Source organism: Callorhinchus milii, unplaced genomic scaffold (genome assembly GCF_018977255.1).
Source record: "Callorhinchus milii isolate IMCB2004 unplaced genomic scaffold, IMCB_Cmil_1.0 Scaffold1, whole genome shotgun sequence".
Taxonomy (NCBI): domain Eukaryota; kingdom Metazoa; phylum Chordata; class Chondrichthyes; order Chimaeriformes; family Callorhinchidae; genus Callorhinchus; species Callorhinchus milii.
Genome location: NW_024704742.1, coordinates 95,150,491 through 95,257,428, shown reverse-complemented (window position 1 = coordinate 95,257,428; position 106,938 = coordinate 95,150,491). Strand labels below are relative to the sequence as shown.

Sequence of the window (106,938 nt, the reverse complement as noted above, 5' to 3'; positions counted from 1 at the left end):
GACACTAACACACACACACAGCCTGACACTAACACACACACACACAGCCTGACACTAACACACACACACAGCCTGACACTAACACACACACACACAGCCTGACACTAACACACACACACAGCCTGACACTAACACACACACACAGCCTGACACTAACACACACACACACAGCCTGACACTAACACACACCAGCCTGACACTAACACACACACACACACAGCCTGACACTAACACACACACACAGCCTGACACTAACACACACAGCCTGACACTAACACACACACACACAGCCTGACACTAACACACACACACAGCCTGACACTAACACACACACACAGCCTGACACTAACACACACACACACAGCCTGACACTAACACACACAGCCTGACACTAACACACACACACACAGCCTGACACTAACACACACACACAGCCTGACACTAACACACACACACAGCCTGACACTAACACACACACACACAGCCTGACACTAACACACACACACACAGCCTGACACTAACACACACACACACAGCCTGACACTAACACACACACAGCCTGACACTAACACACACACACACACAGCCTGACACTAACACACACACACACAGCCTGACACTCACACACACAGCCTGACACAAACACACACACACAGCCTGACACAAACACACACACACAGCCTGACACTAACACACACAGCCTGACACTAACACACACACACACAGCCTGACACTAACACACACAGCCTGACACTAACACACACACACACACACAGCCTGACACTAACACACACACACACACAGCCTGACACTAACACACACACACACAGCCTGACACTAACACACAGCCTGACACTAACACACAGCCTGACACTAACACACACACACACACAGCCTGACACTAACACACACAGCCTGACACTAACACACACACACACAGCCTGACACTAACACACACACACACACAGCCTGACACTAACACACACACACACACGCAGCCTGACACTAACACACACACACAGCCTGACACTAACACACACACACACACCCACTCCCCCCCACACACACACAGCCTGACACTAACACACACAGCCTGACACTAACACACACACACACAGCCTGACACTAACACACACCGCCTGACACTAACACACACACACACAGCCTGACACTAACACACACCGCCTGACACTAACACACACACAGCCTGACACTAAAGCACACACACACAGCCTGACACTAACACACACCGCCTGACACTGACACACACCGCCTGACACTAGCACACACCGCCTGACACTAACTCACGACACCTGACACTAGCACACGTTGCTTGACACTAACACACACAGCCTGACACTAACACACAGCCTGACACTAACACACACAGCCTGACACTAACACACAGCCTGACACTAACACCACAGCCTGACACTAACACACACACACACACAGCCTGACACTAACACACAGCCTGACACTAACACACAGCCTGACACTAACACACACACACACACAGCCTGACACTAACACACAGCCTGACACTAACACACAGCCTGACACTAACACACACAGCCTGACACTAACACACTGCCTGACACTAACACACACAGCCTGACACTAACACACAGCCTGACACTAACACACAGCCTGACACTAACACACACACACACAGCCTGACACAAACACACACAGCCTGACACTAACACACAGCCTGACACTAACACACAGCCTGACACTAACACACACACACACAGCCTGACACTAACACACAGCCTGACACTAACACACAGCCTGACACTAACACACACACACACACAGCCTGACACTAACACACAGCCTGACACTAACACACACAGCCTGACACTAACACACAGCCTGACACTAACACACACAGCCTGACACTAACACACAGCCTGACACTAACACACAGCCTGACACTGACACACAGCCTGACACTAACACACAGCCTGACACTAACACACAGCCTGACACTAACACACAGCCTGACACTGACACACAGCCTGACACTAACACACACAGCCTGACACTAACACACAGCCTGACACTAACACACAGCCTGACACTAACACACAGCCTGACACTAACACACTGCCTGACACTAACACACACAGCCTGACACTAACACACAGCCTGACACTAACACACAGCCTGACACTAACACACAGCCTGACACTAACACACACAGCCTGACACTAACACACAGCCTGACACTAACACACAGCCTGACACTAACACACTGCCTGACACTAACACACACAGCCTGACACTAACACACAGCCTGACACTAACACACAGCCTGACACTAACACACACACACACAGCCTGACACAACACACACAGCCTGACACTAACACACAGCCTGACACTAACACACAGCCTGACACTAACACACACACACAGCCTGACACTAACACACAGCCTGACACTAACACACAGCCTGACACTAACACACACACACACACAGCCTGACACTAACACACAGCCTGACACTAACACACAGCCTGACACTAACACACACAGCCTGACACTAACACACAGCCTGACACTAACACACAGCCTGACACTAACACACAGCCTGACACTAACACACACAGCCTGACACTAACACACAGCCTGACACTAACACACAGCCTGACACTAACACACAGCCTGACACTAACACACAGCCTGACACTAACACACACAGCCTGACACTAACACACAGCCTGACACTAACACACAGCCTGACACTAACACACAGCCTGACACTAACACACAGCCTGACACTAACACACAGCCTGACACTAACACACAGCCTGACACTAACACACAGCCTGACACTAACACACAGCCTGACACTAACACACAGCCTGACACTAACACACAGCCTGACACTAACACACAGCCTGACACTAACACACAGCCTGACACTAACACACAGCCTGACACTAACACACAGCCTGACACTAACACACAGCCTGACACTAACACACACAGCCTGACACTAACACACAGCCTGACACTAACACACACAGCCTGACACTAACACACACAGCCTGACACTAACACACACTGACACTAACACACACTGACACTAACACACACTGACACTAACACACACTGCCACACTGACACTAACACACACAGCCTGACACTAACACACACTGCCTGACACTAACACACAGCCTGACACTAACACACACAGCCTGACACTAACACACAGCCTGACACTAACACACAGCCTGACACTAACACACACAGCCTGACACTAACACACACAGCCTGACACTAACACACAGCCTGACACTAACACACAGCCTGACACTAACACACACAGCCTGACACTAACACACACAGCCTGACACTAACACACACAGCCTGACACTAACACACACAGCCTGACACTAACACACAGCCTGACACTAACACACACAGCCTGACACTAACACACACAGCCTGACACTAACACACAGCCTGACACTAACACACAGCCTGACACTAACACACAGCCTGACACTAACACACACAGCCTGACACTAACACACACAGCCTGACACTAACACACAGCCTGACACTAACACACACAGCCTGACACTAACACACAGCCTGACACTAACACACACACACACAGCCTGACACTAACACACACAGCCTGACACTAACACACAGCACAATGAGGCTGCCTGACATTAACACACACCACACACTGCCTGACATATAACACATAGCAAACTGACACACACCACACTGAGACTGATAACAACAACAACTTGGATTTATATAGCGCCCTCCACGCCGGACGGCGTCTCAGAGCGCTTCACAATAACAGATCCCGGGGCCGAGCCCAGGGGGTGGGGGAGGAAGGTGACCAATGGCGCGGTCGAAAAGAAAGGTCTTTAGCCGAGACCTGAAAATAGGAAGAGGGGTGAGGCAAAGGGAGTGAAGAAAGGATTTCCAGAGCCTCGGGACATAGCGGCTTAAGACACAGCCACCGAATGTGGAGCTGAGGATTCGGGGGACAAGGATGAGGCCATGAATCAGGGTTTCAGCGGCTTTTGGGGTGAGATATTGGCGGAGACGATCGATGCTTCGGAGTTGGAAGAAAGTGGTGCTGGTGAGGGACTGGATGTGGGGAAGGATAATTGGGGGTCGAACCTGTCGCCTCGGTTGCATTCAGGTTCGGAGAGTTTAGGGGGAGGTCGGGTAGGTGGAAGAGGTGAGAACCGTGCGATTTAAAACGTTGACGAGAGCCAAGGAGTATGGCTTCCGTCTTGTCAACATTTAGCTGAAGGAAATTTGCGCTCATCCAGCTCCTGATGTCAGACAGGCAGGCTGACAGAACATCAGGGGACTGAGGGTCGCAAAGTGAGGTTGAAAAGTAGAGTTGGGTGTCGTCCACATACATGTGGAAGTGTACCCCATGTCTGCGGATGACATCCGCAAGAGGGAGCATATAGATCAGAAAGAGGAGGGGACCAAGGATGGATCCTTGGGGTACCCCACAGGTGAGAGCAGGAGGAAAAGCTGTTTGTGCAGATGTACTGCTGGCGGTTCGTGAAGCAGGACTTGAACCGGGTGAATGCGGTCCCACTGAGGTGGATGACGGAGGAAAGGTGGTGGAGGAGGATGGCGTGATCGACTGTGTTGAAAGCGGCGGAGAGATCCAGGAAGACAAGGAGGCAGAGGGAGCCCTGGTCACAGATAGAGAGGATGTCGTTTGAGACTTTCACAAGCGCAGTCTCTCTGTACTGTGGTCAGGGCGGAAACCGGACTGGAGGGGTTCGAAGAGGGAGTGGGAGGAGAGGTGGGCGCAGAGTTGATTGACACCGAGACAGTCTGACACTGACGCATACCACACTGACACACACGCAGCACACTGACATGCACCACACTAACACACATAGCACACACTACACTGAGATTGACACTGAGACGGCCTGACACTAACTCGCACCAGACTGACACACACACAGCACACTAGCATAGCACACTGAAACTCATACAGCCTGACACACACACATTAACACACTGAAACTGACATTTACAGTCTCACATATACAGAAACTGACATTAACACCGTCACATACACTGTCTCACACACACACTGACTAACACACTGAGACGCACACACAGGCAGCAACACAGTGAGCAGAACATAGCAGCACCCACTCACACTGAAACATACATACACACTAACACGGAGACTAACCTCACACATAGACACAAAGAGATAAACACAGAGACACTGGCACAGAAACTCGAGACACTTGACAGAGGAACACACACAGACATACTGAGGCAGTAACCCAGACATAGATGCTGAGGGGGGCCGATAATCACTCAAATTGTGTCAGGGTAATAATAATAATAATAATAGCATCAGAAGGTTGTGGGTTCATGTCGGAACTTAGAATCACATCATAATAATCCTTGCATTTGATATAGCGCCTTATCACGTCTTCCAGACGTCTCAAAGCCCTTCACGGAATATACTGTAAAGTGAATTGATTGTATATTTTGTGGGTGAAACACGGCAGCCAATTGTGCACAGCAGTGTCCCACAAACAGTATTGGATTGAGTGACCAAATTAATATTATTTATTCTAATCTAAAATGATACTCCAGTACTGGGGATGTGTGGCATTGTTGTTGGTGCCAACCTTCAGATGAGAGCAATCTACCTGTTCCGGTGGACATTAAAGATCCCATGGCATTATTTAAAAAGAGTGGGATTTCCCCCCGGTGTCCTAACTAATAATCTCCCAAATTAAATTGGTCACTCACTCCACGGTTTGTGGGACATTGCTGTGCCAACTGGCTGCTGTGTTTTGTCCACAAAATACAGTCAAACCACTTTACAGTGTGTCCTGTAAGTGCTTGAGACATTTCAATTTGGAATATTCCAACCCCATTCCATTTCCAAAATTTTTGATTAGTTTGTTTCTCTGCTATTTTGTTGCCACCATCCCTCAGTATTAAGAGATAAACACCCTATATACATGCATAACTAAGTCACAATTTCCCAACCTCTTCTAGTATTCTTACATTTGAACCTTAACCATTCGATAAATATTGAGACAAAGTCAAATGTAGGTGACATAATTTATGTTCACACTAAATTGCCACAAATTATATTTACACTATCAATGACTTGTTTACTTTATATATAAAGGCAAAGTAACAGGAAGTTATAAGTTAATAATGCTGCTGATAATAAAAAAGATATTAAGATACTTGGTTAGAGCCAGGCCATTGTCAAAAAGTGTTAAGTAGCCTGGGGGTACTGACATCATCAATAAGCATTGGAAGTGTCATTCCGGATAACTTGTGTATAGGTGGTTCCTTTGCAGAATTAAGTCATAATAATAATGCATTTGATATTGTGCTTTTCAAATAGTTGTGACACTTCAAAGAGCTTTACAGGTTTACTGTAAAGTTTTGTGACTGGATATGTAGGTGAATATGGCAGCCGATTTGCATACAGAAATGTACCACAAAGAGTCATGAAGTGAACAACCAATTCTATCTGTTGGCCAGGACAACAAGAGAAGTTCTTCTCTTTCAAACAGTTCCATGGGATCTTGTACGACCACCTGAACAGGAAGAGCCGACTTTGGTTTAACGTCTGTTCCAAAGGATAGCACCTCCAACAATGCAGGATCCTCCCAGCACTGCTCTGGAGCATTAGCCTGAACTGTGTTAGTTATGAATCTAAAGTGAATGAATAAAATTACTTGATGAATTGCTTATCATTTAGAATTTATTAGAAAACTGAGATTATAATAATTTAAAATATATACACAATTAAAAAGATAGTTACTGTAGATGAATTTTGTATAGTGTAGAAAAAAGTCACCACAAATTAGTTCTTAAGATGTGTTTAAAGGAGTCCCACTCTCAGAATTGTTTTGAGATTTAAAGAATTAAAAATAATTATTAGCTTTAATATCCATTTCTCTTTCCATTTTGGCTGTTTTTTTTTAGAAAGTTAAAAGATGAATGAACAAGATATTCCTCTTCCCATTAGGCATAGCCAGTTTGTTTAAATAAAATGCACTTATAACAGGAATTGCACATCGTCAACGTTGCTTTACTTAAAAAGGCAAATGGAATATCTCATCACGAAGATGTCAAAGCTATTTATAGCAATTTTAACTGCTTAAAATAGGTTTGTATCGAGATCTGCTTCTTAAGCATTGATTAAACACATCAAGACAATTTTCAGTGTTATGCAATTGCACTTTTAAAAAGTACAAAAATACAGAAATCTCAATTTTATTAAAGTTAACAAGTGCAATCATATAAAATATATCTACAAGATAACAAACTATTAAAACAAAAAATCTAAAACACAATCATAAAAGTACAAAAAAGTGTAGAACACTAATAACATTTAGAGTTTTCAACCCAAATATAGAATGCCTTAATTTTTTAACCTCCGTTACACCTAACTCAATTTCACAGAGATACCTAAATGCATCATAAGTGAAACATTTCACAAAAGTAGAAAACTTTAGTAGTCGCAGTACATTTGTCAAAAAAAAGTTCAGTGTCTTTTTGGTCACGCATTGATATTTGCTGACATTTGCTTTTAAAACAGTCATAAAAACTTTCCCAAAATTGTTTTTATTTTAGATTCTTATTATTTCAATCATATTAGGGAAAGTTCTCAGCAATGCATACATTAAGTTTTGTTACAAATAATACAAAATACAATCCTTGGCTTGATAAGTGTGTTTGTAACATCAAACTTAGTCAAAGGGCTGAATACTGAAGAGAAAACAACAACTTGCATTTATACAGCGCCTTTCATGTGGGATCATGCCCCAGAGCACTTAAAGAGACACCACTTTGGGAAGATAAACTGTCCAGTGCAATATTGTCCAATTAATTGTTATCAAGTGACTATATATTTGTGGGCACCACTCTAGAAACAATCAAAAGTGAATTTATCTGAAGGATGTTTGGCCAGGATACTGGGAAATACTCCCTTTTCCTTTTGAATAGGATCATTAAGGTTCAACTGAACAGGCAGACAGGACATTGTTTGAACATCTCATCCAAAGGATGGCACCGTCGACAGTGTAACAACTCTACCAGTACTGCATTGGATTATGAACTCAAGTCCAAAAAGGACTTGAACCTAGAATCGATTGACCAGAGATCAGAATGTTATAATGATAAAAATAATCAATTGAACCAAGCTGACATGTTTGAATCAAGGATAGAATGTATGCAGTAAGGATATTAAGTATCTTTTATTATGACTATAGTGTCATCTGGGACACAGAAATTGGGTCAGAGAGCATGAAGTGATAGTAGCGTAATTATGGCCGATTGCAAATCTACCACTTTCAACACTTACATTCTTAGAACATGGGACCAATTGCTTCTTTGCCAGTCACTGCAGCAATCAAACCAGGTTCATTAAACTGGCTTTTCTTAGCTCAATAATGAATTTACTCTTGTGGTTCCAGTACAAGAACACGGTGCAAAGATTTCAAGCAGTTAAATGCTCGTTCTACATCTTCAGGTCGAGAGATTTCCTAGTGATTTCAATGGAATCTGGTGGGATGGAATGCACACTGCTGCTGAAACTGGAGCGCCGCATGGATACCTCTGTGGCAGACATCTGTCGCAGTTCCCTGCGGGATACTCTCACAGGGGTAATGCCCTGGCGTTGCGATGCCTTCTCACTTACCTGAGAAGGCTTGGATAATAAAGCTCGTGCTTTTGATGGCTGTGCTCCATCTACCTCCCAGACCTCTTCAGAACTGAATGCACACCTAGGTTCACCTGTCAAACGGGTGGGGGTTTGTGTCATTTCAGAAATCTCCTCCCAAGACACCTGGTTCTTATGTGCCTTACAGGTTGTTGGAAGACCATCAGTTCCTTCTCGGATAATTTTGGATGGTCTTGAAGCCCACTTTTGTTCCTTTGTCAAAGCTTCTGTCCCTCCCTGGCTTAACACTGTATCACCAGCACTATTACCTGCAAGCAAAATAAATATTTATATCCTCCTGCTTTCAGGAACATTTCTAATTTCTAAATCCTTTAATACATGTACAGTATTTAATTAAAAGATGAATTCACTTCAGCTGTCTGACTACCATTTGAAAAAAAATTCTTGCCCAGGCTAATGGATGGGGTACCTCACTTTTGGGATGATCTAAATCTAATTTAGAAATGCAGGTTTTGCAGGACCAAAAAGTACAAACTCTTATCGTTTAGTAGTCCAAATAGTCCCAACCCCCCAAGTGAAGGTGTTTAATCACTGTTAAAAAATAACAAGGATCAAAAGAACATTAATGCAATTTACTGAAGCTTTAGTTCTGCAGGCATAATGCCCCAATTGATAATCTTCTGATCTCTCAGATATACCCATCTCGAAGGGTCAAGCATAGACCAAACAAGGGAGGGAAATATCAGAGGCTGCTTCTCTGGATGAGTAAAATCAACTAAATATAAGAAGTGCCATAAGAGAAAACTTGGAAGTAGCTAATTCACAAGATGTATGGTGTAGGGAGTTACAGAGAAAAACAATCTGTAAGAAATAAGATATACAGCAAATAAACTAAATGACTAGTTCAGAAAATCATGAATGGTAAAGCAGGAAGGTCAATTACTTTGTGAAGTTGCTGCCACTTGATTCTGATTAAGAGACTCTGCCACCACCTCCCGAAGTTTCTTCTTTAGTTCTCTGCTTGTCGTTTTGTAGAAGAACAGGTCCTTTTCCAGCTCTTGGACCTTTGACTGGTAAAGCTTAAGGTCTGCAAGGCCCTCACCATCTTTGTCTGGAACCACATAATTTTTTTATTCATCAGTCTCCCTCAGAAAATGTACCACAGTATCTCTGTGGAGCATCATACAATGCAAATGTTTACAAATTATATTGTGCACAATCTACACTTTCAGCACTTTCCCAAATTATTTCAGAAGGTTTGTTCCAGTCTACAACTTTACAATATTCTACTTCCAAATCATGAGCACTGAGTTCAGATCCCAGTCAAAATGACATTCATGCTTGAGCTTTCCACAGGCAGTACATTTACTATATGGTGGAACTACTTGGAAGAAGAATGGAAAACTGATCAGGAATGCTGAAGTTTCTCTGTATATCGTTGAAGTATATTTCCTTGTGGACTGGCTAGTGTATTTAAAACAAACCTAAACATACAAAATTGTAGCCAATTACGGATTTAATTATCATTTAAGAAAAGGTTACTGAGGTCAGGAACCATTAGCTAAATTACTTTGCTCCTAGGTTTCCTGCTTGCATTCTACCACTTTTTTTTATTTCACTGGATTTGAATAGTACTTAATGGATTGTAACACAAATTTTAAAAAAACGTTAAAATTGTTCCCAACATTTGTTTTCAGGGTTTACTCTCTATAGTACATGACTCACAATTTGGAGATTCCACCATTTCTAGGGCTCCATTCAATGCACTTTTTGCTCATTCATCTTTCAGGAACAACTTAATACAATAAAATAAACTAAGCTCTTCAGCAGTATTCTTTTAAAACTGCTGCTGGTAAACTGATAAAACTGGTGCTAAGTATAAAATAATTTCACAAGATCTTAGACTCTCAAGATCTTAGACTTCCACAGACTGACCATCCAAAAAACAGTACTGAGTAAATACTTGATGGATTGCAGAACTTTGAAATAAAAGTCACAGAATTTAACAGAAACTTCCAAACTGCAACATCACAGATTTGTAAATTAAATTAATATGCTTCAAATTTACTAAATAATAAATATCATCTCTTAAAGGTTTCCTAAATAGTATTTTTAAAATAATTGTTAATTTACATTTACAAATTAAGATCACACTTTAGCATTCCACTGGATCCCCAGGTGTATGACAAAGCCGTACAGTTTAGAAATCATAGGTTTGATTCCAATACCCTTTAGCTGATCAGTGCTAAGGCAGCAGTTGGTGATACAACTGACATTAATGCTCTTGGGCAAGGGTAGGAAAAGAAAATCACTCATGGTTTCCAATCTTGATTAATTGCTATGTAATGACTGGGTGGAATGGCTATATGGGAAATCAGGAAATTTCCTGAATGCCCCCATGAATGGTTCTTGAGTGCCTCCGTGAATGGCTCCCGATGCTTACCATCCTGTGTAGCTTGGTTCATGAGTTCCGAATACACTTTTCACGAACTTATGCTTTTTGGCGCTTCACACAAATCAGCGATCCCACAAATCAGTGACAACACCTCCCCCGCACAAATCAGCGCCCCCATTTTACGTGACAATCCCAAGTTCTTTCGGGGAGCCATCTGCTACTGTGTATGTTAGTGAGAGGATGTTGAGTGAGACGGGATCAGACATGGCTCTAATTCTTCAAAGCACCACCCCCACACACAGCTGTTCACACATTTAGACTAGAATCCAACTGATGTTTTGTTGGACTATCGGTTTTGTTGTGTACTGTACAAACCCTACCATTTATTTGCTTTTTAAAAATAAACTATGGTGCTGCATGAGTTTCTCCAGGTGGCTTAGCTAACGAACTTCCAGATAAATTGGTCATTTACTCTATGGCTATTTGCAGAAAATGATTGTGCGCGAATTGGCAGTTGCATTTGCCGATAAATACAACAACAACAAGATTCCATTTATTGAGCGCCTTTCACGTTGGGAGGACGTCCCAAGGGAACCCTGTAATAATCATCCTTGCATTTTGATACAATGTCTTACCACATCTTCGAGACATCTCAAAGCACTTCACAGAACATACTGCAAAGTGAATTGACTGTATATTTTGTGGGCGAAATGCAGCAGCCAATTGCGCACAGTAGTTATATTCCTTACTCCACACGCCTGATAATAATCCCTCCAAAACAAAAAACAATAAATTGGTCATTTTCAATCTACGACTGTTTGTGGGACACTGCTGTGCGCAATTGGCTGCCGCGTTCGCCCACAAATATACAGTCAATTCACTTTACAGTATATTCTGTGAAGAGCTTTGGGACGTCGAGAAGACGTGAATAGCGCTATATCAAAAAGCAAGGATTATTATTATTATAATGTCCTTCAAGAGAGCCTTGTCTCACTTATAGTGCAAGTCTATTGACTGAACCAGAAGCATGGTTATCCGGCTTCCAGTGTTGACGAGTCAGCTTCCCACACCAATAAATGGCCATTTATCATCATTGGCATCACTTTTTGCAAGTTGTTAGGAAGCACCACAAATGTCACTTTTTGAAAACTGCACATACTATCTATACCCAGTAACACTAATGTTACCCCCCAGAGCACTGCTCACGTGCAGGAAGCGCTGCTAAAGTCACTTTCCGAAGGAATAACCTCACAGTATCTTCTCAAACAATTACACATCACCAGGAGACAATACACTCTTTTACCCTTAAACTGCTGTAACAATAGTTGGATCTTCTGTTCATGCTCCTTCTGCTGTACTGTCAGGCGTCGATCTATCTCCAGTGTAAAACGCTCCAGTGCAGATTCTAATTCATGAACCACATTCTCCTGCTCAGTTATCTTCATAGACATCTCTGCACACTGAAGCTGCAAGCTGTGTTCAGTCTCTCGTAGGCTAATCACCTTCCAAATAAAATGCATAACATTGAAATATGAACAATGGAGAAAGCTCCTCACTTTGTTTTAAAAAGACAAGCAGCAAAATTCTTCCATGATCTGCTATCTCATTGCTTTAAATCAATAGATTTTGTTTGAAAGGGATGGACCCTATTTTCACACAATTTCAGAATGTTACAACACTGAAATTGGCCCAAGAATCATGTAAGATTTTCAGTGGAAATCAGTTCTATGATTAGCAATAATTGCAAATGTTGCTCAAATTCAGGCAAAAGTAGTTTCTAATAGAACATCCTAATTGAAAGACTTAATTCAGAAATAGGAACTTGAACTAAAAATCTAAAATAATACTTCAGCGTAGTACTGGTGAACGCTGCATTGCCTGACATGCAGTGTCTCATGAGAGACATTAAGCCAAGGTCCTGTCTGCTCAAATAGTCATTAAAAATCCTACAATACCACTGTATTTGAAAAGAGAAGGGAGTTTCCACCAGTGTCCAGACCAAGATTCCTCTAAGTTGAAATCCTCCAGATAGATAGATCATTTACTTCATGTCTGTTCATGGAAATTTACTGCAAATAGCTAATGATTTTTTCCTGCAAAAGACAGTTACTACAACTGACAGTAATTACATGTGCTGCACTTTAAGATGATCAACACAATAAGCCACTATAAAAGTTCTTTTTTGCTTTTCTTTTCCCAACATTACAAATGTAACTATTGTCCATAACTGAGTAATAAAACTTCACCTTATTAAAGTATCTGCAGAGGAGGGCTCTTGTTTCAGCAGCTGTTAAAGCACTGAGTCTAAACATAACATTAGCCTCACTCTGGGTAAGGTTGTTGGCTGAGGCTCTCAGTGAATGTTGGCGACAATGAATGCTTTCATTTTTGTATTCTATAGCCACATCCAGAGCTTCAATGCCCTCTTCCAACCGGTAAAGTATCCGCTCTTCCTGAAAAGTAAAACAACTTGAATTACATCCCGACTATTTACAAGTCTCACTATTCTTGGACCATTGTGGACAACATTTAGATTTGGAAATAACTTAGTGCCTTCCTCCCAATCCTAAATTGAGATTTTGTCAGCCTGACTCAGTGGATAGCACTCTTGCCTCTGAGTCACTTTGAGACACTGAGCTCATAGTCTAGGCTGACAGTCTAAACGCAGTGCTTGACCACTGCATTGTCAGAGGTACCGTTCTTTGCAACGCAAGAACGGAGGACGTCCTCTAGCCTGTTCCACCATTCTATAAAATGATGGCTGATCTGTACCTCAACTCCAATTTTTTTATTTTTTTTATTTTTATATGGAAATTTACCGCAAATAGCCTTTGCCCCATATCTCTTTGGTAAGACATTAACCTAAGATCCCTATCTTCCTGTAGGCATTAAAATCCATGGCACAATTCAAATAGACAAGGAAAGTTTCTTCTTGGTTTCCTCGCCAATAACCCCCTGGTAAAATTAGCAGTTCACTTCATGGCTATTTGTGGGACATTGTTGTGCACAAACTGGCTGCCATTTCAATCATTACACTATACAGCCACTGCACTCTGCGCTCTACAGCATTTAAACTTATTGTTTTACTCCATTTTGATTTTGGTCACCCAAATATCTGACCGTTGAGAAATTCAGTGCTATGCTTAAGAATATCCAAACTAGACAGAATTCCACGTATGTACACATGGAAATTTCTGTGTCTTAAATGGAATGCGCACTCTCTCCCTAGGGGAAGCAACCTGCTTACCGAATTTCGGAAGTATTAGGGGCAAGTTGACAAGAGCCAAGTCTTGGGATCTCAGAGCATGTGTTTGGGTACTGTTGGAGTTTAACCAGCTAAATTCTGTCTAGAAGAACTGCTCATGTTGATTTTATGGTGCATACCACCTAAATCTTCCGCTGTGTTGGACTTGTAACGCTCCAAGACACTTCCCCGTATGAAGGACGCTATATAAATGCAAGTTGTAGTTATTGTAATAGGCTTCCGGTTAGTGAATATTTCCTTATGTTTTGACTGAACATTAGGGTGAACGTTGGGTAAGTTTCCTTATTCCACACACCTCTGTTTACTTAGTAGTAAGTAGGAACCTGGTTGTTAGTCAATTAGCGGATCGTTTTTCTGGGGTAATAATCTCTTCAAAAATCAATAAATAAATTTAAAAAATTGGTCACTCAATCCACAAATGTTTGTGGGACACTACTGTGTGCTGGGTTTCATCCACAAAATGTACAGTCGATTCACTTTACAGTATATTCTGTGGAGCGCTTTGAGACGTCTAGAAGATGTAAAAAGGCACTATATCAATTTCAAGGATTATTATGTATTAATAAGTCTTCCATCTTCCTTGTATATTTTTACTTCCCCTTGGGGGTCTTTGAATTCTAGCTTGCTCTTTTGATTGTAGCTTTTTCTCTCTCTCAGCCCCCCCCAAGGATTATTATTAAACAAAATGATTGCACAAAAAAAACACAAATTATATTAATATCTCTAGCACCAAAAGCCACGGTACCTCAGAAGATAGAACATTTCCAAGCTGCAGTTTTTCATCCAAGCAGTGCCTTCTTATCAGTAACTGATCTCGTTCCTGTTGAAGCATTTGCATCTCTTCTGAAATAGCTTCCTTTTCCTCTGTTGTGCTGTTCTCTAGTAGGATACTTTTAGTTGACAATGCATTTTCTATTGAGCTCAAACGAGTGGACACATTTAAAATATCTTTGTTCAAAGCCTGCAAATAATTCCACAATTTTTTGGTGAGGCGCTATGTCATGGTAATACAGTATTATAATTCATAATACGGGAGGCTTAGGGTCACCTCCCCTTTCCCATGGCTCGTTGTCAGACTCCGTGAAGTGCTCCAGGACATTACCCCTTGGCGCTATATAAATGCAAATTGTTGTTGTCGTTGGCTTTGTCTGCAAAACCAGGCACAATTAATGATGTGACATTTTATACACAAAGTGCTGCAACATCATGATTTCACAACAAATATGATGACATTCATAACAACTACTGAAAAGGGGTTCTCAAGTTGCGGCCCAATAGCATTTTTTTAAAAACGTAACCTTTTGGGCTCAGCTTTCAGGTACCTCATGATAAATAGTTCTCCTTAACCAAAAGTATGTTCAGAGTCTTTGTCAATGCTCTTAATGTGGCCAGTAGGTGGTGCAGAAACACAGGCTGCAGTGATTCATTCACCTGTTCCACCCTGTGCTTTCTATCTCCATCCACACACCCCCAGCCTCAAACTGATGTTAGGGCTCAGACCAGGAATCCAGTGTGTGGAACGACATGGCAACAGTGTGCTGGAGCAGTGAGTAAGAGTGGGATATATCAAATTCCATCTTGCTGATTTCAACTTTTTAATGGGAAACCCTGATTAGTGCCCAAATGAATGATCGGTGAAGAAAAGAGAGGCAGTTATTGGTTTCCAGACTACTTTTGAACACTTCCAGCATGGAACAACATGAGCAGGAGCCTTGGAATATATCACCTGTCTTACTTACTCTCTTGATTGCAAGTGGTGTCTGGGACAGGATGAAAGAACAAAAACACTGAGAAAATGAGAAGGGGTTTGGATCTTTGCAACAAAAGAAAATCACTGCTAGAAATGTATAATCTCTGTACACAATTCTTTGGAACACCAAACTGTTGTCTGCATGTAAGATCTTTAATTACATATCACTCTCACCTGGCTGGAACGTAGCTTTTTGATTTCCAGTTGGCTTTTCTCCCGCAACAGTGCCTCCTTTTTATCTACAATAGCTTCTCTTTTCTTCAAATCCTCCTCCAGATCAGCCAGGGCTTGTCTTTGCTGCAAAACATTTTCTACTTCCTCGTCTAACCATTTCCGCTGCTCATCTATCTTCTGGAAAGAAAGAAATTGAGACGTGTATAGGTAATGTAAAAAATGTAAAATACGTGCAACTGTTGTACACATTTATGGCAATACCAAGTCATTTGTACAGGAGAACACAATATAAAGTTAGTGCCGGAAGCTGTACAATACTTACCTAGGATTTCTATTCATTTGTTGAAAGGCCTGCTGTTTGTATCAAAGAGCTCATGTGTGAATGACATCTGAGGAGTGCAGAAGGCCAGACTTCAATAGTGTAGTCATGAGAAAGGAGGTTTATTTCAATATTTTTAAGGGGTTGTTTTGGGGCGTATTTATGGAGAAAGTTTCCTCAAGTGATCATATTAGGGGTGCAGAGTCTATGACAATGCTAGATTAAATTTGGAGTGTGGATGGAGCATCTTTGATGGCCAATTGTCCTTTTCTCCTTGGATGCTTTCTAAATTCTTATGAGAAATAAATTAAGTAAAGTGGAACCCTGGGTCTTAGAAGAATGGTTCTGGATTTGGATCCATGTGCGATCTACCTTGCTTTAATGTCATCCAATGGTAAGCACCTCTGCCAAAGAACTGCATGGAGTGTCAGCCTAGACTATGAGCTTAAACTATTATATTACAGAAGTAACCTCATAAGAAACTTCACTCAACCCCATCACTATAGTTTTCTCTCCTTCTGTCCTGAATACTACAATAGAATTTCATATACTCCACTAACTTGATCAATTGGTTATTTTTCATATAATAATAATATTTTCACTTGGGTTAGACCTTTTATGTTGGAAGAACGTCTCAAAGCGAGTACAAGATGTACTGTTAAGTGTAGACACTGTATTTATGAGCGAATATGTTAACCTGGATAGTGAGTGCCAGCAGCTGTACAACTGTGGGGAACTTCAGATAAGCCTAATCTTGTCCTGACATAATGTACAGACACATATACCTTCCAGCTGTTCTCTCTTAATAACAATCTGGTGCAGAAATCCTGACTGATTGTTCACCTGCTTAGTTAAGCACATTGAGGTAAATTGTATTGTTTCTTTATTACTGTCCTATCTGAAATCTTGAGAACAGTTAAAGAAACTAAAGAATCCACACAGGCGTACTGGTTACTCAATTTAAGTGGCACAAATGCTTCACTAATCACAAGAAGAGACAATTGACAGGTGCTATCACAGTAGTCTAAGCCATACCTGCTGTTCCTCTGTGATAACAGGGAAGCGCTTCATTCTCTTGAAGTGGGCAATTTCCTCAGTTTTTCTTTTCAGTATTTTCTGCTGTTGCTCTTGTTTCAGTTCAAGCTCCTGGTAAGATGAAACATCCATGACTTAGACATTCTATTTAGAAACTGATTTTCACTTTTTATGATTGTTCATATTTTATTGTGAAGGATCATAGGAAGTTCTGGAAATAAACCTCCACCAGCGTTACACAGCATTAATAATAATAATCCTTGCATTTGAAATAGTGCCTTATCAAGTCGTTGAGATGTCTCAAATGCATTCAAAGAATATACCGTAAAGTAGATTGACTGTATTTTGTGGGTGAAACTAAACATTCCAAAAACATTTCATATACATAAAAATGTGTCTAGAACATTCACATTTCCTGTAAAGAGAAAAAATAGTCTTTAAATCTTTAAATAAGCTGAATAACTTTGCACTGAATCTGCCTGATCCTTTCCATAGGGATTCATTATTTTGAAATATAGATATTAATATCATCTATTCTGGAGATCCAATAATGCGTCCAGCTTATTCAATTCATGAAAAAGAAGACTTGTGATTTTATTTTTTAAAAAAGTGACTCTTTTAAATCAGATTTTTGAAGGATCATGGGAAACAATTCATTTGTAAACACGCAAGACAACAATCTGACAAATAATAGAGCAGTAACGTGTAACAAGGACCAAAATAATAATGAATCTCTATCATTGGTATTCATTAACTATATACAAGAGGAATAAGTAGAATTATCTTTAAGCAGGAAACAGCAAGAGTGATGAGGATTAAGTGCAGCAGCACCATCTGGTGTAGAACGCTCAATGGAGCAAGGCAGGGGATGCATTTCAAAGTAAGGATAAGGATTCTGAATTCAATCTGCTGGGGGCTGGTGAGCCAGTGCAGCAAGCGAGGATAGGCTGGCCTCAGAAATCTGGATGAAGGCAGAAGAGGGTCTAAGATGGAGAGGCAGTGGCAAAGGCAGGGGATGTTGCAAAAGTGAAGGAAAGGCAAGCAAGTAAAAGCCTTTGAAGATTCATTTGTAGATTGTAGAGCTGTTTCTCTAGTCTTTCCTTGAAACTCAATATCTTTGAACCGGGATCAACCTTGTTCTTTTCTGCAACTACTTTTTAAAACTTGTAGATATATTTTCTGGTTCAATAAGCAGAACTGAATATAGTAATAATAATAATCATTGCATTTGATACAGAACTTTATCAAGTCTTCGAGACGTCTAAAAGCGTTTCACAGAATATACTCTGAAGTCAATTGACTATATATTTTGTGGTCAGTACTTCAAGTGTGGACTTATCATTGCTTTGTAGAACCCTAACAGAGACTTCATGTTGTCTCGCCTGGACATGCTTGAAGGCTTAGTTGAGGAAGGGCAGGAGGAAGCTCATGTGGAGATAAACACCAGCAAAGACCAGTTGGGCCGAATGGCCTGTTTCTGTGCTGTATATTCTGATGTATTCTAATGATGAATGCATTAGTCCAGAATTAAAGAGTAAGGAAATGAGAGTAAGATCATCTTGCAGAGAGTTTAGGCATGTGAATGTACAGTGAGTTTTCCATAAGTTGTGCAGTATCTATATAGGCATCGCTCATATCAAAGAACACAAAATGGTTTCCATTCAATTGTAATTTTAATTGGGAAATGTTCTTACTTTGATTCGTTGCTGATCTCTCTGAATCTCACTTTCCAGTTTCCTCTTCTTATCACTTTCTTCATGTAGTTTTCTTTGAAGCAGTTGCTGCTGCTGTTTCATGTTTTCAACGTTTTGGTTCAACTGAGTAACCCGCTTTTCATTCTGCGCTGACAAAGAAACCAACTTCTTTGTGTCCAGTTGTTTCTTCTCCAAAGACTAAAGGAAACAGGACCAGAATTTCAAAAATGTTTATGGGTTTGTTTATAGGCAGAAATATTGTGCTGGTATTGTATTGTGCTGGTATTGTATATCACTTTTCTTCAAATAATGTTAACTAATCAAACCAAAGCAAAATGGCTACATTTTAAATCATTCCTAAATTCAGTCTCCGCTTGGAAGCCAGTTTTCTGTAGTTCTTTTTAAGAACGGTGAAAAACGGTATACAAATTAATACTGAATTCGGAGGAGGAATGTTGTAAATCAGGATAACTTGGCACAAATGCAAATGCATATAAATGTAATTTGTTATTTGTTTGGATACTCTTAAGCGTGGTGATGGGTTTCCACAAGTGTCAGACACCCAGCTGATCAAAAGAAAAATATTTGATCAGTTTCTGATGCAGTAAGACAAGCTACTGAGCTGTAATGACTAACCTCCACTTTAAGCTTGGTTGCTTCCATTTTCTTGCGGAAGTCTTTTTGCAGTTTTACTTTTTCAGCAACATCCCTAAGTTCTTTGTTCTCCAGTTGTTTCTGAGTTTCTGCTAGCTCCGTTTTGGCCTGCTCAGCTTCTTGTTCTAACTGAGTGATTTTGTGGTAATACTGTCGGTTTACAGCCTGGGCATCCTTACCTGAAGACAATAACAACAACAAAATGACATTTGTAAAGCGGCTTTCACGTTGGGAAGACGACTCAAGACTCTGAACAATCGGGGATCAGGACCCAAGCCTGAGGGCGGGGGCAGGGCTGGGATGAGGGAGGGCAGAGGGGTTGGAGGGCAGCTGTAGGCATGGTCGAAAAGGAGGGTTTTGAGTCATGCCTTGAAGGAGTTAAGGGAGGGAGTAAGGTGAAGGGATTGTGGGATGGAGTTCCAAAGGGTGGGGCAGAGAGGCTGACAGCGTGGCCGCCCTACCATTGGACATGGAGCAGGCTGGAGCCTGCTGAACGGAGGGAGCGGACAGGTTGATGGGGGTCAGCAGGTCAGAGATGTAGGAGGGGTCAAGGCCATGGAGGGCCTTGAAAATGAGGTAGAGGATTTTGAATTCTATCCTTGGCAGAATGGGGAGCCAGTGGAGCCAGGCAAGGGCGGGGGTGAGGAGGTCATGGAGTCTGGTGCGGGAGACGACAAGAGTTGCAGAGTTCTGGATGATCTGATCATAGTCGAGCCTTGAGGTGATGAATGAGGGTTACAGTGGCCTGAGGGATGAGGCAGTGGTGGAGTCGGGCAATGTTGCAGAGATGGGGGAAGGCAGAGAGAGTCATGGTACTGATGTGGGGGAGGATGTTGAAGGTTGAACAAAACACCCAGGTTCTTGACTGGATTGGTGAGATGCAGTGTGCATCCGTGGATGCTGATGCTGCCAGTGCCTGAGGTGTGGAGGTGCTGGTGAGATCTAATCAGGAGGGCCTCGGTCTTGCTGACATTCAGCTGTAGAAAGTTGGCTCTCATCCTGGACTTGATGTCTGACAGATAGTCTATCAGGACGTCGTTGTCCTGGAATCGAGGGTGGAGGCAGAGAGATAGCGTTGGGTGTCATCCGCGTATATGTGGAAGAATAAATCAGTGCGGGACGTAGGCCAGAGCGGGAGGAGTTCAGTTGATGGTAGGGCAGCGGAGAGAGATTACGTGGAGATTTTTTTTCAGGAGCGGTACGAGATGTAGGTGCGTTTGGTGGTGGTGGGGCTAGGGATTGGGGAGTTAAAGGAGATGAAATGGTGATCAGAGATGGCTTGTCTGTGACTGTGATATCCGAGACACCGAGGTCCGGGGTAATCACCAGGTCGAGTGGGTAGCCTGAACTTGGGAGAGGTTGTGAGAGAAGAGGAGAGAGGAGGTGGAGCAGGAGGAGGTGAAGTGAAGGTTCAAGTTGCCGAGGATGAGGAGGTATTCAGAATGGAGGCAGAGGGAAGCTAGGAGGGGGGAGTAGTCAGTGTGGCTGCTGCTGGACAGCCAACACCGAGTGTCACGGTGAGTCCGGCAGAGGAAGACATCAAGTCACCTCAAATTTATCATTAACCAAACAAAAGTTAAAAAAATGCAAAGGACAAAGTGATCTTAAAACAAAAGGAACATTATCTCTACATTCTTCTCAGAACACCCACCCCCATTAGTTAGATAATCCCGTTTCTGGAGTGGGGAGGGTTGAAAGAAGATAATTTGTGATCTAATGATTAATGAATGAGCTAGAATTATTATTAGTCATAATAGTAACCAGAAACTAAAGGAACAAAAAAGCTTTTCCAAGTATTCCTGGTTATTCCTGAATATTTTTGCATCAAAGCAGACCTGTAACTGTGGTTCAATGTAAGATCAACAACAACAACTTGCATTTATTCAGAACTCTGCAGCTTGTGTCCTCTCCGGCACTAAGCTCTGTGACCCAATTACCCCCATCCTCGCCTGGCTTCACTGACTCTCCATCCTTCAGAGGATTGAGTTCAAGATCCTCATCCTCACCTTTAAAGCCCTCCATGGTCTTGCTCCTCCCTACCTCTGCAACCTACGAGAAGGTTATTTAACTGTTCGCTTCCTCCGCTCGGCAGGCACTGCCCTGCTCCATGCCCTGCCCCCTCCACCATCAATGGTGGGGCCTTCAGCCTTTCTGCCTCCGTCCTCTGGAACTCCATCCCGGACCTCCTCCTCGACCTCTCCCTTCCCTCCTTCAAAGCCCATCTCAAGATCGTCCTTTTCGACCGTGCCTTTGGTGATCTTCCCACCCCACCCTCATTGCCCTTCACTCCTCTCGATTCCATCCCCGAGCTCAGGTCCAAACATTTCACTATCCAACTCTCCCAATGACCTCCCAAAGTGACAAGTGCATATAAATACAATTTGTCATTGTTATTATACAGGGTCCTTCATGTGGGTACTTTCTCACAGCGCTTAACAGTGGCGTGGCTTGATGCCGAGCCCAAAAGGAGGTGGGAAGATAATGAAGGCACGGATCACAGAGAGAAAATTTCAGGTGTGATTTGAAGGTGGGCAGAGAGGAGGGATTGAGGCAGGGAGATCAGAGGTTTGGGGCATCGTGGCTGAAAACACAACCAACTATAGTGGAACGGAGGGGATGAGGGACATGTAGCAGACCTGAGCCAGCTGAGCAAAGGGGTAGAGGAGTAGGATGTCAGCAAATTGGAAATCTCACAAGCAATACAATTATGTTTGTGCCTTTTACCACTTCTAACCTGTTTTGACCAATTCTTTGATGAGCTCTTCCTTCATACGAATGTTGACGGCAAGCTCCCCAATCTTCCGTTTGGAATAAGCCACATCCAACTCTGTAGCCTTCAACTTCTGTATGTTTAGTACTTGACTCTGACGTAGTCGCTCGGCCTCTGAAGAGGGATTCCGCTGTGGGCCTAAATACAGTCAAGCAAAAGAGGTGGAAAAAAGATTCAATACACAGTATTTTGATAGACTGAAAGATTTAAGGATACACATGACTAGTTTTAATCCTTAGCAATGTGTGAAGAACTAATAGAGATAACCTGTAGAGAGATAACTGTTGTATAAATGGACAACACTATAATTTTGGTTTTATCAATTTCAACTGAGCTATCTGGATAAAGGTAATGAGGGAAGGCAAGACACTTTTTCTGGCTCAAAGAAAATGTAAGGAATAATCAACATTCACATCACATAGCCAATAAGTCAAGTGTGGGACTGGCACAGTAATCAGAACAACAATGCTTCTCGACTTGGTCATAGAATGACAGATAACATGGGAGACAAAATTCAAAGATGGGAGAAAATAAACTTACAAAATAACTGAGTTAAGAGATCATTATTTAGGGCAAAGTGGAGTTTTTATGCTCTACATTTGGCTAGAATGCTACCTAACACTTCTTGTGTTCTAGAGCCTTATTTAATAATAATAATAATCCTTGCATTTGATATAGCGCTTTTCGCGTCGGGAGGACGTCCCAAAGCGCTTCACAGAACACACTGTAAAGTGAATTGACTGTATATTTGTGGGCGAACGCTGCAGCCAATTGCGCACAGCAATGTCCCACAAACAGTCGTAGATTGAAAATGACCAATTTATTATTGTTTTTGGTTTTGGAGGGATCATTATTAGGCGTGTGGAGTAAGGAAACTTGCCCAAGGTTTCGCCCTCTGCCTGGAATTGAACTCAGGTCTCTCACTTACAAAGCGAGTGCTCTAACCACTGAGCTACAGGACTCCATTTACTCTCACAATGTCAAAGAACTTTTGGTTAGTTCCAGTCTACCTTTGCCACTTTCTTGTTGATTGTCCCTTAGGCGTAAAGCATTTTGTTTTAACAATTCCGTACCAATAACGCCACCGTATTGTGCTCGAGTCCACATGTGATTTATGGAAAAGCTGATATTGGAAGGAAAAAGGCAATTTTTAGAATTTGATTAAACATTATGCACAACCATAATTCTAACACATACATTTTTCTGCAAATGAACTAGAATTTTCTTGAATATACTGATTCATTTGCTGCCACTTTTTAATAATAAATCATAACTAGTGAAATTGATCAAATATATATAGAGTGAACATGTAGGTAGAGAGATATAGTATGTTGCACATAAGAGTACAGAAAGTGGACATCTATCGTACAGTAACCCTCTAACTTAAGGTCCAATAACGATACATTAAAACAAGAAAAACAGCAGATACTGGAAATCTGAAATTAAGCAAGAAATGCTGGAAATCCACAAAAGTGAATCAGCTGAAAGAGGAAAACAGATTTGTATGGCCAACTATGGGTTTTGCAGTACTTCCTGCTTTTATCCCAGAAAAAATAAAGTCTACCTAAAATGGCTTCCACAAGCCAGAGAAAGATTTCAGTGCAAAGGAAGGCACTCTTTCTGGAATCATTAATCAATTACTACATCTACTTTGGTAATAATAATAATCCTTGCATTTGATATAGTGCATGATGTTGAGATGTCTCAAAGCATTTAACAGTTTTCTGTAAAGTGTAGTGACTGTATTTATAGAACCCTGCGTGAAGGATGCTATATAAATGCAAATTGTTGTAAAAATGGCAGATAATTTTCACATAGCAATGTCACATAAAAAGCCAAGAAGTGAATGACCAATTGTCTGGGGGATTGTTGGCCAAGGCACAGGAGAAACTCTTCTCCCTTTCTGAAAGTGCCATGACATCTTTAATATCAACAACAACAACAAATTTTATTTGTATAGGGCCTTTCACGTCAGAAGGATGTCCCAAGGTGCTGGACAGTCAGGGATTCACACCCGAGCTGGTGGTTGGGATCAGGAGGTTAGGGGTAGGAGGGTGATTAAAGGCACGGTCGAAGAGGAGGGTCTTGAAGGAGACAAGGGAGGGGTCCAGGCTGAGGGACTGTGGGATGGAGTTCTTGAGGGTGGGGGCACAGAGGCTGAAGGCCCATCCGCCAATGGTGGGGCAGGCAAGGTGGGGGACGTGAAGCAGGCCGGAGCCCGCTGAGTGGAGGGAGCGAACAGGTTGATAGGGGTTTAGGAGGTCACAGAGGTAGGGAGGATCAAAGCTATGGAGAGCTTTGAAGGTGAGGACCAGGATCTTGAACTTTATCCTCTGAGTGATGGGGAGCCAATGGAACCGAGCGAGGATGGGGGTGATAGGGTCACGTACCTGGTGTGGGAGAGGACACGGGCTGCAGAGTTCTGGACGATCTGCAGCCTGATGGAAGGAGGTGTCGGGGAGACCGACAAACAGGGAGTTTGCCTAGTCGAGCCTGGATGTGATGAATGCGTGGATGAGAGTCTTGGCGGTATGCGGTAAGAGACAGTGGCGGAGCCGGGCAATGTTGGGATGTGGGGAAAGGCAGAGCCACGCAATTTTGGGTAAGTGGCACGGATGTGCAAGATGAAGGATAGTTGAGGGTTGAACAGGACAGTGAGGTTCCGTATTGGCTCCATGAGGTGTAGAGTGCATCCATATCCACTTGAAGAGGGAGAATAGGACCTCAGTTTTACATCTCATTTGAAGGATAGTAACTCCAATGCTGCACTGAAGTGTCAGCTCGACAGAGTTCAAAGTCCAGAACATTGATATTACTAGGAACATAGGAACAGGAGTAGGCCCATTCAGCCCTTCGAGCCTGTTCCGCCATTCAATTAGATTAGTTGTACTTCAACTAATCCTTTCAATTCCAATTTCCTGCTTTTTCCCCATATCCCTTGATACCCTGACCTACAAAAATCTATCAACCTCACTCTTGAAGTTGCGGATGGATCCAGCATCCACAGCCTTTTGGGAAAGAGAATTCCAGATTTCTACTACTCTTTGAATTAATAAATGCTTCCTGTTTCACTCTTAAACGGCCTGGTTCTAATTTTAAGACTATTCCCCCTTGTATTGGATTCCCCCACCAGAGGAAATAGCTTCTCTATATCTACCCTATCAAATCCCTTTATCATCTTAAACACCTCAATCAAATCACCCCTCAACCTTCTAAACCCAATGGTTTACGCAGCCTTTCCTCATAACGTAACCCTTTAAGGCTGGTAACATTCTGGTGAAGCTACACTGCAACCCCTCCAGAGCCAATATATCTTTCCTGAGGTGTGGTGCCCCAAACTGAACGGACTACTCCAGATGGGGTCTGACTAACGCTCTATACAGCTGAAGCATCATTTCTTCCCCTTTGTATTCCTGGTCCCTTGAGATAAAGACCAACATTCCATTCACCTTTTTGATTACTTTTTGTAGCTGAAAACTAGTTTTTAGTGATTTGTGGATATGGACATCCAAATCCCTTTGCTCCTCCACAGTTCTTAGTCTCTCCTCATTAAGAAAATATTCTGCTTTATCTTTTTTTGATAATCAAGGCGCTAATGAAAGCCATGATTTGGGAGCGAGTAGGAGAAAGACAATGAGGGCTCTCAGTTTTGCTTCAGTTCGATTATTCTCCTCTCTATTGACATGTTCTCACCATACTCCTCGATTCTGTTCTGTTTAAAAGTCTCCTTGTGGTGCTTTTGGCAAGCTAAAAGCAATACAGTACTACATTTGGGTATATCCTTTACCTCTTGCCCAAAATGCTGCATTACTTTTTCTAGAGCATTAGTAGAACAGAACCTAAATGTGCAGTGTATTGGTGATCACGTACAGTTTCTGAATTCATAAAATCAAACTGTCCTGTTGCATGACTAGAACTAATCCTTTGTAGTAAGCTACAAAAAAAATTGCCAACATTCAAGTGCAGATGTAGACGTGCATGACAAAAACAAACAAACTAAACAACCTTATTTGGAGGGTTATCTTCCAAAATTAAAATGCTTCTTTATGCTCAAAACTTAATCATACTGAAAATATGCAAATAAGTCAGGCAAACAATTTAATGTTTTAAGGATACATCTAATGTCTTAATGTTAATATTTTATTACTATAATATTACAATCACAATTAATTGTTACTGTATTACACCATGTTATCAATTAATTATAATTAATATGATATTTTCTCATATTAATATTTGCTACCTGGAACCTTCCGTTTTGGTTTTCCTTTTGTCCTTTTCTTCTTCCTCATCTTTGCTATCATCAGTAAATGTGTGATGAAGGACCTCATCATGCTCTTCAAGTTGCTCTAGTAACATCTGGCTGCGTGTCCGAAAACTTGCCACCATCCTTTCAAGCGTATATGAAGGAGGGCTGGTGTGCACCTATGAGTCCAGCAACAAAAAAGTATTTTTAAAAAGCCTTAATCATATGAATATCTATGGCGGCGGTGATGCCGAATAGCCGTAAAAGCACAGTCTGCAAGTCATTGCCTGGAGAAAAATTGAACCGCAGAAGCAAGGAAGATCTCAATTTGAATCCCTGGACTGTACTGAGTTAGCTGATCTTAAAAGGAGCAGGAACATTGGTGAAAGTGGCCTCAGTCTCTCATTTATGCGGAGAGAATTTAGCCCAGGTTACCATTTCTGATCCCAAAGCTCTGCTGCAAAGTGTGCATGTGATCAGGCTCAGCTGGAATATTCAACAAGAACTCAATAATTGTGTACCTTTCTTTGGTCTGATCTGAGTGTTGTTTGATCAGACTGTAATATACCCATAGAATGAAGACGCATGTTGAACAATGGTACACTATGGGGTCTTCTTGCTGTGCTTTCAGGTAATGTAGAACCTTCTGAAACTTTGTTATAAATTGAAGATTTGTCAGATTTTAGGGTCTGTAGTTCTTCTTGAAGTCGATGAAAAACAAGCTCCTGTTCCACCACCTTATCACTCTGTAAATGTGAAATCAAAAGCAAGAAGGAATAGCATTATGAAAATTCCAAACCAAACTCCAAGCCTCAATTTTTTTAGTCCAATTATTTAGTCCAATTATTATTATTATTATTATTATATAATTCCATAGTGCCATTTTTCCCTTACTTCCTCATCCCTTCCCCCCAACAACATTGGAAGAAAATATGGGAACTGGAATTCCATCCTGACTCTTTCAACTGTACTGCCTTTAGAGGTTGATAATTGTGAAATTGCCCTTTTTGGTATTTATGACCTGGACCATCTTAATGACCAATTGGAATAGCAAGAGAGTATCTCCCCCAATTCTACCCTTCAGATATCACACGTTGCTACGAAACAAACTTAAAAAGTACACGAAGGAACATCAACTCTGTATCCAATTTTCCCTCAGCCCTGGCCATGACTAACAAAATAATTTCTAAGCAAAGTCCAAGATGAGGTACTAGTTAAAACTGGGATTCAAGCTGGAAGTTCAATTTCACTATTGCAATTGAATGTACTGGACTGTGCAATCCATATACAGTATCTTCCTTTGCCTGTAATATATATTATCTAGATTTGTGAAGAGTGCAGTAGTAAACTCACCTGAATACGGTACCTTTCTTGCAACTCTGTTAAAGCTGCTAAACACTCCTCTTTTTCCTGTTCCAATGATTGTAGTCGCTCTTGAAGATCTTTCAGCTCAGCTATTTTTTGACTGAACAGTTCCTCATCTGTAGCCAAGGCATCCTGAAGAAATAAAACACCAAAGCTGAAAAACAATGACCACATTTCTATATTCATTTTCCAGATATAAAGTTCCTATTCAATAAGCAATACTGCCTCAGATTCACCAAAATAAGAATAAAAATATAATATTCAATTGATAAATAGAAAGTTGTTTGCACACAGCAATATAATGTTTGTTGAAATAGCTTGCCATTTGCTAACTGAATTTTTAAATTGCATTTATTAAACAAGTAAAGTGCTCTGTCCAAATATGGCCAATTGGGAGGACTTGGGTTTGTTCTCTGCATCTCTCATTCTGTCGCTCTCTCATCAATGTTTGCCTCTCTATATCTGTTGCAATTAGTCTTACACTCACTTGCTCTTTCTCACCATGCTCTCTCTTCAAACTCTCATTCTTACCTTTTTCACACCAAGTCAGTCACACTGTAAATTCCCTGTATGTTCCTTGTATGTGACACTCTCTCTCTCTTTTGTTTTCGACGTCAGTCTTACTTCCCATAATCATCCATTAACACTTTCCCCAATCAACCTCTTTGTCTGTCGGTGTCCTTAACTTCCCTCTGACTCACTGATTTTTGTTTCCCTTACCTTTCTCTCCACTTTCTCTTCCTTCGCTCCTTTCTCCTTAATGTTCCCTCATCCTCCTTCATTTCTCCCTCTCCCCTCCCCTCTTCCTTGCTGCGTTATATCACAATTGCGACCTGCAATGGCTGCTTTTGGAACTCAGTTTGGCCAGGAGAGTTTTTGATTAACAATAGTACAAAAACAACTTGCATTTATAAAACATGTCTCACCCAGGGTGGCGTTCTAGAGCGCTTGACAATGGCGGGGCACAACGCCAAACCGAGGGGAGGGAGGATGTGACTGTAGGCACGGTCGAAGAGGAAGGTCTTTAGGCGTGACCTGAAGATGGGAAAGGAAGAGGCAAGGCAGAGGGATTGAGAGAGAGTGTTCCAGAGTTTTGGGGCATAGTGGCTGAGAGCGAGGCCACCAATGGTGAAATGGAGGGTATAAGGTTCATGCAGGAGGCCGGAGCCAGGCAAGCGGAGTCAGCGGGTAGTCGGTTGGGGAGTAAGCAGGTCGGAGAGATAGGGAGGTGCCAGGGCATGAAGGGATTTGAAGACAGGTCTGAGCAAGTGGCAGAGGTTTGAATTAACTGTGTTTTGTGAATAGTGGAGCTGGGGAGACCGGCGAGGATAGAAGTAGTGAGGGCATTATTAGATTGTATTAATAGTATGTCAAGGGCATTATTTTGTTGATCGTCTATAAACAGGCCAAATTATGGCATAGTAAAAAACTGCTGATTACTTTATTCAGCTCAAATTGTGCCTCGCTCTAAAACACAGTGAGAATGATTGATAGGAGATGAAATAGAACCATAACTAAATGACCCCAGGGTTTATTAAAGTAACAGGAAAATTCCTACTGCACTGACACTGATCCAAAATGTACTAAGTGTGTCATTTTAAAGATCAGATTCGACTGTAATAGTCAGAAATATAGAAATGAACTCTTTTGTGTTTCTTCCTGATTTCTATAGATGAATCTATCCATTCCAAATATAACAACAACAAATTACAAAGTGTCGGGAAGACATCCCAAGGTTCTGGACAGTCAAGCTATGCTATTCATATGACCTCTGCTTTCATTTCAATAAACCCATCATGTACCTCAGTTACACATATATATATTATATATGTGTCCTCCCAGTAAACTAAACTACCTCTTGTATAAATGTAATATGTCAGTTGTAAAAGTCAATGACTTTTTATATTGATATATAAGGTGCATCAGTTTAAAAAAACGGCATTTAAAAATATCAATGCAACAATCTCTTCACTTTTAAACATAACATGCAATCATTTTGATGAATTGTTCTCATATATTGGTTCATTGGATGTTCAGTGGGAGGAAGATGAGCAGGCTAGTGTCTTAGAGTACTTATGTGACACTGTTCAATCATACATACATTGTCCCAACAGCAAGATCAGTAGTTACACAGACCATAAGCAGAAAATATTTCCCTACACAAAAGAAGGGTACATTTTCTTTCTACAAACATCAGTGGGTGAGTGTTATTTTTGTGCATCTCCCAGCAATGGTACAACAACAAGAAGGTTACATTTGTATAGCACTTTTCATGCCAAGGCGCTGAAGTTAGAGTGAGCTATTGGCAGAAGCTTGGGGACAGTTTGGAATGATGTCTGGTTTAAAGTAACTGGAAAAACTGAAAGAAATTCACCAAAATAAGGAATTACAACAACAACAAAATTACATTTGTATAGCGCCTTTCACGTCAGGAGGACGTCCCAAGGCGCTGAATTTAGGTTAGGATAAGTAAACATTGCAAACATTGTAGGAAACTACAAAAGAAGTGAGTGATGAGGAACATTTCACTAATGCTCTTTAGCCTTTTGGCTAAACAAATCAAAAAACATTTTCCCCTCTCTCTCCTCCACCCAGTATCTCCATACCCTTGGCAGCAGAAATTAAAAATAAGTTTTTTTTTAGACAAGTAAGTTTTAAAATATCTTAATGTAGAACACCCAAATGAAGTGTATGTGTGTGTTTTGTGTACAGTATGTAGAATGGGGTGTGTGGATTATTTTGCATTGTTATTCTTTACCACTAAGAAAATTATGTAATTTTTTCTAGTATTGTACATGTAGTTTATTATAAATTGATAATTAAACATTCAACTGTTTTACTAAAAGTCTATCATTTATGTCAGAAATTCCACTGGAATTTTGCTTATGACAGTATGAACGCATCACCTAAAGAAGTGACCTAAAATATGTAATACTGTACCTGACATTTCTTTAGCTCCCTTTTCAATTGAAATATTGTAATGTGATGAGACTCCTCTCCTCCACTACCGACTCCACTGTCTGCACCAGGTGTGTCAGGCAATTCACTCTGCAGCTCTTCTGCCATGTCCAGCCACTCCTTCAGCCTTTGCTGCTGGTTCGTTGTCAGTTTGCTTGTGTTTCTAACTTCCAAGAGGAACTGAAAAGCCTCATCTGTGCATTGCTTGTAGTGGTAGCTTTCCACTTGCAATTGGGCCACCTGATCTTCCAAAGCATGGATACGCTTTTTGTCCTGGCTCGACAAGTCCTGCGACACTTGGCTGGTGCGTGTCACCAAACTTGAATGTTGATGCTGCAGGGCCTCTCTGAGCGTTTTAATCTCGAATTCCATTTCATCTATTCGATCCCATTCTGGGTCATAATTTACAATAGGCTTGTTTCTTATGTTCCTAGCTCTGTTGGCATACTTCAAGGAGTTAAGGGACTCATCAAAACTAGATGACGAGGGGCTGATACACGCAATCATTACAGTTTTAGCGTTTCCTCCAAGTGAGTCCTTCAGCAAACGGGTTATCTTGGCATCCCTATATGGGATATGTGCACTTTTCCTCCTTGAGTCTCCTAAAGCACTGATGACATTCCCAAGCGCCAATAGACCACTGTTTATTTGCACAGATTCTTTGAAACGCTCTCCTGTGTTCCCTGTTTTTGTAACTCGTTCTGAACCAGCCAGGTCAACAAAGTGAAACTTGGAAGAGATCAGTTGAACACACCCACGTGTTTCATTTATAGTGTAATCCTCAGCATTATTTGAGGTGGCATTTTTTGGTCGCTTTTGGTTAAGGTACATAGTGAAAATGGCATGTGAGCGGCTAGAGTGCTCATTCATTTGTGTTGTGCCTGTGTGACGGGCTGCGTTGCCAGTTTCCAACAAGGTCATTGTTTCATCTGAAGTTTCAACATCCCACTCCTTGGCCCCGATGATCACTAAAACAATCAGGGAAAATAGAAAATGTTTTTAGTACTTCAATAAACACCAATATGTGAAAGGAAAATGTGGTATTAATGATCTTAAAAAAAGGGTTACTTAGTACTGAACCGCCCAATAGTTTAGTAATGCAGCACTTTGAACTATGCAAGCCAGGTTAGAGTTAGCTGGTCTCACTCAACCAGTAGTGGGCCATTTTTTGGGGAGTCAGCTGGGTGTCTGACACAGTGTTTAAGAGCAGATCTAATCTTGCTCACCAAAAAAAAATGTTTGCAAATGTGTGTAGCAAATATGTAAAATGAATATTTAATAGCCTTCACCAGTGAAGTTCACTTATTCAATTGCATGGATTACCTGTGTTTCCTTTTTCATCTTCTCGGATGTGAAGCTCTTTGCTTGTGCTTTCTAACTCCAAAAGATCTCTTAATTCTTCTTTATATACTTCAATGTAAGACACTTTCACATGAAAGTCTGTATTGTGGTGCTCAGCGATGCTTTGGAAGATCTCATGTATGGCATGTGGAATAATGCCTTTCTCTTCATCGGAGACAGCAGCTGTGGATCATTAAAACAAGAACATTTTAAACTTTAAATAAAGCTTTAAAAGCTTAGTTTCTGTTTCCTGATGCATACCTACATTTTGGTACAATCAGATAACTGAATAAGGTAATCGCATTGTCCATTTTCTGGACCTTCTAAATTCTGTCCCATTCCAAGCGCACCGGGACACTACCCCTCGTGAAGGACGCTATATAAATGCAAGTTGTTGATGTTGTTGTTCCTCCAATTGGCAATGTGCAGCTGTAGAGTGACTAACTAATCTTGCAATAATGAACTTGTAAAAATTTAGCTTACATTGTGGACGTCACACCTGACCAGTAAGTCCTGCATAAAAATATTAGATTAAAAACTGAATTTTCCGTGATGGATATTTTGACTTTGTGAGAAGTCAAAAGATTGTGGTTACTGTATAAAATATAAAGCTCTAGACCCTTAATATTCCAAAGATACTACTATGTTAATTCAGTTGTGTTAAAGTGCTACTCAGGTTTACTTCAAATCCAGTTGAACCTAAATCAGTTGTAGTGACAATCTATATTGTTAATTAACTTGGTTACTATCTCAAAGGGAGCCTGGCAAAGTCTACCTGTCACAAAATGCACAACCCCACAAAACCAGGACCATCAAGATGTCAGGGTAACTGTCCCTCCCTCAGGGGAAGTTCTGCCTTCTGCTGGATACCTTCTATGGCAGCATACTTCAGATTACAAGATCATCTCTGGACAATGTGGACACCCCTTAATACCACTCTGGAGTTCCAACAAGTTACGCTCATTAAACTGATGCTTCAAAATAGAAGTATAATATTGTAGCTTACAGTAAACATTTACAATGCAGAGGGATAAAATAACATACCTATATGTCCTCCACCAATGGTGTATGTTTTTCCAGATCCAGTTTGACCATATGCTAACACAGTAGCATTGTATCCCTCAATTGCTGATATAATTAAAGGCTTTATACAGGAAGAATATACCTCTTCCTGTGCTGATTTCTGTCCAAATACAAAATCAAAAGTAAAGGCACGATCTTTCCCAATCACAACCTGCTGTGTGTTGGGAACAACTCGGACACAAACTTGATGGTTGTGAAGAATTTCTTTTGGAAGCAAAGGACGAATCCGTACTGCGACTTTGACTGTTGTCTCTTCCATAGTTAGAGCGCAAAGAGATCCCTGCACAAAATTGTCTTTTTACTGATGTGAATCCGATTTGAAGGTGATTATTCTTCTTTCATGTTTGATATCACGCACACTTCTAAATAACAAAAAAAAATGCATTTGAATATTGTTCTGAATTTGTGATGAAATCATTAACTTATACAGAACTTTGCAGCACATATTCTATCCCACCAATTACCCCCTTTCTCACTGACTCACCACTCCCCTGCAGATCTGCTTCAAAATACAGGTACTTTGCCTTACTTAACACTCAAACCCCTCATACTCAAGTCCCACTCTATCTCTATAATTTCCTCAAGCTAGTAACTTTTGCTCCATTAACTCAGCCTTACTGCTCATTTCCGGTTAATAATAATAATAATAATCCTTGCATTTGATATAGCGCTTTTCACGTCGGGAGGACGTCCCAAAGCGCTTCACAGAACACACTGTAAAGTGAATTGACTGTATATTTGTGGGCAAACGCGGCAGCCAATTGCGCACAGCAATGTCCCGCAAACAGTCGTAGATTGAAAATGACCAATTTATTATTGTTTGGTTTTGGAGGGATTATTATAAGGTGTGTGGAGTAAGGAAACTTGCCCAAGGTTTCGCCCTGACCTGCCTGGAATTGAACTCAGGTCTCTCACTTGCAAAGCGAGTGCTCTAACCACTGAGCTACAGGACTCCACGACTGTTCCCTCCATCAGTGGCCAAGCTTTCGCCCACTATGCCCTTACACTTTGGAACTCTCTCCCCCAAATCCCTTTGCCATCCATCTTCTCTGCCTTCAAAACCTCCTGAGATGTTTATTTTTGACTATGCCTTTGACTGTCATTCTTCTTCATTGATTTTATGAAGTACTTGAAGACGTTATTTTACTTAAAAAGACTAAACGTAGCTGTTCTGGGACATCCTTCCAACATGAAAGGCGCTATTCAAATACTATTTGCCGTTGTTGTTATGGCTGTTCTTCAGGATTGTTACAAATACATTTTCCCAAATCACCCAAATAAGATCGTCTATTATTTGAATAATCCATTGCTATGATTTCAGTCATGTTCTATGTGATAGGCTACAATATAATTTAATTTTTGACAGTCTTATACCTGCATTAACAATTTGTAATATCATTCATCATATTTCAAAATAAAATATCCAATAAAATAACTATCTTCTTTACTCCTTTTATGGCTCCCCAAGTGCCTCAGATATATTACTGCTGAAAAATTGTGGTTAAAAAAATAAATTGCAGTACATGACTACAGACATTGGCTTGGAATGTTATGTTTACATCAGCATTTTCAAATCTCTCCTTAGTCTAATTTATATTCTCTCTGTGTAGATTCCAGTTTCACATCCTCGCTCTTTCCTGACTCTAGTTTACTGTTTGTGATACACTTCTTCCATTTCACCATCAGAAGCCAAGCCATCGGTCTGCCTTCTGGATTGTCTTACGAAACCACTTTGCTCTCTCCTACCTTTAAAATCACTCTCTCCTACCTTTAAAATCTCCTAAAAATGCCTCTTTCAGTCACTTCTAAATTTCTCCCAATTCTTCCTTGGTGACACTGTAAAGTACTTTGAAACATTCTTTCATGTGAATGGTACTCTACAAATACAAGATTCTGTAGTTGAAGAGAATATTATTTCCATGGTAAGAATTGCACAGAGTCCATGAGAATGGGTTCAATGTGACAAATTGTCATTTCTCATTTTATGCTTTCTCTGTAATTGCTCTTTTTGTTTCATTTTTTATTCCCAGAAGTTAAGCGAGAGAGCATTGGCTAAAAGCAGACAATATAATTTATAATGCATTGTGTTAACCAACGTTTCATATGAGTGGATTACTAGGTCTGAAAATACTACTGAAATAATTTGCACAAATAAACAGTCGCCAGATTTTCATGCTGAGTGATACCTGCTTAGAAAAAAGCTTCCGTTAAGAAAAACTTACTGGGTTTTATGACATTAAATAAAACATATTCACCACATTCATAACATCAATCTGCTTCCAATTGACAGTTAATTTGTTTGGTAATCTGAAACTGTAAACTGTTCTGTACATTCAGATTCCCATGGAAACAGCTGAAGCTTCAAAATAGTTTCAGAAACATTTTAAAACTAAATTGCACAAAGCAACAGTGATTTGTGCAAGAGCTTTGAAAAGGATCTTACTCCTTATAGCAGTACTGTATTATTTCTTTGGATGGCTATTTATTCCCCCTCCTCTCTCCTGCTACCCGCCTCTTATTCTTCAGCTATTCCAAGTCAGAGACCATCAGTTGCTTTATAGATACACTTATTAATTATCAACATTGCTCCCACTTTGGAAATGAGAAGGAAATGAGAAGGAAAAAGAAAACAAAAGTTAGAATATGTTCAGCAAGGTAACATAAAAAGAATGAATTTCAAAATAATATAAAAAGGAGAGAGAAAATGGAAGAGAGAGCAAAACAAGGGAAATGACAGGACGAGTACCAGCAATGATTTAAAACTATTATTTTCATTTAATTGCACAATTTGCTCCAGAGCACCACCACTCCTCCCCCCTCCCCAGCCCACTGTCCCCCACCTGAGCCCTTCAGCCCCACACCCCCCAACCCGGTGACCATACGCAGATGCGTTATGGTGTCCCTGGGGCCAAATTTGCCACCGTCTCGGGTTCAGGAACAAACTGAGCAAAGGCAATAAAATACTAAAACACAGATACATTCTATCTGAGAAAAACAGCCATTAATCCAACAAGCTTCTCCAGTAACTGCAGGCATCAGCAATTGTGGTGATTTAAATTTTTATGTTATATATATATAATTTTTTAGATTTTTAAAAAAAAACACATATACACGTATGTGTGTGTATGTGTGCCCGGAATTGGTCTACAAAATATCTCTCACTCTCTCCCCCACCAATTGCAGTGATATAGTTTTTCAATTTTATAATATATACAGAGCAAATCAAAAGCCCTTACTCGTAGGACTATACGAGATGTTCAAACTGCATGGCATGTACATGTTTACACATATCAATTCAGTGACACAAAAATTGATGAACGCTATGAAAGACACCTCCTGTATTACCTGCACACTCTACAAATGTTGGCTTTTAAAAAACACAAATGAATAATTATGTTGATTTTGTTCGGAATCACTTTACCGGGGATAATATTCCCTTGAAATAATAACAATAATATGGTCACTCAATCCACGACTGTTTGTGGGACACTGCTGTGTACAATTGGCTGCCGCGTTTTGCCCACAAAACATACAACAACTCACTTTACAGTATATTCTGTGAAGCGCTTTGTGACGCCTCGAAGACGTGATAAGGCGCTATATCAAATGCAAGGATTAGTATTATTATATATAATTAAAAACTCTATGAGTAAGGACTTCTGATTCTGAGTGTGAGTCTATATAATATATGTGTGCGTCCCAATTTGGTTTACAAAATATGGTTCCCCCTCCCCCAGAGCCATCTCTCTCTGCCACCCCCCCCCCCCAGAGCCACCTCTCTCTGCCCCCCCCCCCCCCCAGAGCCACCTCTCTCTGCCCCCCCCCCAGAGCCACCTCTCTCTGCCCCCCCCCAGAGCCACCTCTCTCTGCCCCCCCAGAGCCACCTCTCTCTGCCCCCCCCCAGAGCCACCTCTCTCTGCCCCCCCCCCCCCCCGAGCCATCTCTCTCTGCCCCCCCCCCCCCCTCCCCCCCCCCAGAGCCACCTCTCTCTGCCCCCCCCCCAGAGCCACCTCTCTCTGCCCCCCCCCCCCAGAGCCACCTCTCTCTGCCCCCCCCCCCAGAGCCACCTCTCTCTGCCCCCCCCCCCCCCAGAGCCACCTCTCTCTGCCCCCCCCCCCCAGAGCCACCTCTCTCTGCCCCCCCCCAGAGCCACCTCTCTCTACCCCCCCCAGAGCCATCTCTCTCTGCCCCCCCCCCCCAGAGCCACCTCTCTCTGCCCCCCCCCCCAGGAGCCACCTCTCTCTGCCCCCCCCCCCCAGAGCCACCTCTCTCTGCCCCCCCCCCCAGAGCCATCTCTCTCTGCCCCCCCCAGAGCCACCTCTCTCTGCCCCCCCAGAGCCACCTCTCTCTGCCCCCCCCCAGAGCCACCTCTCTCTGCCCCCCCCCCAGAGCCACCTCTCTCTGCCCCCCCCAGAGCCACCTCTCTCTGCCCCCCCCCCCACCCCTCTCTCCCCCCCCCCCAGAGCCACCTCTCTCTGCCCCCCCCCCCCCAGAGCCACCTCTCTCTGCCCCCCCCAGAGCCACCTCTCTCTGCCCCCCCCCCCCCAGAGCCACCTCTCTCTGCGCCCCCCCCTCCCCCCCCAGAGCCACCTCTCTCTGCCCCCCCCAGAGCCACCTCTCTCTGCCCCCCCCCCCCCCCAGAGCCACCTCTCTCTGCCCCCCTCCCCCCCCCCGGGGCCCCGCTCTGACCTGCCTGTGGCCCCCGGACAGCCTGTGGTTGCTGGTTGCTGGTTGCGGGGCAGAGCCCTGGCCCTGGCCCTGGCCCTGGCTGGGGGCCGCTGGGCTGTGTCAGACCCCCCCTCGGGCCTCTCTCCCCTCTCTCTCGGGTGTTTCTCCCGTCGCCTGGCGACCGCCGCCGCCACCAACGTGGCCAGAATCACGCCCAATCGGGCGGTTTTTGTTGCTGTTCCTGTTAAAGGCTAATTTTTCTAAACGTTTTAATTTAAAGCTGCAAATCTTTGCTCTCTCTCTCGGAACACCTTTCCTTACACCGTTTCCAAAGCACCGAGCGGCGCGGTCCGCTCTGCCGCTGCCCCACAGGGAGGCGACGCGTCAGATTGGGCTACTTTTGGGCTGGTGTTTGGTGGACTTTGGGCTATAAACGGTATTGTCGCGTCTCCCCGCAGCCCCGGAATATAACAAAGCGCTCGGGGCAAGAGGAGCCCCCACGCAGGTGAGCAGCAAACAGCTGCCCACAGCGCCCCCTCCCCTGCGCTGGTCGTTCAACATCTGCCAAGCACGGGTTTGATGGTGGGGTACACCATCCTGGAGTCCTGTAGCTCAGTGGTTAGAGCACTCGCTTTGCAAGCGAGAGACCTGAGTTCAATTCCAGGCAGAGGGCGAAACCTTGGGCAAGTTTCCTTACTCCACACAGAGCCTAATAATAATCCCTCCAAAAAAACAAAAAACAATAATAAATTGGTCATTTTCAATCTACGACTGTTTGTGGGACATCGCTGTGCGCAATTGGCTGCCGCGTTCGCCCACAAATATACAGTCAATTCACTTTATAGTGTGTTCTGTGAAGCGCTTTGGGACGTCCTCCCGACGTGAAAAGCGCTATATCAAATGCAAGGATTATTATTATTATTATTATTACAAGGAGCTCCCTGCCAGCTTCCCAGCGGGCAACATATTTCAGCATTAATTGGGCGAGAGCGTTGCCACCATCTATTTTTCTGTTCGCAGCTCGGGCACATATCCATTCCCACCGAGCGACGGTTCCACCAATTGGAGGCGTGGAGTTTAAGCAGCAGCTCTTGCCGCACTGCAGGCCAACCGAGGGTGGACTCCAGGCGCTGGATGTACGAACGCGTGTTCACGAACTCGGACTCCGGGTAACGCCGTCCAGCAGCCGTCGGCCCAAGCCTCAGTTTCCTCATCAGCTATCTGGCGAGCAGCTGATTCGTCATGATGGGCAGACCTTTGCAGCAGCTTGTGACATGCCAGCCACCTTGATGTTCTTGAGGTCCAATTCCAACACTGCGAACCAGGCTTACTCAGCACCAGCTGCTCGATCCAGGTCCACATGTGAGGATGTGGTCCAATTCTAAAGGATAGAGGGATTAAGGGTTATGGGGACAGGGCGGGTAAATGGAATTAGGTTAGAAGATCAGTCATGATCTTATTAAATGGCGGGGCAGGCTCGAGGGGCCAAATGGCCTACTCCTGCGTCTTATGGTCTTATGGGCCTCATGTGAGGGGCCTCGGCAAATAGACGTACCAGCTATGAAGCCGAATCGGCCTTCAGGGTGCTTAGCGACAGGTCAGTGTAGGCCGGAGCCCTCCCTCCTTGCAGCTGCTTCCAGTGTTTGCCACAAATTTACGTGACTGCTTGATCCTTTACCTTGGAAATGGGTCGAAGGAAGCCTCTCCGCTCCATCTCCAGGAGCTCAGATCCGTAAAGGAGGACTGTTTGCACACAGCTTGTATGCCACAAGCTTGATCCGCATTGGGACTTGCTGTCCTTGAAGAGGGATCAGCACAACCAGAGTGCCCTTGGCCCCTTCTCAGTGTGGTTCTTCAGGACAGTGTCCAGGCTGAAGTTGGTGTCTATCACGACCCCAAGGTACCGATAAGAGTCAACAAGACAATCAGTCACTTTCAAAGCTGAAAACTCAATGCTTTGCAATTGCCCAGCCGATCGTGCAACCGGACTTAACCCTTTTAACCGCAACTCTCTGCTCTGCAATTTCCTCCTTTCTGGGTCCCTCTGATCTCTCAGCCACTGTGGCCCTACTCTGGAACTCTCTACCTGCTGCTTTGACTTTGATCCATCTCTTCCCCACCTTCAAGAGTCTCTTCAAAACACTTATTCATTTTGACTTTTCTTCCCACCCTTGAATTCATCCCCTACCCTACTTGGCAATCTATTTGGCAATAGATTTGGCAATATTTGGCAGCCTCATCCTCTCAGAAGAAGTTCTGATACACTTTTTTTCCTCAGTAAAAGCTGATGTATAAATTCAAGTTGTTGTCTTAGTCAGTCAGAGATGTAGCAATAGTTGTTCAGCCCTTTGCATACCAACTAGGTTAGCCGGAAAGCCTGGATATGAACTTGTGCTCATGAGTCCACACTTCAATATAATATTGTCCAGCAGAAACCACCCAAGCCAAAATGTCAGCAGATTACATTTATGATCAGAAATAGTTTTATGTAATCAAAATACATCTATTGAATAGAATTGTCATTATAAATCAACTGGTTTGTAGAACACAAGTCAATTTTCTAAACATTTTTCCCCCTAAATAATTAAAAATAGTCAAACATTTTGAAATGTTTGAAATATTCACCAAAATTATATTATCATATTTCAGTTTATTGAGATAATCAGGATGGGAGAAGAAATTTGGGGTACCTAAAGAAGCAGTTGAGAATTTTGTTGTTATTGCATAGAATGCTTTTATTAAAATAACAGATTTGCCAGGCTTGATCCAAAGTACAATTTTAATCTATAAAAAAATCCTTCATTTTATTAAATTGAGTTTGCAGATTGTGATAATTGCCAAATTAAAAATAATGGTCTTTTTAGTAAAGAGATTTCTCAGAAAGCATGTTGTCTAATAGAAGATGCAGCGTACTCGATGGATGGGAATATTTGCCATATCTTTTCGGTGCTCTCGCGCATAATCCCACAGGTAGTAATCAATCAGAACAGCATTGAGGTTTTCAATCGTATCCCCCTTTTGTGCTCCAAGATGCAGCATGTAATCCCTTATCAGTTCCACACACCAGATGGAGCAGCCTCGGATCTCTACCTCCAGACGTTCCCCAGATTGGAAGAGCACACCTGTGGCGTGAATAAATAACATTACTGCAAACATGATCAGACAGGAGAAAACTCAAATCAAACTGGCTGACAAACCAATGAAGTAAAGAAATATAAGCAATGAATATTACCAGCAATTAAATAAAGAAAGCAGGACTGACAGTTAACTTTTGATTTTGTATGTTATTGTACAACATCTTAAAATATGTGTCAAGTTTTCCAGGTGGCAAGTATTTAGCCATACAGACCAATAAGCTCTCAGTGTCTGGAATGGAATGCGCACTTTCTCCCTGGATGCAACGTACTTAGTTCTGAAGAGTACTAGGCACAGGAAAGCCAAGGACTTGGGACCCCAGGAAGTGTGCTGGCGTGCTACTGGAGTTTAATAATAATAATAATCTTTGCATTTGATATAGTGCTTTTCACGTCTTGTAGACGTTTCAAAGCGCTTCACAGAATAGACTGTAAAGTGAATTGACTGTATATTTGTGGGTGAAATATAACTAGTTAAAATTGCTTTCCATTAAGAGCACTGTCTTGCAAGCTTCCTGCTGCTTGGTCAGTTAGGAACACCCTACCCATTAGGGCTTTGGCATGAAAAATTAACAGAAGTCCAGTGGAGGAATCCTTGCCTTCAGCGACTGGCCTGTTCCTCAGAGTCCTGCCAACAATTCAGTGCAGCTGATCTGTCATGAGCAGGGATCTGGAGAACTCAAGGTCCCCCTAGCTCAGGAACTTGACTGAGACCACCCCAGAGTGTTGGCTTGATTTCTCTTATTGTGTTGCCAAGTATGTCAACTTGGAGCCAGCTCAGCTTCAAGGAGAATCCTTTCTATAAATGTAATTTGTTGTTGTTTGCCATTGTAGACGTACAACAATAATAATAATCCTTGCATTTGATATAACGCTTTTCACGTCGGGAGGACATCCCAAAGCGCTTCACAGAACACACTGTAAAGTGAATTGACTGTATATTTGTGGGCGAACGCGGCAGCCAATTGCGCACAGCAATGTCCCACAAACAGTCGTAGATTGAAACTGATCAATTTATTATTGTTTTGGTTTTTGGAGGGATTATTATTAGGCGTGTGGAGTAAGGAAACTTGCCCAAGGTTTCGCCCTGCTTGGAATTGAACTCATTTGCTATCAAGAAACAATGCCAGAGCAGACCACCACATTCAGGTTTGGTTTTGGAGATGGCTTAGAACTCTAAGATTTCTTCTATTTAAAGAAAGTCAATTATTAAAAAGGGGAAATCCCGAGGTCAGTCAACATGACAACACACCAGGACTTATGAACTTCAGTCCTGATGTATTTTTTCTGTCTCAGATCTATTCGCAAGTCAAACTCATATATAGTGATGTAGAAATAGGAGCAATAAGATTTGGTTTAAATCGAAAATAGCAAGTTCATTGGAATGACTAGTGTTTATGGACAATGCGCCTTTCTCTCTTCAGGCTATATAAATGTCGGAGTATCAAAGCAGTCTGAGTACTTACCGTGTTTTAATTTCTTCATTAGTTCCTCTGAATACTTCATGGCTCCCAAGGAGACAAGTGCCTGAGGGATTCTGTAGTCTGCAAACATGGTTAAACTACCTATGTCATTGAACGAACCATCCCCTTTTCCTTCCAGTAAGCCCCAGATGTCCGCTACAAGGATTTGTGCTCTCTTGTAAAATGCAATTTTCTTATCCTGTATGGCAGAAGAAACAAAATTGTTTGTATAGATTTTATATAAGGTATCCATTATAGTTAGTATCTTGAAATTGATCCTTCAATAATCTGTCAGATCTTTCTTCTGGTGAAATCATATGTATTATTTTGGTTGTTACAATTCTGCTACCAATCTTCTCCACCATGGGATAGGAAAAATAAAGTTCAATGGACACATGATCATAAGCACTTCAGTTTTCACGAAATTAAGTAACAATGTCACTTCAAGGAAACTTAATTCCTTCACTCCGCAATGTCAAACATGCCAGGTATAACGTTGGTTAGAGTTCTGCTGTAATAATAATAATAATCCTTGCATTTGATATAGCGCTTTTTACGTCGGGAGGACGTCCCAAAGCGCTTCACAGAACACACTGTAAAGTGAATTTGACTGTATATTTGTGGGCGAACGCGGCAGCCAATTGCGCACAGGCGGCAGCTGTAGTCCAATTGCTGTAGTCCAATAATACAGAGTTAACACAAAACACCATCCTGGAGAATGAAAGATTAAACGATATGGCAAAAATTAAGTTGAGACAGCAAATCAAGATTAAATTAAATTGAAGTTAAAGCAGACTTGCCTCAAATGTAGCTACATCCTTATAAGAAGGAAAATTCTCCACCACAAGCTGCAGCAGCTTCTGGGCACTCTTTCCACTCTCCTTAACACAGTTAAGGAATGAACCATCAAACTTCTCCAGCAAAATGTGCCCTGCCTCTTTAAGCACTCTGTGGCGTTCTTCAATGAGTGGCATTGGGATATCAGTGTCCGAGCGTAGCACATGCTTCAGCTGGTCCAGTGTCATGGTGGAGTAATATGATGCACTGGTGATTGGAATGCCTCAATTTGACAAGAGAGAGAGAAAAAAAAACACCAAAGAATATGAACCCATGTTGAATTAGGAAAATAAGATCAAAGTGAAGGGTTGAATGAAGGGTACTAAAATGTCACTATAGTTAGTTTATTGTACACTACACACATTTTATTATAGTTTATTATACATGAAACCCTCATACACGTATTCATCACCTCAAGGCTAGACTACGGAAACTATGCCAACGTCCTACTTGTCGGCCTCCCAAATCATCCCTCCACAAGCTGCAGATCATCCAGAACTCTGCAGCTCATGTCCTCTCCCGCACCAGGCTCCATGACCCCCACCCTCGCCCGGCTCCACTGGCTCCTCATCCCCCAGAGGATAGAATTCAAAATCCTTGTCTTCACTTTCAAGACCCTCCATGACCTTGCCCCCTCCTACATCTGTAACCTGCTGACCCCCTATCAACCTGTCCGCTCCCTCCGTTCAGCAGGCACCGGCCTGCTCCAGGTCTCCCACCTGATCCGCCCTATCATCAGCATTCGAACCTTCAGCCTTTCTGCCTTCACTCTTTAGAACTTCATCCCACAATCCCTTCACCTTGCTTCCTCCCTTGCCTCGTTCAAGCACGATTCAAGACCCTCCTTTTTGTCTGTGCCTTTAGCCGCCCTCCTACTCCTTCTGCCCTCCCTCATCCCAACCCTGCCCTTCCCCATGCTCGGGTCCTGATCCCTGACTGTTCAGTACCTTGGGATGTCCTCCCGACATGAAAGGCGCTTTACAAATGTAATTTTGTTGTTTGTTTATAGTGTCAATCATAAAACTAAATTTAGGAGCAATAAAATCTATCCAGCAGTTAAGGAAATGGGTTACATGATTAAGTATGAGACATCACTGAACCCTTGGATTGAAATCCAATTTTTTTTAGTAAATGATTGATGCTCATATGAAGAGACTATCAGAAACAGCATGTTAAAAGGCAGATACAAGAAAGGAAAAGATTGCTGCCTCAACATCATGTAGTAAAGACTTCTGTGCAAGTTATGCCAGAGGATTAATATTTTGCTTTTAAAACAGAAAAGCGTGACATTGCAATGCCTATCAAAATAATAAAATATTTGTAGTGAATCAGGCTGAAAATATACAGAAGTTTAAATAATGTCTAGGTATAATATCTGTTTTGAGAACAATTCTCAGCTTCAAAGGAGTGTATGTAATAAAGTTGTTATGCAGTAGCTAATAAGGAAGCTACTCAGATTGGATAAATTGAAAGACACATTTCAAAATATTTTGACATTTTTCCTTCCCAAGCTTTCCTGAAGATATTAACTCGGGCATATGGAACTACAGGCACCTGCCATCTGTGAAACAAGGCAGGAAGAGCATGAGCTGAGCATGAAGAATGGGACGTATTTCTCAGATATCAACATACATGCACATGCCCTTTCCAGCAGAGGTCATTGGATATATAAATCAGAAGGGGGGCAACATCAGAACTTTTCTGTGACATATTTATTCTATGCCCACAGCTGAGCAATGGCATAATGTTTATTCTCTGATATTCTATTTTGACCACTACAAATTGATTATGCACCGTGTAAATAATCAAGCAGCACAAATGAAACACTGAACACGATGATGATTTTAGAGTACATAAAATTACTTTCAATCAATTACAAGAATGGTTTCAATCAAGGGCTTGGATTGCATCAGAGATTCCAATGCCAAGCCACGTGCCTGTACTGTTGCCTTGAAACTTACATGAAATATAGATTGTGAAACATCCATATAAACCAGGTCCACCTCTGTGATGAGACTACATATTACAGACCTGACCGGATTTGCAAGGCATGTCTCCAGAGTTAGTTCAGCACCAGGAAGATCCAGTTACCTAATCTCTCCCTGGGATATTTTTAGACGATATCAATCTATTAATGTTTACTGACTCAAACTACTCAGGATAACCTCAGCCATGGCACTGTTGTAAAATTATTCTGAGTGACCCTAAGCATGAGAATATAAAAATCAGATAGGGATTAACCTCCTGATTGCTGTCTGGTGCTTGCTGATGCAACTTGTATGTGCAGACATTTCAGTATATTTCAATGGTGTGGAGAAAGGAGCACTTGCATGTCTTGAGTTAGTAAGAGGAAATCAATAACAATTTACAATTATGTAGCGCCTTTCACATCGGGAGGATGACTCAAAGTGCTTCAAAATCTACATGGCAGTTCACTCCGCCACTGTCAAGCGTTCTGGGACACTACCCTGTGTGAGGGGCGCTGTATAAATGCAAGTTGTTGTTGACTAGGAGCCTGAGTTTTTTTTCAGGGGGAGGGGTGGAAAGGGAGAGGGAATGCCGGAGGTGGTGGGGGAGAAAGAGGAAAAGTGACCAAAAACATGGTCGAAAAGCTACATCTTAAAGCAGCCAAGGTTTCCCATCCTGAACATTACCAAGCTCAGTGCATGAAAAGTAGGAAGTTCATGAACACAGAATCACCTGGGATTCCCTCTCACAGTCGCACAACTCATTATCTCGCCTCAAACTTTTCTCAAAGCATAGACTTTTGAGAAAGGCACTAGCATACCCCATGGAACTGTACTTTAATAGTCAGCATCTTCAGGAGCGGAAGTAAGAAGAAGAAAAAGAAAACAAGAGGGAAAAATACTGAGGGAAAAAATTCAGGTCACGTCATAATTTTCACCCTGATATTTTTTATATTTAGTTTCAAGATGCTTCATGTTTGTAAAGCTTCAGAAATAACCCAAGGCTGGCAATATTAACAGATTAATGTTTGCAATGAAATGCAAGAAAATTAACTACTGTATCTAGGTTATGCTTAATTTGCCTGTCTGGACTTAATGAATAATTCCTGTAGCATCCCTCCCCCACAAAAAATAATTTGGTCAATCTACGACTGTTTGTGGGACACTGTTGTGTGCAATTAGCTGCTGCGTTTCACCCATAAAATACAAGCAATTCACACAAAATACAGTCAATTCACACAAAATACGGTCAATTCACTTTACAGTATATTCTGTGAAGCGCTTTGGGATGGAATGTATTTTGGGACATCTCAACAACATGATAGGGTGCTATATCAAATGCAAGGATTATCTTTATTATTGCATTGAGAGGGAAAAAAAANCTTTGAAACTTGTACCATAGGAATTTCAAACTTCTCTCACGAGAGGTAATGAAAGAACTGAAATGTAAGTGGAACTCACCTTCATCTAGTGCTCGGTTAATAGCAGCACAGAGAGACCAATAACCACTGTGCATTTTGCCTTTGTACTTAACCAAACATTTGTGCTCTTCGCTTTCAGACCAAAACGAAAAATTGAGGGTATCTGCGACAAACACCCAGTTGATAGAATCCTCATTCATCACTTGTGGGTTCAATTCATGAAGCGACTTCCAACCCGTTGGATCAAATTCCTTCGAATTTATCTTTCCATATAGCATTTCAGCAACTTTTCGCACTCCTTCTTCTAAAACAAGGACATCTTTGCTTCTGTCAGTTATAAATTTTCCAGATTCTTTCGGCATCAGAAAACATTCCATTTTTTTTTCTCCTCTGATCAATCTTGAAAGGGAGGGAAATTAAAACAAATTATAAATACCACCGCTGTATCAAACAGCCGTGGTCAAAGTGACAAATGACATTCTGTCCATCTGCGACCAGGGCTCCCTCTGCCTCCTTATCCTTCTTGACCTCTCTGCTGCCTTCCACACCCTTGATCACTCTATCCTCATCCACCGCCTCTCCTCTCACCTCAACCTTCATGGTTCTGTTCTTGACTGGTTCAGATCCTACCTCTCACATCAGCTCCACTTCATCTCCACAAATAGCTTCTCCTCTAGCCCCCACACCATCTTGTGCGGCATTCCTCAGGGCTCTGTCCTTGGTCCCCTCCTCTTCAGTATCTATATGCTCCCTCTTGGTGACATCATCCGCAGACATGGGGTCAACTTCCACATGTATGTGGATGACACCCAACTCTACCTCTCTGCCTCCACCCTTGACTCCAGGACCACTGCTGTGCTGTCAGAATGACTGTCAGACATCAAGTCCTGGATGAGAGCTAACTTTCTTCAGTCGAAAGTCAACAAGACCGAGGCTCTCCTGATTGACTCCCGTCAGCACCTCCTCACCTCAGGCTCTGACAGCATCACCATCCATGGTTGAGCCAGTCAACCTTGCTGAGCCAGTCCAGAACCTTGGGGGTCTTGTTTGAACCTCAACTGTCCTTTCTACCCCACAGCCGTGTCATGACCCGCTTTGCCTTCCCCACCTCCGCAACATCACCCGGCTCCACCACTGTCTCACACCGTAGCCCTCCAAAACCCTCATACACCCATTCATAACAAAAAGGCTTGACTATGCAAACTCATTGCTTGTCGGCTTTCCCGACTCCTCCCTCCATAGGCTGCAGATCATCCAGAACTCTGCAGCCCATGTCCTCATCTGCACCAGGCTCCATGACCCTATCACGCCCATCCTCGCCCGACTCCACTGGCTTCCCATCACAGAGGATACAGTTCAAGATTCTGGTCCTCACCTTCAAAGCACTCCATGGCCTCGCTCTCCCCTACCTTTGCGATCTCCTAACCCCCTACCATCCTGCCCGCTCCCTCCGCTCAGTGGGCACCGGCCTGCTTCACAGCCCCCACCTTGCCCGCCCCACCATTGGCGGGTGGGCCTTCTCCCACTCTGCCCCCATCTTCTGGAACTCCATCCCGGAGTCCCTCCACCTCGCCCCCTCCCTTGCCACCTTCAAAACCCATCCCAAGACCCTCCTCTTCGATCGTACTTTCAATCACCCTCCCCAATCCCGACCCCCAGCTCGGGTCCGAAACACTGACTGTCCAGTGCCTTGGGACACCCTCCTGACATGAAATGCGTTATATAAATGTAATGTTGTTGTTGCTGTATCAGACCTTGCTGGATTCTATAACTGAAACTGCCGTCAGCGGGTGTGAGAATTTAGCCACACAGTAATTTATATCAGTATATCCGAAAAGACAAATATTTCATTGGATATTTTTCCTGCTGCAGTGTAAAGAGCTCCGGGAACATAAAATGCACCTTAAAATGTCTGGCAAAGTCAAGGTTCGGCAAATAAAAACGTTAGCCGAGAACAAAAGTGAACTTTGGCCGCCAATTAGATCTAATGTGGACTAACTGGAAACGTTTTTTTATATCCAGTATCTCAATTGTATCTGTAAATCAATAACTCAGCTCTGCTTTCTTAGATTATTCATTATCAAAAGCCAAATTAAACGAAATTGTTACCATTTTTTAAAAAAAAAAAGTTACATTGGCTGCGACATCGAGGTTTGGTTTCTGAAAGCTTTCTGTTTGATTCTGAGATTGCAAAGACCATCCCTGATTTTTTTTAAAAAACATATATAATTTAAGACCAGCGATCCTAAACAGGGGGAGTGTGTTCCCATGGTCTGGTCTGGTCTGGCCTGGCCTGGAAATGCTTGTGTGCTGCTGCTGATCCAGTATCTCTGATGGCCAGAGGGGCAGCTGGAGTGTGGCTGCAACACTGTCTGCGATCCGATCCGATCCACTCCTTGCAATAAATTAATATTAACCATCTTTTTTTTTCTTTTTTTTTCTAAGCCTCGCGACAGAAAATCCGGAAATGCATCACCTTCGAAACACAACACAAACACAGCAACGCTGGTTTCAAAGAAACACAGAAATCAGGATCTCCCTTCTTCGCTTTCGATATCCCCGAAAATGAGCAGCGCACTGGATACGATACCTTCACCAGCAGTGACTGCTGAGCTGTGCTGCTGGTGCTGAGCTGTGCTGCTGGTCTGAGCTGTGCTGCTGGTGCTGAGCTGTGCTGCTGGTCTGAGCTGTGCTGCTGGTGCTGAGCTGCTGCTGTTGGTGCTGAGCTGTGCTGCTGGTCTGAGCTGTGCTGCTGGTCTGAGCTGCTGGTCTGAGCTGTGCTGCTGGTGCTGAGCTGTGCTGCTGGTGCTGAGCTGTGCTGCTGGTGCTGAGCTGCTGCTGCTGGTGCTGAGCTGTGCTGCTGGTGCTGAGCTGTGCTGCTGGTCTGAGCTGTGCTGCTGGTCTGAGCTGTGCTGTTGGTGCTGAGCTGTGCTGCTGGTGCTGAGCTGTGCTGCTGGTCTGAGCTGTGCTGCTGAGCTGTGCTGTTGGTGCTGAGCTGTGCTGCTGAGCTGCTGGTGCTGAGCTGCTGTGCTGTGCTGCTGGTGCTGAGCTACCCCCTGAGGCTCTGATTCCCCCACAACAAACTCTCTACACTGGCAGCAAGGCAACTGACCCGGAAGCAGCAGCAACAACAGCAGCAGCAGCAGCAGCAACAGAGCAAAGTCTTGTAGTTTTAAGGGTAAACCAGAGGCAAAAGTAGTTACTTCGCCAAATGTTTAAAATTTTGAGCGGACATCTAGTGCTCTGGTTGTTCTGCAACCTGAGGAGCTCCGGAGAGACCAGGACCTAAATTAGCAATCAATCTGATGCTATGGGATGGGGAACGGGTTATTGAGATGCCATCTGCTGATAATCCACCACTAGTGACTATCCCCCCGGGCGGGGAGGGTAAGCGGGGTCTCCTTGACGCTGAACTGGCAGCGGAATGCCAGCGTCGAGCCAGCCCTCCGCGGTGGTCTCGGTAGTCCCGTTCCTGAGCCAGGCGATGCCACGCCTAATACTTTCTGGAATTAGGTAAGCAGGATGCATTCCTCCAGGAAATGTGCATTCAATTCCAATAAACATCTCTGGAATTTCCATGTGTAATAATATTAATCCTTGCATTTGATATAGCGCCTTATCATGTCTTCGAGACGCCTCAAAGCGCCTCACAGAATATGCTGTTTTTGGAGGGATTATTATTAGGTGTGTGGAGTAAGGAAACTTGCCCAAGGTTTCGCTCTGCCTGGAATTGAACTCAGTGTCTCGCTTGCAAGGCGAGTGCTCTAACCACTGAGCTGCAGGGCTCCATAATGTATGCAAGTTTACTCAAGGTCTGACAAAGTTCAATTTGAATTTTGGTCAAAGCTTCTCAAGTTTTGAAACACAAAGTGAATCCTAACTAATGCCATTTCACCTGCAAAGTTACAACAGTGAAGGATAACGTAGCAAGTTTGCACCGAGGATCGCAAAGTGGAATCAGGTGAGATGGCTGATCTACAGGCTGGAAGCGTGACCCATGATTATAATTGTGAACCCAATAGCAAAGGGCAGGGGTAGACCTTGGTGGTCAGATTGAAGGGGTTGAGGTTAATAGTTTTAAAAGGCACTAACCGTCTTGGGTGAGATGAAGGGTGACTGCCAGGTCAAGAGTGGCTGACGTCTTCTGTGCCATGATTGATTTATGGTACGAACATTGGGAACCTACTGAGGATGTCCCAGGATTTCTAACCCTTCTCACGTCCATTATTGCTTCTTGTTCCTTTCAGGGAAGATCTAAACTGCTAGGTTAATGGAATAGGTGAGTTCAATCTAAGGATGAACTTGACAGGGGTGCATGGTTTTACAAATGTATTGTGGTGGGTTCTGTGCTGCTTGCCCTGTCAGTGTAGATAGGGATGGGCTTTGTTCTTTGGAGGTATTCTGAATCAGGCTACTCGGCCAAATGAAAGACATTGCTGACCATGTAGCTGGGATTCGTTATTGTGTGATGGCTGATACACAGACTCAACAGCAGATTTATTTTGGTCAGCTGTGTGCTTGAAACCTGCGGAAGCGCAACGCTATGCTTAAGTGTATCCAAACCAAACTGAGAATTCCACGCATCTCACCTGTACGTGGAAATTCCAGAAATGTTTATTGGAATTGAATGCACACTCTCTCCCTGGAGCAACACATCCTGCCTATTTAAACCTGATAAGAGTATAAAGTGCAGGTTGGCAGGAGCACGAAGGAGTGTGCATTGGGTATGGGAACGGGTAGCAGCAGGGCCGAACTCTCAGGGATTGAGACTAGTTGCGGGCACTGGAGGAGGAGTGGAAATTGGTGTAGGAGTCACGGCCATCAGTATGTCCAGGTGCAGAGACATCAATTCAAAATTTCCCACCTGAACCAAAAGTCTAATTTCCCGTGTGACATCAGCTTTGAATTACGGGAACCAGGTTTAGTAGTCTTTATTATTATCTGCTTCCCTTCTTCTCTTCTCCCTGTAAAATTCTGTTATTTTTGCAGGTAGGGCAACCTGGTAAATAACACATCGAGTGTACCACCCCCCACAACCCAGGCGCTGACTCCATGCCTGCAGGTTGATCACTCTATTCCCATTTGAGTCCCACAGCTTCCCTCTGCTCCAGCCTGGGAATCCTCCTTCAGGGTCACCGTGGTACTCCCCCCGTTGGCTGTCCAGCAGCAGCCACACTGACTGCCTTATTGCCCACAATCACCGCAAGGCCCACCAGCCCCAGATCCCAGGGGCCTCAGCGTCTTGGACCTCACTATTGCTGACAAAGCCATCTCTGACCACTACTTCATCTCTCCTAACTCTTCAATCCCTCTCCCCACTGCCACCCAACCCACCTCCATCTCCTATCACCCACAGAAAAAAATCTGCACCACTCCCTCTGCTCCCCTGGAATCATTTGAAATCCTCCTGCAATGACCTATCCTCCTCGGTCACTCTCAACTTCCTCTTGATGCCCCACTCACTTCTCAAACTGCCTACTACTGTCACAAAGTACCCTGGTACACCAGCCACCTCCACTCCCTCAATGCACAGGTATCACTGAACACACCTGGCTCAGCAGCAAATCTGTCTGGACTTACCGCTCCGCGCTCACCTCCACTAAACCGTGCTTCTACTCCAATAATCTTGGAGAATAAGGACATCCCCAGGCTCCTCTGCCCATCCTCTTCAAAACTGAGGAGATGCTGGACTTCCGAGACCAAAATCGAGGGGCTCCGCTCAACCACCCCTGCCCTTCCAACTGCTGCTCCTTCTCGTTTCAAAAAGTGGCATGGGATCTAAGTCTACCTCAACGGGCAGATAGAACCTCAGTTTATTGTCTCATCTAAAGGATGGCAGCGCCAACAACGTTGCACCCCCCAGCACTGATTGGAATGTCAGGTTAGATGATAAATTTCAAGTCCCAATGTGGGGCTTGAACCCACATTCTAACGCAGAGGTGAGAGTGCTTCCATCGGATTCAGGTGAACACAATGAATTACTTGTTGAGCCTGGTGTAAGTATAAGTTCTAAGATTTTGTAAATTATCCATCATAGATAAAAAGGTACAGTACAGCAAGAACAGCTCTGAGACACTGCAATTGGGAAATTTTCCTCTATTTCAAATTCTAGGTTAGCACTCACAAAAAAGCTTGGTGTACAGGGTTAATTGGCAGTTTATTGCATAAAGCCAATCTAGAAATTGCAATACCTAGAGAAAAATCTGATCTTTTGAATAGCGATGAATCTGATCATGGGTGGGGGGGAGGGACTTATTCCTTCTGTTAATCCTCTTCAAATTCTCACTTTAGGCTAAGCAATGTGCTTAATTGCCCAACAAATCTGAAGTTCACCTTCTATGGACACTCCACCCAGTGTTGTATGCATTTCTATGGTAAGACGATCCAACCATAAGGGAAATTAATTAAGACTATCCAAATTGAAACATCTATCATGGCTAAAAAGCAGTGAGTCAAGAGTCCATAGAGTTGCATTAGTTACCACAATTTAATAGTACCATCGTCAATTTCTGCTCACTGTCAACTTTTGGTCAGCAAAAGGAGTTACTTAAGTATCTTCAAGTAAAGTGTACACTTGTTTATTTCACCTAATTTATTTTAAAAACCATAAAATGTTCCTTACAAAACAAGATTGCATTTTGCACATTTTACTGAATGGATATCTGGCACATTTAGACTACCAGTACTATTGTCCATAAACAGTGTACATCTCAATGATGAGCTGTTACCATAGTTACAGAAAACACAATAAACCACCACTGAAACATTTAGAACAAAACATAAAACCCAGAATCCACTCATTCTGTCACGGTTGAAAAATTCAAACTGTTTTAAGCTGTGCTAGTTTGCTAAGAATTAAAACATTACAAATGATGGAAGGCAGAATCTGATCTATGCTCCCAGTGTGATCTATGTAAGCAGAGGAATGTTGGCTCTTCAAACAAAAAGCAGTGACAAAAAAGCAGCGACTTATTCTTTCAATCTTCTCTGCTTTTTTGATTTAGATGAATCGTCCAGAATATTGCTTCACACTGTAGAAGTAAAAAAAAGCGACAAATCAGATTGTAAAACCTAAAATCTTCTCAAAAATATATACTGACTGCAGATTGATTCTTTCTACTAAAAAAACTCACCAAAATTTGATGTGGTGCATTAAATTACTACTCTATAATCAGACAGGTAAATACATTTCCTGTCTCCCAGACTAAACACTATTATCCGGACCCATCATTCATGTTCAGATGGGGGAGGGGTCGAGAGAGATTTTGTTATTTACAGTAAAAGTTCCAATGCTAATTCAATAAATCAGTTATAAAACACCCCATTATAAAAGAGCAACATGATCTGGTTGGTATTATCACTCCTAACTGCCTGGTGTTTATCTGGCATTAAAGGCAAAATGATCCGTTCTTTAGCTTTGACTTGTGCCATTTTACACTGGTTAAGCTTTCTCATCCAGGTTCGAAAGGAATTTATTTGCAAAACCAGATAAATTTCACGGGCAGCACCATCCCACTTATGAGATTTCTGAAGCTGGTCATTTAGGTCTCTTAATATAGAAACACTAGTTTTAATCCCAGACCTGAAGAGTTTTAATACTGATTTCAATACATGCAAATTAAAGACCAGTAGTGCTGGGTCGAACATTTATATTATCTGAACTTCCAATGGAAGCTTCGTCTTCAGCGGTTAGCGGCATCAGTGCTGCTCATCGAGAAATTCCACCCCCCCAAACTGACCTTTTTTCGCGTGGAGCTGCGGTTTCTGAGAACGCACGGTTAGCTTTATGATGTCATGAAGAAACTGCTGCAGCTGTGTGGAGAAACCAGGTAAAAAATAAACTAAATTTGCGTCAACGAATGTTCGAATGCGAGTGCAGATCTATTCGACCCAGCACTAAAATTCAATTAACCATAGCTAGGAAATTACAGGAAAGATTGGAAATTACAGGAAAGCTTGGAAATTACAGGAAAGCTTGAAGCACTGAACTATTTTGTTATATCAATAGTTTAAGAATTTGAACTAAATTGTTCTGAGAATTTTAAATAAAGATTGGAACATTTTGAACTTTCTGTGGAGAGACATGACCTGCGCTATATGGCAGACTGTGATTTGTTGTCATTCAACTGTCAAAAACAACAAAATCACTAGTCTTCCACACAGAACCAGACCACAATCCAAGTTGACTGGACCGTCTACATTTGATCCCATTTAACTTTTAGTTATTACTTATTAAGACAACCCCATGGTCCCTAGTAATCAGAAAAACTGTGATGGACTAACAGAAAATGTTTGTTGGGCAAGATTGTAAACCTGACTATAAAACTAGCTTTGAAAATTTTGAATTATCAAGGACCCACACAATGTTAAGACAAGTGAAGTTTAGAGAATGCGTACTTGATAATGGTATACATTTTTAAAAAACAAAGCTAATAGCCCCAGGTATTGATTTTACAATCTCTGTAACCCATCCCAGGGTGCGGGAAAAGAAAAAAAGAGAAGTAGAAGAGAACAGAAAAAAAGCCATGAGTAGAGGTCCCGTCCCAGTTTTACATTCCTGCACACAATCCCACACAAACCCCTCACTACTCGCCTGTTCTGCAGCAGATACTGTGCATTCTGGATCTGGTCCTGTGTGCCCGTTATGGTGATTATACGATCTTCAGAACCTTCCAGTGGTTCATCAATTTTGATGGATGCTCCAGATTCATGACGGATCTGCTTAATTCTCTGACCTCCTTTACCAATTATAGAGCCGGCCAGCTGTTGGAAGTGCAATGGCAAATCAGACACTCACAATTTACTTCATCTCCCCCACACCAGCAAAAGTAATACGTTCCACACAAAAAAAACAAAGCTACTATTTTCTGACAAAAACATTTCTAGTAAAAAAANCTTACATCTTTGGGAATTGTAACTTGAGTAGTGATGACTGGTCCTCCCAAATCCCCATATCCACCACGACCACCTAAAAAGCCCACATAAGAAAGCTTAATTTAGAAAAGACTGCAATACAAATTAATTAGAATCTTCATAAACTTTAGAAACAGCATTCTAGTAGAGACTGAATATTAAATTATTTCAATCACTTATGTGACTCACTAAATAGATGACCAAAAAAATATATGCTTACCATATCCAGAAATACCCTGTTGAAATACAGGGGGAAAAAAAAGGTGTTTTGAGTACAGGATTATAGATTCTTAAATACAATGAATACCACCTGTACAAACTGAGCAAATGATAGGCATTAAACAAGCTAGATAAGAACATTGGTAACTTTTGGAAGCACGTAATTCATCCATCGTTAACCCACCCCGCACCCCCCCCCCCCCAAATAAAATGCACCATGAATTCCCTGCATAACCGGAAATATAAAATACCGATCTCAGGTATCTTAGTCCACATGGAAATATCCAACGACACAACTTATATAGAAATATGAAGGCAACATATTGTATTCTTACCATTCCATCATAACGATCTGCACCAAGTCGGCTCCTGCCATACATACCACGGTCACGGTCACTACAAAAATTCATTAAAAATTAATTTATTATAAAAAATGGCGCTGATATGAATATTTAAATCTGGTCAGGTAGGTATAGCAGTACAGTCCACCTTGCACCCATCACTTAATGACAAATGACAGATTTTGCAGTCTTAAATTGCATCCCTTCTTAAAACACTTGGCACTGTACCATCTTAAAACAGACGGGGGCGACTCCTTTTTAGCAGTAATTGGACTGTTCGTTTGGTTTTTATTGACATTGGACTATCTGGACAAAGACTAAGGATTTTCCTCTGACTTGCCCGGGAATCTTCTTATGTTAGCTTCTCTTGCTCACATTACAAGTTTTGCAGAATAACTAACAAGACATCAAAGTTAGAGAATGAAAGTAGACAATATGCAAAAATACAAATGCTTCCTAAAATTTCATATCTTACTGTAAAAAGGCCCAAAACACTCACCTGCCCCTAGGCGGTGGTGGTGGAGGAGGGGGAATACGACCACCTCTGGCATTTCTTGAACGAGACAAAGGCGGTGGTGGTCCCCTACGAGGTGGAGGACTCATGTCATCGTAAGCATCTCTTCTGGGTGGGGGAATAGGGCGACCAACCGGTCCCCTTGGAGGTCCCATAGGACCTCTACGCTCATACCCAGGCGATGGAGGATGGGGGCCACCTCTACCGCGAGGTCCAAAGGGCATTCCACGCCTACCTCTCTCATCAAACATCATTGTAAAGCCACCATAATCGTAGGTTTCATCGTAGAAATTCGGGTCATAAGGCTGTGCCCGGCCTTTGACAGGAGACTGCAAATAAACATTTAACGTTGAATACCTTCACATTCTTCTCTCTGAGATAATTAGTAATTTCAAATCATGCTTCAATCGAATCTTAGGGTAACATTCAAAACATCACTTTCTCATTTCTGAGACCACAAAGACTGGAGTTTGATTTATCAGCTAAACTCTACGCCTAAGATGCATTTGTTCTAATAGACAAGATAGAAATTTAGATGCAGTTTCAACAGAGGCCATCGAAGAGAAGCAGCCCTGGCCAGGATGAATGTCAATTAAGGCGCAAACACTGAAAAAGATTAAAATGACACCCACCTCGGATAACAGCCCCATGATAATCTTGATGCACTCAACCACTCGATCAGGCTTTCCTCCGAGCAAAACAACTCGATCAGTTGAATGAGGGCAACACTCCTGGAAGAGTTTAATCGTCGTCTGTGTGCTCTGAAAGATGAAATTTTGAGTTTATAATGCAAAAACTAGAAATGTATTTCTAGAAAATAACTGATGAAGAACAAAAATGTATTCCTCCGTTTTAGATGTTTTGCACTAAAAGAATAACTCAAAGCAGTCCCCATAACGATGACAAAATCACATCAATTAAATTGGGTCACTTTAGCAGGTTCAATGCCTAAAGGTATTTAATATATTTCTGAACAATGTTCAGAATAAGAGCATTTTGGAGTCGTGTTTCTGGTCTTGCTAAAAAAAAGGGTAAATCTGGTTAGTTACAAAAGGAAAATTCCACATCTAGTTCCATCAAAAAAGCAAATATTGGGGTTGCACCTACCAGTTGTCGAAACCACTGAACTTTGCTCCAAATATATAAACTTACCTCTCTGAGCTCTTTAATCTTCACTCCCTTGACACCAATTATACTTCCTGCCTGGCTCTGATGAACCAGCATCCTTAATTCACAATCAAAATCCTTTCCTTTATAGTGCTGGTACTACATAGCATTAAAAAGAAAAAGTGTCACGGTGAACAGGTGAACATACATCGCAACAAATTCTGGCAGAATTATAATGGAAAGTTGCAATATATGCAAAGCCACGTGACCCACTTTTGGTTCACAAATTTCATGCCTAGAGGCAGATATTGACCGGAAGATTCAGCACCCCCTCGCTTACAGGTCTACTATGGACCTGCACTAAAAGTACACCCAGAAGAATCAGATATCATTTTGTGAGAATTCACATAATAAAGATAGCATAATTCATTATGTGGATTATGATAGCAGGATCATGTGGCTTAGCTTCAATGCTGAATAACTTTGAAAAAAAAATCAACTAACAGATTCTTGTAGGTGATGAAAATGAACACATCTTACTTCTTCCAACGTAGGGATGATCTTCGAAAGGATATCGCCAATTGTTTCGATATCTGCATTGATACTCAATATGCTGCCAAATATTTTAACCATTGATGATTAACAAACGAGAAAGGAGAAAAACAAAGTGAGCAAGCCATTCACAGAATTGTGAATACAACGCAAACAGGAATATAAACAGCATAAGTTTTACAAATTTAAAACCCCCATTAATAAATAAATTTACTAAAACATGCAAAATTTAACTAATTATTTAACATTAGAAAATTATGACAGCTCTGGAAGAAAGAATGGGTAACTGGAAGGGCTCAGATTAAGTGGGCAAGAAAAAAAAACGACGTATAGCTGAGAGCAGAAAGTGAAAATTCTTTCTTCCCCACCACCAATTTGAGAAACCCCTGGTATTATATTAGCAATTTTGGCACACCTTCTCATAGGCAAAGCAGAAGAGGAATGTAAGTATCATGGAGAACAGCATTAAAAAAGGTGTTTGACAGAAATTTGGAGAAAAGTTAAGAAACTAGTTTGTGGAAACAGTACTAAGGGCCCTGCAAGAAACCAAATAGAAACACAAGACAAAACAATGAAAGACAGAACAAATAAAAGTGGAGGGTGACAAAGTTAGCTTATAAGACTATGAATAGGCAAATGTGGGGAGCAAGGTGGGCCACAAGGATAGTGCAAGAGAGATTAACAAATTATGATTAACAATGCAGCAAATATGCAACACTTGAAGCTGTGCTCCTTCCATTAAAATGAATTAGTGATTGCTCTGGGTAGGCAACTCACATAATAAAAGTCCAGCCACAAAAGACTTAATGGGGAAAATAGACAGAAAATAACTTTGAAAAACAGTATACTTGCTAAAAGGGGCTACTAATTAATACTAAATAAATTCAGGTTATAGATACATTTCCTCTTTCTAATCAGGCAGTGAGTCATAAACTTTTGGGACATACCGCTCGGGGCCACTGCTGTCTGGGACTGATACACTGGCATTGTACTGCATTGGTCACAAAGGCGTTCGTGGATGTTGGCATTGGGCAAGGGCATTCAGTGAAGTTCAAGTATTGGTGCCCATTTGGCATTTGAGCACATTATGGGCATAGCCAACCAGGGTATTCAGATGGGTGTTCAAGGGGCAGATGGGTCAACGTCATGATGGGCAACGCAGGGAACGTGTCGATCCAGTACAAGGGCAACGGAGATAAATGGCCAAAAAAACAAGGAAAGGGAAGAGGGGGGAAAAGGAGTAAATTTTAATTGAATTATAAATCTATGCTCATCACTCTATGTATCCTCTGTACAGACTTCTGAAGACTCTATACAACATTGGACGCACTTCATAACTGCATTTTTAGAAAAAACAACATTAATTATATTAAAAGGACTTCTGCTTACAACAGGGAAAATTACTATATCAAATAATCATACTTCTAAATTAAACGACGATTAACATTAAATTAAACCTAGCAACTTCTACTGGGCATCTATTTATGCATACTAAAATTTCAAATGCATACAAATTAACAATTGTCAAAATTTGCTCAAAATATTGCTTCCTTTCCTTTTTCAAAAACATTTGCTTCCTATCAGTTTCTCAATACAGCTTCCCTTACAGCTTCCTATTCTATGGAAACATTGTTAACACTGTTCTATACCCAATCTCATATCAAGCATTCTTCTTTACATAAAGCAGTCTTTGTCCTTCACGTACATCTGTATAGCTGTTGAAGTAAGAACAGATGGACATTTTTAAAAAAAATTTAAGATCTGACTCTGGGATACTCTGGGTTACTCCAGCCACCTGCAATGCCGTTCGATTTAAGATTTGAGTTACAAAAGGGAAAAGGCTGTAATTAAGGGTTGTTAAACAGTCATTATGGATACCTCACAAAAACACTCAACATGACCATTTTAACGGAATCCTATTAAAATCAAACTGTTTAGTGAAAGCTCCTCAGATTCAGCCCAGTCATAAATTGTAGAGAAATCTCTTAAGGCTTACAGGCAACACTTAAAATCACTACAAATGGCTTTTCTAGTCCTCCCAGAACAGCATAATTAACTCATTTTAAAATATGTCCATAGTTTCACTTTTAAGTATCTAGTAATATTCATACAACTTTTAAACACCACATTTCTGTAAGCCTTTTGTTAATGTGTACTGTATTTTACAACTTAATGCAGACGAAGTGCGTTAAACTTAAACCAAATTTTAACTGATGCTGCAGATATATACTCACGTCTGTACGCAATGACTTGATATTTTTGCCACCTTTCCCAATCACCGCTCCAGCATTCTTAAGAATAAAAATAAGTCATTACATAGGCCATGATTCTTTAAACCTCATAGGCATTTTAAACAGTCAAAATTCACTGAAGGATTCACAAAACAATTTGACAGTTTAGAGGCTTAGATCCTTCAGCCTTCATCTTTCGCTTGCCAACCAGTAAAACCACCCTCACCTTGCTTTGCAACAGAAGGCGTAGTTCCACACACTGGTCATTATTCCGAGACCTCTTAAAGGCTTGTTCTTCATCATGGTCCTCAGCAGGACGTTTGCCTGAAAGTTGTGTGTTTGTTTAAAAAAAATTTAAGCTTCATGAATCTTTTGACACACTGCAAAACTATGCTTTTCTCTCCCTAGAATGAATACTATCAATCAATTAGGACTTCTTCAATGCGGTTGGGAATTCAGTCCACACATTCTCAGTTTTGGAAGATTATACAGAGCAGGGCTTCTGTTTTCCAGGGTTATTTTTGTGTGTTTATTTTAGCAATTTTGGGACCTAAAGACCAGGGGGTTAATGCAAAGATTCAGATGCTCCTGTGCACATGGAAGGGAGGTAAGTGCCTTCACGCGTGCACAGTGCATCCTCAAGAGAGGTGGTGCGTCTGGTGATGCGTTTGGGAGGGAAACATGTGCATGGGTGAGGGCACCGCTTTCCTCTTCATTTGCACCTGGAACCCAAACGTGCCTTCTCCCAGAGGGGAGAGGCACCCTCTCGCATGTGGATTGCGCGTCAGGATAGTTAATTGTATACAGTGCTTTGCAGTATTTATTGGATAAACAGATTTATTTTTTTTTAAATCAAGGGCGTTTTGAGTATGGAGGAGGTGCTTAAAACTGAAAATCAGAAGCCCTAATTTTACATTAGATTACAATACTCATGCAAGTCAAGAGACAAAATGTCCGACACAGAATTTCATAGTGCTACTAAAAGTTCAGAAAATTCTTAGAACTATCAATACTGGTCACTTTTTGAATTCTATACAATTAACATATTTCTCAATATAATCCAACGTTTTCCCAAATAGGAAACAAATATTGTTAATTCCACCCATTAAATTTTATTCAATAGTAACTGACTTTTTGGTATCTCAATACAAGGCCTGTGGTCTCGCTCTATCAAACTTCATACAAAAGATTGCAAGAGTTGTCTCTTCCTCCACTCCACTTACCTTATATCCCTCAAAAATAAACAACCTCAGATTTACTAAATTGTTGGGTGCCCCAATTCAAGATTTTCTCTTTCCCTATCCATCACTACAGAAATTGTTCCCACCCATCATTGCATTGACTCTCCAGCTGCTCATCAACATCCATTGATGGGAGTTACTAGAACCAACACTACTTGAGTGTGATGGAAGCTGGACTATGCAAATAGGGCCTTGTAAAACACAAGTTGATATATTTGACATCTCTCAACAACACAGGAATATCGATATTGGCTCGGTACAGGACACAGGAAGCATTTACACTTCAGAAGAAGCCAAACCCGTACTGTGTTCTGTAAAATTCCTTAGAACATTAACAAGAATACTTCAGTTTACCCTCAGTAAATCTCTTTTTTTTTTCATATTTTACCATTAGCACCCTGTTTTGGTAGGTAGGTGAGGAGTAAACTGCTTGAAAGACACGAACGTCTGGTAAAAGAAGTGGGCACACAAAAAATGTCCCCTCAACAAGAAATTGAAAAATCACTATTGTCTTTTGAAGATAAGGATGGTGTTTGTTTGGGTGATGCTGAGCTTCCAAATCTCCTAATAACTCAACTTCCAGGTTTCAATTGCTCATGGTCAAAATTATAATGCAAGAGTTATACATTTATCAGTTATATAACTGATCATGAAGAAAACAAATGCAAGTTAAGCAAACATAATTTTTAAAATCTGGCCTGAAATCAAACATCAGTTAAACATCACATAGGATTATGTAGCAGAGTGAATTCAACATTGTTACACAAACTTAAATAGAAAACTACATCTAATAAAAATATAAGAAAATGAAAACATACAGGAACTAGGGCTGAGACTGCTACCATTAGTCTCAGGGCTATTATATTTGATGTCTTGCTGATCAGTCTCCATTTCATTTAAGTCTTGAGAGCCTGCAATGCAGCTAGTCTGTAAAAAGGAAAATACATTGTTAATGGCTCAAATTCATTGCACAGGCTACATTTAAAGAATTATTTACATTTCAGAACATTATGTTGATTACGAAAGTATTGTATGGCCGAATAACTCAAAAGCCAATTCTTTGCTTACATTTTGGACATACATCCCATAATATGGCTGCCAGAAGTTAGATTAATATGAAAATTGAATTACTATAGATAGTACACAGATAATTCCTGCTGCAAACGGTAATGGAACCTCCATCATTAAATTCAAAATGTGCAAGATCAAAGGAAAACCTTCAACCAGCCATTTATCTAGACTACGAAATTTAACTGAAGCTCAAACTTGGAACAGCATTGCAAATCGTTCCCGCTAGCAATTTTGTTGCCAATCGGGTATTAACCCCAAGAATCCCAAGCCAAACTAACGAGTCCCACATGATTTAATTTGTCTTGTACGGCAAGAGTATGCAATCACTAGATAGATACATCCTGAGTTTAGGCACAAGTTGGTGATCACCATGGACCAACTCTGCACCAAATAGCTTTTGTCCCCCCCCCCCCACCCCGATCATAGAAGTACAGGTATAACTTGTAACAATGCCAATTCTACATAAAATATGTAAACACGACCACTCTCTCGCCCACAGCCCAGACACATACCCCCTAAATGGTAAGTGATTCCATCAGTTGCCCAAAATGCAAATCTTCAGAAGCCACTGTTTGCATAGCAACTAAGCTCTGGATACTATCCACCCAGGAAACTTGATGTCCAGGTAACACCTTACAGGAAATGCAGACTAAACTTCAGCCTCCTTAGCTATCCCAATAGGCATTTGGCGATACTACGCCACATGAAGGGAGCTAAATAAATGCATATTTTGCATTTTGTAAATAATGTATGTGGTGGAAGAACATACACAGGACAACTTGAGACATTCAGCCATCTAAACGTTATACAAATCCAACTCCAATACTGTCCACCAAGAAAAACTGCACTTACCAAGGAGGATAGCTTTACAACAGAACAAAGCAGCAGCTCCCATGGGAAATGAAAATCCCCTTGTTCCCCTACAATTCCTACACATGGTGTTGCATCAATCTAAGTAGTAGACCTCGTTCTCCACTACCATCACCATTAGATTTTTTTTGTTCAGCCGGGTGTCTGACAATGCTGAACCCCATTACAATGCTCAGGAGCATCCAAAACAAACTGATAATTAGATAAATATGAAAACCTTCCTTTCTGACAGTTTGAAAAACCAAACTGCATAGAAACTGAACTATGGGTTCAAGCCTTTTTTTAATTAAAAGGATTTAGCTATTCTGCAGTCCACAAGGCAGTACAGTACATAAATGAGGGCTCTAAAAATAGGGAGAAATAAAAAAAATTGTCAACCTGATCCCACTACGTGAAGAAATAAGACAGGCAGCCAAAATAAACCTTAAGGCGCACCAAAACTAGTCTTAGGGTTACAATTACAACAAGACTACAATTTTTTCTCCAAAACCGGAGAAAACAAAGAGACCCACAGAAGTCCTGCAGTATGAAGAAATGGATGCAAAGGTGGCTTTAAAAAAGCAAATCCACGGGGGCGACCCGCAGTACAGGAGCGCAGTAGCGCAGCAGCACTGTATAAAGAGAACGCGGAAAAAAATCCCATCAAAACCCAAGCCGCGCTTTAAGGGGAAACAAAGTCTGGAGGCGGGAGCGCCATGCGTCTGCCAAGGGAAGCGAAGTAAAAGGGGGAAAAGGAAAGGCGCAGTAAATAAACCTCAACGATTGGCAACTGCAGTTACTGAATGCATGTAGACTGCTGCCAAACAGGACAAAACCACGGCGACGGCGGGGAACGCTCTCCCTCCTCTCTCCCCTGGCACCAATGAGCTGCATCACGTGAGCACCTCCCCTGTACCACATAACGTATTTAAAAATCTACACGGGGAGTGTAAAAATCCACAGGTGAGACGATAAACAGCTTCTCCGCCCCTCCCTTAAAAAAAATGGAAATCCCGGTCTTAACTTTTGCGGGGGGGGGGGGGGGAATGAGGGCTGCGGAGGCCGATCGGCGCCGCCATCAGACCCGTGACTCGACAAAGGAACAGCTCGAAACGAGGACGACAACGGCTCCTGGGCCCGAAGAACAGCGCTCGGCAAATTCCCAAGCTCGACGCTCCCGACTTGGGGGGGGGGAGGGGAGGGGGGCGGGAGGAGGGAAGGAATGGGGATGGGAGAGCGAGCAGGAAAATACCTCGCATCGGTAAGGGGTTAATTAAATGAAGTGAAGAAAACGCCACAAGGAACAAAAAAAAATAAGCCTTTCAAAGATGGCCGCCACATCCGCCTCGCTCGCACACAACACGCCATACGTCGTTCGTTTCTTTTTAATAAAACACCGCAAGTCTCATCAACTGCTCTCCGCTAATAAATGTATATTTTTCAAATCCTCGAATCGTCGCGTGTCGCACGAGCTCGGTGAAGGCCTGACTCACCGAGCCAAAAGGCTGCGAAAACCCCTCGGAAGCCAGTTTGAAGTCGGGCGAGTCACAAAAAGAGGAATCGTCTGGAAAAAGGCAAGAGAGCGAATCGTTACCCACAGGCCCCTGCGAGCGAGCGCATTCAGGGCCGAGCCCGCCCACGTCCCGCGGCATCGGCCGCTCCCATTGGTCGGAACCTGCGTTTCCCGCCCGAGACCCTGGCCGTCAATCAGAGGTCCACGATCGCAATAGGTCAAAGTCGCTGTCAATCACACGCATCATCGAGACAGCCATCGTCAACCCCCTCTCCCCGAAAAAAAACATGTCTTCCTCAACCTTATCACTTTCGATTAAAACGTAGTTTGCGCTTTTGTTTCAGAGAAAAAACTCGGAAAAAGGTGTTCGGGGGGAGAAGTGTGTGCGTGGAGGAGGGAGAAGAGCCTTTTCGTTGATAAATAAACCTCCACATTATTAGTAATTACACATAGAAAGCTTTACTGTCTTTCCACCCGCCTCCCCCCCCCTCTTCACTCGTAAAACAGTGAACAACAACTAACAATAAATTACATTAACATGGCGCCTTTCAAGTCGGGAGCGCGTCCCAGGGCGCTGTAAGAGTAAATAATGGGGAAGGAAACTACCCATGAGCTGAACGTCGTGGTGCCTCGTCTTCTCGTAGCGTCGCGGACGTGTCCTGGAGCAGAGAAACCGCTGCAAATGATGTCGCCAACAGCGCGGCAAGGAGGAGGGGACAGGAGAGGAACGGGCGGGCCCACTCGGCGGAGCGGGGGGGGGGAGTGAGACTCGGTCCAGAACCATTTATAATGTGCGGTTAAACAGGTTAGCACGTGCTCAAAACAAGAAAATTCAGGGCGCAGATTCTGCACGATTTTGGTTAGGGTACAGATTTTTGTTTACATACAATAATATAACGTGTAGCAGTAAGCTTGCTATAATTTAATATCTGCCTTCCAAGTACTTTTTGCTTTTTTAAAAAAAAGCAGTATTGGTACTTTTTGCGTCAGCATTGGTGCAGTGAATTTATTTTTTTACACACGCACGCACGCGCCCTTTTGCTGAAGTGCATTTTAATTGTAATTAGACGTATGTCAGTTTCCTCTCACGGGGGAAATACTTTTATCGGTTGCTATTAATGCGCGGGGCGGGCGGGGGTTGGTGAAACAATATGACCGTATCGGTTGGGCGAAGCGCGGGTTAACGGGTTGCTTGCGGATGGATACGGAGTGAGGGAGAGAGAGAGAAGGAGAGAGAGTGGGAACTATTGGAAAATACATGTTGTGATTGTGAATTTGTTTGAAATGCCGCGCGTGCCACGCGCTGGGCTCGGGCTCGGGCAGGACCTTCCCCCTCCCCCCCCCCCCCCCTCCGGCGGTGAGGCGAGACCAGGCGGCGGGGCAGCGCGGCGCACGCATTCATTCGAAATTTCAAAGTCACGGCGGTTAAACCGCCATTTCAGCGGCAGCCCCGCGCGCCTTTCAACCGCCATTTTAGGAGGAGACTGCGAGCGCCCCGGCGCCTGGCCTGCCCCGCCGGACCTGCACTACCCGTGGCGGCCTGAGCTCGGGCCCTCTTGTGTCCTCTCGGCTCGCACATTTTATTTGTCAGCGTGAAGAAGTCTCAAGAGTTTAGCCGTGTACGTTTCAGCAGCAGTCTGTTCATAGACGCGCGTGTATGTGAGTGTATGTATATACCACTGTGCTTTATTTATATATATATATATATATATATGCAGATACGATGGGCCGAATGGCCTCCTCCTGTGCTGTATAATTCTATGATACTATGATATACACCGCATCGCCCCGTGCCTGGAAAGCGCAGTCTTAAAAGTCGTTCGAGACCGTCAATTGTCCCACTCTCTTGTCGATGTTAAAATTAGCTCTGCCTTAATTCATACCCAAAGTTTATAAATTGACGAACAGGCCTATCCTGCTCCTCAATAAATTCATCAAATAAATAAGATATAACGTGAAATGCTGCACAGGCGGGAAATCTGAAACAAAAACAGAAGTGGCTGGGAACACAGCAGCGATGGAGAAAGGAAAGTGAGTCAACGTTTTGGGTCCACGACCCTTCGTCAGAACCCTTACAATGCAAAGATATAAGGCTTTGTTTGGTCCCCAGGGGACCAGAGTACTGTATAATAAGCCCTGCATCATAAGTCCTGTAACGCATGATGGAGTCCTGCAGCTCAGTGGTTAGAGCACTAAGCGAGGCCCGGCAGGGCGATACTTTGAGCAAGTTTCCTTACTCCACACGGCTCTGTTTACCGAGCAGTAAGTAGGAACCCGGTTGTTAGTCGATCGATTGCTTTTCTGGGGGTAATAATTCCTTCAAAACAGACATAAATAAATTGGTCACTCAATCCATGACTGTTTGTAGGACACTGTTGTGCTACCGAATTTCGCTCACAAAATATACAGTCAGTTCACTTTACAGTATATTCTGTGAAGCGCTTTGAGACGTCTCAAAGACGTGATAAGGCGCTATATCAAATGCAAGGATTATTATATTATAAATCCTGCATGATAAACTATGTATGATAAACTGTTTAATAAATCCTGTATAATAAGTACTTACAAATGGTCATTGGAATGATGATATGAAATCAGACTGTCCCTATTGTAAACATTTTATAAAAAGTTTTGTTTTGTAATCCTTCAGGCCTGGACATGAAGATTACGTTTGGACTGTTTCATAAAGCCACAACATAATATTTAGCAGTTAAGATGACATCTGGTATTATTCGGAGAGTAGAAACCTGGCTGGAGGCAACGTGGCATGTCAAAGTTCCTTCGCATTGGGTTGAAGCATGTTTAGATTGGATTCAGCAGGAAAACCAAGGTACCGCTTTAATGCAAGCCCAAATCAATAAGCAGGTTTTTGAGCAGTGGCTTCTTACTGATCTCCGAGATCTGGAGTACCCCATCTTGCCAAGCAGAATTTCAGAAGTCCACAAGAGTGAATTAAATGGATTTTACTGCTTGCAGATCGATTCATTAGTGGACATTAGTCAGCCCGCTTACTCTCAGCTGCAGAAGATCAGGGGAAAAGATAACACCAATGAACTGATGACTTCAACACAAATATCCCAGAGGTCGTGGGAAGCAAAACCAACCCGAATGTTGATGCTACAGCTAACGGATGGAGTACAGGAGCTCCAGGGAATGGAGTATAAGCAACTTCCTGCTCTCCATAGTAACCTTCCACCAGGCACAAAAATCTTGCTGTTCGGTAATATCATCTGTCGCTTAGGGGTTCTGCTTCTTAAACCTGAAAACCTGAAGGTGCTCGGCGGTGAAGTGGAATCCCTTTTGGAAGAAAATTTGCAAGAGAGAGTACTTGCCAGGCTGGTTGGAGAGTCAGATGACAATGTTGTGTCTAGACCTACTCACAATGGCGAAAATCTGGTTGAAAGGCCAGATGGCATACCTCAGCTTTTAGGCCCCTCAGATGAAGAGCTGTTGGCTGGTTTTGATGAAGATGATGATTTGATTTTGAATCAGATGGATTCTGAAAGTGGGTATGGTAGCAGAAATGGCACCTTAAATAGCGCCACAAACTATTCACAAACCCAGCCTCGAATCAGTGCTCTAAGTAGCAGAAGCCCAAGTGTGGAGTCCTACACACCACAAATATCGAGAGAATTGCAAGATTCAGATCAGGGATTTTTAGATTTTAATGATGATGACTTTGATAATTTGCCATTGGATGAAATGGATGATGATTTATTCTTTCAGGATGAAAACTTTGAAGAAGAACCCCAGCGAACAGAAATAGCAAATCGATCCATCACAGGGTCAGAATTGCATCAACAAGCAACTAATAACTTTTCTGGTAATCCACTACAAATCCAAGCTGAATCTATTAAATGGGGAATATGTAGTGAAAACTCAGGATCTTCAGTGAGTAGTAGAAATGCTCAAGAGTCACAAAATTCACTCAGGGTGACTCCAACACAGAGCAATAGCTCTATGGAAAGAACAAATAATCCAAATACAGCTTCTATTAACCTGGAATGTAAGCTTAAACCTTCAGTGAAGTGTGAGCCATTTAATATCAAACTGAAACACAGCACTAATCCTGAAAATATATCTGAACTAAGGTCAGATTCTTCCAGCAATATAAGTAGCCTTTCTCAAGGAAATGTGGCTAATAAAAGGAACATAAATGGAAACAATTCCAAACTCTTTTCTCTAGAATTAGATTCTCCTCCATTTACATACCTAAATATTCTTTTGGATAGGAAACCTGAGATGGTTACTGTGGTAAAAGTCAAGGGCTTCATTGTTACCTTACTGGACAAACTTACAAACACCGATGGAGCGTGGAATATTAAAGCTAGAATTACCGATGGCACTGCCTACATCGATGTGGAAGTTGGTGATGACATTTTGAGAAGCCTTATTGGTTTCTCAGTGGCTGAAATGAAAGATTTGATGAAAGACCCTAGCCAACGGCAGAGGATTACTGTGGGTCTGCAGAAATGTCAGCAGGATCTAGTGGACCTTTGTTGTCTGATGACAGTTGAATTTAATCCTTTTCTTAACAAAACTACAATTTTGGCCCTCTGCAAATTAAGTGTAGAAAATCTGAGGGATTTAGAACACCGTGTACGTGACACGATGATTGTTTTGAATAACTGAACAGCTTCAATTTGAGACTCTGCCCACCCTCCCCTATTATTTTGATTATTTAAAGTTGTTTTTAATTGTTATAATAATGATATATTATAATATATTATATTATAATATATTGTAATAAATTATTATAATTTTTGTATAATATGTACAGTTTAATACATTTTCCAGTTTCATTTGTGCATTCCTATGTCTGCTGAGTTCTGAAAAATAAACACCTTTTAAAACCTTTCTGTATAATTTGTGAAATTAAACTTCAAGAAGAAATGATTCACACTTACAGTGAGTTTGATAAGAATTGTTCCAGTAGATATGGGAAGAGAACTATAATTAGGAATCACATCAATTCCTGTTGGACTGAGATGTATACCATCTCTATCTGATTTAGGAAGGTCATCTTCTGATGAAATGCTGAACTGAAATCTGGTTTGTCTGCTTGGTTGGACATTAAAGATTCCATGACATTATTCAAAAAGAAAGTGAGTTTCTCCTGATGCCCTGGTTTTGTTATAATTGCACCATTTACCCATAGCACCAGCTACATTCTGCCCATCAGGAAAAAACAGGTTGTAGATGCAAGCACACAAATTACTGATTGTTCTGAGAGCTAACTACACCACATAAATGTTTCTTTACAATTTTGTATACAAAACATGGATTGTGATACTCTCACCATCTTTAACCAAACAAGTTTAAGAATCTTTCTAATCTGCAAATTTCTTTGAAATCAGCCTATGTGTGGAATCCTGTAGCTCAGTGGTTAGAGCACTCACCTTGCAAGCGAGTCACCTGGTTCAATTCCAGGCAGAGGGCGAAACCTTGGGCAGGTTTCCTTACTATTAAAAATAATCCATCCAAAAACCAAAACAATAATACATTGGTCATTTTCAATCCACGACTGTTTGTGGGACACTGCTGTGAGCAATTGGCTGCCGCGTTCCCCCACAAATATACAGTCGATTCACTTTATAGCATATTCTGAAGCGCTTTGAGACGTCTAGAAGACGTGAAAAACGCTATATCAAATGCAAGGATTATGATTATTATTATTATTATTATGTGGTTTCTTGCTAAATATGCTGCAACATACAAAACAAAAATGGAATGAGTCCACCTGGTACTAAAATTTAGGCCTGTTTGAATGTAAATTGCAGCAAAGAGGATGGGAGTTAGCATTAAAATAAATGAACAAGTGGTTTTCCATCCACGGCAGGACTTGAGTTCATACGCCATGCTTACACTCCAGTGTAGTTCTCTATCCTTGTGGATAGATAAGTAGAATCTCCTTGGGTATATGCTGGTGTGACATGCCTGGCAACGAACAGTCAGAATCGAGTCAACCCTCTGATGATCTCCAGTTCCTGAGCCAGTACTGCAAGGCACTTGCTGGTGACTGCGGTGCTAAGTATTGCTGTGCACAAATTGCTGGCTGCATTCGCCCACAAAATATGCACAGTCACACCACTACAGTTTTGTTTATAGCACACGCCTCGCAAGTGAGAGGACCCAGGTTTGATTTCCATGCAGGGCGAAACCTGTACGGGAATCTGCAAGTTCCTTACTCCATAACGTCTGTTTACCTTGCAGTAAGTGGGAACCCAGTTAATCGTCAATTTGTGGATCGCTAAGCATAGGTAATAATCCCTCCACGAAAATATACAGTCAATTCACGTTTACAGTATATATTCTGTGAAGAGCTTTGAGAGTCTCAAAGATCAAATGCACAGATTATTATATTCCTGTGAAGCTCGACTGGCTCCGGTGTTCTGCATGTCCCTTGTGCCCTTCGTTTCACCATTCGTGGCCGTGCTTTCAGCCACTACCCCCCAAAATTCTGGAACATTCTTCGTCTTTCCTTTTGCCTTGCCCCTTCATTCCCCATCTTCAGGTCGCATATGAAGACCTTCCTATTCGACCGTGCCTATGGCCACCTCCTCCTCCAGCTCAGCATCATGCTCTGCCACTGTCAAGTGCTCTGGGATACTACCCTGCTTGAGGGGCTCTATATAAATGCACTTTGTTGTTGGAGATCAGGATTCTTCCCACTTTGCCAGTCAAGCGGAGGCAGCGGGGTGTGGGTTGGGGGGTAAGCAGGTCAGAGAAGTAGGGCATGAAGGTATTTGAAAACGAATTGGGAGGTGACGAATGCAGGGATGAATGTTTCGATTGCATCTGGTATAAGGTACGGTTGCAGGCAGGCAATGTGGCAGAGGTGGAGGATAGTTGTGGGTCGAACCTGATGCCTAGGATGCACACCGGTTCGGTGAGTCTGAGGGATAGGCCAGAAATGTTGAGGAAGTCAGAGCCGCAGGACAGAAGACGTTGACGGGAGCCAAGAAGTATGGCTTCCGTCTTGTCAGCATTTAGTTATAAGAAGTTTTCGCTCATCCAGGCCCTGATGTCCACCAGACAAGCTGACAGAACATCGGCGAACCTGGAGTTATAGTAGGAGGAGAAATAGATTTGTGTGTCATCCTCATATATGTGGAAGTTTACCCTGTGTCTGCGGATGACATTGCCAAGAAGGGAGCATACAGATGAGGAAGAGGAGGAGGCCAAGGATGAAGCCCTGGAGTACACCATGGTGACCTAGCGGGTGGGAGGAGAAATCATTTGAAGAGACAAAGTGAAGGCTGTTTGTTAGGTAGGACTCAAACTAGCCTAGTGTAGTCTCTCTAAGCTGGATGATGGAGGAGGGGTGGTGGATGACGATGGTGTGATCGACTATATTGAATGCAGTGGAGAGGTCCAGGAGGACGAGGTTGTGGAGGGAGCCCTGGTCTCAGAGATAGAGAGCTGTTAAACTCTCTCAATAGCCCCAATGTAATGTGTGGTCCCCAAGAGTAGGCTCTCGCCAACCAGTGCTTAATACTTGATACATTAGGTAAGCAGTGTGTATCCTTCTAAGGAGAGAGTACTCATTCCATTCCAGACACAACGATATTTCCATGTGTAGGTGGCATGCATATGTGGAACTTTCCACATATGTCAGACACCCAGCTGACAAAACAGAATATGTAATGCTGTGGGGTGTTAGAAGCACTGATCTTCTGATGAAATATAAACTGAAATCTGGTTTGTCTGCCTGGGTGGACAATAAAGATTCCATGCCATTATTCAAAAAGAAAGTGAGTTTCTCCTGGTGCCCTGGCCAACAATCCTCCATATGAAATTCATTATTTATTTCATGGCAGTTGGACAATTTGTGTAATTTGGCTTTGTTTGCCTACAAATACACCAGCCACTATATTTTACAGAAACTTTGTGAAGTGCCTTGAGACATTTGTGATGTTCTAAGCATTGTACCAAATTAAGTATTATTGCTATTATTCTTTTACAAAGTGTCTTTCAAAATATTATAAGCAAAATACAAAACAACAATTGCGCTAGTTGAAGTACAGAATGTTTAAAGCAAAGAAGGTCATTCAGCTCATAATTTTTCTGCTGGTGCTACACAACAACAACAACTTGCAATTATATAGCATCCTCAATGCAGGATAGCGTCTCAGAGCGCTTAACAGTGGCAGAGCCTGACTCCGAGCCAGGAGTGGGGACGGGGTGCGGTGTAAAGTCAGTATGGTAAGGTCATCTACTTCAATCCCATCCTCGTAATTCTTAAGAGATGAATAGGATGAAAGCCATTCACATCTGGAGGATGCCTCAAGCGCTTCACAGAATTTTTCTAAAATCTAATGACTATGTATTTTGTAGTAGAGTGCAGCAGTTAATGTACAGCACAAAGTCCCACGAACAGCCACAAAGTGAATAACATAGTGCAACTGTATATCATGCCTTGCAGTAAACTTCAGATCTGGCTCAGTACCAACATTTCCAGATTGGCATGTGCTAAAAATACAGTAAGTAATGTATCACGAATAATATAGTAATAGTACTAATCCTTGCATTTGATCAAGCACCTTAACACGTCTTCGAGACATCTCAAAGCACTTCACAGAATATACCTTAAAGTGAATTGACACTACATTTTGTGGGCGAAATACGGCAGCCAATTGGGATTTGAAGTACTTTAAGTGGCTTCCAGGAATTGGCTTTGTCACGACTAAATAATACAAAAGTCAGTCAAACAGCACATGGGTTAATGATGTGAATCTGCTTCTTAATCAGATGCTTGGTATTTAAAGGTAACTACAACGTCATCCAGCTGCAGAGAAAATTTTGAGTTGAGCAAGAGTGAAACTGGGATTAAATAATGGCTAACAGAGAAAAAACTGGTGGTGGATGTTTTGTACTGAAGCAGTAGACAAGAGAAAAGGAGAGCGGAGAGCTATAGTTGCAAGATTAAAATGAATGTTGTCACTGTAGGATCACTAGCAGAACCTCCATTCTCTTTACGAATTTTGTTGCGGGATCTTTAAAGTCTAACTGAACAGGCAGATGGGACCTAAGTTTAATGTTTCATCGAAACAGCAGTCTTAAGAAAGATTTTGGCAGTCGAGAGGGATATTCCCGAAATGCAGCATTGATACTAGGTACTATAATCAAGGTGGAGGGAAAAGCTAGTGATGTGTCTGCATGGATGCAAGACATCCATCCCTGGACTCTTCCAACACTGTCAACACTGGCAAAGATTATGATGATTTAGGTATGCGTGTGGGTTCTCAGGACTATATTGCTAAATCAGTTACGTTGACACCACCAGACATCATACTCAGGCTATATAGTGTTCTGGTCAGATGACACCTTGCGTTCTGCATATAGTTCTGGTCACCACAACATAAGAGATTGTTTGTCCAGGCATTAGAGATACCTGGAAGTTTTCCTTTTCAAAGGGTAATTAACTACTGGAACAGGTTACCAGGAAGGTGTTGTGGCTTGGACACTGGATTCATTTAAAAAGCAGCTTGATGCTGTGATGGGGGGAGGGAACAGTAAGATGGGTATTATGAAAGTATGAGATCAGGTGGGCTTCTTCATACAAACCAAAATTGTAGAATAAGATTTATGGATCAGAAACAAAACCAGCTCGTCACTGTGGGATCTCAATTCCATGGGGTGAAGTAATTGTGATTCTGTGATTCAAAGTACACACAGAGCATATTACAAATAATATTTTGGAAACAACGATTACAACTAGTTTGGTCTCAGAATTAGCTGGAGGGTAGTTTGAAAAACAATCCATGAGGCTACTAAGCAGGCAGCACTTCCACTACAAATCAACAGGACAGTCGACCCCTGTAGGTGATGTACAGACTCGTGATGAATGTTACACATAGTGACACTGCGGCTACGGCTGCCATGGTGACAGATGGGATTGTGAATGCCAGAACAGTAGGTATTCAGAGTTTGAGCCAGAAGTTAGCTTCCATATGTTAGCTGAAACCCGTCAATCTGTGATCAAGCTGAAGCACAGCAGGTGAGACAAAATAATAGTGGTGAGAGCTTCTGATTGTGTTCGGATTGTGTGAGGTCTTGATTCGAGTTATCTCATCTACAAGTGCTGCCTTACACCTCTGTAAAAATAACTGGACCAGTTTGAGGTTAATTTGCTTGTGGAAACCCCACCTGGAGGACAACTCCAGAATAACAAAGGCTGTTTGACCACCTTCATGATCAAAATACTGCATCTCCTTGTATGTGGTACTACAGTGAAAAACACAGCAATAACATTATTTCCATAGTTAATATGTTGATAATGATCCTTCCATTTGATATAATGCCTATAATTATCAATGTGCATTTGTTTTCTGCAAGGTGTAGTGACTGTGTATTTGTAAATGAATGAAGCAGACAATTTACTCACAGCAATGTCCCATAAACAGCCTCAGAGTAAATGACCAATTGTATTTGGAGGATTGTCAGTGAGGTCATCAAGAGAAACTCCATTCACTTGACTGCATCAAAATCACACGTAGCATATTAGCCTGATATTATCATTTATTGATACAGCAATAAGAACATTTCTGCTGTTTGGTTACTGTCATCATTCCTATCCTTAAAAAACCCTCCCTGGACCCTTCTCTACTCTCTAACTACCGTCCCATCTCCAACAACAACAACAACAACAACAGCAACAACATTATATTTGTATAGCGCCTTTCACGTTAAGAGGACGTCCCAAGGCACTGAAACCTCCCCTTCCTCTCCAAGGTCCTGGGACGAGTTGTTGCTTCTCAGCTTTGCTCCTTCCTCTTCCCCCCACTCCCTTCTCGAACCCTCTCCAATCGGACTTCCGTGCCTCCCACAGCACAGAAACCGCCCTGATCAAAGTGACAAATGACATTCTGTCCATCTGCGACCAGGGCTCCCTCTGCCTCCTCGTCCTCCTTGACCTCTCTGCTGCTTTCGACACCATCGACCACTCTATCCTCGTCCACCGCCTCTCCTCTCACTTCAACCTTCATGGTTCTGTCCTTGATTGGTTCAGATCCTACCTCTCACACCGCATGTACTTCATCTCCTCAAATGACTTCTCCTCTAGCCCCCGAACCGTCTCGTGCCGAGTTCCTCAGGGCTCTGTCCTTGGTCCCCTCCTCTTCAACATCTATACGCTCCCCCTTGGTGACATCATCCACAGACATGAGGTCAAATTCCACACTTATGTGGAATAAGGCCCATCTCCACCTCTCTGCTTCCACCCTTGATGCTAGGACCACTGCTGTGCTGACATAATGTCTGTCAGACATCAAGTCCTGGATGAGAGCTAACTTTCTTCATTTGAACTTCAACAAGACCGAGGCTCTCCTGATTGGTTCCGGTCAGCACCTTCTCACCTTGCTAAGCCAGTCCCGCACACAGAGGATACAGTTCAAGATCCTGGTTCTCACCTTCAAAGCCCTCCATGGCTTTGCTCGCCCCTACCTCTCGGAACTCCTAAACCCCTACCATCCTGTTCGCTCCCTCCACTCAGCGGGCTCTGCCTGCTTCACGTCCCCGCCTTGCTCGGCACATTATTGGCGGGCGGACCTTCCGCCACTCTGCCCCCACCCTCTGGAACTCCATCCTGCAATCCCTCTGTCTCTCCCCCTCCCTCGCCACCTTCAAGACCCACCTAAGACCGTGCTCTTCGATCGTGCTTTCGATCTTACGGCTTCCACCCTGCTCTCCCCCCTCTCCCCTCCCCCACCCCGACCCTCAGCTCGGGTCCGAAACTCTGTCTGTCCAGCGCTTTGGGACGTCCTCCCGACGTGAATGGCGCTATAAAAATGTAATTTTGTTGTTGTTGTTACCCATCAGAATGTTTCAGAGTATCCAAACCAGATTGAGAGTTCCACATGTGTATGCCATCTACACATTGGGAATTCTCTGTGTCTGGAATGGAAGGCACACTCTCCTCTTGGAGTGACACACCCTGCTTACCTAATTCCAGAGAGTATTAGGTGTAGGTTGACAAGAGTATGTCTGAGAAACTTCCCGCTACTTGTCCAGCTAGGACCACCTACTTATTAGGGCTTTGGATTGCATGGGTAACTGAAGCCAAGTGGGAAGAATCCTTGTCCCCAATGACTGGTCTGCACCTCCAAGTCCTTTCGCTGGTCTATCATCAGCAATGACCTGGAGACGTGTGGACCTGCCTGGCTCAGGAACCAAACTACTGATACTGCCACAGAGGGTCAAATGGTTATTGATGACTCAGTGAAACCAGATGCTATTGTGGCAGTGATTAGACTGTGAGCTCCGTATCAGCACACTGCACACAATGTCCACTGTTTACAAAATAGCTGTGAGAAGAATTTGGATTAAAACTTTTTACATAATAGATCTGTGTTCCATGGATACAACTAGATAAACAATTGTCTGCTTGAATATATTTAATTTCGGCACTGAATAATTCAATGAAGCAAATAATCAATGAATTTGTACAAATGTGATGGTTCATGAATTTGCTTGTTTAATAGTCTTTTTTTTATTGGTGTCAGCCTGTCTTAATCTTAAAATGGTGTGAATTCTTCCCTCCTGGGAATCACCAAACCTGTCCATTGCCTCTCTCACATGAGAAGCAGCCCTCACATTCCCCATTCCACCAACCATTTGTTGCTGCATTGCTCAGATTTTTTTTAATTGTTAACACAATCAATGTGCAAAAAAAACCCAACAGATTTCTGCTGTAGAGCTGCCCTGCCAAGTACAAAAAAGCAACTTCAATTAATCTTCCCTCGTGGATTCAAAATACTGAGCCTGGATTGTATTACTATGCCTAAGCAAACCATAGCTAGATTTAACAATAACAACTTGCTTTTTATAGCACACTTTATGGAGAGCAACACTTCAGAGAAATTGACAGGAATTCCCAACCGAACAGTGCAATCTCTTTGGCTTCATATAACTGCCTGGACTTTTCTGCTACCATGCTCTGTTTTGTTTCTTCTCTCTTTCTTTGTTATTTCATATACAGTATGTATTAATAATGCAAACAAAATTACAAATGACTAATGTATTTTTGATGGTCACATAACACTTTAGATTCCAATTTCTAGAAATCCACATTGACCTTAATGTCATTTTGTTCAGAATCTTATTTTGGTGAATCTTACTTTGAATCTGATAATACAAAATGTGAGATTGGACTCCTGAACTCTTGAAAAAAAAATCTTTACTTAAGAGATTATTTCAGCTAAATAACTATTTATTGTGATATTTTAAAAGCATACTTGTTTCATACTGTTTTTAGTTTCAGAGAGCTTTGGTAGAAACCTCTCAGAGTATTTTCAAACCTGTCACTTATTTCACCTGAAAAAACATGTTAAACTCAGTATGTGCAATTTGGGAAAAAGTATTCTTTAGTTTAAGTCTATCAGATATACAGCATGCCATTATGTGAAGCTTGACACTGTGTTCTTGATATTTACTTCCAAGCAGGCAAACACTACCAGGTACAACTAAATTGTTGTAAATCATCAAAGAGAAAGGGAACAGAAAGTGACTTAAAGGAAATGAAAATGTATCAATGAAAATCATGAAAAGAAATGGTTCAAAATATTTCTTTGAGAGCCTTTCCACCACAAAAAAAGGTTTACATTCTCTATTTCATATTATTGTTATGGTTGATTTATGTACATGTTGTCCTAACGGTGCTGAGAAATAAAATTCTTTTGACATCAAGACTTCAGCATTGAACACTATTATGTCAGCTATTGCACAAAGAAGGTGCAGAATATAATACGTTCTTCTCTGCCTTAGTTTCCATACGGTCACCTGCAAAATACAAAATCACTACAAGTTGCAGTACATCCTGTGAAGCCCTTTGAGACATTCTCCTGCCATGAAAGACTCTACATAAAAAGTCACAGTGAACAACCGTTGGACTCTCCGAATGAAAATGCTTTACTTGAGTGATAAAATAGTGATGAATGGGTGCAGTTTTGTATTCTGGTATGTACCCAAAAGTCTTAATCTTAGTTCTGTTTCCAAACTGCAAGCAGAAGATGCAGACTTCTGGCAATTCTCTGACAGAAAACAGGCTGACAAGCAAAGGCTACTCTTGCTTTCTTTTTTCTTTAACTAACATAAGCTCAACATATTGTCACTCCAGAGCACTGCAGTCAGTTTCTTTTAAAAAAGGAAAGAAACATTCAAACTTTCACTTCTTAATTAGACCCTTTGTCTCCATCTACTCCTAAGTCCTAAGTCTGTCATTCTTAGGTTGAAGCAATCATTAAGAACAGAATTTGAAACTATAGACAGTCAATCTTTGGACAGACAGGACTATCATCAACAAGCCTTGTGAATGTAAACATGTGTACATTCTGTTGAGTGGAGGGTTGATTTGACTGATGGAAATTCTGTAGAAATTCTGTGTATTTTTGCGGGGAGGGGATGAGAGGGAGGACTCTACTTTTAGTGTTAACAATCAGGAGAAAATCGGCAGATAAAATGTTGACTCAAAAAAGCACTGATTTTAGTGATTATATGGTGAAAATTGGTGTTTTATTTTGGCAAGAGTGCTGCCACATAGACAGTTTGACATTAATATGATGCACACTATCAGTTCATAACTGAACCAAACACAATTCCTCTTAAATCTCACAACACAATAGAATGATTGTCTTTTGCATAACTTATTTTCATTTTAACCGTCTTATTTTCCAATGGAAACGCAGCCTGGCAGAGTTGACAGCACTCTCACCTCAGAGTCAGAAGTTGTAGCCCATGTTGGGACTTTAAGCTCATAGTGCTTTAGGTGTGCTGTATTATTGGAGGTGCCATTCTTCGGATGAGACATTAAACCGAGGTCGTGCCTGTCTGTTCAGATTGATGTTAAAGATTCTATGGTGCTATTCGAAAAGAGAAGGGAGTTTCACCCAATGTCCTGACTAACAATCCCCTAAATAAAATTGGCAACTCATTTCATGACTATTTTGGGGACATTGCAATGTGCAAATTGGCTGCTGCACTTGTCTCTGAATACACTATATTTCATAGTAAAATCTTGTGAAGTGCTTTGAGACATCTCGATGAGATGATATGGCGCTATATCACGTGCAAAGATAATTATTATTATCATTGGAATGGTTCATAAAAATGAAACCCCATAACAAATTCAGATCCGAAATAATTGTTTGTGGAATCTTTGCCAGGAGATATGATACTTATCATGAGAAGCAAAGGCACATCTGTTCCTTTGTTACATCCGGGTGCACTGAGTACACGGAGTAAATGCTTGTAAAATATTTATACTTTGTTTGTATCACACTGCAAATCCTTTCAAGAGCAATTTACAGTGAGCAAATGACTGAGTATTCATCTTATAATAATAATAATCCTTGCATTTGATATAGCGCTTTTCACGTCGGGAGGACGTCCCAAAGCGCTTCACAGAACACACTGTAAAGTGAATTGACTGTATATTTGTGGGCGAACGCGGCAGCCATTTGCGCACAGCAATGTCCCACAAACAGTCGTGGATTGAAAATGACCAATTTATTATTGTTTTTGGTTTTGGAGGGATTATTATTAGGCGTGTGGAGTAAGGAAACTTGCCCAAGGTTTCGCCCTGCCTGGAATTGAACTCAGGTCTCTCACTTGCAAAGCGAGCGCTCTAACCACTGAGCTACAGGACTTATATTCACTGTATAAAACATTGCAATGCAATGATTCAAACAGGCAACCATTTGAACAATGTAAAATCCAGTCACTTTTAAGTGAACTATTCATATGGACTGACAGATAAACATAAATATTATAAAGGGAGCTTTTTTTTATCATTGAAAGTGCTGGATAGAAGCAACCGGGAGAATGATTTAAAGAACAATATCCTGAACTCAAATGGGCATAAAGGGCTGAAGACAGCAGTCCCAATACAGGATGTTATTGAGCATGCATCCAGCAGATAGTCATCTTTGCATTTGATATAGTGCTTGTAATATTGAAACATCTCAAAGCACTTTACAGGAAACTTCTGTAAAGCTTAGTGACTATATATTTGTGTACGGTAATATTCCACAAATAGTCATGAATGAATAAGTAGTTTATCCAGGGGAATTATTGGCTGGATGCAAGGGGAATCTTTGACCGTGCCTTCAGCTCCCTCTCGACTCTCTACCCCCTCCTCGCTCCCTCCCTTCCCTCCCCTCACCCTTACCATTTCCCCCCAATGCTCGGGTCCTGACCCAACTGTACATCGCCTTGGGACGTCCTCCCGACGTGAAAGGCGCTCAATAAATGGAATCTTGTTGTTGTTGTGGCCAGGAGAAACTCTCTTTTTTTGAATAATACGTGGCAGTCAGCCAGTCAGAGGCACGAGAGCGAGGGGCGGAACCTAGACCGAGCAGTGGGGATACAGCCACAGCGAGGAGAGCAGCAGTCAGTCAGCCAGTCAGAGGATAAAAAACCAGCGAGAAAATAAAAACGTGACGTCAGAGCGACGTCAGTATCAACACTAATTACTGACTAACACTAACAATTATCAACACATCACACACCACGGGCTCAACTTGATTAACGTAACTTGATCAACTTAATTGGATCAACTTGATTAAATTAAAACTTAAATTAACTTGTCTAACTAACTCAAGTTGGAAGAGGTGACAATGGCGTGGCAGGTGTTATGTGAGGAGAGTGACATGTGGGAGCTGATGAAGGGCAGTCTGACCCCGGGCGACCACATCTGCAGAAGATGTCTGCAACTGAGGCAGCTCCAGCTGAGCTGGAGTCTGAGGTGCAGACACTACGGAGTATCAGACAGTGAGTTCTTCCTGGATAGCTACATCCTGGAGCCAGTCACTCGCCTGAGGGAATATATAGTCAACACCATTGATTTTGGTCAGGATAGGTTAACAGTTAACAGTCAGGAGATCAGGGGGACAACGGAAAGAGTGGTAGTAAATCCGACATTAAGCTTGAGCAATGGATATGAGATCCTTGGAGCTTGTATCGACAAGGAAGCCGGTGAGGTGGAAGGAAAAACTACCTCTAACACTGAAGTAAACGAGTGGATGGTTGTTGTCATTGAGGATGAGACTATTAGACAGACAGATACAATCATCTGCAACACCAACCAGAAGACCCGAAGGCTTTGTTGCCTCCCTGGGGCTGGGGTGAAGGATGTCTCGGCAGGGCTAGAGGATAATTAAAAATACGAGGGCAAGGATCCGTTGGTGGTACTTCACATAGGTACCAATGACATTGTTAGAGTTGGACAAGATGACTTGAGAAGGGAATTCAAAGAGCTGGGGTCCAAATTGAAGTCAAGATCATCGAAGGTGGTGATATCGGGACTACTGCCTGTACCATACGACAATTGGTACAGGAACAAACAAATTAAGGACTTGAACGCATGGCTAAAAGAGTGGTGTGGAACTCAGGGGTTTCTTTTTATGGGCCATTGGCACGAGTATTGGGCGAAAAGAGAGCTCTTTCAGAGAAATGGGCTGCATTTAAATTGGGCTGGGACAAATGTCCTAGCTAAACAAATCAATAGGGAGGTAAATAGGAATTTAAACTAGTAAAGGGGGGGGGAATATATAGGTAAGAGAAACCATAAGTTAGCATTAGAAAAAGTAAAGATGACAGTGCAGAATAGCATGCCAGATAATAGGAATATGTTAACTTGGCAAAGCAGATAAGGAATCAGAGAGTAGAGGAAATGGTAGGAAATTAAAAATGTTATATCCGAATGCGCGAAGCATTCGGAATAAAACTGATGAATTAAAAGCACAGATAGACACATATGGGTACGATCTAGTAGCCATCATTGAAACATGGTTACAAGGAGATCTAGGGTGGGAGTTAAATATTCCAGGATTCTCAGTTTACAGGAAAGATAGGCACTGTGGAAAACGAAGTCGGGGGGTAGCCCTGTTAATTAGGGATGAAATAAAAGCAGTGGAGAGGAAGGATCTGAAATCTGATGACCAGGAGGTCGAGACAATATGGGTGGAAATAAAAAATAATAAGGGACAGAAAATATTAATGGGAGTGGTTTATAGACCCCCAAACAGTGATCACAAAATAGCACAAGGTATTATTCAAGAAATCAGTGGAGCATGTAGGAAAGGTAAAGCGATAATAGTGGGTGATTTCAATCTCCACATAGATTGGGAAAACCAAATCGGCAAAAGTAGGTTAGAAGAAGAGTTCGTTGAGTGTATGAGAGATAACTTTCTAGAGCAGCATGCCAAGGAACCAACTAGGGGACAGGCCATCCTAGACCTTGTTCTGTGTAATGAAACAGGGCTAGTCGGCAGTGTAGGTATTAAAACTCCTCAAGGGCAGTGATCACAATATGATTGAATTCTGCATTAAGTTAGAGAGGGATATAATTAAATCCGAGGCAAATATTCTGAATTTAAATAGGCTAATTTTGTAGGTATGAGGAAAGATTTAGGTAAAATAGACTGGAGAATAAGATTAAGAGGTAAAAATGTAGACCAACAGTGGCAAATATTTAAGGATGTAGTGCATAATTCTTAGTGGTCGCATATTCCATTATGGAATAAGAGTACCACAGGGAAAGCAAGTCATCCGTGGCTAACTAGAGCAGTTAGGGAAAGCATCAAATTAAAAGAAAAAGCTTATAAAACTGCCAAGAAAAGCAGCAAATCTGAAGATTGGGAGAGTTTTAGAAACCAGCAAAAAAAACCTAAAAAACTCATTAAGAGCGAGAACAAGAAGTATAAGAATATAAGAACATAAGAATTAGGAGCAGGAGTAGGCCAATCGGCCCCTCGTGCCTGCCCCGCCATTCGATAAGATCATGGCTGATCTTCTAACCTAACTCTAATTACCTGTCCTATCCCCATATCCCCTAATCCCTCTATTTTTAAAAAGTCTATCAGTCTCAGCCTTGAAAATGTTCAAGGACTGAGCATCTACAGCCTTCTGGGGTAGTGAATTCCATAAATTCACTACCCTCTGAGTGAAGAAATGTTTCCTCAACTCTATTCTAAAAGGCTGTCCCTTAATTTTAAGACTGTGACCCCTGGTTATAGATTCTCCTACCAGGGGAAACAGACCCTCGGTGTCTACTTTATCCAGCCCTTTAAGAATCTTATATGTTTCAATAAGATCTCCCCTAATTCTTCTGTACACTAGAGAATACAGCCCTAATTTATTCAGCCTATCCTCATAGGTCAGTCCCCTTATCCCAGGAACTAACCTAATGAATCTACGCTGCACCCCTTCTTATGTCCTTTTTTAAACAAGGAGACCAAAACTGCACACAATACTCTAGGTATAGTCTCACCAGGGCCCTATACAGTTGCAGCAAGACTTCCCTACTCTTGTACTCTAAACCTTTTGCAATGAACGCTAACATGCTGTTCGCCTTCTTAGTTGCTTGCTGCACCTGCAAACTAACTTTTTGAGACTGGTGTACAAGGACACCCAAATCCCTCTGAACACTAACACTATAATAATAATAATAATAATCCTTGCATTTTGATATCGCGCTTTTCACGTCGGGAGGACGTCCCAAAGCGCTTCACAGAACACACTGTAAAGTGAGTTGACTGTATATTTGTGGGCGAACGCGGCAGCCAATTGCGCACAGCAATGTCCCACAAACAGTCGTAGATTGAAAATGACCAATTTATTATTGTTTTTGGATTTGGAGCGATTATTATCTATCTAATCTCTCCCCCTCTAGAAAATAATCTGTTTTTCTATTTTTTCTACCTAGGTGAATAACTTCACACTTCTCCACATTAAATTCCATCTGCCACCTACTTGCCCAATCCCGAGCCTATCTATATCCCGTTGCAATCTTTTTGCATCATCCTCAGAGCTTACTCTCCCACCTAGTTTAGTGTCATCTGCGAATTTAGATACATTACATTCAATGTCCTCGTCTAGATCATTGATGTAAATTGTAAATAGCTGAGGCCCAAGCACTGATCCTTGTGGCACTCCACTAGTCACATCCTGCCAATTCAAGAATGACCCGTTTATTCCCTCTCTCTGTTTTCTACCCGTTAGCCGCTCTTCAATCCATGCTAATATGCTCCCATTTATCCTGTGGGCCTTAACTTTGTGCAGTAGCCTTTTGTGTGGCACTTTGTCAAATGCCTTTTTAAAATCTAAATATACTACATCTACTGGTTTCCCCCTATCTAACCTACTAGATACATCTTCAAAAAACTCTAAAAGATTAGTTAAGCATGACTTCCCTTTTGTAAAGCCATGTTGACTCTTCCTAATCTTGTTATGGTCTTCCAGGAATCCCATAACGACATCCTTAATTAAGGACTCAAGAATTTTCCCTACGTTGATGTCAGACTAACTGGTCTATAGTTCCCCATCTTTTCTCTCCCACCCTTCTTAAATAGTGGTGTTACATTCGCAATCTTCCAATCAATAGGAACCGTTCCAGAATCCAGAGAATTTTGGAAGGTCAAAGACAAGCCATCCACTATCTCAGTAGCCACCTCTTTTAAAACCCTAGGATGTAGGCCATCAGGCCCAGGGGATTTATCAGTTTTAAGACCTGACAATTTACCTAAAACCATTCCTTTACTAATATTAATTTCCCCAAGTTGCTCACTAACATTGTCTTCTTGGTTCCCCTCTATTCTTGGTAGGTTTTCAGTGTCTTCTAAGGTGAAGACAGTAGCAAAGTATTTGTTTAATGACTCTGCCATGTCTTTGTCCCCTACTATAATTCCCCCCATCTCTGCCTGTAGCGAACCCACATTTACCTTTGACAGCTTCTTCCTCTTTATATATTTATAAAAACTCTTACAGTCTGTCTTTATGTTCCTCGCTAGTTTGCCCTCATATTCCATTTTCTCCCTCTTAATCACTTTTTGGGTTCTCCTTTGTTGATCCCTAAAGTTCTCCCAATCCTTGGGTTTACTACTCATTTAGTTGTTTTATAGGCTTCTTCCTTTAACTTTATACTTTCCCTAACTGCTCTAGTTAGCCACGGTTGGGCCACCTTTCCCGTGGCATTCTTATTCCTCAAAGGAATACGTGCTCGCTGGGAATTTTGCAGCATCTCCTTAAACGTCTGCCATTGCTGGACTACTGTCAAATCCTTAAGTCTAATTTCCCAGTTTATTTAAGCTAAATCCTCTCTCATACCAGCAAAGTTGGCTCTACTTAAATTTAAGACCTTTATGAGGGTAAGCTAGCTAGGAACATTAAGTCAGATTGTAAAAGTTTTTACAAATACATTAAGAGGAATAGGCTAGTGAAGATAAATGTAGGTCCACTTCAGTTAGAGACGGGAGAAGTTGTAATGGGGGATAAGGACATGGCAGAGTCCCTAAATAGGTACTTTGCATCTGTCTTCAACCTAGAGGACACAACAAGTCTGCCAACAACAATATGCACCAAGGGGATAAGGACAGGGAGCAACTTAGGAAATTTTCATTAGTAGAGAATTGGTGCTAGGGAAACTGTTAGCACTAAAAAGTGACAAATCCCCTGGTCCGGATGGCTTGCATCCCAGGGTTTTAAAAGAGGTAGCTTATGAGATAGTGGAGGCCTTATGTCTGATCTTCCAAAATTCCTTGGATTCTGGAACAGTCCCCATGGATTGGAAGATCGCAAATGTCACACCACTATTTAAAAAAGGTGGAAAGGAAAAGATGGGGAACTATAGGCCAGTTAGTCTCACATCAGTGAAAGGAAATTTTTTAGAATCGTTGATTAAGGATGTGGTAGTGCCGTATTTAGAGGAGCACAATATAATTAGGCCAAGTCAACATGGCTTTACAAAAGGGAAATCATGTTTGACAAATCTCATAGAATTTTTTGAGGATATTTCGAGTAAACTAGATAAGGGTGAATCAGTGGATGTGGTCTGTTTGGACTTCCAGAAGGCATTCGATAAGGTGCCGCATAAAAGGTTAGTCCAAAAGATAAGGGCCCATGGAATTGGGGGGAGCATATTAACGTGGATTGGGGAATGGTTAACGGGTAGGGAACAAAGAGTAGGGATAAACATGTCCTTTTCAGATTGGTGTGATGTGACTAGTGGAGTGCCACAAAGATCAGTCCTTGGGCCTCAGCTATTTACCATTTACATCAACGATCTAGATGAGGACATCGAAGTTAATATATCTAAATTCGCAGATGACACAAAACTAGGAGGAAGTGTCAACACAGAGGATGACATTAAAAAAATGCAGCGCGACATAGATAGGTGATTGGGCAGGTAGGTGGCAGATGAAGTGTAATGTAGGGAAGTGCGAAGTCATCCACCTAGGTAGCAAAAACAGTAGAGCGGGTTATTTTTTAGAAGGGGAAAGATTGGAATGTGTCAGCATCCAGAGGGACTTGGGTGTCCTTGTACACCAATCACAGAAAGTTAGTTGCAGCAAGCAATTAGAAGGCGAACGGTATGTTAGCGTTCATTATGAAAGGATTAGAGTAGGGAAGTCTTGCTGCAACTGTATAGGGCCCTGGTGAGAAAAACCTGGAATACTGTGTGCAGTTTTGGTCTCCTTATTTAATAAAGGATATACTTGCTCTAAAGGGGGTGCAGCGTAGATTCACTCGGTTAGTTCCTGGGATGAGGGGACTGACCTATGAGGATAGGCTGAATAAACTAGGGCTGTATTCTCTAGAGTACAGAAGAATTAGGGGAGATCTTATTGAAACATATAAGATTCTTAAAGGGCTGGATACAGTAGACACAGAGGGTCTGTTTCCCCTGGTAGAAGAATCTATAACCAGGGGTCACAGTCTTAAAACTAAGGGTCAGCCTTTTAGAACAGAGTTGAGGAAACATTTCTTCACTCAGTGGGTAGTGAATTTATGGAATTCACTACCCCAGAAGGCTGTAGATGCTCAGTCCTTGAACACCTTCAAGGCTGAGACTGATAGATTTTTAAAAATAGAGGGATTAGGGGATATGGGGATTGGGAGGCAATTAGAGTTAGGTCTGAAGATCAGCCATTTTCTTATCAAATGGCGGGGCAGGCTCGAGGGGCCGAATGGCCCACTCCTGCTCCTAATTTTTATGTTCTTATGAAGGGGATGAGTTACAAGGCTAGGCTGACCAATTTGGGTCTATATTCCCTAGAATGTAGAAGAATTAGAGGGGATCTTATAGAAACCTATAAGATCATCAAAGGGCATGATAGATTAGATAGTGGGAGATTGCTTCCCCTGGTTGGAGAAACTAAAACCCGGGGTCACAACCTTAAAATCAGAGGCCAGCCCTTTTGCACTGAGTCGAGGAAGAACTTCTTCACTCAAAGGGTGGTGAATGTATGGAACTCACTACCCCAAAGGGCTGTTGACGCTCAGTCCTTGAACATATTCAAGACTGAGATAGATATATTTCTTATTGCAAAAGGGATTAAGGGATATGGGGATAAGGCAGGGTTATGTTATCAGCTGGAGTTAGATTAGAAGATCAGCCATGATTGAATGGCGGGGCAGGCTCGAAGGGCTGAATGGCCTACTCCTGCTCCTACATGTTATGTTATGATCTTGGTTTTCATATCTTATTCAAAGAAGACACCTGCAACAATGTAGTGCTCCCCTAGTAAGGCACTGGAATGACAGCCAAAAATTGCAATGTGGGGCTTCAACTCTCACTATTCAGACCCAGAGGGGAGAACAAGATAAAACTGACATTCAATTTACACATCTAAGAGTGAAGTGACATTTCTTCCATCTGTAAAGCGATTAGAAAACAGAAAGCCAGGTCTTATGCTGTTTCTAATCACATTGTGCAAAGTTGAGGAGTGCTTAAATAACAGTAATAGTATTTAAATAAAAGAGCAGATTGTGTGACCAGGTCTTTAATAACATTAAAAATAGTTCCTTAAAGGTTTTGGAGTGGTCTGTGGGTATTTATCCTGCAGCCATGAAAATTGATGTGCTGCCTGAACCACCTCAATGTTTGCTGCACCTGAGCTCCAGTGCAATTAACTCTGAGATTACGCAGCTCAACCTTGATTTATACATTGCAAATTGCTGCAAATATCATAGTATCAACCCTGCATAAGAGCAGAGGTAGCTTCCTTTTATAACATTAAGGATTCTGTGGCCATTCAAATGACTATGGCACTGTTTCCTTGCTGGCTGCTAGCTCTGAAAGCCATGGTTATTATCTCCCAAACTCAAAACACAGCTAAATAGACACCAGCTCTTGACCTGTCCTGTGTTTGGAAATTAATGTCTGCTTCACATCAACATCTAGGAAGTAAAACAAGCCTATTGGTTTTTATGTATACACATATGATGTCAAAGTACCATGTCAAAGTTTGGTTTTTTTAATTCTTATTTATATTTCTTTTGCCGGTATGATCCTAAACTCATTTAGCATTTTGTTACTTTTCGAAAGTTTTGAATAATGAGTCAACAGATACTTCAAGTCAATGACAGGGTCTGAACTGTAAACAAATCCAGTTCTTAGTGGCCTTATTTTTTATGCATTTTGTGATTTCCGAAGCCTTGTGGTTGGCTTGTTTACCTGTGGGGGTCAAAGGAGAAAAGGGAGGAAGGTTTAGGGTCACAAAAAGAAAAGGGGGAATGCTGTCTGAAAGGAGTGCATTCTTGGATTGTGTTCACCAGGAATTAGGTTAATTGGGATTAATGAAAGCACTTGCTCAGTAAGACTTTCTTTTATTGGCAAAAGTCACAGTAAGGTTTAGTCATTTTCTTTTTGAGCTACAATATTTCTGGTTGGATATGCGCCTGAATTACCAGACTGCAGTTGTACCTCTTCCCACATTAACTCCACATGATCATTCGATCTACACGGCACACCAACCACCCTCACATAAAGAGTATATGGATGATTGCACAACAAACTCGGTAGTGCTAGTGGAATTGGTCTGTTGAGAGATTATAATACAAGCCTAATAATAATCCCTCCAAAAACAGAAACAATAATAAATTGGTTATTTTCAATCCATCACTGTTTGTGGGACACTGCTGTGCGCAATTGGCTGCCGCGTTTCGCCCACAACTATACAGTCAATTCACTTTACAGCATATTCTGTGAAGCGCTTTGAGACGTCTAGAAAACGTGAAAAGCGCTATATCAAATGCAAGGATTATTATAAATAGAGCAGTTCTGTTCCCCAATTGTTTACTATCCTGGATAAACCAGAATAGAAGATCAGAGGTTTAAGTGTCTGTTTGTTCCACTTAAGGCAGCAGTTTGGACACTACATTTGGCATTAACATCCCATGTTATAGAAAGAGGAGTAGGGTCTCTGTTATAGAGAGAGTAGTGGGGGAGGAGGTAATCAGCCAGAGTGACCCCTGCAAATTTCATGCCTGTGGATTAGGTGAAAAGAAAATTGTCTTTGACTGTGATTTCCTCCATCATTGACAAACCAGCTGTGATCATATTATAAAACTGTTTTATGAGGGTAGCTGGAGACAGCTGTTGACTGGTGACTGGAATGAATTCCCGTAGGTTTCATGGAGCAATGAATCAAAGGGAAATCTCTCTCCCCCACCCCCATGGTTTTGGAGGCTGTTGTCTCTGAGCTGGTCATTGAAGGTGTGGATAGAATACTAGGAGTAATGGCAGCTGAGAAGTGAAAGCATTTACCAACCCTCAATCTAAGAGTTCCTGAAGGAGATAGCTTGGCTATGAAGAAAAGGGACTCAGTTTTCTGAGGTGACTTTGCTTAAAATGTAGAACAGATCCAGAAAAGTGCGGTGAGTGGGAGGGGCAGGAACTATAAAGGAACTATGTCTGAGTCAGAAACTTGTGGGTTCAAGCCCCACATCAGGATTTGGAACTCATATAGTCTATGCAGATACTCAATTGTAATGCTGGGGGTGTACTGCATTGTTGGAGGTGCCGTTCTTCAGATGAGACGTAAAAAGGAGGTATCGTCTGTCTGTTCAGATGGAGGTTAATGATCTGGTGGCACTATTCGAAATAGGAGGGAGTTTTTCTCAGTGCCCTTGCCAACAATCCCGCAATTAAAATTGGTCATTCACTTCATGGCTATTTGTGAGACATTGGTGTATGGAAATTGGCTGCTGTATTCACTCACAAAGAACACACAGTCACTCCACTTTACAATAAATCCTGTGAAGCGCTTTGAGATGTCCTGACATCAAAGACGCAATATCAAGTGAAAAGAATATTTTAGTATTAGATACAACCCTCTACAGTTAGTTTTATACTTTAAAAAGTTCAATTTTAACCAAAACAATCTTCAAAGTGCAGTATCTTCAAAATCCATTAAAATAAACCAATGACAAGTTACCTTTTAATGTATAATGCTTCCAGGTAATGTACTGGTCCTTCAATGCACTATTCCATAGAATTCTAGGAAGATGCTTTATGCCCATAATTCTCCCTACAGTGAATTGTTGTGCCTTCAAGGGGAAATGCCTACATTTCCACCTACAAAATATAATCGCATGCACTTTGCAGTAAAATCATGTGAAGCATTTTGAGATGTCCTCCTGACATGAAGGGCTCTATACCAAACACAAGAAATATAAAATGTAAGGATTATATGCTGAATGGAGATCAGATATTTAATAACAATAATAATAATCCTTGCATTTGATATAGCGCTTTTCACGTCTTCTAGACATCTCAAAGCGCTTCACAGAATATACTGTAAAGTGAATTGACTGCATATTTTGTGGGCGAAACGCGGCAGCGAATTGCACACAGCAGTGTCCCACAAACAGTCGTGGATTGAAAATGACCAATTTATTGTTGTTTTGTTTTGAGGGATTATTATCAGGCGTGTGGAGTAAGGAAACTTGCCCAAAGTTTCACCATGCCAGGAATCGAATGCAGGTCTCTCGCTTGCAAAGTGAGTGCTCTAACCACTGAGCTACAGACAGGACTTTGGTGTACATCTCATCCAAAGGACAGCACCTCCCCAGCATTGCATTGGACTGTCAGCCTAGACTATATGAGATCAAGGTCCCAGTGTGAAGGTTGAATCCACAACCTTCTGGCTCAGAGGCAAGAGATCTACCAACTGAGCCAATCTGAACACCTAGTTTCTTGTAGGTGATAAAACCAATGTAAACATGATGATTTTCCCCACAAGAAGAGGAAAAGGTTCGAGGAGAAGTCATCCAGAGAAGCAATCCAAAATACTAGTTGGCACAAAATTTAATTCTAGGCTGGTTAGAAGTTATGTCCTTGAAATATAAATACCAATTTATGTTACAGTGTTTCAATAATAAAGTCAAGTATTTTTATACAGAAAAGAAATCTTACCATGGCTTCAAAACATGAAAGCTTTACAAAGAGAGTAACTGTGGGTCTTTTCCATAAATAAGCTAGGAGTCCTGTAACTCAGTGGTTAGAGCACTCACTTTGCAAACCAGAGACCTGGGTTCGATTCCCGGCAGGGCGAAACCTTGGGTAAGTTTCCTTACTCCACACACCTGATAATAATCCCTCCCCCAAAAAAACAATAATAATTTTGTCACTTCAATCCACAACTGTTTGTGGGACACTGCTGTGCGCAATTGGCTTCTGTGTTTCGCCTACAAAATATACAGTCAATTAACTTTGAAATATTAAGAAGATGTGAAAAGCGCTATATCAAATGCAAGGATTATTATTATTATAAGGGGAAATAACCAAATTCTATGCATTGTATTCAGCTTTATACAATAAAAGATAATCACTTATTATAGGAGTGGAACACATGCTAATGTATGCCCCATCGTTCGCGTCTGGTGTATAATACAGGGAAGCATACACCAAAAAATCCCTCCTCCCAAAACACAAATCTTCTTGTATTTTGATGTATTTCTTGTATTTCCTGAGATAAGGAAAACATTTTCTGGTTTTCTATCTACCAGAGTCTATCACGGTGAAATTGCTTTAAAAAATTGCTATATTTTAATTTATTAAAGTCAGACATTCTCATGTTATATATTAGTTGCCTCAGTTGGAAGCTTGATTTGCCTCTGGCTCAGAAGTTTTGGGGTTCAAACTCCAATTGGGCCTTGAGCTTATAGCTTAGGCTGACACTTCAGTGCAGTATTGGGAGAATGCTCCACTGCTGGCACTGCCTTTTGATGAAGACTTTATTCTAAGATCTCCTTGGCTTGTTAAGGTGAATATCAAATATCAAACCATGCTACTTGAAAAGAGAGGAAGTTAATTTTGTTTTACCTCATGACTGTTTCAGACCTTCCTAATGCGAATGGTTGTTGTGTTTTCCGAAAACAGTCACTGAACTCAACAGTAATTACTTGCAAGCTTCTCAGAGATGTTTTAGCAAGATAAAGTACTGTACAAATACAAATTCCTTGTAAAGTGATAAAGCCAATAACCATGGTGATAGTCGTCTGTAAATATTGTTTTACACTTTCCTGGCTCCAACTTAAAGAAAAAGAATAAGAGAAATCACGAACAGCAGTTTTTAAAAAAAATCCCTGTGAGTAGTTGGTGTTTTGAAAAGAAAAACAAATTAGCAGCATTATGCTGGGGCTTTCTCTCTGTAATAGTTTCTGGTTCTATTGTTGATGCATGCAACAAGACAAAGTCGTGTTTAGGTTTGAAGGGCACACTTCCTGAGGTGCATGAATCCAGATCTGTGTTTATGCTGACTTTTGTGTTGCACCGATAATAAATTCTTATTTTATCTGCACAGCACAATGTGTTCTTATAATATGATTCATTTGTTTGCATAAAGTGATTCAATAAAAAGACACAATTTGCGAAAGATTTTATTTTCCCTTTTATTTTCCTAAGTGTATATTTTCTTAGTAATGATTGGGTTGTTAATTATCACTAATACATACAAACTAAAATAACAACATCTCGTTCTCATTCTCAATAAAAATCTAAAGATGGATTTTTGTTTAAGGCCTCGAATGCAACAACAACAAAATTACATTTATAGAGCGCCTTTCATGTCGGGAGGACGTCCCAAAGCGCTGAACAGTCAGCTGTTGGGGCCCGAGAATGGGGGAGGGGTAGTGTAGGGGTGAGGGAAGGCAGAGAGGTGGGAGGTCGACCAAAGGCACTATCGAAGAGAAGGGTCTTGAGACCGGCCTTGAAGGACACAAGGGAGGAAACAAGGCAAAGGGACCGTGAGACAGACTTGCAGAGTGTGGGAGCAGAGAGGCTGAAAGCCCGGCCACCACTGGTAGGGTGGGTCGGGTGGGAGACATGGAGCAGGCTGGAGCCCGATGAACGGAGGGAGCGGGCAGGTTGGTAGGGAGTCAGCAGGTCAGAGAGGTAGGAGGGGGCAAGGCTATGGATGGCCTTGAAAGTGAGGACAAGGATCTTGAACTCGATCCTCTGGGGAATGGGGAGCATTTGAGAACATTGCTTAAGAGTCACATGTGTTACGTATGGGGCTCAATGAGATGGATAATGGAAATTCAATAATTTCCTTATCTACTTGAAAGTCATACAGTTAGTGTTTTCATGATGTAATTAGACAGAAATGGTTCTCTGTCAATTACCACTGAAGGAAATCTAGTTGTGAGCAGGTCTCCCTGGAACTGTATAGGGTTTCAGCCTGGCTCAGTGGTACCACTCTCACCTTTGAGTCAGAGGGTTATGGGTTCAAACCCCACTTTGGGATTTAAACTCATTGTTGACACTCCATTATAGGCTCTGCGATTTCCCATCCTTCGCAGTTTACACAGATTATCAAACTTACACAATTACTCAAGCTTTCATATAAACAGTGTTGCTATAATTTTATAACTAACCAGTCTACTTGTCGTAGTCTATTAAAGTACAGGGGCATTAGAGACATGGATTGTGATTGTGATTTTTCACAAATGACACCATCTTTTAATAAACTGATTTTTGATATAAGGAACATTTTATTTATTCTGACTTTGTTAATGAACCCTAAAAACACATATATTAATACAGTCAATCACCCCTTTAAAACTATCTCTTCAATACATACAAGTAGCAGATATCCAGAGGATATCCAGTATATATATGTCTCAGTAATTCTTTCCTCCTCCCATGCACCTTGTTTCCATTCAGAATAATGTGGAATTTCTGATATAGCTGCTCTTTCTCCTGCTCAGTATATTCATCTGACAGAAGGCATGTTTATTGTGGAAATCAATTTCAACAACCAACCATAAAACCTGAATTTAATTTTTGTTATATTCTTTTTATTGTTTCAAGAAGGAGAAAAGATTTTTTATCAGACTATCACTTATTGTCATTGCTTTATCCTCAGATTAATCTCTGAATCTAAACAATTTATTAATCTCAATGATTTATGGCTCTTAAAAGCCTGCACTAATCTTCAAATGTTATTGAAATGTCAATAGATGACACTTAAAAAAATGGAAACTAACATTGCTTTTTCCAAATTGATGCCATTTGAACCTTTCATTTGGAAGCTGGGAGACCATGGGGTTCAAAATCTACAAAGATGGTTTGCATGAAGAGTGAAAAGTTAGTTTAGCTTTTCCATCATTACATAGATTTACATACAGCATACAACACCACCAAATAACAACAACAAATTACATTTGTATAGCACCTTTCATGTCAGGAGGATGCCCCAAGATGCTGGACAGTCAGGGATCTGCACTCGAGGTGGTGGTTGGGATCAAGAGTGGAGGGCACAGAGGGTACGGGTAGGAGAGTGACCGAAGGCACAGTTGAAAAGGTGGGTCTTGAGACAGATCTTGAAGGAGGCAAGGGAGGGGGTGAGGCAGAGGGACTATGGAGTGGAGTTCCAGAGGGTGGGCGCAGAGAGGCTGAAGGCCTGTCCGCCAATGGTGGGGTGGGCAAGGTGGGGTACATGAAGCAGGCCAGAGCCCTCTGAGTGGAGTCAGCAGACAGGTTGGTAGGGGGTTAGGAGGTCACAAAGATAGAGAGGTAGGAAAATAGGCTTTTTGTCCTAACCAGTCCATGCCAGTATTTATACTCCACATGAGTCTTCACCCTTACTTCCTCTCATACCCTTCTATTCCCTTCTCCCTTATGAGTATACCTAGGTTTCTCCTGAATACATCTAAATTATCTGCTTCAAATATCACTGTAGGCAGTGTGTTCCACATTCTCGCTACCCTCTGAGTGAAATTCCTCCTATCTTTTAGAAATTCTAGAAATAGGTTTATATTATATTTTATCCCCTGGTTACGGACTCCCCAACAAGTGGGAACAGCCTATTTATACTAGCTTTATTGAACTCTTTTATAATTTTAAACACTTGTGTTAGGTCCCTTGTTAAGCATCTTTTCTCTTAACGAAAAAGTACTAACCTATCCAATCTATCTTGATAGCACTAACCTGCTAACCCTGGGATCATTCTAGTAAACCTACTCAGTATTCATTCCATCGCTGCTATATCCTTCTTGTAGTGTGGAGACCAGAATTGGATACAGTACTGCAAATGTGGTCTAACCAAGGTTTTATACAAATATTCTCACCCTGTTTTGTTGTACTCAGGCAGCGATTCAGGATTTTTACTATACATTTAGCTTATGTATCGTAACTGGATAGCACAGTGAGTTACAACTTTCACCGCTGGAACTTGGACTTTGTAGGCCAACACAGCAGTCAATTTGCATACAGCAATGTCCCACAAACAACAACAACAACAACAACAAAAATTACATTTGTAAAGCGCCTTTCATTCCAAGGTACTGGACAGACAGAGCTATGGACCTGAGCTGGGGGTAGGGGTGGGGGAGGGTGGATGGTAGGGGGGAAGCAGGGAGATCAAAAGCACGGTCAAAGAGGAGGGCCTTGAGATGGGTCTTGAAGGTGGCAAGGGAGGGGATGAGACGGAGGGACTGTGGGATGGAGTTCCAGAGGGTGGGAGCAGAGTGACGGAAGGCCCACCCGCCAATAGTGGGGTGAGCGAGATGGGGGACATGAGGCAGGCCGGAGCCCGCTGAGCGGAGGCAGCGAACAGGATGGTAGGGGGTTAGGAGGTCGCAGACGTAGCAGGGAACAAGACCACGGAGGGCTTTGAAGGTGAGGACCAGAATCTTGAACTGTATCCTCTATTATAATGGGAAGCCAATGGAGTTGGGCAAGGATGGGGGTGATAGAATCAGGGAGCCTGGTGCAGGAGAGGGCACGGGCTGCAGAATTCTGGTTGATCTGCAGCCTGTGGAGAGAGGAGTTGGGGAGGTCGACAAGCAGGGAGTTTGCATAGTCAAGCCTCGATGTAATCAAAGCATGTATGAGGGTTTCGGAGGCCTGCGGTGTGAGACAGTGGCGGATCCGGGCGATGTTGCAGAGGTGGGGAAGGCAGAGCGGGTCATAGCGCAGATGTAGGGTAGAAAGGATAGTTGAGGGTCAAACAAGACCCCAAGGTTCTGGACTGACTTAGCAAGGTGGAGTGTGCAACCATGGATGGTGGTGCTGTCAGTGCCTGAGGTGAGGAGGCGCTGACGGGAACCAATCAGGAGAGCCTCGGTCTTGTTGATGTTGAACTGAAGAAAGTTAGCTCTCATCCAGGACTTGATGTCTGATAGACATTCTGTCATGACAGCAGTGGTCCTGGCGTCAAGGGTGGGGGCAGAGAAGTACAGTTAAACCACCATGAAATGAACGACCATCGTCATCACCAACAACAACTTCTATTTGCATAGCGGCTTCATCCAGGGTAGCATTGTGGAGCGCCTAACAATGGAATAGACACTCGAGCTGGAGAGAAAGGGAGCTGAAAAGGGTATCTACAGGTGTCATCTGAAAAGGCGAAGGGATTGAGGCAGGGAGTTCCAGAGGATTGGGGCATTGTGACTGAAAGCATGGCCGCCGATGGAGAAGCGGAGAGGTCAAATGATGTGTAAACCAATTTTATCTAGAGGATTGCTGGCCAGCACTCTGAGAGAAACTTCCATCTCTAACATGGGCTGCATACAGGAGAACAGAATCGTCACAGATCTGGGCTGTGAGCAAACAAGTTCCTGATTCAGCCATATTGCTTTAGGGTAAGACTGAGCAGAGACTAATGGGCAAAATTCTACCTGGATTTAGAATTACTCCATTTATGTAGAATTTCAGAGTGTTCAAAATTTGGCAAATTGTTGAATTTGGTTTTAACTTTGAAGTCTGCTTTCTGTAGTTCTTAAAATATCCTTTTTCAGTATCTATTGAAAACTGAGCATGCTGTGAGCATTCTACAAAGAGAATGTCATTCCTACATGTGTGCTTTTCTTGCAGTTTGAGCAGTTTTCCTAATGCTTTTTGCTTTTTCTCCTGTGTTTTTTTTGCCTTCTATAATAATACAGTAGTAATCTCTGCATTTGCTAAAGTATTAAAATGTCTCACACTTTTTTTTCTGTAAAGTATGCTCACAATGTATTTATAGGTGAATGAAGCATCACACAGCATTGTGTCACAAACACCCATGAAGTGAAAGTGAAAGACCACTGGCAGCATCACCATCCATGGATTCACACTACACCCCACTGAGCCAGTCCAGGATCTTAGCGTCTTGTTTGAACCTCAACTGTCCTTTCAAACCCACATCTACACCATGACCCACTCTATCGTCCCTCACCTCCTCAACGTTGCCCGGCTCCGCCACTGCCTCACCCCTCAGGCCACCGAAACCCTCATTCACACGTTCATCATGCCAACTCCCTGCTTGTCTGTCTTCCCAACTCTTTCCTCCACAATCATCCACTACATACTCTCTAGCTCTAACCAGGGCTCCCTCTGCCTCCTCGTCTTACTGGATCTCTTTGCCGCGTTGGACACAGTTGACCACGCCATCCTCCTCCACCACCTCTTCTCCCTCATCCATCTTAGTGGGATGGCACTCTCATGGTTTGAGTCCTACTTAACCAACCACCTCCTGTGGGGTACCCCGGGGCTCCATCCTTGGCCCTCTTCCCTTCCTTATCTATATGCTTCCTCTTGGTGATGTCATCTGCAGACATGTGATAAACTTCCACATGTATGTGGATGACACACAAATCTACTTTGCTTCCTCCAGTAGCAACTCCAGGTCTGCCGATGTTCTATCAGCTTGTCTGGCAGACATCAAGGCCTGGAGGAGTGTAAACCTCCTGCAGCTGAATATGGACAAGATGGAAGCCGTACTCCTTGGCTCCCATCAATGTCTTCACTCCTGCGGATCTGAACTCCTCAACCTCCATGGGCTCTCCCTCAGACTCAACAAACCAGTGCGTAATCTAGGAGTTTGGTTCGATCCCCAGCTGTCATTCCCCTCCCACATCCGGTCCCTGACCAGGACTGCCTTCTTCCACCTCCGCCACATTGCCCGCCTCCAACCATACCTTACCCCAAATGCAGCTGAATCCCTTGTGCATACGTTTGTCACCTCTTGCTTGGATTACTCAAACACACTCCTCGCCGATCTCTCCAGCTCCACTATTCAAAAGTTCTAGCTCATTCAAAACTCTGCTGCCTGCATATTGACCTGGACCAAACTTTGTACCCACATCTCACCAGTTCTGTCCAAGCTCCACTAGCTCCCCATCACCGAATGGATCGACTTCAAGATCCTCACGCTTGTGTTCAAATCCCTTCACTCTCTAGCACCTCCCTACCTCTCCAACCTCCTCACTCTTGAATCCAACACCCGGTGGCTCTGCTTGTCTGGCACCGGGCTCCTGCTTGTCCCTTGAACCCTCTGCCCCACCATCAGAGATCGCGCTTTCAGCCACTATGCCTCGAAACTCTGGAACAATCTCCCTCAATACTTCCGCCTGGCCTCCTCCCGCCTGAAAACCTTCCTCTTCGGCCACCAGTGCGCTCCCCCAACTTCCCACCCCCCCTTGCTCTGAGTCAGGTGAGATGCTGCTGCTTGGAGGGTGCTATATAAGTGCAAGTTGTTGTTGTTATTGTATTTTGTATTTGATGGATTGTTGTCCAAGATACTGAGAAACTCCCTTCTCTTTCAGAATAGTGCCATAGCATCTTTACTGTCCACCTGGAGAGGCAGACATCAAAAATTCACAAAATGGATATCTGTCTGACCGTTGCATTATTAAAGTTTTAATATAAAAGTAAAAAATAGTAGACGATTTCTACAGACAAAACACTTTTAGTTGCCAAATTGTCTTGCAATGTGTACATATTCATTATGGTGAAAGTCGCTTGCTACACTCTCTTCACGTCTGAGCTTTTATAATTAAAACTGTCTGTAAAAGTCCAGATATTATTTATCTATTTAAGAAAGGATTATAAACAAAAATTCTTAAACCCTAATTATTACACAACTGTAGAATAGTTGCTTGCTTCTCTTCAATTAATGTATTGAATACACTAGAGTAGCAACCCTTTACGTCAGTGTTTCTCAGAACATGTGAGAAAACATAAGTGAAACTTTTCAACTTCAATTTTTAGAAGTTTGAGGTTTGAGGAACACCAGGAGATTAGTGAGTTGGATATTTTCAAAATTGTTAAATTGAACCTTTCTTTTACCAATGTTTGATTTGATGTTAGACAGATAGAATTGGGTTAAATTCACATTTTGTTAGGTAGTAATCCTTGTATTTGATGCAGTGCGCAACACCAAAATACGTGATGCCAAAACATGCATCGATAACATCAACGCACGCGACAACACCAACGCACGTGATAACACCACCACATGTGACAACACCAACACACATGACAACACCACCACACGTGACAACACCAACTCACATGACACCAACATATGTGACAACACCAACACACATGACAACTCCAACACACGTGGTAACGCCAACACATGTGACAACACAAACACAAGTGACAATACCAACACAAATGACAACACAAACACATATGACAACACCAAAATATGTGGTACCAAAACATGTGACTACACCAAAGCACATGACAACATCAACACACATGACAGCACCTAGACACGTGACAACACCAACCACATGACAACACCACAATTTGTGTAGTGCCTTTCATGTCAGAAGGATTTGTCAAAGTGCTTCACAATGCTGATTGGGAGCCCAAGCAGGGGATAGGGGGTTGAGGGGGAAATGCAAAACAGGCCGAAAGCACAGGTTTTAAAGAAAGAGGACAAGGTGGAAGAGACAAGACAGAGGGACTCAAGCCTGGAGTTTCAGAGATTGGGGCAGATCAGGTGGGGATCATGAAATAGGCTGTTTTTCTTGTTGAGTGGAGGGAGTGGCTGGTGAGTTGGGTCACTGCACTGGTCAGGTTGGGCAAGGCCAAGGAAAGATTTGAAAATGAGGACAAGGAGCTAGAATTTGAACCACTGGGTTGCCCAGCAAGGAAGGTTCATGGAGCCTGGTATAGGAGAGGACACAGACTGTGGAAAAACACAGTAATAAGCATCAAAACACAGAACACCTTAACACTCACTAACATGGAGACACGCACCAACAACAAAACATGCCAACACTAAACATATGCCAACATCCCAAAAGGCGCTAATTTACAGACATCAATGCCAAAACATGTGCCATCACCAAAACAATTCATTGTGAATACAATTTCAACACATCAGGATTAACAGACATCATAAATCATAGTAGTCACACTAAAGCCCAGTTCTCACATCCACATCTACTTGCAGTGTTTTTTTTACTATGTGATATTAAACCAGTCCACAGCAAAAGCTCTTACCTTGCTTTTACCTTCCCCATTAAGAACACCAGTCAGGACACTGTCGTGAGAGAGTAGCTGCTACCCAAGTCAGAAATGCAGGAAGATAAAAACAATAAGAGGAACTATTAATCCTTTTAAATGATTCTCTATGGATACATGAGAGTGTGGCAAAAGAGAAGAGCGAACTTCAGTGTGCCAGGAATAAGTACTCTGATTCATGAAAAAGTAACAGTAAGTCCTATATAACCCTCATAATTCCTAATATTGCAGAAACCTTCACTCAGATGACTGAAACCAGATGCACTGTCTCTCTCTTAGAGGCTGGGATATTCTGGAGCAGAGAGAAGTGAAAGAGAGAATTAAGTCAGAGCCATGTATTGTGTTTTTTAAACAAAATACAGCCCTAAAACACATACTTTGTTTTAAAAAAAATTCTGAAGACACAAATGACTTAAAAGCAAATGGAAGACAAATGTTCAATTGTAGGGTGCAGCCATTTCTTTCTTTAATCTATCACTAAATCATATGCATTTGCCAAGCTCTCCATTCACTGTTTGCAGATGCTTGCCAAATTAATTTCCACAGAAACCCTCCAAACTGATTCCCACTTACCAGAGTTGTTCTTTCTGCTCCCACAGTAATACATCAGAATAGGAGCTTCTGTCCTGCAGTCCTTTCTGTTCTGCTGCCTCTGCCATTTCCACTAACAGTCTGAGAAATATGATTGTGTCTGATCAGCTAGAGAGCTCTGATGTTTTGAGGATCAGCCGAATATTCCTCTTAATAAAGTCAGGCAATATTGCTGGAAATAGCAGGGAGAAAATTCATGTGTGAAGACCATCACATTGCTAATTAAAGTCTTCATCAAAGATATTAAGCCATGTCAAAAAGTATTACCAATAGAATTAGGAAGCTACTGGAAAATTCAAAAAGACACTAATGGTAATAACAGTGGAAAATACATTGCTTCCAATGCTAATGTCATCCAACTAATGATTCCAAGTGGAAAATTTAACTGGAGCAGACTGTATACCATGAATCCAGAGTTTATTTGCTTGACTTCATATTTTAAGAATCATCTCTCTGAAGCAGGGATTTTATTAAAGTTGATCATTATTCAAGCCCCACATCAGGACTTGGAACTAAGATGACACTCCAGTGTGGTACCATGGGGTGTGCTGCATTGTCAGATGAGATGTTGAACTGAGATCGTATCAGCCTGTTCAGGCGGATGTTCCAGATCCCAGGATACTATTCAAAAAGAGAAGGGAATTTCTTCCAGTGTCCTGGCCAACAATCTCCAAATACAATTAGTCATTCATTTCATGGTTGCTTGAGGGATATTGCTGTGTGGAAGTTCACCCACCAAGTTACTAGTCACTCCACTTTACAGAATATCCTGGGAAGGGGTTTCAGACGTCCTTGTGATGCTATGTCAAATATAAGGATTACTAATGGGATTCTTATTATTTTAAAACAAAGAATAGGGGAAGGTATTCAAGGTTTGATATAAAGTTTCTTTTTAAAGAACCAGAAACATTTCAGTTGATCTGTAATGTGTAGATAGAATGAAACTTGAGATATTAGCAGAAATGGAAACATGCTAATATAAAGTTAAATTGTAATAAATGTGCAAGAAATGCTTTGAGTGTTATATTTGAAAGGTCTCTCTAAATTGTAACACAACAGTAGAAGGTAATGGCTGACAAGGAATAATGGCTTCTTTTCACACTACTGGACAATATTAATATTGTAGAATCTACTGATGAGCTAATGCAGATATTTTAGCACCTTTTATATGATTTTATTAGCCCATGAACAACTTGTGGTGTTGGCTATTATCCTCAACTCATTGCTGACATTTTGATTTAGGATCACACAAATTTTTAGGTATCTGTAATTATATGCCTATTTGGGCACATTTATTTTATATGGAATAGAAAACATATTTCTTAACAGGTGTTCCATCAGTCTGTGTCTATGTGAAAATATCTATAACATAATAAATAATCCTTGCATTTGATGTAGCACCTTATCAACAAGAACAATTTGCATTTACATAGTGCCCTTCATGCAGGGTAGCATCTCAGAGTGCTTATTACAAAGTTGTGATGTTTCAACGTATTTCACATGGTATTGTAAAATAATCTGGCTGTGCGTATTTTGTGGGTGAAATATTACAGGCCATGAAAATTGATGATATTCACCACATTGAACACTGCCAGAGAGGGAGATGAATAAACAGTCCTGAAGTGAATGACCAATTCATCTAGAGAATTTTTGGTCAGGATACCAGGAGAAATGCCTTAGTTTTCCTAATTGTTGTCAACCGTAGTGACTGTGAGCTTATATACAAATACAGGCAACCAATGTTTGCACAGCAAAGTCAAGCAGCCATGAGGTGAAAGACGAATTGAGGATTGTGAACAATTGTGGGATCTTTAACATCCACCTGAACATGCAGATGGGACCTCAGTTTCACATCTCGTCCAAAGGGTAGCATCTCTAGCAATGCATTACTATATCGAATGAATAGGAATATCAAACTAGAGTGTGAGCTCAATGAGCTGTCGTGGGGTATGAACCTACAACTTTTGCCCCAAAGTCTAGAGTGCTATGAACTGTGCGAAGATTCTGTGTTGCTAATCAAACTACACATCAACAGAGGAGAGATAGTTTCATTCTGTGAAAGTTTAAAGGAAGACTTTATGTTCACAATGTTCTTCACATCTGTAGCTGTCTCTGTTGCCCAACTGGACTCGAAAGATACTTTCCAGTGATCAGCTTGCAACTTTAATTATGCTCATACTGCTCAATTTCACAGTTTTTAAAGTTGTATCTGTTATGACCCTGGGCATTTGGATCCAATGGTCTATTTTCAACGCAGCCATTTGTTTTAAATACTTGATGAAAGTACAGTACTGTAGAACCATTGCATCATTGCAATTGCTCCTGGTCTCATAAGACGTGATGGCAGATGAAGCTTCATGTTGCATAGTGTTTGTTGCAAAATGTTGGACATATGCTTTTGCTAATGTAATATGTTTTGGCAACAATATGGATATTTCTGCAGTATTTATTCACAAAGATTGCATATTTTTTTTATCTTTGCTTTGCACAATACATATGAGAATGGTGCAGTCACTCATATGTACCCTGAACTTACTCTAACACTTAATGGCTTTGCTGTTCTGTATCATGAGGCTAATACACAACAACAACAAATTATATTTGTGTAGAGCTTTCCATGTTGGGGATACGTCCCAAGGAGCTGGCAACAGTATGGATACATACACCATGTTGTAATGCATAGTAACGTTTACTCTGAGTTGCAGTGAATTTTGCTTCTCTTACTTAGTAAATATTTCAAGTGAAAGCAACATTCCTTTAAATAGATGTGCACCCAGATGTTGCAACGCTTTTTTCTCTCCAATTTTCTCCCCTCCCAAAGATGTTCTGATTCCGCTTCCCCTTCACCTGGGATTGCACAGCAGCTGATACCCTCCAGTGCCTTGCTATTGATTGGTGATCACTGATAGACTATTTGCCTGGAGGGGTATCACAGTCAAACCGGATCCTGCTCTCAGACAATGTCCGCACAAGGCACTTTCTAGCGAGGATATCTCGATAGCAATCCTAGGTGTCTGATTTCCCTCTCCCTAATCTAGTGGTGTTGATTCTAATTATAGCACCCTAACTGCTGCAGCTATCTCAGCACCATGTGGGATTTGATCAGCATGGCTGAAGCTTGCAGAAAGTGGTGCTTTTATGTATTAGACCAGGGTTGTACAATACATTAGGCAATTTGAGAATCCAGATATGGCAAAATTGCATTTTTGATTAAATAAATAAAAACTGAGTAATAGATACCATTGATAGGCATGAAATCCCAATACTCATATTTGCACAGCATATGCATGGGTACTTTGACCTTTTTGTACACATGTTGGTAAAATGGTAAGACAAAAAGCAGTGTGTGCAAATGTTTTTGGATCCTTATTGTACTTGGGACATCCTTGTAATGTGAAAGACACAATATAAATGTAATTTGTTGTTGTTGCTTTACCTTCTTGGTTACTGTTTATTGTTTATCTGCGAAAATGGCGTGTAACACAGGTGCAAACGTGTAGTGAGGTGCTATGTCAAATGCAAGGATTATTATTAATATTAAACCCCGGATTTCAGCACCATGGAAACACCGGTCAATATTGTATGGAGAGGGGAGCTGTCAATCGTGAACAGCTTGACCAATCGGAATACCGGCTCCTGGTCAGCAGAAAAAGCAGCCCAAAACAAGCAGCTCCAACGGGGTCCATCACGGCAAAGGGCAACAGCATCCAAACACATTCTGGATGGAGAGTAGGGGCTGGTCTGGCACATCTTGCAAGAAAAAATTAAAGAGAAGACTGCAAAATTTTGCGTTGAATGGTGCTAGATGTTTAAGTAGATGTTCGTTAAGTAAATATGCATGCAAACATACATGCAAAGTAGATTTACCTGTATTGTGTGAGTGTATGTAAGATGTTTTCTTCCAAAATTAGGGCATGGGGCTAAAATATTGTGGCTGTAGCCACAGCAATTTCTATTGCACAACACTGCATTAGACCGATGAAGGAATTGCGAAACAGATCTTTATCGGGCCTTTGTATTTGGATTGTACACCAAGAGACATTTCAAGTGT

The 106,938-nt window shown here is 42.0% G+C and overlaps 4 protein-coding genes across 13 annotated transcripts; 1 reads left to right on the top strand and 3 right to left on the bottom strand.

Moving 5' to 3' along the window:
- Positions 1–6,666: 6,666 nt before the first annotated feature.
- LOC103187364 (kinesin-like protein KIF27) lies at positions 6,667–38,824 on the bottom strand. Of its 2 annotated transcripts, XM_042333455.1 has the most exons (19): positions 38,425–38,824; positions 33,697–34,097; positions 32,635–32,835; positions 31,294–32,279; positions 28,342–28,485; positions 27,510–27,734; positions 26,986–27,167; positions 23,753–23,865; positions 22,707–22,880; positions 19,955–20,151; positions 19,319–19,516; positions 17,625–17,735; positions 16,271–16,447; positions 15,092–15,307; positions 13,328–13,534; positions 12,385–12,583; positions 9,630–9,797; positions 8,705–8,994; positions 6,667–6,714 (listed from the first exon to the last, which is right to left on the bottom strand). In XM_042333455.1, the coding sequence occupies exons 2-19, from the start codon at positions 33,992–33,994 to the stop codon at positions 6,703–6,705; spliced, it is 4,098 nt and encodes a 1,365-aa protein (XP_042189389.1). In that variant the 5' UTR covers positions 33,995–34,097; positions 38,425–38,824; the 3' UTR covers positions 6,667–6,702. The 2 variants fall into 2 exon arrangements, with proteins under 2 accessions (XP_042189389.1, XP_042189388.1); XM_042333454.1 differs by lacking the exon at positions 6,667–6,714 and having other exon boundaries at positions 8,032–8,994.
- A 2,340-nt stretch (positions 38,825–41,164) lies between these two features.
- cunh9orf64 (chromosome unknown C9orf64 homolog) lies at positions 41,165–49,836 on the bottom strand. Of its 3 annotated transcripts, none has more exons than XM_007906816.2 (5): positions 49,816–49,836; positions 47,266–47,624; positions 43,801–44,060; positions 43,004–43,199; positions 41,165–41,525 (listed from the first exon to the last, which is right to left on the bottom strand). In XM_007906816.2, the coding sequence occupies exons 2-5, from the start codon at positions 47,600–47,602 to the stop codon at positions 41,296–41,298; spliced, it is 1,023 nt and encodes a 340-aa protein (XP_007905007.2). In that variant the 5' UTR covers positions 47,603–47,624; positions 49,816–49,836; the 3' UTR covers positions 41,165–41,295. The 3 variants fall into 3 exon arrangements, with proteins under 3 accessions (XP_007905007.2, XP_007905009.2, XP_042194072.1); XM_007906818.2 differs by lacking the exon at positions 49,816–49,836 and adding an exon at positions 49,702–49,788; XM_042338138.1 differs by lacking the exon at positions 49,816–49,836 and adding an exon at positions 48,601–48,623.
- A 3,857-nt stretch (positions 49,837–53,693) lies between these two features.
- hnrnpk (heterogeneous nuclear ribonucleoprotein K) lies at positions 53,694–66,492 on the bottom strand. Of its 2 annotated transcripts, none has more exons than XM_007906821.2 (16): positions 66,383–66,492; positions 65,757–65,827; positions 63,162–63,270; positions 61,329–61,426; positions 61,106–61,162; positions 59,819–59,862; positions 58,824–58,932; positions 58,365–58,478; positions 57,845–57,973; positions 57,198–57,541; positions 56,693–56,753; positions 56,359–56,374; positions 56,126–56,193; positions 55,819–55,988; positions 54,965–55,037; positions 53,694–54,256 (listed from the first exon to the last, which is right to left on the bottom strand). In XM_007906821.2, the coding sequence occupies exons 1-15, from the start codon at positions 66,384–66,386 to the stop codon at positions 55,010–55,012; spliced, it is 1,422 nt and encodes a 473-aa protein (XP_007905012.1). In that variant the 5' UTR covers positions 66,387–66,492; the 3' UTR covers positions 53,694–54,256; positions 54,965–55,009. The 2 variants fall into 2 exon arrangements, with proteins under 2 accessions (XP_007905012.1, XP_007905013.1); XM_007906822.2 differs by having other exon boundaries at positions 58,860–58,932.
- A 33-nt stretch (positions 66,493–66,525) lies between these two features.
- Positions 66,526–70,482, top strand: rmi1 (RMI1, RecQ mediated genome instability 1, homolog (S. cerevisiae)). 6 transcript variants are annotated; one of them, XM_007906811.2, is made up of 2 exons: positions 66,526–66,581; positions 68,427–70,482. In XM_007906811.2, exon 2 carries the CDS (start codon positions 68,492–68,494, stop codon positions 70,406–70,408), a length of 1,917 nt encoding a protein of 638 aa, XP_007905002.2. In that variant the 5' UTR covers positions 66,526–66,581; positions 68,427–68,491; the 3' UTR covers positions 70,409–70,482. The 6 variants fall into 6 exon arrangements, with proteins under 6 accessions (XP_007905002.2, XP_007905003.2, XP_042189376.1 ...); XM_007906812.2 differs by having other exon boundaries at positions 66,572–66,635; XM_042333442.1 differs by lacking the exon at positions 66,526–66,581 and adding an exon at positions 67,298–67,395.
- The last annotated feature ends 36,456 nt before the right edge of the window (positions 70,483–106,938 follow it).

What these genes read in the sequence shown, in the direction of transcription:
- LOC103187364 (XM_042333454.1), bottom strand. Translation starts at nt 33,994, where the DNA reads ATGGAAGAGACAACAGTCAAAGTCGCAGTACGGATTCGTCCTTTGCTT. An exon ending in CATTGGTGGAGGACATATAG is followed by an intron (nt 32,836 to 33,696) that starts GTATGTTATTTT and finishes AATGATCCACAG; the next exon opens with CTGCTGTCTCCGATGAAGAG. An exon ending in CAAAGAATTGGTCAAAACAG is followed by an intron (nt 20,152 to 22,706) that starts GTTAGAAGTGGT and finishes TATTGTCTTCAG; the next exon opens with GTAAGGATGCCCAGGCTGTA.
- cunh9orf64 (XM_007906816.2), bottom strand. Translation starts at nt 47,602, where the DNA reads ATGGAATGTTTTCTGATGCCGAAAGAATCTGGAAAATTTATAACTGAC. An exon ending in TAACCGAGCACTAGATGAAG is followed by an intron (nt 44,061 to 47,265) that starts GTGAGTTCCACT and finishes TGTCAAATTGAG; the next exon opens with GCATTCCAATCACCAGTGCA. An exon ending in AATGAAGAAATTAAAACACG is followed by an intron (nt 41,526 to 43,003) that starts GTAAGTACTCAG and finishes TTCACGCCACAG; the next exon opens with GTGTGCTCTTCCAATCTGGG.
- hnrnpk (XM_007906821.2), bottom strand. An exon ending in AGATTAAAGAGCTCAGAGAG is followed by an intron (nt 57,974 to 58,364) that starts GTAAGTTTATAT and finishes TTCATCTTTCAG; the next exon opens with AGCACACAGACGACGATTAA. An exon ending in CCACCACCGCCTAGGGGCAG is followed by an intron (nt 56,754 to 57,197) that starts GTGAGTGTTTTG and finishes GAATTTTTGTAG; the next exon opens with TGACCGTGACCGTGGTATGT.
- rmi1 (XM_007906811.2), top strand. Translation starts at nt 68,492, where the DNA reads ATGACATCTGGTATTATTCGGAGAGTAGAAACCTGGCTGGAGGCAACG.